This window comes from Coregonus lavaretus, assembly GCF_964263955.1.
Source record: "Coregonus lavaretus genome assembly, contig: HAP1_SCAFFOLD_611, whole genome shotgun sequence".
In the NCBI taxonomy this organism is placed as follows: Eukaryota; Metazoa; Chordata; class Actinopteri; order Salmoniformes; family Salmonidae; genus Coregonus; species Coregonus lavaretus.
Window position 1 is genome coordinate 135908 of NW_028162780.1, and position 132500 is coordinate 268407.

The 132500-nt window shown below is 44.1% G+C and overlaps 3 protein-coding genes across 3 annotated transcripts in view; all 3 read right to left on the reverse strand.

Moving 5' to 3' along the window:
• Positions 1–11044: 11044 nt before the first annotated feature.
• Positions 11045–73275, reverse strand: LOC311118857 (rho GTPase-activating protein 29-like). The gene is made up of 25 exons (XM_084193623.1): positions 73168–73275; positions 71965–72383; positions 52356–52613; positions 46449–46545; positions 45978–46050; positions 45739–45799; positions 42346–42495; positions 42139–42203; positions 41872–41982; positions 41576–41656; positions 40056–40211; positions 37566–37703; positions 37293–37465; positions 33443–33603; positions 28084–28215; positions 27023–27121; positions 25914–26077; positions 24493–24681; positions 16048–16185; positions 15565–15911; positions 14433–14565; positions 13231–13461; positions 12784–12984; positions 12456–12608; positions 11045–12284 (listed from the first exon to the last, which is right to left on the reverse strand). Exons 2-25 carry the CDS (start codon positions 72308–72310, stop codon positions 11046–11048), a joined length of 4896 nt encoding a protein of 1631 aa, XP_084049749.1. The 5' UTR covers positions 72311–72383; positions 73168–73275; the 3' UTR covers position 11045.
• A 14987-nt stretch (positions 73276–88262) lies between these two features.
• On the reverse strand, positions 88263–105870 carry LOC311118865 (activin receptor type-2B-like). Its single transcript, XM_084193630.1, has 11 exons — positions 105521–105870; positions 99209–99416; positions 98662–98777; positions 98289–98440; positions 95898–96041; positions 95165–95308; positions 94866–95011; positions 94653–94767; positions 93491–93629; positions 93107–93237; positions 88263–89281 (listed from the first exon to the last, which is right to left on the reverse strand). The coding sequence occupies exons 1-11, from the start codon at positions 105570–105572 to the stop codon at positions 89084–89086; spliced, it is 1545 nt and encodes a 514-aa protein (XP_084049756.1). The 5' UTR covers positions 105573–105870; the 3' UTR covers positions 88263–89083.
• Positions 105871–113298: 7428 nt separating this feature from the next.
• LOC311118860 (E3 ubiquitin-protein ligase TRIM39-like) overlaps positions 113299–132500 on the reverse strand; it is a gene marked incomplete at both ends in the record, with an annotated part of 20742 nt that continues 1540 nt past the window's right edge. Inside the window, 4 exons of the mRNA XM_084193626.1 lie at positions 113299–113825; positions 114124–114242; positions 114328–114350; positions 114450–114680. Of these exons, the coding sequence (XP_084049752.1) occupies positions 113299–113825; positions 114124–114242; positions 114328–114350; positions 114450–114680 (900 nt within the window). The remainder of the gene's footprint in view (positions 113826–114123; positions 114243–114327; positions 114351–114449; positions 114681–132500) is intronic.

Below are 132500 nucleotides of genomic sequence, written 5' to 3' on the forward strand. Positions count from 1 at the left end.
TGTATGTGACAAAATGCTTCCTATGTTCTATAGCAGAGTCGTGGCCATTGGGTTCTGGAAAGGGAATTTAGCTAAGGAGGACTTAAACAAGCTTGACAAAATCATTGAGGCAGCCAGTGCTACAATTGGCTGCAGCCTGGAATCAATGCAGCACATGTTCATAAAAAGAATGCGGGTAAAAATACACATGATCACAATGACACCCACCCACTCCACAGCACTCTGACACCCACCCACTCCACAGCAATCTGACACCCACCCACTCCACAGCAATCTGACACCCACCCACTCCACAGCACTCTGACACCCACCCACTCCACAGCACTCTGACACCCACCCACTCCACAGCACTCTGACACCCGCATTCTGACACCCACCCACTCCACAGCATTCTGACACCCGCCCACTCCACAGCTCTCTGACACCCACCCACTCCACAGCACTCTGACACCCACCCACTCCACAGCGCTCTGACACCCACCCACTCCACAGCACTCTGACACCCACCCACTCCACAGCACTCTGACACCCACCCACTCCACAGCGCTCTGACACCCACCCACTCCACAGCATTCTGACACCCACCCACTCCACAGCATTCTGACACCCGCCCACTCCACAGCATTCTGACACCCGCCCACTCCACAGCACTCTGACACCCGCCCACTCCACAGCACAATGACACCCACCCACTCCACAGCATTCTGACACCCACCCACTCCACAGCATTCTGACACCCACCCACTCCACAGCACTCTGACACCCGCCCACTCCACAGCACTCTGACACCCGCCCACTCCACAGCATTCTGACACCCGCCCACTCCACAGCATTCTGACACCCGCCCACTCCACAGCACTCTGACACCCACCCACTCCACAGCACAATGACACCCGCCCACTCCACAGCATTCTGACACCCGCCCACTCCACAGCACTCTGACACCCACCCACTCCACAGCACAATGACACCCGCCCACTCCACAGCACTCTGACACCCGCCCACTCCACAGCATTCTGACACCCGCCCACTCCACAGCACTCTGACACCCACCCACTCCACAGCACAATGACACCCGCCCACTCCACAGCACTCTGACACCCGCCCACTCCACAGGGCTCCAATGTAACACAGGAGCATCTTTAGTAGCAGGTTCATCCTGCCCAGATGTTCCACAGTGAGATTTAGACTGTCATGTTTACCCACAGACATGAGGCTTTTTAACGAGTGTAATTGAGTAACTGTTTTATGAGGTCTTCCTATTGGAAAATGTTGTTGCCTGTTTTCCCCCAGAGAAGGAGAGAAAAACAGCAGTTGAATCAGACTATTCTTTTAGGGACACTAAGGTGCAGGTGCCTTTATGTGTCTTCATATGTTTTGTTAGTTATCATGTGTTGGTAATTGTTGCGTGTCATGTCATTGCAAGTCATTGATTAGTGTTGTGATGCAGAAATTCTAGCAAAGTGCACAGCGCAATAGAATTAAAAAGGTATTGTCGGATATTATTCATCCTAATCAGACAGGTTTTTTACATGGACGATACATTGGGATAATATAAGACAAGTACTGGAAACAAAAGAACACTATGAAAAATCTGGGAAACGAGGCCTGCTATTCATAGCTGACTTTGAAAAGGTTTTTGATAAAGTATTTATATATAAATGCCTGGAATATTTCAATTTTGGAGAATCTCTTTTACAATGGGTTAAAGTTATGTATAATAACCCTAGGTGTAAAATAGTAAATAATGTATACTTCTCAGAAAGTATTAAACTGTCAAGAAGAGTAAAACAAGGTTGTCCACTATCGGCATATCTATTTATTATGGCCAACGAAATGTTAGCTATTAAAATCAGATCCAACAATAATATCAGGGGCCTAGAAATCCAGGGCTTAAAAACAAAGGTGTCATTGTACGCTGATGATCCATGTTTTCTTTTAAATCCACAATTTGAATCCCTCCACAGCCTCATAGAGGATCTAGATGATGTTTCTAACCTCTCTGGATCACAACCAAATTATGATAAGTGTACTATATTACTTATTGGATCACAAAAAAATATAACTTTTACATAACCGTGTAGTTTACCAATAAAATGGTCAGACGGTGAAGTGGACATACTCAGTATTCATATCCCGAACGGAAGAAATGATCTCACTACAATACATTTTAATAGAAAGTTTGCAAAAATACATAAGATCTTGCTACTGTGGAAGGGAAAATACCTGTCTATTTGTGGAAAAATCATCCTGATTAACTCTTTAGCCCCATTTACCTATTTGCTTATGGCCTTGCCTAAACCTAGTGAAGGTTAATTGTTTTTTAAATTATATGAGAAAAAAAGATTCCATTTTATTTGGAACGGCAAGACAGACAAAATTAAACGGGCCTCTTTATATAATTAATATGGATTCGGAGGGCAGAAATTATTAAATATTAAAGCATTGGACCTCTCACTAAAGGCTTCAGTCATACAAAAGTTATACTTAAATCCAAACTGGTTCTCTAGCAGATTAGTTAGAATGTCTCACCCCATGTTCAAGAATGGCCTTTTTCCCTTTATTCAGTTAACAACCTCTCACTTTCGGTTATTTGAAAATTAAATAATCTCCAAAATATCGCTATTTAAAAAAAAAAGCCATAGAAAGTTGGTTGCAATTTCAGTATAATCCACCAGAAAAGACAGAAACAAATATTATAATTTGTAATAAATATACTAATTGATAAAAATACAATATTATTGGATAAAAAAAAGGTATAATCTTTGTAAATGAATCATAAATAGGACTGGTGGAGTTATGTCACACATGCAGCTAACAAAAATATCTGCTCTACTCAAAATTACAACCAACTAATTGCAGCATTACCGCAAAACTGGAAGAGGCAAGTGGAAGGGGGAGAAAGTAAGGAACTTGTCTGTCGACCCTGCATTAAATACCAAAATTGGCTAAGGAAAATTGTGATGAATAAAAAACTACACCACATTAATTTAAGGTCCAAAAAATTGACAGCTGTGCCACATAGATTGCAAAATAGTTGAGAAGACATTTTCGATGTACTGATTCCATGGCTCATGGTTTATGAATTGATACACAAAACAATGCTGGATTCAATTATTATACAAAATATATATATATATATATATATACAACCATCCCAGATTTTGCTGCGAAGAGACAGAATAATTAGATCATTTGTTTTGGTACTGTCCATATGTAGCTTGTTTTTGGTCATAGGTCCAGGAATTGTTAAATTTTAGTCATTTAGCAGACACTCTTATCCAGAGCAACTTACAGTAAGTGAATGCATACACCTTTTTTTTCATTTTTTTTTTTTCACACTGGCCCCCATTGGGAAACGAACCCACATCCCTGCCGGCTAAACCCTCCCCTACCTACGACGACGCTGGACCAATTGTGCGCAGCCCATGGGTGTCCCGGTCGCAGCCGGCTGCGACAGAGACTGGACTCGAACCAGGATCTCTAGTGGCACAGCTAGCACTGCGATGCAGTGCCTTAGACCACTGCACCACTCGGGAGTCTGGAATGACTGAAGAACTGCAACATTTACCTGGAGCCAACTCTGCAAATAGCACTGCTGGGTGATTTAAAAAGTCATAGTCAATCGATCAATAATATAATAATACTCTTAGCAAAAACGTTTATCTTTAATTTACAAATCAGTAGAATCTATGAGAATAGAAATGTGCAGAACTTTTGTGAAACATCACAGTTAAAAAAGATATGGCAAATAGTCATTGATTATGCATGCTGTGATAAAACAGTGTCCCAAGTTTACATTTACATTTTAGTCATTTAGCAGATGCTCTTATCCAGAGCGACTTACAGTTAGTGAGTGCACACATTTATTTATTTATTTTTTTCACTACTGGAATCTGGACCCACAACCCCGGCGTTGCAAACGCCATGCTCTACCAACTGAGCTACATCCCCTGCCGGCCATTCCCTCCCCTACCCTGGACGACGCTGGGCCAATTGTGCGCCGCCCCATGGGTCTCCCGGGTCGCGGCCAGCTACGACAGAGCCTGGATTCAAACCAGGATCTCTAGTGGCACAGCTAGTGCCTTAGACCACTGCCCCACTCGGGAGTTGGGATTAATAAAGTAATACTCTACTCTCTCCACTCATATAGCTCCCTGAGCTGAACTGAGTGGTTATGTTGAGTCATGTAAGACTTAGGACAGAGCAGGTGACAGGTGACATAAGTAATTCGGCTTTAGTAGGGTAATAAGGGCTTCACAGGTATAATATAATCACCTGTAGGGTGGAATGTGGCAAAGGGAACAATCATATACACTATAGATATATATATATATAGATACATACAGTATACACAATACTATATAAAGTGCCTTGCAAAAGTATTCATCCCCCTTGGCGTTTTTCCTATTTTGTTGCATTACAACCTGTAATTTAAATGGATTTTTATGTGGATTTCATGTAATGGACATACACAAAATAGTCCAAATCGGTGAAGTGAAAAAAATAACTTATTTCAAGAAATTCTGTTTTTTTTTTTTTACGGAAAAGTGGTGCGTGCATATGTCACCCCCTTTGCTATGAAGCCCCTAAATAAGATCTGGTGCAACCAATTACCTTCAGAAGTCACATAATTAGTTAAATAAAGTCCACCTGTGTGCAATCTAAGTGTCACATGATCTGTCACATGATCTCAGTATATATACACCTGTTCTGAAAGGCCCCAGAGTCTGCAACACCACTAAGCAAGGGGCACCACTAAGCAAGCAGCACCATGAAGACCAAGGAGCTCTCCAAACAGATCAGGGACAAAGTTGTAGAGAAGTACAGATCAGGGTTGGGTTATAAAAAAATATCAGAAACTTTGAACATCCCACGGAGCACCATTAAATCCGTTATTAAAAAATGGAAAGAATATGGCACCACAACAAACCTGCCAAGAGAGGGCCGCCCACCAAAACCCACAGACCAGTCAAGGAGGGCATTAATCATTAATCAGAGAGGCAACAAAGAGACCAAAGATAACCCTGAAGGAGCTGCAAAGCTCCACAGCGGAGATTGGAGTATCGGTCCATAGGACCACTTTAAGCCGTACAGTCCACAAAGCTGGGCTTTATGGAAGAGTGGCCAGAAAAAAAGCCATTGCTTAAAGAAAAAAATAAGCAAACACGTTTGGTGTTCGCCAAAAGGCATGTGGGAGACTCCCCAAACATATGGAAGAAGGTACTCTGGTCAGATGAGACTAAAATTGAGCTTTTTGGCCATCAAGGAGAACGATATGTCTGGCGCAAACCCAACACCTCTCATCACCCCGAGAACACAATTTTTCATCGATGCTGGGATACCCATCCATTACCCATTTCCAATGCCCTGGCTGAGGGAAGGAGGTTCTCACCCAAGATTTGACGGTCCATCGTCCCTTTGATGCGGTGAAGTTGTCCGGTCCCCTTCGCAGAAAAACACCCCCAAAGCATAATGTTTCCACCTCCATGTTTGATGGTGGGGATGGTGTTCTTGGGGTCATAGGCAGCATTCCTCCTCCTCCAAACACGGCGAGTTGAGTTGATGCCAAAGAGCTCCATTTTGGTCTCATCTGACCACAACACTTTCACCCAGTTCTCCTCTGAATCATTCAGATGTTCATTGGCAAACTTCAGACGGGCATGTATATGTGCTTTCTTGAGCAGGGGGACCTTGCGGGCGCTGCAGGATTTCAGTCCTTCACGGCGTAGTGTGTTACCAATTGTTTTCTTGGTGACTATGGTCCCAGCTGCCTTGAGATCATTGACAAGATCCTCCCGTGTAGTTCTGGGCTGATATTCACTGCTCTCATGACCTTTGCAACTCCATGAGGGGAGATCTTGCATGGAGCCCCAGGCCGAGGGAGATTGACAGTTATTTTGTGTTTCTTCCATTTGCGAATAATCGCACCAACTGTTGTCACCTTCTCACCAAGATGCTTGCTGATGGTCTTGTAGCCCATTCCAGCCTTGTGTAGGTCTACAATCTTGTCCCTGACATCCTTGGAGAGCTCTTTGGTCTTGGCCATGGTAGAGAGTTTGGAATCTGATTGATTGATTGCTTCTGTGGACAGGTGTCTTTTATACAGGTAACAAGCTGAGATTAGGAGCACTCCCTTTAAGAGTGTGCTCCTAATCTCAGCTCGTTACCTGTATAAAAGACACCTGGGAGCCAGAAATCTTTCTGATTGAGAGGGGGTCAAATACTTATTTCCCTCATTAAAATGCAAATCAATTTATAACATTTTTGACATGCGTTTTTCTGGATTTGTTGTTGTTGTTATTCTGTCTCTCACTATTCAAATAAACCTACCATTAAAATGATATACTGATCATTTCTTTGTAAGTGGGCAAACGGACAAAATCAGCAGGGGATCAAATACTTTTTTCCCTCACTGTATGTGGGAACTCCCTCAAGACTGTTGGAAAAGCATTCCAGGTGAAGCTGGTTGAGAGAATGCCAAGAGTGTGCAAAGCTGTCATCAAGGCAAAGGGTGGCTATTTGAAGAATCTCAAATATAAAATATATTTTGAATGGTTACTACACAATTCCATATGTGATATTTCATAGTTTTGATGTCTTCACTATTATTCTACAATGTAGAAAATAGTAAAAATAAAGAAAAACCCTTGAACAAATAGCTGTGTCCAAACTTTTGACTGGTACTGTGTGTATATATATATATATATATATATATATATATATATATATATATATATATATATACACAGTTGAAGTCAGAAGTTTACATACACTTAGGTTGGAGTCATTAAAACTTGTTTTTCATCCACTCCACAAATGTCTTGTTAACAAACTATAGTTTTGGTAAGTCTTTTAGGACAGTAATTTTTCCAACAATTGTTTACAGACTGATTATTTCACTTATAATTCACTGTATCACAATTCCAGTGGGTCAGAAGTTTACATACACTAAGTTGACTGTGCCTTTAAACAGCTTGGAAATTTTCAGAAAATTATGTCATGGCTTTAGAAGCTTCTGATAAGCTAATTTGCATAATTTGAGTCAATTGGAGGTGTACCTGTGGATGTATTTCAAGGCCTACCTTCAAACTCAGTGCCTCTTTGCTTGACATCATGGGAAAATCAAAAGAAATCAGCCAATTGTAGACCTCCACAAGTCTGGTTCATCCTTGGGAGCAATTTCCAAACGCCTGAAGGTACCACGTTCATCTGTACAAACAATAGTATGCAAGTATAAACACCATGGGACCACGCAGCCATCATACCGCTCAGGAAGGAGACGCGTTCTGTCTCCTAGAGATTAACGTACTTTAGTGCGAAAAGTGCAAATCAATCCCAGAACAACAGCAAAGGACCTTGTGAAGATGCTGGAGGAAACAGGTAAAAAAGGATCTATATCCACAGTAAAATGAGTCCTATATCGACATAACCTGAAAGGCCGCTCAGCAAGGAAGAAGCCACTGCTCCAAAACCGCCATAAAAAAGCCAGACTATGGTTTGCAAATGCACATGGGGACAAAGATCATACTTTTTGGAGAAATGTCCTCTGGTCTGATGAAACATAAATAGAACTGTTTGGCCATAATGACCATTGTTATGTTTGGAAGAAAAAGTGGGTGACTTGCAAGCCGAAGAACACCGTCCCAACCGTGAAGCACGGAGGTGGCAGCATCATGCTGTGGGGGTGCTTTGCTGCAGGAGGGACTGGTGCACTTCACAAAATAGATGGCATCATGAGGAAGGAAAATTATGTGGATATATTGAAACAACATCTCAAGACATCAGTCAGGAAGTTACAGCTTGGTTGCAAATGGGTCTTCCAAATGGACAATGACCCCAAGCATACTTCCAAAGTTGTGGCAAAATGGCTTAAGGACAACAAAGTCAAGGTATTGGAGTAGCCATCACAAAGCCCTGACCTCAATCCTATAGAAAATGTGTGGGCAGAACTGAAAAAGTGTGTGCAAGCAAGGAGGCCTACAAACCTGACTCAGTTACACCAGCTCTGTCAGGAGGAATGGGCCAAAATTCACAAAATGCACTTATTGTGGGAAGCTTGTGGAAGGCTACCCAAACCGTTTGACCCAAGTTAAACAATTTAAAGGAAATTCTACCAAATACTAATTGAGTGTATGTAAACTTCTGACCCACTGGGAATGTGATGAAAGAAATAAAAAGCTTAAATAAATCATTCTCTCTACTATTATTTACATTTCAAGTTCTTAAAATAAAGTGGTGATCCTAACTGACCTAAGACAGGGAATTTTTACTAGGATTAAATGTCAGGAATTGTGAAAAACTGAGTTTAAATGTATTTGGCTAAGGTGTATGTAAACTTCCGACTTCAACTGTGTGTGTATATATATATATATACACAGTGGGGGGAAAAAGTATTTAGTCAGCCACCAATTGTGCAAGTTCTCCCACTTAAAAAGATGAGAGAGGCCTGTAATTTTCACCATAGGTAGACGTCAACTATGACAGACAAATTGAGAAGAAAAAAATCCAGACACTCAAACTTTCAACTATACTTTAATTTGATGCAAGACATTTCTGCATTTTCTATTTTTTGTAGTTACAAACAATTCACTGCAACAAAACTTGCAGTTTCAAAGTAACATATACAAAACGGAAACAGATACGTACATACGATTTACATTAATGATAATCTGAATAGGATAATGGGTAAAACAAAATTAAATAAATGTTGAAACTTTTTTTTCTCACTTTATAAAATGCTTCCATCTATTCTCTGTGGAATGTATTGCGATGACATAAAAAAAAAATACATTTTGAAAACATATAAAAACATTGAACCTGAATTGAGTAAGCGCTTCATGTGGAATCAAATCACATTACATACAATACAGGAACAAATTGGAACATTTCATGCACTGTATAACCATACAAGTAAAAACTGAAATATAATACATTTCTTTAATTTCCAACAGAACAAATGAAATGATTCTCTCTGTAACATAACGACAAGGACTGATGATATGATTGGTCTCATGAAGAGTAACGTCGTTCCAGTTCCATTTTGGAACTCCCCAAAATATTCCAGTTTGTGATGAGATAGCAGTAATGGCAGGTATAATCTATTGATGAAGATGGCAGTAATGGCAGGTATAATCTATTGATGAAGATGGCAGTAATGGCAGGTATAATCTATTGATGAGATGGCAGTAATGGCAGGTATAATCTATTGATGAGATAGCAGTAATGGCAGGTATAATCTATTGATGAGATAGCAGTAATGGCAGGTATAATCTATTGATGAGATAGCAGTAATGGCAGGTATAATCTATTGATGAGATAGCAGTAATGGCAGGTATAATCTATTGATGAGATAGCAGTAATGGCAGGTATAATCTATTGATGAAGATGGCAGTAATGGCAGGTATAATCTATTGATGAGATAGCAGTAATGGCAGGTATAATCTATTGATTAGATAGCAGTAATGGCAGGTATAATCTATTGATGAGATGGCAGTAATGGCAGGTATAATCTATTGATGAGATAGCAGTAATGGCAGGTATAATCTATTGATGAGATAGCAGTAATGGCAGGTATAATCTATTGATGAGATGGCAGTAATGGCAGGTATAATCTATTGATGAGATGGCAGTAATGGCAGGTATAATCTATTGATGAGATGGCAGTAATGGCAGGTATAATCTATTGATGAGATGGCAGTAATGGCAGGTATAATCTATTGATGAGATGGCAGTAATGGCAGGTATAATCTATTGATGAGATAGCAGTAATGGCAGGTATAATCTATTGATGAGATGGCAGTAATGGCAGGTATAATCTATTGATGAGATGGCAGTAATGGCAGGTAGAATCTATTGATGAGATAGCAGTAATGGCAGGTAGAATCTATTGATGAGATGGCAGTAATGGCAGGTATAATCTATTGTTGAGATGGCAGTAATGGCAGGTAGAATCTATTGATGAGATGGCAGTAATGGCAGGTAGAATCTATTGATGAGATGGCAGTAATGGCATGTGTAATCTATTGATGAGATGGCAGTAATGGCAGGTATAATCTATTGATGAGATGGCAGTAATGGCAGGTATAATCTATTGATGAGATGGCAGTAATGGCAGGTATAATCTATTGATGAGATGGCAGTAATGGCAGGTATAATCTATTGATGAGATGGCAGTAATGGCAGGTATAATCTATTGATGAGATGGCAGTAATGGCAGGTAGAATCTATTGTTGAGATGGCAGTAATGGCAGGTAGAATCTATTGATGAGATGGCAGTAATGGCAGGTATAATCTATTGTTGAGATGGCAGTAATGGCAGGTAGAATCTATTGATGAGATGGCAGTAATGGCAGGTAGAATCTATTTGTAACTAAAACAAATGTGTAACAGGCAGTGTTAACCAGGACATCACACATTCAAACTGACACAGGACTCAATTAATTGCAGATAGTGGGTTTCTGGATAGCTGTTTGAGAAGTGCATTTGATATAGAAATTGACACTTACACATGAAAATTAACCTTTGATATAAAAGTTGACCATTTTGCCCATTGCTATCTGGAAATCCTATATAAGCAATAGATTGAATACAGAGCCTAAATGCATGTTCCAAATGTCTAGGGAGCGACCGTTCACAGATCATGCTTCTGTTTGTTAGGACTTCAACATGTAACATAGAATATATATATTAAACACGTGTACGTAACACTTTCATTGTGCTCCTTTCACACATCTTGTCTTGACGTCAAGATAATAGTACTTTTTCCAATATACAATATGGCACAGAGATACACCGTAGAACGTATTTACTGACACACACACATATATATAAAAATATTTCTGGCTTTAAAAAGGTAGACTCAATATGACATCATCATACACAGTGGGGGGACAACTTCCTGCTTACAGACGTCAACAGCAACATTCTCCCCCAAAATCTCCCAATCCTTCCACTATTGGTTCCTCCCTATGCGTACAGACATACCGGTAGTCTTGGCCAATGTTGTTGTTCTCTGTAAGCAGGAAGTGACATCACACTACCGTTCAGACGAAGTGGGCCTCCCTGTGTTCTAGCTCCTGCAGGTGCGAGCTGGGTCTGGCCCGGGGTCTCAGTCTCTGTTGCAGCGGTATGACCTCGGTCGGGCTGGGCTCTTCCGGGCCGCTGGGGGGAGGGGACTGGCAGGGGGAAAGGTCAGCGGAGGTCGTGACCTCAGGGTCAACACTAACGGAGCTGTCCACGGAGTCCTGCGGGGTGTGTGTGGGGTGGTTTGAGGATTGATGGGATGGGGTGGTGGTGGTGGTGGTGGTGGGGGTGGTGGTGGGGGTGGTGGTGGTGGTGGTGGTATCCACAGGAGAAGAGGAGAAAGTAATGCTGGAGGAATGGGAGGAAGAGAGGAGGAGAGGAGCAGTAACCGTAGGAGAAGTTGGGGAGGTTTTAACAGTAGGAGAAGTTGGGGAGGTTTTAACAGTAGGAGAAGTTGGGGAGGTTTTAACAGTAGGAGAAGTTGGGGAGGTTTTAACAGTAGGAGAAGTTGGGGAGGTTTTAACAGTAGAAGAAGTTGGGGAGGTTTTAACAGTAGGAGAAGTTGGGGAGGTTTTAACAGTAGGAGAAGTTGGGGAGGTTTTAACAGTAGGAGAAGTTGGGGAGGTATTGGTGGGGCTAGTGGTCCCAGAGGTACTTGATGACAGCCAGCCTCTGGCGCATGAAGAACCAGGAGGCTTGTAGAAGGTTCCGGGTGGAGGCTGCAGAGTCCGTGGTTGTCTGAACGTTATGGAAGAGTTGGTAGAGGTTCTAGTCTCCCCCCGACCACCTCCAGCAGCAGAGTTAGACCTACCCATAGTCTCCTCTCTGTCTCCTCTGGACGTCTGGCCAGCCTTCGCCGACACGGTGGAAGGGCTGTTGGGGAATATGGTGCTGACACTACTACTGGATGGGAGAGCAGAGCTGGTCGGCCCAGATACGGACAGTTGTGTCGGCATCTTCAGCTGCTTCCCCGGTTGTGTCCCGGGGCCCGTACCGGCCGGCGGTAAATTAGCCACGATCTTGGCGGTGCGCGGCGTGACGTCATAGTGTTTGTACTTCCTGTCCCAGGTCTTCCGCTGCATGGCCTGCTGGGTGTCGATGAAGGGTGTGATGTAATAGGTACTGACCCTTGACCCCCCACCAATCCGAGGCTTCTCAGCCTCCTTCTGCTTCTCTGGCTCGGCTGACTCCATGATGGTGTCAGCGGTGAGATCCAACGTGATGGCAGCGTTGGTGTTACGGCTGTTTCTGTCGACGACCTGAGAGACGAGATGAGATTGTACTTTATTAATCCCCATTAAAGGAAATAGGTTCATCATACTTACAGCCATAGTTTAAAAAAAACAATACAACACAACATTAAAAACAATCACAAGACAATTACAATATGTACAACGAATGCAACAGCAGTTAAAGTGATGGGTGTTGACCTGTGAGGGGGTGGGGAGGGGCAAACGCTCCAGGGGCATGCTGATTGGTCGAGACACCATTCTAGTGCGCTGGGGGCGGAGCTGGACCCTCGGGGCCGTAGAGGAAGAGGAGTTGAGGCTGGGACGGCCAAACACCAGGGTAGATCTCTGGACCTACGGGACAGAATGGACAAACATGTGTTTCGTTGCTGACTCCTGACTCCTGACTCCTGACTCTTAAGCATTGATGTTGAACCTGAAAAGTTCATTTATGTGCGTTGTCCCTGTCAAATACATTTCATAACTAACTAACTGAATCACTCTCTCGCTCAGAAACAAACCAACCAACCGAGGCGGCACCAGCAGCAGAGGAGGAGGAGCCGACACCATTGAGTCTCTCCATGGCTGTTAACTCTGTCCTGTCTGGTCCTGTCCTGTCTGGTCCCGTCCTGTCTGGTCCCGTCCTGTCTGTCTTCCCCTCTCTCACCTCATCCAGGGTATGAGAGGGCTGGATGACCGACGAGTGCCTCTTGTAGACTTTGGCGCTCTGCTTGGAGACGGTTCGGGAAACATCAAATAACGACAACAAAGCAAAACAGTCAATTGATTCTTACCAAGGTGGTCAATCTTTACATTCAATCTTATACACTCCATTCAATTGCCACCTATGCTTTGATTGGTATAATAAATAGCTCTGGACCTAATTAACCCTTATCCCCCCCCTCCCTCCTCCCCTGCAATGGATATGACTTTGCATAAATGGTTGAATCATTAAAAGACACTTGGACCTCCTCACCTCCTTGATGTCGAGCAGGGAGGTGGAGTGGCGGCTGAGTCTCTGCTCCTTCTCCTGAGAGGTGAGTCGGGGGGAGGCCCGGCCCACCGTGGAGGTGGTGGTGGGGGGGTGGGAGGAGGAGGAGGAGGAGGCCCGGCCCACCGTGGAGGTGGTGGTGGAGGAGGAGGAGGAGGGGCTGGACAAGTCAAAGATCATGTGGAAGTGGCGTACCAGCAACTCCACCATCAGTGCCTGGGAGGAGAGGATCAAAGTGATGTCAATAAAGGACTAAACCAACTGCAGTAAAATGATCATTTAGATTTTGTCAAGTTCTTTCACAGGCAACACTGTTATGAAAATACAGGGGTATTCTACAGGTAAATACCTGGTAGGGTTAAGGGGTATTCGACAGGGACATACCTGGTAGGGTTAAGGGGTATTCGACAGGGACATACCTGGTAGGGTTAAGGGGTATTCTACAGGGACATACCTGGTAGGGTTAGGGGGTATTCGACAGGGACATACCTGGTAGGGTTAAGGGGTATTCTACAGGGACATACCTGGTAGGGTTAGGGGTATTCTACAGGTACATACCTGGTAGGGTTAAGGGGTATTCTACAGGGACATACCTGGTAGGGTTAGGGGTATTCTACAGGTACATACCTGGTAGGGTTAAGGGGTATTCTACAGGGACATACCTGGTAGGGTTAAGGGGTATTCTACAGGTAAATACCTGGTAGGGTTAGGGGTATTCTACAGGGACATACCTGGTAGGGTTAGGGGTATTCGACAGGTACATACCTGGTAGGGTTAGGGGGTATTCTACAGGGACATACCTGGTAGGGTTAGGGGTATTCTACAGGGACATACCTGGTAGGGTTAAGGGGTATTCTACAGGTAAATACCTGGTAGGGTTAAGGGGTATTCTACAGGGACATACAGTGAGGGGGAAAAGTATTTGATCCCCTGCTGATTTTGTACGTTTGCCCACTGACAAAGACATGATCAGTCTATAATTTTAATGGTAGGTTTATTTGAACAGTGAAAGACAGAATAACAACAACAAAATCCAGAAAAATGCATGTAAAAAATGTTATAAATTTATTTGCATTTTAATGAGGGAAATAAGTATTTGACCTCTCAATCAGAAAGATTTCTGGCTCTGGTTAGGGGTATTCTACAGGTATATATACCTGGTAGGATTAGGGTTAACAGGAACTCACCTGGTAGGGGTAGTCAACCAGAGAAGACAGGGAGACCTCTGCGTCAGTATGTCGTGGTTTGACCAGCGTAGGGCCGAAGATAATGCCCAGATTACTGGCTGTCATCTTGTTTTCCTCCGCCTGCTCTGTCACCCTACATAAACAACATATATAAATAATATACAGATGAAGTATAATATTACACTTGATAAAGATGAGCAAGAAAGACAAAATAAATCATACAAATACTGAGTTATATTGTATGATTGTATTGGAGGGGGTGGGGTGGGGTGGGAGGAGGGGGGTGGTGTGGGAGGAGGGGGTGGGGTGTGAGGAGGGGGTGGGATGGGATGTGAGGAGGGGGTGGGGTAGGGTGTGAGGAGGGGGTGGGGTAGGGTGTGAGGAGGGGGTGGGGTGTGTGGAGGGGGTGGGATGGGATGTGAGGAGGGGGTGGGGTGTGAGGAGGGGGTGGGATGGGATGTGAGGAGGGGGTGGGGTGTGTGGAGGGGGTGGGATGTGAGGAGGGGGTGGGATGTGAGGAGGGGGTGGGATGTGAGGAGGGGGTGGGGTGTGAGGAGGGGGTGGGGTGTGAGGAGGGGGTGGGGTGTGAGGAGGGGGTGGGGTGTGAGGAGGGGGTGGGGTGTGAGGAGGGGGTGGGGTGTGAGGAGGGGGTGGGGTGTGAGGAGGGGGTGGGGTGGGGTGTGAGGAGGGGGTGGGGTAGGGTGTGAGGAGGGGGTGGGGTGGGATGTGAGGAGGGGGTGGGGTGGGAGGAGGGGTGGGGTGTGAGGAGGGGGTGGGGTGTGTGGAGGGGGTGGGGTGTGTGGAGGGGGTGGGGTGGGTGTGAGGAGGGGGTGGGGTGTGTGGAGGGGGTGGGGTGTGAGGAGGGGGTGGGGTGTGTGGAGGGGGTGGGGTGTGAGGAGGGGGTGGGATGTGAGGAGGGGGTGGGGTGGGAGGAGGGGGTGGGGTGTGAGGAGGGGGTGGGGTGTGTGGAGGGGGTGGGGTGTGTGGAGGGGGTGGGGTGGGTGTGAGGAGGGGGTGGGGTGTGTGGAGGGGGTGGGGTGTGAGGAGGGGGTGGGGTGTGTGGAGGGGGTGGGGTGTGAGGAGGGGGTGGGGTGTGAGTGCGTGCGTGCATGTGTTTGCACCCATCTCTTACCTGTGTAGGTGTGCTGTGAGGAAGCGTAGGGCCCTGTACTGTGCAGGAGGCAGCTGTCGTAACAGGTCTCTAATCTTAAACAGGACTCTGTTGAGTTTGATACTGGGCTGGTTGGACAGCTCTCCTCCAGGCTGGCTGGTTCTCAGGGGAGGCTGCTCTCCCTCTACCGCAGGCTGAGTGCCTCCTGGTCGGGGTTGTTCTCCCCCTGGCTGCCCCTGGCTCTGGGTCTGGGTCTGGGTCTGGAGGGCCCTGGCTGCAGCCTTCTCCTCTATGATCACCGCCTGGCTCTCCTTGGCCAGCCCGATGAAATCATTATAGTAACGGTACAGGATCAGTGGCTCTGGTAACTACAGAAGATAGAAATCAAGAAATGAATAAATCAATATCTTTGGGAAATGTGTTGTACAATATTACATGAGAATGATCTAGCGGTGTAAAACAAGGATGCTTTTTTTTTATCACCATTCAATTACACTGTCTCACCTGTCTCAGGTAGAGTTTGAGCACGTTGCCGATGTCGTGGGGTGAGAGGTCAGAGAGCTCAACCAGGTCTTTGCCGTTCTCAAACGCCTGGCACAGCTTCTCCACGCGAGACTTGGCCCCGTTCACGCGGTAGATTCCCTGAACAAGAACACACAATACACCAGATCACCAACATCCAACATCACAGCCCCGACATATACCCTGGACAAACACAGCCCATTAGTTCCAGTTAGAGACTATGAGAACGTCAAATCATTTAAATGGGAGTGTATCTGAACAAGTTACATCTCTCTTGACATATACAGTGGGATCCAAAATTATTGGATCTTTTGGTAAAGATGAGCAAAAAATACTATAAAAATGGCTTGTGGATGCTGATTGGTTGATTGCAGGAAGTTATAGCACCTATATTATATTATATATTATATATTATATATTATATTATAGTTATAGCGGTCTAAGGCACTGCATCTCAGTGCTTGAGGCGTCACTACAGACCCCCTGGTTCGATTCCAGGCTGTATCACAACCTGCCGTGATTGGGAGTCCCATAGGGCGGCGCACAATTGGCCCAGCGTCGTCCGGGTTTGGCCGGTGTAGGCCGTCATAATAAAAATAAAAATAAAATTCTTAACTGACTTGCCTAGTTAAATAAAGGTAAAATAAAAAAATAAAAATAAACAATCCCCACATTCCACGGGTAATGCCTGTTAGCAGTTCCATTTGAATCAACTGTCCCACAGCCCAGCCAGTCAGTTTATTAACATAGAATGAACGACTGGGTCAAAACATCCCAAAATAATCATCGACCTGGCCAAGGCTTTCGACTCTGTCAACCACCGCATTCTTATTGGCAGACTAAATAGCCTTGGTTTCTCAAATGACTGCCTCGCTAGGTTCACCAACTACTTCTCAGATAGAGTTCAATGTGTCAAATCGGAGGGCCTGTTGTCTGGACCTCTGGCAGTCTCTATGGGGGTGCCACAGGGTTCAATTCTCGGGCCGACACTTTTCTCCGTGTATATCAATGATGTCGCTCTTGCTGCTGGTGACTCTCAGATCCACCTCTACGCAGACGACACCATTTTGTATACATCTGGCCCTTCATTGGACACTGTGTTAACAAACCTCCAAACGAGCTTCAATGCCATACAACACTCCTTCAGTAGCCTCCAACTGCTCTTAAACACTAGTAAAACTAAATGCATGCTCTTCAACCGAACGCTGCTTGCACCCGCCCACCTGAATATAGAATCAATACTCTCGGCGGGTCTGACCTAGAGTATGTGGACAACTACAAATACCTAGGTGTCTGGTTAGACTGTAAACTCTCCTTCCAGACTCACATTAAGCATCTCCAATCAAAAGTTAGATCTAGAATCGGCTTCCTATTTCGCAACAAAGCCTCCTTCACTCATGCTGCCAAACATGCCCTCGTAAAACGGACTATCCTACCGATCCTTGACTTCGGCTATGTCATTTACAAAATAGCCTCCAACACTCTACTCAGCAAATTGGATGTAGTCTATCACAGTGCCATCTGTTTTGTCTCCAAAGCCCCATACACTACCCACCATTATGACCTGTACGCTCTTGTTGGCTGGCCCTCACTACATATTCGTCGCCAAACCTACTGGCTCCAGGTCATCTATAAATCACTGCTAGGCAAATCCCCGTCTTATCTTAGCTCACTGGTCACCATAGCAACACCCACCCGTAGTCTGCGCTCCAGCAAGTATATCTCACTGGTCATCCCCAAAGCCAACACCTCCTTTGGCCGCCATTCCTTCCAGTTCTCTGCTGCCAATGACTGGAACGAACTGCAAAAATCTCTGAAGCTGGAGACACTTATCTCCCTCATTAACTTTAAGCATCAGTTGTCAGAGCAGCTTACCGATCACTGCACCTGTACACAGCCCATCTGTAATTAGCCCATCCAACTACCTCATCCCCATATTGTTATTTATTTTGCTCTTTTGCACCCAAGTATCTCTATTTGCACATCATCTTTTGCACATCTATCATTCCAGTGTTAATACGAAATTGTAACTATTTTGCACTATAGCCTATTTATTGCCTTACCATAACTTGCTACATTTGCACACACTGTATATATATTTTCTGTTGTATTTTTGACTTTATGTTTTGTTTACCCCATATGTAACTCTGTGTTGTTGTTTTTAATCGCACTGCTTTGCTTTATCTTGGCCAGGTCGCAGTTGTAAATGAGAACTTGTTCTCAACTGGCTTACCTGGTTAAATAAAGGTGGGAGAAAAAAAAAATCAGCATGAACTTTACCCAGTACCAGGACATTTTAGCCCAAAACCTGTTTGCCTCCGCCAGGAGGCTGAAACTTGGCTGCAAGTGGATCTTCCAGCAAGACAATAACCCCAAGCACACATCAACATCCACAAAGAAATGGTCCACAAGATCAACATTTTGCAATGGCCATCTCAGTCTCCGGAATTGAACCCCATTGAAAACCTGTGGTTTGATTTGACGAGGGAAGTCCATAAGCGCAGAGGAAGGATATCAAGGTTCTGGAAAGATTCTGAATGGAGGAATGGTCTAAGATTCCTCCAAATGTGTTCTCCAACAACATTTTAGAAAAAGGCTCAGTGTCATTATCCTACCAAGGGGAGGGTCCTGGAGTATTGAAAACAGGGGATACAATCATTTTGACCCCTATCTTTTTGAGTTTTTTATTTATTTACTAAACAAAATCTCTTTCTCTGAGCAATTGTATTAGTATATAATAATAATGTTTAAATGTTTTTTGAGCATACAATATACAGTCAGGTCCATAAGCATTTGGACAGTGACACAATTTGCATCATTTTGGCTCTGTATGCCACCACAATGGATTTGAAAGGAAACAATCAAAATGTGCTTTAAGTGTAGACTTTCATCTTTAATTTAAGGGTATTGTAAAAATGATTGTATGAAGCGTGTTGGAATTACAACCATTTTTATAAATAGCCACCCAATTTTAGGGGCTCAAAAGTAATTGGACAAACTAACATAATCATAAATTGAATTGTGAGTTTTAATACTTGGTTGCAAATCCTTTGCAGTCAATGACTGCCTGAAGTCTGGAACCCATAGACATCACCTGATGCTGGGTTTCTTCCCTGGTGATGCTCTGCCAGGCCTTTCCTGCAGCTGTCTTCAGTTCCTGCTTGCCTTCAGTTTTGCCTTCAGCAAGTGAAATGCATGTTCAATTGGATTCAGGTCAAGTGATTGACTTGGCCATTGCAGAACATTCCACTTCTTTGCCTTTAAAAAGGGTATTGGGTTGCTTTCGCAGTATGCTTCGGTCCAATGAGTTTTGAAGCATTTGGCTGAATCTGAGCAGGTAATATAGCCCCTAAACACTTCAGAATTCATCCTGCTGCTTTTGTCAGAAGTCACATCATCAATAAATACAAGGGAACCAGTTCCATTGGCAGCCATACATGCCCACGCCATAACACTTCCTCCACCATGCTTCACAGATGAGGTGGTATGCTTCGGATCATGAGCAGTTCCTTCCCTTCTCCATACTCTTCTCTTCCCATCATTCTGGTACAAGTTGATCTTTGTCTCTGTCACGCCCTGGCTCTGGGGACAATGTTATGTTGAGCCAGGGTGTGTATTCTATGTTTGATTTTCTATGTTGGGCTGAGTGACTCCCAATCAGAGGCAACGAGTGACAGCTGGTTGTCTCTGATTGGGAGCCATATTTAACTATCGGTCTTTTCACTTTGTGTTGTGGTTTCTTGTTCCGTGTTGGTTTGTTTTTGTAACCAAGGACGTCACGTTTCGTTGTTTTGATCGTGTGATCTTGATAAAATAAATATGTTTGCTTTCAACGCTGCGCCTTGGTCCTCTCCCTCCTTAGACGATCGTGACAGAAGAAACCACCATAACAGGACCAAGCAGCATGAAGAAGAGAGAGGATGGACTTGGGAGCAGTTGAGTAGGAGTCTCGACTGGGCCAAGCCAAGAGAAGAGGAGAGAGGTTGGACTTTGGAGCAGTGGGGTGAGAGTCTGGCGAGAACGATGGAGGCCTGGCCCACGGGGAGGAGAGACCCCCAGAAAATTTTTAGGGGGGGGCTCACGACGTCGGACCAGCAGGAGGCCGCGATAGAGCGGCCCAGCGGGTTGCCAGAGGAGGCCGCCAGGTTACGGGGGCCACTGGTCGAAGAGGGGATGGAGGATGTAGAGGCACGGCGAGAGGTACTGGGGTGTGTTACCAGTCCGGTCCGGCCCGTTCCAGATCCCGAGGTAGAGCCAGTGGTGTGTGTCCCCAGTACGGTCCGGCCTGTTCCAGCCCCTCGCACCAAGTGTACGGTGCGCGTCGCCAGCCCAGCCCGGCCTGTCCCTGCTCCACGCACCAAGCCTACGGGGTGCGTCGCCAGCCCTGTCCGGCCCATCCAAGCTCCCCGCACCAAGCCAGTGGTGTGCGTCATCAGTCCGGCACGGCCCGTGCCTGCTCTCCACACCAAGTCTGTGGTGCGTTTCGTCAGCCCTGTCCGGCCCGTTCCTGCTCTCCGCACCAAGCCTACGGTGTGCGTCGCCAGCCCAGCCCGGCCAGTCCCTGCTCCACGCACCAAGCCTACGGGGTGCGTCGCCAGCCCAGTCCGGCCCATCCAAGCTCCCCGCACCAAGCCAGTGGTGTGCGTCAGCAGTCCGGCACGGCCCGTGCCTGCTCTCCGCACCAAGTCTGTGGTGCGTTTCGTCAGCCCTGTCCGGCCCGTTCCTGCTCTCCGCACCAAGTCTGTGGTGCACGTCGCCAGCCCAGTCCGGTCCATTCCTGCTCCACGCACCAAGCCAGGGGTGCGTATCGTCAGTCCGGCTCCGGCCAGCGGGGCCAGACCGGACCAGGGGTACTTTGGGGGGTTGGAGAGGGAGTGGGGATCAGGCCCGGAGCCGGATCCGCCGCCAAGGCGGAGTGCCCACCCGGTCCCTCCCCTGTGGGATTTAGTTGGCGCGGTCGGAGTCCGCGCCTTTAGGGGGGGGTACTGTCACGCCCTGGCTCTGGGGACAATGTTATGTTGAGCCAGGGTGTGTATTCTATGTTTGATTTTCTATGTTGGGCTGAGTGACTCCCAATCAGAGGCAACGAGTGACAGCTGGTTGTCTCTGATTGGGAGCCATATTTAACTATCGGTCTTTTCACTTTGTGTTGTGGTTTCTTGTTCCGTGTTGGTTTGTTTTTGTAACCAAGGACGTCACGTTTCGTTGTTTTGATCGTGTGATCTTGATAAAATAAATATGTTTGCTTTCAACGCTGCGCCTTGGTCCTCTCCCTCCTTAGACGATCGTGACAGTCTCATCTGTCCATAGGATGTTGTTCCAGAACTGTACAGGTCTTCCTGTTTTTGAGGCTTACCAATGGTTTACATCTTGTGGTAAACCCTCTGTATTTACTCTGGTGAAGTCTTCTCTTGATGGTTGACTTTGACACAGGTACACCTACAGTTGAAGTCGGAAGTTTACATACACCTTAGCCAAATACATTTAAACTCAGTTTTTCACAATTCCTGACATTTAATCCTAGTAAAAATTCCCTGTCTTAGGTCAGTTAGCATCACCACTTTATTTTATGAATGTGAAATGTCAGAATAATAGTAGAGAGAATGATTTATTTCAGCTTTTATTTCTTTCATCACATTCCCAGTGGGTCAGAAGTTCACATACACTCAATTCGTATTTGGTAGCGTTGCCTTTAAATTGTTTAACTTGGGTCAAACGTTTCAGGAAGCCTTCCACAAGCTTCCCACAATAAGTTGGGTGAATTTTGGCCCATTCCTCCTGACAGAGCTGGTGTAACTGAGTCAGGTTTGTAGGCCTCCTTGCTCACACACGCTTTTTCAGTTCTGCCCACACATTTTCTATAGGATTGAGGTCAGGGCTTTGTGATGGCCACTCCAATACCTTGACTTTGTTGTCCTTAAGCCATTTTGCCACAACTTTGGAAGTATGCTTGGGGTCATTGTCCATTTGGAAGACCCATTTGCAACCAAGCTGTAACTTCCTGACTGATGTCTTGAGATGTTGTTTCAATATATCCACATATTTTCCTTCCTCATGATGCCATCTATTTTGTGAAGTGCACCAGTCCCTCCTGCAGCAAAGCACCCCCACAGCATGATGCTGCCACCCCCGTGCTTCACAGTTGGGATGGTGTTCTTCGGCTTGCAAGCCACCCCGATTTCCTCCAAACATAACAATGGTCATTATGGCCAAACAGTTCTATTTTTGTTTCATCAGACCAGAGGACATTTCTCCAAAAAGTAAGATCTTTGTCCCCATGTGCAGTTGCAAACCGTAGTCTGGCTTTTTTATGGCGGTTTTGGAGCAGTGGCTTCTTCCTTGCTGAGCGGCCTTTCAGGTTATGTCAATATAGGACTCGTTTTTACTGTGGATATAGATAATTTTGTACCTGTTTCCTCCAGCATCTTCACAAGGTCCTTTGCTGTTGTTCTGGGATTGATTTGCACTTTTCGCACCAATCTCTAGGAGACAGAACGCGTCTCCTTCCTGAGCGGTATGACGGCTGCGTGGTCCCATGGTGTTTATACTTGCGTACTATTGTTTGTACAGATGAACGTGCTACATGTTCCTGAGCTCACCAGAGCGTTCTTTCTTTTTAAGAATGTACCAAATAGTTGATTTGGCCGCACCTACTGTTTTTGCTTTCTCTCTGATGGGTTTCATTTGATTTTTCAGCCTAATGATGGTTTGCTTCACTGGCAGTGACAGCTCTTTGGACTTCATATTGAGGGTTAACAGCAACAGATTCCAAATGCAAATGCCACACTTGTAATCAACTCTAGACCTTTTATCTGCTTCCTTGTAAATTAACTGATGAGGGAATAACACACACCTGGTCATGGAACAGCTGAGCAGCCAAACACACACCTGGTCATGGAACAGCTGAGCAGCCAAACACACACCTGGTCATGGAACAGCTGAGCAGCCAAACACACACCTGGTCATGGAACAGCTGAGCAGCCAAACACACACCTGGTTGTGGAACAGCTGAGCAGCCAAACACACACCTGGCCATGGAACAGCTGAGCAGCCAAACACACACCTGGTCATGGAACAGCTGAGCAGCCAAACACACACCTGGTCATGGAACAGCTGAGCAGCCAAACACACACCTGGTTGTAGAACAGCTGAGCAGCCAAACACACACCTGGCCATGGAACAGCTGAGCAGCCAAACACACACCTGGTCATGGAACAGCTGAGCAGCCAAACACACACCTGGTCATGGAACAGCTGAGCAGCCAAAACACACACCTGGCCATGGAACAGTTGAGCAGCCAAACACACACCTGGCCATGGAACAGCTGAGCAGCCAAACACACACCTGGTCATGGAACAGCTGAGCAGCCAAACACACACCTGGTCATGGAACAGCTGAGCAGCCAAACACACACCTGGCCATGGAACAGCTGAGCAGCCAAACACACACCTGGTCATGGAACACAACACACACCTGGTCATGGAACAGCTGAGCAGCCAAACACACACCTGGTCATGGAACAGCTGAGCAGCCAAACACACACCTGGTCATGGAACAGCTGAGCAGCCAAACACACACCTGGTCATGGAACAGCTGAGCAGCCAAACACACACCTGGCCATGGAACAGCTGAGCAGCCAAACACACACCTGGCCATGGAACAGTTGAGCAGCCAAACACACACCTGGCCATGGAACAGCTGAGCAGCCAAACACACACCTGGTCATGGAACAGCTGAGCAGCCAAACACACACCTGGTCATGGAACAGCTGAGCAGCCAAACACACACCTGGCCATGGAACAGCTGAGCAGCCAAACACACACCTGGTCATGGAACACAACACACACCTGGTCATGGAACAGCTGAGCAGCCAAACACACACCTGGTCATGGAACAGCTGAGCAGCCAAACACACACCTGGTCATGGAACAGCTGAGCAGCCAAACACACACCTGGTCATGGAACAGCTGAGCAGCCAAACACACACCTGGTCATGGAACAGCTGAGCAGCCAAACACACACCTGGTCATGGAACAGCTGAGCAGCCAAACACACACCTGGTCATGGAACAGCTGAGCAGCCAATTGTCCAATTGCTTTTGGTCCCTTAAAAAGGGGGGGACCATATATAAAAAGTGCTGTAATTCTAACACCGTTCACCCCATTTGGATGTAAATACCCTCAAATTAAAGCTGAAATTCTGCACTCTCAGCTCATATTCATTATTTAATTTCAACTACAATATGCTGTGGTGGACAGCTATAATAATAATAATATTATTTATGGACCTGACTGGAGCTCAGTATTTGTATTATTGATTTTATACAGTCTATTTTGCTCATCTTTATCAAGGGTGCCAATAATTATGGTGCTGACTTTATATAAACTTGTTGTGGTTATGCGTTGGCTAATAACAGTATTGTTTTACCTTGAGGTTGAGGGCGCGGCTCTCTATCTCGGAGGTACACTTCCTGATGATGAAGGGGATCCCGTCTGAGCTGTTCTTAGCTGCCTGGGAAAAGTCTATCCCAAACAGATGTAGTCTTCCCTGCAGTTTCTTATGACCACACTGGATAGCCAGAGTCTCCAGACACTTCTTATGACACGCCAGGGAGCACTGAGACAGGAGACAGAGAGAGAGAGAAAGGAAATGTGACATCTGGTCAGAAACACACTTAGATCGGAGGATAGATCTTAGATTGGAGGTACGTGTGTCTGAAGTTAGATGTTGTTCTGACAGACCGACCAACCTGCACATGTCCTCTATATTGTTATTGTTTAATGGTTATTTTGACCCTTGGTTATTGTTGTTTACTGTTGCCCGGGGTACAATATTGATTATTATTATTTTAATTATTTTAATAGTGTAAATATCCAAAGTAAGCTTTGGCAATATGTACATTGTTACGTGATGCCAATAAAGCAAATTGAATTGAAATAGACAGACAGACAGACAGAGAGACAGACAGAGAGAGAGAGAGAGAGAGAGAGTGAGAGAGCGAGTGAGAGAGTGAGAGAGAGAGAGATGTGGCCCTAAACAGAGAGTACACAGTGGCAGAATACCTGACCACTGTGACTGACCCAAAATTAAGGAAATCTTTGACTAGGTACAGACTCAGTGAGCATAGCCTTGCTATTGAGAAAGGCCGCCGTAGGCAGACCTGGCTCTCAAGAGAAGACAGGCTATGTGCTTGTGTGTATGTGTGTTTGAGCTTGTGTGTGTGTGTGTGTGTGTGTTTGAGCTTGTGTGTGTGTGTTTGAGCTTGGGTGTGTGTGTGTGTGAGCTTGTGTGTGTGTGTGTGTGTGTGTGTGTGTGTGTGTGTGTGTGTGTGTTTGAGCTTGGGTGTGTGTGTGTGTTTGAGCTTGGGTGTGTGTGTTTGAGCTTGTGTGTGTGTGTGTGTGTGTGTGTTTGATCTTGTGTGTGTGTGTGTTTGAGCTTGGGTGTGTGTGTGTGTGTGTGTGTGTGTGTTTGAGCTTGTGTGTGTGTGTGTGTGTGTGTGTGTGTGAGCTTGTGTGTGTGTGTGTGTGTGTGTGTGTGTGTGTGTGTGTGTGTGTGTGTGTGTGTGTGTGTGTGTGTGTGTGTGTGTGAGCTTGTATGTGTTTGTGTAAACTTGTGTGTGTTTGAGCTTGTGTGTGTGTGTGTGTGTGTGTGTGTGTGTGTGTGTGTGTGTGTGTGTGTGTGTGTGTGTGTGTGTGTGTGTGTGTGTGTGTGTGTGTGTGTGTGTGTGTGTGTGTGTGTGTGTGTGTGTGTGTGTGTGTGTGTGTGTGTGTGTGTGTGTGTGTGTGTGTGTGTGTGTGTGTGTGTGTGTGTGTGTGTGTGTGTGTGTGTGTGTGTGTGTGTGTTTCTACCTCTTGACATTCTGCTCCGTGGAACACCACCAGACTGTCACACTCCCTGCACTTAGACGGAGCTCGGAGTTTCCTCAGCTTGTGTGTCTGAGACGCCTTGGACATCTGGGCGTTACGAAACGGACCTGGGGAACTGGCTGTCTCTGTCACCATCTCACCCAGACCTGGGAGGGGAGGGGAGGGGGAGGAGGGAGGGAGAGGCAGGGGGAAGGAGAGCGAGGAGAGAGAGAGAGAGTGAGGGGGAGGAGTGGGAGGGAGAGCGGGAGGGAGACAGAGCGAGAGTGTAATGTTTACTGTTAATATTTATTGTTTATTTCACTTTTGTTTACTATCTACTTCACTTGCTTTGGCAATGTTAACATACGTTTCTCATGCCAATAAAGCCCTTAAATTGGAATTGAATTGAGAGAGAGAGAGAGAGAGAGAGAGAGAGAGAGAGAGAGAGAGAGAGAGAGAGAGAGAGAGAGAGAGAGAGACTCCACATTACTTTCCCTAATCTTCACCAAACATGACTGAATGCTCCTTGAAGTTATAGCAAAGTACTGGAACAGCCTTATTGGACTTTAACTGAATAATCAAACACTTAATAATAATACTTCATTCTTGTGTCATAAACAATTCATTTATGACTGGGATACACATTCAGAATAACTGGTTGCATGCGTTACAGGAGTATTACAACAACCTCTATTGGTCTAATCATATTCATTCATTATCTTTATCGTTTAATAGCCACATTAATAATAAACCACAGAGGATTAGTGGTATTGAGTTGGTTTTAACAGCGCAGAGCCCTTGATGCCTCTAACAACAAAGAGTTGATCAAAATAACACATTCTCCTGCAGGGTGAGTTCAGGCTAAAAGACAGGAACTAGTTAGTTTGGCCGCAAGCCAAAACCAAACACACCCCATCCCTACAGCTGTGCACAGAGTAAAAAAACATTTGGTGTGAGGGTTGAAGCTCACCGGCCCTCACACACACACCAGAAAAGACCCGAACAACTTCAGACCTTGGCTGCATTAACGACAGCTCTTTAGACAGACAGACAGCTCTTTAGGCAGGCAAGCAGGCAGGCAGGCAGGCAGGCAGGCAGACTCTCTCTCTTACCGTTGTCTGAGGGTGAAGGTGGCTGTCTCTCGTCCAGGTCGTCTGCTGAGGACATAGTGCCAGTGGAGGGGGTTCTGGGTAGTCTGCGTTTAAAGTCACCTGAAAACAGGAAGTAAAACTCTTCCTCAAAATATCACATGTGGAACTCTATAGTGCAAACCACTCATTAACAGACCACTGAAAACAGTGATATTCATATACAGTACCAGTCAAACGTCGTTTGGACACACCTACTCATTCCAAGGTTTTTCTTTATTTTTACTATTTTCTACATTGTAGAATAATAGTGAAGACATCAAAACTATGAAATAACACATAGTTTTGATGTCTTCACTATTATTCTACAATGTAGAAAATAGTAAAAATAAAGAAAAACCCTTGAATGAGTAGGTGTGTCCAAACTTTTGACTGGTACTGTATTACTGTATTTTGGTACCGGAACTCAGCCCTACCTATAACTAGGGCCTGGAGTTTTTCCTAGTGAGGTCACATGGCCATTAGAAACTCTTGGGCACTACTGATAAGGCCAGTGCTGGGCGGTGTCATGTTGTGTTGGTTCATGTTCCCTTACCTGGTGTTGTGTTGTGTTGTGTTGGGTCATGTTCCCTTACCTGGTGTTGTGTTGTGTTGTGTTGGTTCATGTTCCCTTACCTGGTGTTGTGTTGTGTTGTGTTGGTTCATGTTCCCTTACCTGGTGTTGTGTTGTGTTGTGTTGGTTCATGTTCCCTTACCTGGTGTTGTGTTGTGTTGTGTTGGTTCATGTTCCCTTACCTACAGTTGTGTTGTGTTGTGTTGGTTCATGTTCCCTTACCTGGTGTTGTGTTGTGTTGGTTCATGTTCCCTTACCTGGTGTTGTGTTGTGTTGGTTCATGTTCCCTTACCTGGTGTTGTGTTGTGTTGGTTCATGTTCCCTTACCTGGTGTTGTGTTGTGTTGTGTTGGTTCATGTTCCCTTACCTGGTGTTGTGTTGTGTTGGGTCATGTTCCCTTACCTGGTGTTGTGTTGTGTTGGTTCATGTTCCCTTACCTACAGTTGTGTTGTGTTGGGTCATGTTCCCTTACCTGGGCTGGCTGTTGGGGAGTCCATGGATTGGGACTCACTGCTGCCTCCAGCACTCTCTGAGTCACTACACATCCCTCTGTCCTGACTACATGATGCCCAGGCTCTCAACGGGCCCTGGCCCCCTCTCAGACCTGGAGGAGAGAGAACAGAGAGGAGAGGGGAGAGAAGAGAGAAGAGAGAGGAGAGACGAGAGGAGAGGGAGGAGAGACGAGAGGAGAGGGAGAGAAGAGAGAGGACAGGGAGAGAAGAGAGAGGACAGGGAGAGAAGAGAGAGGACGGGGAGAGAAGAGAGAGGAGAGGGAGAGAAGAGAGAGGAGAGGGAGAGAAGAGAGAGGAGAGGGAGAGAAGAGAGAGGAGAGAGGAGAGAAGAGAGGGGAGGAAAGAGAGAAGAGAGAGGAGAGGGGAGGAAAGAGAGGACAGGGAGAGAAGAGAGAGGAGAGGGAGAGAAGAGAGAGGAGAGGGGAGGAAAGAGAGGACAGGGAGAGAAGAGAGAGAACAGTGACGAGAGAGGAGAGGGGAGGAAATAGAGAAGAGAGAGGAGAGGGGAGGAAAGAGAGAAGAGAGAGGAGAGGGAGAGAAGAGAGAGGAGAGGGGAGGAAAGAGAGAAGAGAGGAGAGGGGAGGAAAGAGAGAAGAGAGAGGAGAGGGGAGGAAAGAGAGAAGAGAGAGGAGAGGGGAGGAAAGAGAGAAGAGAGAGGAGAGGGAGGGAAAGAGAGAGATAGGTATTAGCAATATGGTAATAGGCTAACAGATACTCTAAGATAAAAATATCTTGTGTCAGGGTTCTCCCCAAAGAATGTAAGAGAGGCGCTGCGCCACTTAAAAAACAACTTTATTTGTTATCATATAAGGAAATGTTTGTCACATGGTTGGTAAACAACAGGTGTAGACTAACAGTAAAATGCTTCCTAAAATCGACTTGATCTGGGCCAACTGGCTGGCTACAGTATACCAACTGGCTGACTACAGTATACCAACTGGCTGACTACAGTATACCAACTGGCTGGCTACAGTATACCAACTGGCTGGCTACAGTACACCAACTGGCTGACTACAGTATACCAACTGGCTGGCTACAGTATACCAACTGGCTGGCTACAGTATACCAACTGGCTGGCTACAGTACACCAACTGGCTGGCTACAGTATACCAACTGGCTGGCTACAGTATACCAACTGGCTGGCTACAGTATACCAACTGGCTGGCTACAGTATACCAACTGGCTGGCTACAGTACACCAACTGGCTGGCTACAGTATACCAACTGGCTGGCTACAGTACACCAACTGGCTGGCTACAGTACACCAACTGGCTGGCTACAGTATACCAACTGGCTGGCTACAGTATACCAACTGGCTGGCTACAGTATACCAACTGGCTGGCTACAGTATACCAACTGGCTGGCTACAGTATACCAACTGGCTGACTACAGTATACCAACTGGCTGGCTACAGTATACCAACTGGCTGGCTACAGTATACCAACTGGCTGGCTACAGTATACCAACTGGCTGGCTACAGTATACCAAACCAACTGGCTGGCTACAGTATACCAACTGGCTGGCTACAGTATACCAAACCAACTGGCTGGCTACAGTATACCAACTGGCTGGCTACAGTATACCAACTGGCTGACTACAGTATACCACCTGGCTGGCTACAGTATACCAACTGGCTGGCTACAGTACACCAACTGGCTGACTACAGTATACCAACTGGCTGACTACAGTATACCACCTGGCTGGCTACAGTATACCAACTGGCTGGCTACAGTACACCAACTGGCTGGCTACAGTATACCAAACCAACTGGCTGGCTACAGTATACCAACTGGCTGGCTACAGTATACCAACTGGCTGACTACAGTATACCACCTGGCTGGCTACAGTATACCAACTGGCTGGCTACAGTACACCAACTGGCTGGCTACAGTATACCAAACCAACTGGCTGGCTACAGTATACCAACTGGCTGGCTACAGTATACCAACTGGCTGACTACAGTATACCACCTGGCTGGCTACAGTATACCAACTGGCTGGCTACAGTATACCAACTGGCTGACTACAGTATACCAACTGGCTGGCTACAGTATACCAACTGGCTGGCTACAGTATACCAACTGGCTGGCTACAGTATACCAACTGGCTGGCTACAGTATACCAAACCAACTGGCTGGCTACAGTATACCAACTGGCTGGCTACAGTATACCAAACCAACTGGCTGGCTACAGTATACCAACTGGCTGGCTACAGTATACCAACTGGCTGGCTACAGTATACCAACTGGCTGGCTACAGTATACCAACTGGCTGGCTACAGTACACCAACTGGCTGGCTACAGTATACCAACTGGCTGACTACAGTATACCAACTGGCTGGCTACAGTATACCAACTGGCTGGCTACAGTATACCAACTGGCTGGCTACAGTATACCAACTGGCTGACTACAGTATACCAACTGGCTGGCTACAGTATACCAACTGGCTGACTACAGTTTACCAACTGGCTGGCTACAGTATACCAACTGGCTGGCTACAGTATACCAACTGGCTGGCTACAGTATACCAACTGGCTGGCTACAGTATACCAACTGGCTGACTACAGTATACCAACTGGCTGGCTACAGTATACCAACTGGCTGGCTACAGTATACCAACTGGCTGGCTACAGTATACCAACTGGCTGGCTACAGTATACCAACTGGCTGGCTACAGTATACCAACTGGCTGGCTACAGTATACCAACTGGCTGGCTACAGTATACCAACTGGCTGGCTACAGTATACCAACTGGCTGACTACAGTATACCAACTGGCTGGCTACAGTATACCAACTGGCTGGCTACAGTATACCAACTGGCTGGCTACAGTATACCAACTGGCTGGCTACAGTATACCAACTGGCTGACTACAGTTTACCAACTGGCTGGCTACAGTATACCAACTGGCTGGCTACAGTATACCAACTGGCTGGCTACAGTACACCAACTGGCTGGCTACAGTATACCAACTGGCTGGCTACATTATACCAACTGGCTGGCTACAGTATACCACCTGGCTGACTACAGTATACTAACTGGCTGGCTACAGTACACCAACTGGCTGACTACAGTATACCAACTGGCTGGCTACAGTATACCAACTGGCTGACTACAGTATACCAACTGGCTGGCTACAGTATACCACCTGGCTGACTACAGTACACCAACTGGCTGGCTACAGTATACCAACTGGCTGGCTACATTATACCAACTGGCTGGCTACAGTACACCAACTGGCTGGCTACAGTATACCAACTGGCTGGCTACAGTATACCAACTGGCTGGCTACAGTATACCAACTGGCTGGCTACAGTATACCAACTGGCTGGCTACAGTATACCAACTGGCTGGCTACAGTATACCAACTGGCTGGCTACAGTATACCAACTGGCTGGCTACAGTATACCAACTGGCTGACTACAGTATACCAACTGGCTGACTACAGTATACCAACTGGCTGACTACAGTATACCAACTGGCTGGCTACAGTACACCAACTGGCAGTATACCAACTGGCTGGCTACAGTATACCAACTGGCTGACTACAGTACACCAACTGGCTGACTACAGTATACCAACTGGCTGGCTACAGTATACCAACTGGCTGACTACAGTATACCAACTGGCTGGCTACAGTACACCAACTGGCTGGCTACAGTATACCAACTGGCTGGCTACAGTATACCAACTGGCTGGCTACAGTATACCAACTGGCTGGCTACAGTATACCAACTGGCTGACTACAGTATACCAACTGGCTGACTACCATAAAAAGCCTTTATTGGGACAAACTGGTGTTGGTAAACATGATTAAAGTAGCCTTGCTCCTCCAGATCTTTAGCACCAGATCCGTTCAGTCAACTTCATGCCATCCCATGTTTGGATCCTCTATAGACAATATGGACGTTATCTGACCCTGCTGGTCATCTATGAATGATGGAACATCTTTACAAATGATCTGGTCTTAAAGCCCAGATGTACTTTTAAATCTCCCCCCGGTAGGGGACTGGCCAGCCCTCGGAGCCTAGTTCCTCTCTAGGTTTCTTCCCAGGTTCCTGCCTTCTAGGGAGTTTTTCCTAGCCACTGTGATTCTGCCTCTGCATTGCTGGCTCTTTGGGGTTTTAGGCTGGGTAACTGTAAAGCAGTTCTGAAAACTGCTGATGTAAAAAGGGCTTTATAAAATGTATTAGCATGCTAATACACACAGAGAGGTTAGCTAAGTCCAGACCTGTGTCAAAGTACTTTTTGTTTTCATTGAATTGAATACAGTATTCCACACAATATTAAACCAAAATAGCTATTGCATGAAGATTGGTTTATCTCTTTCCAAGGGTGCAGTTATTTTACATGTGTTGGGTAGCAGTATTGTACCTTGTATGGTGTTGGGTAGCAGTACTGTACCTTGTATGGTGTTGGGTAGCAGTACTGTACCTTGTATGGTGTTGGGTAGCAGTACTGTACCTTGTATGGTGTTGGGTAGCAGTACTGTACCTTGTATGGTGTTGGGTAGCAGTACTGTACCTTGTATGGTGTTGGGTAGCAGTACTGTACCTTGTATGGTGTTGGGTAGCAGTATTGTACCTTCTATGGTGTTGGGTAGAAGTATTGTACCTTGTATGGTGTTGGGTAGCAGTACTGTACCTTGTATGGTGTTGGGTAGCAGTACTGTACCTTGTATGGTGTTGGGTAGCAGTACTGTACCTTGTATGGTGTTGGGTAGCAGTACTGTACCTTGTATGGTGTTGGGTAGAAGTATTGTACCTTGTATGGTGTTGGGTAGCAGTACTGTACCTTGTATGGTGTTGGGTAGCAGTATTGTACCTTGTATGGTGTTGGGTAGAAGTATTGTACCTTGTATGGTGTTGGGTAGCAGTACTGTACCTTGTATGGTGTTGGGTAGTAGTACTGTACCTTGTATGGTGTTGGGTAGCAGTATTGTACCTTGTATGGTGTTGGGTAGCAGTATTGTACCTTGTATGGTGTTGGGTAGCAGTACTGTACCTTGTATGGTGTTGGGTAGCAGTATTGTACCTTATATGGTGTTGGGTAGCAGTACTGTACCTTGTATGGTGTTGGGTAGCAGTATTGTACCTTATATGGTGTTGGGTAGCAGTATTGTACCTTATATGGTGTTGGGTAGCAGTACTGTACCTTGTATGGTGTTGGGTAGCAGTACTGTACCTTATATGGTGTTGGGTAGCAGTACTGTACCTTGTATGGTGTTGGGTAGCAGTATTGTACCTTGTATGGTGTTGGGTAGCAGTACTGTTTGCTACTACTGTATGACTGGACCTTTTATGTCTGACTGTGTCTCTGTACCTTGTATGTCTGTGGCACTGTTGGACCTCTTCCCAGGTCGTGACCCCAGAGGACTATCCACCTCGTCCCCACTCAGGACGTCACCGGAGATGAGGGACACCTGGGACAGGTTACTATGGGAACTGGTGCTGCCCATTGAAAGCTTGTTGAACACAGGAAACCTGGGATGGGAAGACAGACAGACTCAGTCAATATAGTTGAATATTAACTCGAGGGGCAAGTTTAACCCCCTAAGGTCGATGTCCGCGCCCCCACAAAAATTGAATTAGCATAATAAAACAATCCCCATAAACATGAGTCAGTTTAAGCTAAAGATATCCGTTTTTTTGCATTGGATGCGTCTCAATCCACCACATCCGCCAACGTCTCACTCCGCATCTGGGGTGAAAGGTGACAGAGCCAGAGCGGTGTTTGTCAGACCATGAGACATCCCGAAAATCTGTCTTCTCAAAGAAAACTCTCTGTCGCGTCCAAACGGTTTGGCCTACAAAAGGATGAGACTCTCACGAACACGATGGTGTTCTCCGTTTTGCTCCACGACCCCTTGGGACTCTGAAGTCGGTGGTACAGCCGATCTGCCTACTTCTGTCTGTAGCGTCCAAACAGTTTGACCCCTCGGTGGAAAGGTGAGACTCTTTTTGCCCTAGGACGCCCACAGGCCTCACAGCAGCAACGACAAGAGGATGAAGACTTCCCTGGCTTTTATACAGCGCACTCGTAAAGTATTCAGACCGCATGACTTTTTCCACATTTTGTTACGTTACAGCCTTAGTCTAAAATTGATGAAAATAAAATTTTCCCCTCATCAATACCCCATAATGACAGCGAAAACAGGTTTTTAGACATTTTTTTGCAAATATATTAAAAATACATTCAGACTGTAAATTACACGCGCATTCAGTCTTTATATTACTGTAGCATAGGCTATGCTGCAGCAAATGTAGGCCTACCTGTCACAAGAAGAAAGTTACCATGATCATTTGATACATGCATTATGAACAGCGCTCCATACTGAGATCCCCATCCTGAGTGTTGAGAAGACAGATTTAGACAGAGCATATCATTTAACAGCTCCATTTCACATCATGCAGTTCATAGAAATCATTTAATCGGTTTCTCGCAGTTGCTTATCCCGGGAAAAGGGAGTGGGTGTGGGCGGGAAATCTCGGTAACCCGGTTCCCCCTTTTCAACCCTAATTCCCTGGTGTATATGTTGGCAGCAAGAACAAGATGAGGACCTCCCTGGTGTATATGTTGGCAGCCACAACAAGATGAGGACTTCCCTGGTGTATATGTTGGCAGCAACAACAAGATGAGGACTTCCCTGGTGTATATGTTGGCAGCAGCAACAAGATGAGGACCTCCCTGGTGTATATGTTGGCAGCAACAACAAGATGAGGACCTCCCTGGTGTATATGTTGGCAGCAACAACAAGATGAGGACCTCCCTGGTGTATATGTTGGCAGCAACAACAACAAGATGAGGACCTCCCTGGTGTATATGTTGGCAGCAACAACAAGATGAGGACCTCCCTGGTGTATATGTTGGCAGCAACAACAAGATGAGGACCTCCCTGGTGTATATGTTGGCAACAACAACAAGATGAGGACCTCCCTGGTGTATATGTTGGCAGCAACAACAAGATGAGGACCTCCCTGGTGTATATGTTGGCAGCAACAACAACAAGATGAGGACCTCCCTGGTGTATATGTTGGCAGCAACAACAAGATGAGGACTTCCCTGGTGTATATGTTGGCAGCAACAACAAGATGAGGACCTCCCTGGTGTATATGTTGGCAACAACAACAAGATGAGGACTTCCTTGGCGTATATGTTGGCAACAACAACAAGATGAGGACTTCCCTGGTGTATATGTTGGCAGCAGCAACAAGATGAGGACTTCCCTGGTGTATATGTTGGCAACAACAACAAGATGAGGACCTCCCTGGTGTATATGTTGGCAACAACAACAAGATGAGGACCTCCCTGGTGTATATGTTGGCAACAACAACAACAAGATGAGGACCTCCCTGGTGTATATGTTGGCAGCAACAACAAGATGAGGACTTCCCTGGTGTATATGTTGGCAGCAACAACAAGATGAGGACCTCCCTGGTGTATATGTTGGCAGCAACAACAAGATGAGGACCTCCCTGGTGTATATGTTGGCAGCAACAACAAGATGAGGACCTCCCTGGTGTATATGTTGGCAGCAACAACAAGATGAGGACCTCCCTGGTGTATATGTTGGCAGCAACAACAACAAGATGAGGACTTCCCTGGTGTATATGTTGGCAGCAACAACAAGATGAGGACCTCCCTGGTGTATATGTTGGCAGCAACAACAAGATGAGGACCTCCCTGGTGTATATGTTGGCAGCAGCAACAAGATGAGGACTTCCCTGGTGTATATGTTGGCAGCAACAACAAGATGAGGACTTCCCTGGTGTATATGTTGGCAACAACAACAAGATGAGGACCTCCCTGGTGTATATGTTGGCAGCAACAACAACAAGATGAGGACCTCCCTGGTGTATATGTTGGCAACAACAACAAGATGAGGACCTCCCTGGTGTATATGTTGGCAGCAGCAACAAGATGAGGACTTCCCTGGTGTATATGTTGGCAGCAACAACAAGATGAGGACCTCCCTGGTGTATATGTTGGCAGCAACAACAAGATGAGGACTTCCTTGGCGTATATGTTGGCAGCAGCAGCAACAATATGAGGACCTCCCTGGTGTATATGTTGGCAGCAACAACAAGATGAGGACTTCCCTGGTATATATGTTGGCAGCAACAACAAGATGAGGACTTCCCTGGTGTATATGTTGGCAGCAGCAACAAGATGAGGACCTCCCTGGTGTATATGTTGGCAGCAACAACAAGATGAGGACTTCCCTGGTGTATATGTTGGCAGCAGCAACAAGATGAGGACCTCCCTGGTGTATATGTTGGCAGCAGCAACAAGATGAGGACTTCCCTGGTGTATATGTTGGCAGCAACAAGATGAGGACCTCCCTGGTGTATATGTTGGCAGCAACAACAAGATGAGGACCTCCCTGGTGTATATGTTGGCAGCAACAACAAGATGAGGACTTCCTTGGCGTATACTCGCTCTCTCTCTCGCTACTCTCTCTCTCCCTTACTCTCTCTATCTCTCTGCCTCCCCCCTCACTCTCCCCCTTTCTCTCTCTACTCACTCTCTCTCTATCTCTCCCCCTTCCTCTCTCTACTCTCTCTCCACCTTACTTCCCTACTCTCTCCCTCCCATTCTCTCCCTCTCTCCCTTACTCCCTCTCTCTTGCTCTCTCTCTCTCCCCCTTTCTCTCTCTCTCTCTCTACTCTTTCTCTCCCTCTCCCTTTCTCTCTACTATCTCTCCCTCTCTCTCTTGCTCTCATATTGTTACTCTCTGTGAGAAGTCAGTCCTACTGTACACTGACAGTTACAGAACATGGAAGTCATTGGAGTTTATAAGGGAAAGCCCCAGTCCACTGTCAAACTGAAACCGTGTTCATTTCTCTCTGATTCTGTTTCTGTCTCTAGCAAAAAACAAAAGTGAAACTATAATGAAACACCCGTATAAACATCAGGACTTGATGAAAACAAAACAATGACTGAAAACTCAGCGTAGACCTTTGGCTGTTGTTCTAAAATGGTTGCCAAATTACCCTTGTATTATTCACTGTCGGTGGATTGCCACCTTGCCGTAGAGGAGCCTAATGTCCCAAATGACACCCTATTCTCTATTTAGTGCACTGCTTTTGACCAAAGCTCTATGGGCTCTTTCGGGACTATAGGGACATTTGAGACGCAGCCTAAGTACGTAAGTGAGTACAAATTGACTGACCGTTCATCGGTGGAGAAGGACTCCGTGCGTATCCGATCTTTGGGCAGGTTACGGACGAACTCAGCGTATCTCTGTCCTGGCTCGTACATCTTAGCGCTCTCACACAGGGCCTGGTAGTGGACGGGGAGAGAAACGGTCTGGGCCTGCTGCAGCTGGAACCAGTTCACTGTCACCTGGAGAAAGAAAGAAAGAAAGACCACATTCAGTCACATACACTCTGGAGCTATGCTCATGTCATGCCTGCTTCCTGATACTCTGTGGACTAGAACTTACAGCTTTGAGTGTGAGGTCACACTGAGCCACCAGTTCTCTGATCTGAGTGAGGATGTCTGTCTTGGTGTTGGCCAGCTCTGTCCTCCTGGCTCCTGCATCAGCTACACACGCTCTGTACTGGTCCTGCGCTTCCTCAGCCTGAGATAGAGAGAGAGAGAGAGGAGGAGAGGGAGAGAGGGGGAGAGGGAGGAGAGGAGGAGAGGAGGAGAGGGGGAGAGGGGAGGAGTAGGATAGGGAGAGGAGGAGAGGAGGAGAAGAGGACAGGGGGAGAGGAGGACAGGGGGAGAGGAGGAGAGGGGGAGAGGAGGATAGGGAGAGAGGAGGAGAGGAGGAGAGGAGGAGAGGAGGAGAGGGAGAGAGGGAGAGAGGAGGAGAGGGGGAGAGGAGGAGAGGGGGAGAGGAGGAGAGGAGGAGAGGAGGAGAGGGAGAGGAGGACAGGAGAGGAGGAGAGGAGGAGAGGAACAACATGCTCTGTACGGGTCTGAGTTTGGACCCATCACACCTTTTTTGCTCATCTGAATTTACAGGTTTTACGCACCAACCACACTACTGGGAGAGCGCAATGGTCCCCTTTTGATTAGCTACATCCGAGGGCAGAAATACATTAGCTACCTGTAGATCTGACAGATTTGGATTGGTGTGAGCAATACGTCTGAAATTCCACCTAGCCTATCAAAGAGCATGGTGGAGTTACTACCATGTTGCTTCTACCTATTAAATTATTTCACAACTACACAAGAACCTTGGGGGCCTTCTAGCAGCTGGGCGGCAGGTAGCTTAGTGGTTAAGAGCGTTGTGCCATTAACCGGAAGGTCGCTGGTTCTAATCCCCGAGCCAGCGACCAGGTGAAAAATCTGTCGAAGTGCCCTTGAGCAAGGCACTTAACCCTAATTGCTCCTGTAAGTCGCGCTGGATAAGAGCGTCTGCTAAATGACAAAAATGTAAGCTAGTTATACATCAGCGGTAGAGAGTTCTGTAACACATCAGCATGAACCTAGGTCAGAGGCCCTAAGACCCTTCTAATCATTCTACCTTGAGCAAAAATTTTAAACGCAACTATTTGAAAGCTTTTACAGTTCATATAAGGAAATCAGTCAATTGAAATAAATTCATTAGGCCCTAAACTATGGATTTCACATGACTGGGAATACAGATCTGCATCTGTTGGTCACAGATACCTTAAAAAAAAAAAGAAGGTAGGGGAGTGGATCAGAAACCCAGTCAGTATCTGGTGTGGCCACCATTTGCCTCATGCAGAGTGACACATCTCCTTCGCATTGAGTTGATCAGGCTGTTGATTGTGGCCCTGTGGAATGTTGTCCCACTCCTCTTCAATGGCTGTGTGAAGTTGCTGGATATTGGCGGGAACTGGAACACGCTGTCGTACACGTCAATCCAGAGCATCCCAAACATGCTCAATTGGTGACACGTCTGGTGAGTGTGCAGGCCATGGAAAAACTGGGACATTTCAGCTTCCAGGAATTGTGTACAGATCCTTCCGACATGGGGCCGTGCATTATCATGCTGAAACATGAGGTGATGGCAGCGGATGAATGGTACAACAATGGGCCTCAGGATCTCATCACTGTATCTCTGTGCATTCCAATTGCCATTGATAAAATGCAATTGTGTTCGTTGTCCGTAGCTTATACCTGCCCATACCATAACCCCACCGCCACCATGGGGCACTCTGTTCACAACGTTGACATCAGCAAACCGCTCGCCCACACGACGCCATACACTCTGTCTGCCACCTGCCTGGTACAGGTGAAACCGGGATTCATCCGTAAAGAGCACACTTCTCCAGCCTGCCAGTTGCTATTGAAGGTGAGCATTTGAAGTCGGTTACGACGCGGAAGTGCAGTCAGGTCATGACCCTGGTGAGGACAAGGAGCACGCAGATGAGCTTCCCTGAGACGGTTTCTGACAGTTAGTGCAGAAATACTTCGGTTGTGCAAACCCACAGATCCACCAGCTGTCCGGGTGGATCGTCTCAGACAATCCCGCAGGTGAAGAAGCCGGATGTGGAGGTCCTGAGCTAATGTGATTATACGTGGTCTGCGGTTGTGAGGCCAGTTGGACGCACTGCCAAATTCTCTAAAATGACGTTGGAGGTGGCTTATGGTAGAGAAATTAACATCAAATTCTCTGGCAACAGCGCTGGTGGACATTCCTGCAGTCAGCATGCCAATTGCACGCTCCCTCAAAACTTGAGACATCTGTGGCATTGGGCTGTGTTACAAAACTGCAGATTTTAGAGTGGCCTTTTATTGTCCCCAGCACAAGGTGCACCTGTGTAATGATCATGCTGTTTAATCAGCTTCTTGATATGCCACATCTGTCAGGTGGATGGATTATCTTGACAAAGGACAAATGCTCACTAACAAGGGATGTAAACAAATGTATGCGCAAAATTTGAGAGAAATTTTTCTGGGATCTTTTATTTAATCTCATGAAACATCAGTATATTTGTATGATCACGCCTCATACCTTCTGTAGAGCCTCCTCCTCCAGTTTCCGCTTCTTGTCCAGCTGTTTGGACTGTTCCTCCTGGGAGCGGCTGGCCGAGGAGTGGGCCTTCTGGTACTCGTCTCTCCTCTGCTCCTGGGTCCACCGGGCCTTACGCAGCGCCACCTCAGACTCTTGCTAAGGAGGAGAAGGGAGGAGGCAGTCAGGTGAGAGTACCACACACTCTGTGTTATAGGAAGGAGACAGTCAGGTGAGAGTATCACACACTCTGTGTTATAGAGAGGAGACAGTCAGGTGAGAGTATCACACACTCTGTGTTATAGAGAGGAGACAGTCAGGTGAGAGTTTCACACACTCTGTGTTATAGAGAGGAGACAGTCAGGTGAGAGTATCACACACTCTGTGTTATAGAGAGGAGACAGTCAGGTGAGAGTATCACACACTCTGTGTTATAGAGAGGAGACAGTCAGGTGAGAGTATCACACACTCTGTGTTATAGAGAGGAGACAGTCAGGTGAGAGTATCACACACTCTGTGTTATAGGAAGGAGACAGTCAGGTGAGAGTATCACACACTCTGTGTTATAGAGAGGAGACAGTCAGGTGAGAGTATCACACACTCTGTGTTATAGAGAGGAGACAGTCAGGTGAGAGTATCACACTCTGTGTTATAGAGAGGAGACAGTCAGGTGAGAGTATCACACACTCTGTGTTATAGAGAGGAGACAGTCAGGTGAGAGTATCACACACTCTGTGTTATAGAGAGGAGACAGTCAGGTGAGAGTATCACACACTCTGTGTTATAGAGAGGAGACAGTCAGGTGAGAGTATCACACTCTGTGTTATAGGAAGGAGACAGTCAGGTGAGAGTATCACACACTCTGTGTTATAGGAAGGAGACAGTCAGGTGAGAGTATCACACACTCTGTGTTATAGAGAGGAGACAGTCAGGTGAGAGTATCACACACTCTGTGTTATAGAGAGGAGACAGTCAGGTGAGAGTATCACACACTCTGTGTTATAGGAAGGAGACAGTCAGGTGAGAGTATCACACTCTGTGTTATAGGAAGGAGACAGTCAGGTGAGAGTATCACACTCTGTGTTATAGAGAGGAGACAGTCAGGTGAGAGTATCACACACTCTGTGTTATAGAGAGGAGACAGTCAGGTGAGAGTATCACACTCTGTGTTATAGAGAGGAGACAGTCAGGTGAGAGTATCACACACTCTGTGTTATAGGAAGGAGACAGTCAGGTGAGAGTATCACACACTCTGTGTTATAGAGAGGAGACAGTCAGGTGAGAGTATCACACTCTGTGTTATAGAGAGGAGACAGTCAGGTGAGAGTATCACACTCTGTGTTATAGAGAGGAGACAGTCAGGTGAGAGTATCACACTCTGTGTTATAGAGAGGAGACAGTCAGGTGAGAGTATCACACACTCTGTGTTATAGAGAGGAGACAGTCAGGTGAGAGTTTCACACTCTGTGTTATAGAGAGGAGACAGGTTCACACACAGAGAATGGAACAGAAGGCTCACACACCATTTTCTTCTGCCCTCTCTGCCACTGCTCCTTGATGTCTTTCCTCAGTTTGTCCAGCTCAGTCTTTCTGGCCAACAACGGCTACAGGACGCAGAAAGAGACACCAGCCATAGTATATAGTGTACGTTCCATTACCCCACATCCAATTTCCCACAAATTACTTTGAACCCAAATGATATAAATTGTTGCCTTGTCAGAGATAAGATCATTCGCTACATTATTGTGAGTCTTGATGTTTTTTTGCTGGAGTAAAAAGTTGCTCTGACACCTATAAAAGAGAACACTGTCATTCCTACCTGTATGAATTTGTTGGTCTGCAGGGCGGTGGCAGTCTGCAGTAGGAGTTGGCTGTACTCGATGTCATTCTTAAACGTCGAAATATAGATATCTCTGAACGGCATGTAGTCCTGTGAGCCAGACGGAACATACACGTGGAAACATATCATCAGTCCCGTTCTCTTTTGATATGTGCACCTTGTAAGGTTTTAATCTGTGTTCAGTTTTAAAGCAGGACATGGGGTGTGTGATCGTGTGACTATTCTTAGTCAGTCAAAACATATTACCTGTTGACTCGCGAGCGTCTTTGCAGATTCTGCCATTTTGGCATAACTTTTGGCACATTCAATGTCTGGGGGAAGACATAGCAGATGAGTCAGTGTGAATGCGTCTGCTAAATGATGTAAATGTAAATGAATGTGTGATTTGATTGTTGGTTGTGGGGATATGTCTGTCTGTCTCTGTCTGCTTGCGTTTGTGCGCGTCTAACTAACCCAGTCCCAGGCGTTTGTCGACCCAGGCCAGCAGATCCTTGGTGTACTTGGACCACGCCTTGGCATAGAGCAGAACTGACTCCACCCCACTGTCGTTCTTCTGCAGCATCACGTCAACCTCCTCCTCTTTAGACAGCGCCACCTCTGGGCCTGGAGAGGTAGTACAGGAGGAAGCTCATAGGATCAGGGTAGGACAGAGAAGGTGTAGGGTGATGTTTCCCCTAGATGCTGATGTTGGGTCAGTTTTTGCATTTTTCCACACTAATGGTCAAGGTTAGGATTGGGGGGAGGGGAAGCTGATCCTAGACCTGTGCCTAGGGGATAGGTCACACTGGAGCTATAGCCTACTATAGTTATTACGCATGACTGTTTTCCCCAGGGGATGTTTTCCTAACCACATGACCCCAACCAAGAAACTCCTGAGTGGCGCAGTGGTCTAAGGCACTGTATCGCAGTGCTAGCTGTGCCACTAGAGATCCTGGTTCGAATCCAGGCTCTGTCGTAGCCGGCCGCGACCGGGAGACGCATGGTGGCGGCGCACAATTGGCCCAGGGTAGGGGAGGGAATGGCCGGCAGGGATGTAGCTCAGTTGGTAGAGCATGGCGTTTGCAACGCCAAGGTGGTGGGTTCGATTCCCACGGGGGGCCAGTATGGAAAAAAAATAAATATATAATAATAATAATAATAATGTATGCACTCACTAACTGTAAGTCGCTCTGGATAAGAGCGTCTGCTAAATTACTAAAAATGTCAATGTAAACTCTGGACCCATGTAAGGAGTCAGGAAAGGCACCACACATTGTCAGAATAATTCTTCACAGGGTTCTACTTCTCTGTTTCAGCCCCAGAGGCTACATGTCCAGAATAACTAATAAAGTGAACTTCAAGATTAATTAGTTTAATTAGTATGTACGGGATACACATGGTATACACCGTCCAACTAAATGCTGACTGCAGGTTCCTCCTCGACAATGGCAACAACAATAAGAAATAATAAAAGATACGAATAAAGTAAATATGCTCAGTAGAACAGAATAGACATTTTAGTATCAGTATAAATATTTGTCGGTTATAGGATATTTACCCTACTAGTTTGTGTATATTACTGTCTGCAAACAGCTAGTTTGATTTAGCAAGAAAACACTTATGCTAGTTAGCTGGCTAGCTAGTTAATAAATGTACTGAGTCAGAGCAAACGTAGCTATCTAATACAGCCTGATACCAGCGCTGGTGTAGGCCTAGATCAGCATGTTGTTTGTGCAACGGTAGTGATGGGACGATTGATACCGGAGCTCTGACGCACTTTTCAAAGCACTACTGATTCGACACAACGTAGCAACGCTTGCATCAAAGTAACAATACCGCCTGATCATGACGTTTCGAAGCTTCCGACGTCTCACTATGATCTAAACAGGCGTCGGAATTCAGAACTGAGAGCGCCGACCTCAGTTCCCGAAATGTAATTCAAACCCAAAGCAAAGTTGAGAAGCAGCTAGCTACCACATGATAAATGACGTACAAAGCTTTGTTTGATTCCTCAGTCAGTGGATCCCGCTCTGGCTTCCAAAACATCAACCTCTACTGGACACAGGCTTAGTCTAGTCTTCTCCATTTCTCACTTGCAGGTGGCCAGCCTGTGGAGCAGCGGCGAGTGAGTCTCTCGTCTTGTGAAGGCACAGGATCGAATCCTGTTTTTGCTTTGTTTACGTTTTCTTTGAAACACTGGCTACATTGTATTTCTAACCTTAAATAATGAGTTTCGATAAGCATAGGCTGTTATGGTTTTATGTTTAACATTGTAAATCGTGGAGCTACGGTCTTATTTTATGTCTTAACACCCGCCCGCTTAAACCGGAAGCAAATGTGTCGGAGGAAACACTGTTCACCTGGCGACTGAAATCAGCCTGCAGGCGCCCGGCCCGCCACAAGGAGTCACTAGAGCGGGATGAGCCAAGTAAAGTACTTTCTCACTAATTTATGATAAATAATGCAAGCAACTTCAATGGTAAATTTCTCTGAACAGGGGACAAAACATCACCAGATTCACAGGGAATACATATTATGAAGAAGCAATACTAAAGCCACAGCTTCATACTGCTTGTCAGGCATATAGAACTGATACTGTATACTGGTTGTTGGGGTGGGATTGGCATGGGGTGTGGGGGGACCATAGGTGGCTTTTGACCATTTTATTGGATTTCTCATGTCTTACTCAATGACAGGAAGAAGTTTAGTTCAAATCGGATGTTGGATACTATATTTATTTAATATTATGTGAGTCCTAAAAATTAAAAGGGCCAATTTGGATGCAATCAATTAGTTTCATTTCTCAGAGATCAAATAAAATGTCAACCAAATAATGTTGCAGGAATAATAATCGTATGTTTCTAACTACAGAAACAATCTCATAACAATCTGAGACGGTGGGTGTCATGGCTTGCTGAAATGACATGGAATTACTAATTGAGTGACTGTCAGTGACTGACATAATTGCTTAAGTACAAGCAAATTTCAGAATTGCACTTTGTGTATTCTACTATTCTAACTCTCAACAGTAAGTTGAGACCAGGACGGATGTTGGGCAACCGGGGGCGCCATCCCTGGTGCAGATGAAAGACAAAAAGAAGAAGAAGAAGAAGAGAAAGAAAGAAGAGAGAAACAGAGTGTAAAATAAGAGAGAAACAGAGAGAGTGTAAAATAAGAGAGAAACAGAGTGTAAAATAAGAGAGAAACAGAGAGTGTAAAATAAGAGAAACAGAGAGAGTGTAAAATAAGAGAGAAACAGAGAGAGTGTAAAATGAGAGAGAAACAGAGAGAGTGTAAAATAAGAGAGAAACAGAGAGTGTAAAATAAGAGAAACAGAGAGAGTGTAAAATAAGAGAGAAACAGAGAGTGTAAAATAAGAGAGAAACAGAGTGTAAAAGAAGAGAGAAACAGAGAGAGTGTAAAATAAGAGAGAAACAGAGAGAGTGTAAAATAAGAGAGAAACAGAGAGAGTGTAAAATAAGAGAGAAACAGAGAGAGTGTAAAATAAGAGAGAAACAGAGAGAGTGTAAAAGAACAGAAAAACAGAGAGTGTAAAATAAGAGAGAAACATAGTGTAAAATAAGAGAGAAACAGAGTGTAAAATAAGAGAGAAACAGAGAGTGTAAAATAAGAGAGAAACAGAGAGAGTGTAAAATAAGAGAGAAACAGAGAGAGTGTAAAATAAGAGAGAAACAGAGAGAGTAAAATAAGAGAGAAACAGAGAGAGTGTAAAATAAGAGAGAAACAGAGAGAGTAAAATAAGAGAGAAACAGAGAGAGTAAAATAAGAGAGAAACGGAGAGGGAGTGGAAAAGAAGAGAAACAATAAAAGAAAGAGAAAGAGGAAAGAGCAAAAGAAGACACTTACCCACAAGGCCTTTCTTCTCTGGAACATACCCCCCAGAATACGCAGAGAGGTTCTCAAAAGACTAGAAATTAAAACACGAGACACACATTTTATACTCCACCAAAATATTGCACTTGCTATTTTATATACTTTACTGATACGGTTCAGTAAACTAAACATTCACTTCAATTCAACACTGTTTAACCTACATTTCAAGCATTCTGAATGCGCCCTTGATGTGTGAGTTCTGATTGGCTTACCCTGCTTCTCCTGGTCTGGGGGATCCCCAACCCTGATTGGCTGTCCACATCTCCCATAAGGAAGTCAGACACTCTGAGGAGGAAGAGGACGAGTCAGCATAAATAAGTGAGGAAGACTATCAAAACGAAGTATTCGAGACTAGAGATTATAACATATCTATGCCATTAAATAACAAAATGTCAAGTGTCCAAGACTACAGGGTAAAGACAAGTGTCAAATACTAAAACGTATTACATATATATCTACACCATCAACTAACAATGCTCAGTTTGGATGAAGTGAAACGTTAATGTGGTGACATAGTAAACGTTAGCCTTTTCATTGTTTGGACTGTTACAAGAAAAGTAATGCTCTTTTGACTGTTGGTAGGCAGAAACCTTTTAACACAATCCCTGTCAAATCCCCTGGCGCTCTGACAAAGAGGCACTAAAACCCAACAGCGTTGAAAGGTAAACAAATATCGTACTCACACATTTCCAAATGTGAATGCCAAAGTGTCAATGGACGCATATATGTCGCCAAATATAGCGTTTTTGTTTTCTTGGTTCACTTCCTTGAAGTTAACGCCTGTTGGAAAGTGATAAAACCACATGAGAAACTGATCAACCAGAGTGAAATCTCATTCGTCGACAGCCAGCAAACAGTCAACAAAAGCAGTCGACAGCCAGCAAACAGTCAACAAAAGCAGTCATGGAGTCTGGTCATAAAGCTAAAAGAATGGAGCTGTATGTGGTCAACATGCCAACACACACACGACACAGACATAAAAAAAAAGGTAGCATGGTTGTCATATTAGATCAACGCACTATTATGACTTCATTCATTGGGCTGATTGAATTAAATTAACAGTCATTCATGACAATAACAACAGTAAAGTGGGCAGAACTGTCCCTTAAACATACAAATATAGACATACTGTGGATAGAGACTAACAGGAACACAGGCAGGGTTGTCCATTTCTGTGTGGCCCCAAAAAAAAAGGACTTGGAAATCTTCTAGAAGATTAGAAGAGAATGGTTCAAAACATCCAATCTATTATCCTGTGGTAATATTAGGTTTCCAATTCGTATGTACAATCAATCCTCTTCCGCACAGGTCACATACTCACTGGGCCTGTCAACATTACAGCCGTATTTCCGTTCCTGTTAGCATTCCCAAAAATACGTCAAGTTTCGACGAATCTTCGAGAAGACGTTCGACGCACATCTTAGCTTTTTCAGACAGGAAACAGTTCAGTTCAGTAAGCGAGAGGACAGGCAGAGGAAGGCAGAGGAAGGCAGCCCAAGAAAAAGTTAGAGAGAGAAGACAGAAGAGAAATCCAACTTCAACTTCCTGTCTCCCCAACCACAGGAAACGACTCAGGCAGCTTGAACTCTTCGACAACACTGAGAAAACCTTCAGACGACCACCGTAAAACTTACCTCCTGGCTCTACCGTGGCTCCTCAGCCATTTAGTCAGAACCAAGTGTTGCTGACTTAGTTTCCTCGCCCGTCCCAGTACAGCAGAGCACTTTCTTAACACTTCCACTGTTTCCTGATGCTGCAGGAGGGCTGACTACCCGACCAACCAACACAAAACTAAAACTAAAAGTCAAGTCAATCTCTGTTGATCTTTTGTCGTTGATGTTCAGTCCCTCTACAAATCCATTCTTGGCTACTGGTACCTTTTGGAAGAGGGTTTGAGAGGAAGGGGGCAACCCACAGCCCAGGTTAGCCCACGTACCAGGCCAGGGCTGCACCTCAGGAGGCCAATGGGGTGGAAGAGAAGTAAATAGAGGTACCTCCCTGCCGTGCACCTCTTTACCCCCTGAATGCTAGAGAGCTGCTGTGCTGTAGAGGCCCCTGTAGAGGCAGGAGAGCTGAGCGTCTTCCTCAGGACATCCTGCAGTCCTACAACAATGATCCCGCCGCTGGCTGCTACCAATCACAACCCGCCAAATATGGGAACTGCATCATTCAAGCCCGGGCCAGGAGGTATTGTTACATTCCTTTCCTTCACTGCATGAGAACACTCACTGACCACAACGAGCCGGTGCAGTGTGTTTCTCTTAGTGAGGGAAAGTGCAGTGTGTTTCTTAGTGAGGGAAAGTGTTGACTTGTCATTCTGTCTTTGGTAGGTACCACTTGTTTTTATTGTCAGAGGTGCACTATCGACCATTTCTGGGCTCATTTGCATATGATAACTGGGGATCCAATAATGGCAAAATAGTGTTTTTCTTAGTCTATTGAGTGAAGAAAGATGGGCAGAATAAGCTCAGGAAAGAGAGGAGAGAGAAGGGTAGAGTAGAGTATAGTATAGTAGAGTAGAGTAGAGTAGAGTATAGTAGGGTAGAGTAGAGTAGAGTAGAGTAGAGTAGAGTAGAGTAGAGTAGAGTAGAGTAGAGTAGAGTAGAGTAGTGTAGAGTAGGGTAGAGTAGGGTAGGGTATAGTAGAGTAGGGTATAGTAGAGTAGAGTAGAGTAGAGTAGAGTAGAGTAGTGTAGAGTAGGGTAGGGTATAGTAGAGTAGGGTATAGTATAGTAGGGTATAGTATAGTATAGTATAGTAGAGTAGGGTAGGGTAGGGTAGGGTATAGTATAGTATAGTAGGGTATAGTATAGTAGGGTATAGTATAGTATAGTATAGTATAGTATAGTATAGTATAGTATAGTAGGGTATGGTATAGTATAGTATAGTAGGGTATAGTATAGTAGGGTATAGTATAGTATAGTATAGTATAGTATAGTAGAGTAGAGTAGGGTAGGGTATAGTATAGTAGAGTAGGGTAGAGTAGAGCAGGGTAGAGTAGGGTATGGTATAGTATAGTAGAGTATAGTAGAGTATAGTAGGGTATAGTATAGTAGGGTATAGTAGGGTATAGTAGAGTAGAGTAGAGTAGGGTATAGTAGGGTATAGTAGAGTAGAGTAGAGTAGGGTATAGTAGGGTATAGTAGAGTAGAGTAGAGTAGGGTAGAGTATAGTTGAGTAGGTCGCCCGGCCAAACTGAGCAATCGGGGGAGAAGGGCCTTGGTCAGGTAGGTGACCAAGAACCCGATGGTCACTCTGACAGAGCTCCAGACTTCCTCTGTGGAGGTGGGAGAACCTTCCAGAAGGACAACCATCTCTGCAGCACTCCACCAATCAGGCCTTTATGGTAGAGTGGCCAGACGGATGCCACTCCTCAGTAAAAGGCACATGACAACCCGCTTGGAGTTTGCCAAAAGGCACCTAAAGGACTCTCAGACCATGAGAAACAAGATGCTCTGGTCTTATGAAACCAAGATTGAACTCTTTGGCCTGAATGCCAACCGTCACGTCTGGAGGAAACCAGGCACCATCCCTACGGTGAAGTATGGTGGTGGCAGCATCATGCTGTGGAGATGTTTTTCAGCGGCAGGGACTGGTAGACTAGTCAGGATCGAGGGAAAGATGAACGGAGCAAAGTACAGAGAGATCCTCGTATTCAGTACTGTGTGTACTAGCGCTGAGCTGATAAACCATCACTAATCGCAGGCGTTTTGCTGATATCGTTCATTACGATAAGTAGCCTATATTAGAGAAATGTGAAGTTTTAAATGAAATAAGTTTGCTAATATGGGTGATCGTTAATGGGACAATTGATGGCTACAACCATTGAACTAGTACTAGTAATTTAAAGGATAATTTTAAAAACTGTGGTGCAGATTGATATAAACGTATTGTTCTATTTATCGTTTTCGCATCAATTCAGGCAATTTATCTCGATGTGGGTTTTTGTCCATCAATGGGTGCAGCTTTGTATTGAATCTATGTCATAAGTAACATCTCAGTATGGCTGAACGTTCAGCTCTGGATCTGTTGGTTGGAATGAAAGGTTTGGTAGAGAAGATCTGAACAGGTTGGTCATGTGTTCCTTTGGACATTTATATTTCTTCCTGTAAATTCTGGCAACCATCCAAAGACCCCAAGTGTCACAACACACACACGTACGCATGCACACACACACACACACACACACACACACACACACACACACACACACACACACACACACACACACACACACACACACACACACACACACACACACACACACACACACACACACACACACACACACACACACACACACACACACACCTTCAAAGGCTGTGTGGTGAACAGGAGACACGGTCTGAACACACAAAGTTGCCCCAGGCCCTGTCAACAACCCTTTGACTGTTCATGCCCTCTTTCATTCTGTCATGTCACCCAGGGGACAGAGGTGGTGTCCAAACAGAACCAAACAGAACTCACCTACTAGTGGCCAGGACTAAGAACTGTTTGTCACTGTTTGTAATTGAAGGCTGATTTAAAGGTGATGGAACAATAAAGTTAGTTGTCAAATACAACTCTTGCTATCCTTGATATTTCCACTATAGCAGTGGTATTCAAACTTTTTCAGCGTGGAACCATTTTTTTCTGTGAGAATGTCTGGGGACCCCATTTTTCTCCCAATAATTTCTCGTGACCCCACACCAAATCTAAATGACACAACCTTTAAAAAAAAATCGGTACATTTCGATTTTTACATCAACAAATAATCTTAAATTCATTGCACTTTCATCTTTTATCAAAATGAAAGAAACCAATAAATAAATGTACTCAATAAAATTCTATTTTTCAATTTACCTTTCTCCAAAACGTTATATTGTCCCATACAATAATCTGTACTCTCATTCTTTTGTTCCAATTTATTTTATATTTGTATCTTTTTTGGGGCGAACCCACTGCAATTCCCGGGTCACGACCCCAACTTTGAATACCAGTGCACTAGAGTGACATTCACCACTTGAGGGTCTAGTGAATGAACTGAAGAACTAAAAGGAAACCACCTGACAGGATGCATTGTTACCATGGTGATGACGATTCCTCCTTCTTTGGTTTCCAGTCTGCATTCTAAGCATATTTGAAAAGAACATCTCAGTGTCAACACGAGGGAGATGCATTCTGGGTCAGAATGCTGCTCAGATCAGATCAAAAGATTGACAGACAAGACACCTGCCAAACAGTGAGTCAATACTCCGTGTGTATGTGTGCGTGTGCATGCGTCACACACAAAAAGGAACTAAGAATGGAGCTGCACGGGGACACGTTTGGCCGTCGAACACATTGCTAAAAGGCCACGCCAACCGCCGCATAAAGCTGGAATGCAAATTGCAATCCGTGTAGTCTAGCTAATCCTAGGATGGCTAGAACAGGATTCAAATGGGACCCTATACCATTCATAGTGCACTACTTTTGACCAGGGCCCATGGGGTTATATAAGGAAGAGGGTGCCATTTGGGAACCAGCTCTACAATGTTCTGGAACATTCTTGTGCTGAAGCCAAATGAAGAATCTCCCCCTCAGAGGAAGGATCACATTTCTGGCAGATAAAAACAGCAGAGTTGAGATTCCTCTGGTTTGTAGCTACTCATTTAGGAAACTGAAGAAGAAGAAAAAGACTTTATTGTCCATTGTCTTGGAGTGTACAGAAATTCTCTGCTTTCAGGACAAGAGACTAGAAAGTAGGAAGTAGAAACTGTGGGTTCCTTTGTCAGCGTGGCACCGTGCAGACAATGATGAAGGATTCCTTTGTCAGCGTGGCACCGTGCAGACAATGATGAAGGATTCCTTTGTCAGCGTGGCACCGTGCAGACAATGATGAAGGATTCCTTTGTCAGCGTGGCACCGTGCAGACAATGATGAAGGATTCCTTTGTCAGCGTGGCACCGTGCAGACAATGATGAAGGATTCCTTTGTCAGCGTGGCACCGTGCAGACAATGATGAAGGATTCATTTGTCAGCGTGGCACCGTGCAGACAACGATGAAGGATTCCTTTGTCAGCGTGGCACCGTGCAGACAATGATGAAGGATTCCTTTGTCAGCGTGGCACCGTGCAGACAACGATGAAGGATTCCTTTGTCAGCGTGGCACCGTGCAGATAATGATCAGTTCTTGTCACATCATGCACTTTCAGAAGTAACATTGAGTGCTAACTCTAACAGACGTGTCCCAACGCAGTCAAAAGGACAACTTCCTTGATCAATCTTTTCCCAATGAACAGTTGAAGGAAACTCAGATGTGTGAATGAAACTGTAGTAAAAAAAAAAAAGTCAAGTCCACTGATTGCTTGCTGAGCATGCATGATATGTAGTCTTAAATATCTTGAACAATCAAAAGTGCAGTTGGAGAAAAGAAAACCAAGTCATATCTCAGAAGAGCCAATCAGTGGGCTGTATGAACAGCCTAGGCTACCGGAGTCAGCATTGGTTAGAATCTGAACAACTTCTCTTCTGACTCTCAAACTCTCCTACCTTTCCTATCTCAATAAAAATCTATAAAAACCCTACAAGTACATATTTAAAGAAAATATGTGGGGATGAGAGGATACTAACCTTTGACCTTAGCGATGACGGTGCCGGCAGCCCTGAGGATGTCTACAGAGTTGAGGGTCTGGTGTTTGCCGATGACGGACTTGAGAACACGCAGCAGCTCCCTCAACCGTTCCTGTACCCGCTGAGGGAGACCATCATGGCTTTCTGGAAGAGAGGAGACCAACCGCTCCTGTACCCGCTGAGGAAGACCATCATGGCTTTCTGGAAGAGAGGAGACCAACCGCTCCTGTACTCGCTGAGGGGGACCATCATGGCTTTCTGGAAGAGAGGAGAAGGACAGAAACAGATCTGTCAAGTAACATTTTTATTAAAAACAGATTATAATACCAATTTACATAGTCGTCATAGCCATCCTGGCTTTCGGGAGAAGATGAGAAAGAATAACAGATCTGCCAAGTAAGTATATTAACATAGGAAAGAGATCTGAAACAATAATGATCCCACCAAGTGCAAACTCCCAAATATGTCCAAAAGGCCATTGTTCCCCACTGAGAAGCCTAAAGGACAGGTGATCAGTGTTTTGTAGTGAATTATAGTGAGACTTTTTGACAAGACTAGAAAAATATGTTAGTTTGGAATTTTGGGAATTTTAACAACAATTGATTCTAGGCTACATACAGTGCCTTGCAAAAGTATTCATCCCCCTTGGCGTTTTTCCTATTTTGTTGCATTACAACCTGTCATTTAAATTGATTTTTATTTGGATTTCATGTAATGGGCATACACAAAATAGTCCAAATTGGTGAAGTGAAATGAAAAAAATAACTTGTTTCAAAAAATTCTAAAAAATAAATAACGGAAAAGTGGTGCGTGCATATGTATTCACCCCCTTTGCTATGAAGCCCCTAAATAAGATCTGGTGCAACCAATTACCTCCAGAAGTCACATAATTAGTTAAATAAAGTCCACCTGTGTGCAATCTAAGTGTCACATGATCTGTCACATGATCTCAGTATATATACACCTGTTCTGAAAGGCCCCAGAGTCTGCAACACCACTAAGCAAGGGGCACCACCAAGCAAGCAGCACCATGAAGACCAGGGAGCTCTCCAAACAGGTCAGGGACAAAGTTGTGGAGAAGTACAGATCAGGGATGGGTTATAAAACAATATCCGAAACTTTGAACATCCCACGGAGCACCATTAAATCCATTATTAAAAAATTGAAAGAATATGGCACCACAACAAACCTGCCAAGAGAGGGCCACTCACCAAAACTCACGGACCAGGCAAGGAGGGCATTAATCAGAGAGGCAAAAAAAGATACCAAAGATAACCCTGAAGGAGCTGCAAAGCTCCACAGTGGAAATTGGAGTATCTGTCCATAGGACCACTTTAAGCCGTACACTCCACAGAGCTGGGCTTTACGGAAGAGTGGCCAGAAAAAAGCCATTGCATAAAGAAAAAAATAAGCAAACACGTTTGGTGTTCGCCAAAAGCCATGTGGGAGACTCCCCAAACATATGGAAGAAGGTACTCTGGTCTGATGAGACTAAAATTGAGCTTTTTGGCCATCAAGGAAAACACTATGTCTGGCGCAAACCCAACACCTCTCATCACCCCGAGAACACCATCCCCACAGTGAAGCATGGTGGTGGCAGCATCATGCTGTGGGGATGTTTTTCATTGGCAGGGACTGAGAAACTGGTCAGAATTTAAGGAATGAAGGATGGCGCTAAATACAGGGAAATTCTTGAGGGAAACCTGTTTCCGTCTTCCAGAGATTTAAGACTGGGACGGAGGTTCACCTTCCAGCAGGACAATGATCCTAAGCATACTGTTAAAGCAACACTCGAGTGGTTTAAGGGGAAACATTTAAATGTCTTGGAATAGCCTAGTCAAAGCCCAGACCTCAATCCAATTGAGAATCTGTGGTATGACTTAAAGATTGCTGTACACCAGCGGAACCCATCCAACTTGAAGGAGCTGGAGCAGTTTTGCCTTGAAGAATGGGCATAGATCCCAGTGGCTAGATGTGCCAAGCTTATAGAGACATACCCCAAGAGACTTGCAGCTGTAATTGCTGCAAAAGGTGGCTCTACAAAGTATTGACTTTGGGGGGGGGGGGGGGGGTGAATAGTTATGCAGGCTCAAGTTTTCAGTTTTTTTGTCTTATTTCTTATTTGTTTCACAAGAAAAAATATTTTGCATCTTCAAAGTGGTAGGCATGTTGTGTAAATCAAATGATACAAACCCCCCAAAAAAATCCATTTTAATTCCAGGTTGTAAGGCAACAAAATAGGAAAAATGGGGGGGGTGAACACTTTCGCAAGCCACTTTATCAGCCAAATCTGTGAGGAATCAGAACTATGACCTGTTACATTGTGACCCTTAGGTCACCCATTGCAGAGAGAATGCAATGCATGGCATTCTTTTAGTGTTTACTTTACCAACACCCACATTAGGTACAGCAATAATGGAGTGTGTATATGTCATTAGATGGAGGCATCCGTCTCTCTGTCTCTGGAGTGGGATTGCGTAAGACTGGAAACTAAAGTAATTGTGGTTGAGAGAAGCTGTTTGTGATGCAACTGCCCTGTTCCACTTTAGCCGACAAGTAAAAAATGGCCCTTGTTTTGTTTTAAATTAAAGAAACGTAAAACAAATATCTCACTGTACAGAGCAACAAGTGACGATTAGGTTAAGTAATGATTGGCCTCAACTAACCAATCAGGTGATAGGCTAGTACTTATACAGACAGAGTAGGCTAGTCTATCTCTTTACTATGAACAGTATGACAGATCTCCCCTGAATTATCTCTTTCCTATGAACAGTATGACAGATCTCCCCTGAATTATCTCTTTCCTATGAACAGTATGACAGATCTCCCCTGAATTATCTCTTTACTATGAACAGCATGACAGATCTCCCCTGAATTATCTCTTTACTATGAACAGTATGACAGATCTCCCCTGAATTATCTCTTTACTATGAACAGTATGACAGATCTCCCCTGAATTATCTCTTTACTATGAACAGCATGACAGATCTCCCCTGAATTATCTCTTTACTATGAACAGTATGACAGATCTCCCCTGAATTATCTCTTTACTATGAACAGTATGACAGATCTCCCCTGAATTATCTCTTTACTATGAACAGTATGACAGATCTCCCCTGAATTATCTCTTTACTATGAACAGTATGACAGATCTCCCCTGAATTATATCTTTCCTATGAACAGTATGACACTGAATTCTAAAAGGGTTGTTGACACCTACACAGCCGAAAGGGGAGGGGATGTTTTCTTGTCTCTGTGTGGAGTAATCAGTAGTGGGTCTGGGTCTGTGTCCCAAATGGCCCATAGTGCACTACTTTGGCCTATAGTGCACTACTTTTGACCAGACCCCATTGGGCTCTGGTTAAAAGTAGTGCACTATGTAGGGAATAGGGTGCCATTTGAGACACAGACCCTATTGCTTGGCAAGTGGACCAATCAGTAGTAGTTCTATAGTAATCTGTTGTGGGTCTAGGGTTTGGGCTTGGCGCCAGACAGTAGTGCGAGTTCATGTCTGAGTCTCACCCACTGTTTAGGACTGACGGACGACATGCCCTCATACCCAGCCCTCTGCAGACACACTCCACTGGGAGGATGAGTGAAGAGGAGGAATGTATTGGGTAGGAAAGGGAATTACAGGGGGAGTGAAAACTGGGAGAGCCGGAGTGGGGGGGGGGTTGGGGGGGGGGGGGGGTTGGGGGTGCTAGTGTGTTCCATTCCGGCTAGATCCAACATGCCACCCCTCCCTCCACTCTCTCTCTCACACACACACACACACACACACACACACACACACACACACACACACGCGGTGTCCACCCATATACACAGGAAACGTTCAGTATTTTCAGAAAATATTTTTTTTATGGGGAGTAAGTGGTTGAGGTGAGCCCCATGAACCTGAATAACAGTTCATTACTGACATCATGACACACCTTTTAGTATTAGTGACGCAGCATGGCAGATATGGGTGGCCTTCTAAACATAGTGTTGCCAGTTTATAGTGAAACTTGCAGCACAGAAGCACAGCCTACACGATGACTCTATACAGGCTAGCACTCAGAGAGGAGTACAGCTGTGAGACTAAGTGAAACAGCCTACGTGATGACTCTATACAGGCTAGCACTCAGAGAGGAGTACAGCTGTGAGACTAAGAGAAACAAGTCTTAGTGAAACACCCTCCAGTCAAACAAAATTAGGCCTAGTCTACCCTCCTCCTCCTCTTCCTCCTCCTCCTCTTCCTCCTCCTCTTCTTCCTCTTCCTCCTTCAGCTCTACTGTTCCCAGATAATTGGCTAGGCTAAACCTTTAAAACATAACAAGCTGGCTGACCCTCCACCCGCTCCACCCGCTCCACCCACAGAGACTAACGAACACTAGGCCTGTGGAGGAGCAGGGGTCTCGCCTGGAGGCTTTCCCCAGGGCAGGAGGCCCCCCTGAACCCTGCCACTCGCACTTTGAAGTCCCCTTTCTTGTAGATTCAGACAATAGGCTTTCATTGAAACACCAACACCCTGCTTTGATCCTTCCTTTTCATAGTGGTCAGTAGGGTAGTTATGGGGTAACCTGCCGTGTGTTGGAAGCTTCTCAGAGGGAAGTTGGTTAAGTAATAGCATCACCACACAGAGACACACACACACACTATTAGCATTACACAGCTAGCTATTAGCCATATTGATGGGCCACATCTGAGGATGTAATGTGGATATGAATGATAGTGGGCTGTGACTGGTAATGACTCTTCTATAACGCGTTATAAATCACAGCTAATCACAGGATCTCCCGTTCGCCTTTTGACCTGAAAGGAATCAGGAAGTGGAATAAGATGTAAAGAAAGGAATAGGAATGTCTAACTTCCCCCTCCATCGCCAATAGGCTAATGGCTGGCAAATCTTCACCAATCACCAACCGTCTTTCCCCATAAATGAGTAGGCCTATATCGCCAGGTGATACTACTCAGTACAGTACAACAATGTCTAGCCAGCATGCAAGGAGAGGAGTAAAATCAGGGCCTGGATCCACAAAGGGCTGACACTCCTACTCGGAGATGCTTTGTGAATATGGGCCCAAGCTCACTGGACATTTGTTCCCGACGCTGAGAGCCAGGGAAGCCACCCAGGGAACTGTTTTCCTGGTCTGTGTCCCAAATGGCCAATAGACCTCTGGTCAAAGCTAGTGCCATTTGTGGCACAGCCTTGGGCTTGGCTGGACTAGTCACTACAACTCCCTGGGCTAGTCACTACAACTCCCTGGACTAGTCACTACAACTCCCTGGGCTAGTCACTACAACTCCCTGGGCTAGTCACTACAACTCCCTAGACTAGTCACTACAACTCCCTGGGCTAGTCACTACAACTCCCTAGACTAGTCACTACAACTCCCTGGACTAGTCACTACAACTCCCTGGACTAGTCACTACAACTCCCTGGGCTAGTCACTACAACTCCCTGGACTAGTCACTACAACTCCCTGGGCTAGTCACTACAACTCCCTGGACTAGTCACTACAACTCCCTGGACTAGTCACTACAACTCCCTGGGCTAGTCACTACAACTCCCTAGACTAGTCACTACAACTCCCTGGACTAGTCACTACAACTCCCTGGACTAGTCACTACAACTCCCTGGGCTAGTCACTACAACTCCCTGGACTAGTCACTACAACTCCCTGGGCTAGTCACTACAACTCCCTGGGCTAGTCACTACAACTCCCTGGGCTAGTCACTACAACTCCCTGGGCTAGTCACTACAACTCCCTGGACTAGTCACTACAACTCCCTGGACTAGTCACTACAACTCCCTGGGCTAGTCACTACAACTCCCTGGGCTAGTCACTACAACTCCCTGGGCTAGTCACTACAACTCCCTGGACTAGTCACTACAACTCCCTGGACTAGTCACTACAACTCCCTGGACTAGTCACTACAACTCCCTGGGCTAGTCACTACAACTCCCTGGACTAGTCACTACAACTCCCTGGGCTAGTCACTACAACTCCCTGGACTAGTCACTACAACTCCCTAGACTAGTCACTACAACTCCCTGGACTAGTCACTACAACTCCCTGGACTAGTCACTACAACTCCCTGGGCTAGTCACTACAACTCCCTGGGCTAGTCACTACAACTCCCTAGACTAGTCACTACAACTCCCTAGACTAGTCACTACAACTCCCTGGACTAGTCACTACAACTCCCTGGACTAGTCACTACAACTCCCTGGGCTTGGCTGGACTAGTCACTACAACTCACTGGACTAGTCACTACAACTCCCTGGGCTAGTCACTACAACTCCCTGGGCTAGTCACTACAACTCCCTGGACTAGTCACTACAACTCCCTGGGCTAGTCACTACAACTCCCTGGACTAGTCACTACAACTCCCTGGGCTAGTCACTACAACTCCCTGGACTAGTCACTACAACTCCCTGGACTAGTCACTACAACTCCCTGGGCTAGTCACTACAACTCCCTGGACTAGTCACTACAACTCCCTCCATATTGTTTAGAGGAAGACCATCTGCTGACTCAACCGAGGGCCCCTTGTCTTTCGGTTCTGTGTGTGTGTGTCCTTTCTGCTGTGGAGTGAGATATCTGACCCTCCCAGCCAGCCATGCTTCCCGCTCAGTCTGTCCCATGTTTGTTTACTCCCAGATCAGGCCCTTGGCGACACCCCCCCCCCCTCACCCCTGCCTGCTAGGCTTAACCCTAACCAGAGTCGAGGTTGATTCCAGTTACATTCCTGTACAATTGGACATGGAATTCCTCCGTCCATAGGAATGCAATTCAATTTTAGATTTTTGGTTTGTTTACCCCCAGATCAGGCCATGCCTCTCAACTTGATCCCCTACTCAACACCCCCCTTCTCCTCCAAGGGAGTAGTCTCGATGTTAACCAGAGTTGAGGTTTGCCTTAATTCCTGCTGAATTGGACAAGTCATTTCTCTACAGGAATGCAATTCAATCCCTGAATTGGCTGGACTATTATTGCTATGCTGACCAAGAGAAAACCTCTTCACTTTCTGAGGAGATGATTTCCTTTGCTATGTCGTAATGAACTCATAACTAGACTATAAATGACCTAGAGTTATGCATTTCAAATGTGTGTCATTTAACATAAAGGGGTGTAAAAGTTACATCTGGCTATTTCCATGTAAAAGGACCCATGACCAACATCATCTGAAGTTCATAGGAGCCCATCCAATTTGGTGTCAAATGAAAGCCTTTTTTATTTATTTTTATTAAGGAATATATACATTTTTCAACCATTTTCCATCCTAAAATTTTAAATAAGCAAAGGCTTGATTTCTGGTCAAACACTATCTACTATTAGTTGACCCTTGTCAACTAATATCAACATTTATATTACATTTTGCTGAAATTATTTTCCTTCTGTAAGTTTAAGAAATATTGCCTTGTGTCTTGTCATTCATTCTGTTAAAAAACACCACATATCTTTAAGATATTTTCTAATTCTGGAGGGAGGGATAATAGTAGACCTAGAATGTAGACAAGATCTCTCTCTCTCTCTCTCTCTCTCTCTCTCTCTCTCTCTCTCTCTCTCTCTCTCTCTCTCTCTCTCTCTCTCTCTCTCTCTCTCTCTCTCTCTCTCTCTCTCTCTCTCTCTCTCTCTCTCTCTCTCTCTCTCTCTCTCTCTCTCTCTCTCTCTCTCTCTCTCTCTCTCTCTCTCTCTCTCTCTCTCTCTCTCTCTCTCTCTCTCTCTCTCTCTCTCTCTCTCTCTCTCTCTCCCCGTCTCTCTCTCTCTCTCCCCGTCTCTCTCTCTCTCTCCCTGTCTCTCTCTCTCTCTCTCTCTCTCTCTCTCTCCCTGTCTCTCTCTCTCTCTCTCTCTCTCTCTCTCTCTCTCTCTCTCTCTGTCTCTCTCTCTCTCTCTCTCTCTCTCATCCCTGTCTCTCTCTCTCTCCTCTCTCTCTCTCTCTCTCTCTCTCTCTCCTGTCTCTCTCTCTCCGTCTCTCCCTGTCTCTTCCCTCTCTCTCCGTCTCTCTCTCTCTCTCTCTCTCTCTCTTCCTGTTTCTCCCTGTCTCTTCCTCTCTCTCTCTCTCTTTCCCTGTCTCCAACTCTCTCTCTTCCCCTCTATCCTGTCTCTCACTCTCCATCTCTCCCTGTCTAACTGTCTCTCTCTCCTTGTCTCTCTCTCCGTCTCTCTCTTGCCCTCTCTCTCCCCGTCTCCCTCTCCGTTTCTCCCTGTCTCTTTCCTCTCTCTCTCTCTCTCTCTCTCTCCCTGTCTCCACTGTCTCTCTCTCTCTCTCTCTCTCTCTCTCCCCCTGTCTCTCTCCGTTTCTCCCTGTCTCCAACTCTCTCTCCCTGTCTCCAACTCTCTCTCTCTCTCGCTCTCTCTCGCGCTCTCTCTCTCTCGCGCTCTCTCCCCATCTCAGTCTCCTGTTTCTCCCCATCTCTTCCTCTCTCTCTCCGTCTCTCTCTCCCCCGTCTCTCTCTCTCTCCCTCTCCCTCCCCGTTCACCAACCGTCTCCTTCTCCCTCTCCCTTCCCGTCTCCAACTGTCTCCTTCTCCCTCTCCAACTGTCCCCTTCTCCCTCTCACTCCCCGTCTCCAACTGTCCCCTTCTCCCTCCTCACTCCCCGTCTCCAACTGTTTCCTTCTCTCTCTCACTCTCTCTCTCTCCAAATTTTTTTTAAAAACGGAAACCTGGAAAAACAAAACAGAGAAAACGGAATTTGAAGAACAAAATTAACAGAATCAGATAGGGCCCTAGTTACCATGGAATTACCCATCTCAGATCCAGCATTAGACAAAACCATACTGTAGTCTAAATCTCCTTCCATATGCCTGTGGAGAGCCAATTGTCTTGTTGAGCCCTTCGTGTGTGTGATAAAGCCTGAGCCAATCTGAAGCCAGTGATACTGCAGCTTGCCAGGGCAGGCCAGGCTGTTTGAGTAGCAGAAGCCTCAGGCTCTTCCCCTTTCTTACAACAACATACCAACAACATATCAACAACTGGCCTGTCTTGACCTGCCGATCCTCACTATTTCATCTCCAGCCTCCAAGCCTGTGTGTCAGCACAGTCAAACCTGGTGAGTGGTGACACACACACACACACCACACACACACACACACACACACACACGAATGCACAGACATATAGGCCTACGTGCGCCCTCACACACACACACACACATTCACACTATATAATAATTTGGCTCAGTGAGTCATTAAGGTGTGTGTGTGTGTGTGTGTGTGTGTGGTGTGTGTGGTGTGTGTGTGTGTGTGTGTGTGTGTGTGTGTGTGTGTGTGTGTGTGTGTGTGTGTGTGTGTGTGTGGTGTGTGTGTGTGTGTGTGGTGTGTGTGTGTGTGTGTTTCAGGGCTTAGTCTAAGGCTAAGGCCAACATCTTGCATCAACTCTCTGGTGTTCGTGGTCTGAAGCCTGTTCGCTCCACACATATCAGGCGTTGTTGAAACTAGAAAACGTTGAGACCATATTGGCTTTTGTGAGCTTTAGCCTACAGCGAGAGTGTGTTGTTGAAGGAAAAATAACATCTTTCAGCGTTGAGGTCAGAACGTGTGTCTCTCTGGCCGTTGGACTTCTGTTCCACTATGACAGAATGGCTTTAGGTTGGCCACAACGCTCCTGCGTGTCAGTGTCCTGCGTGTCTGTGTTTGTGTGTGCATGCGACGACTCTGGCTATTTCTAGTGTGCGTGCGTTTGTGTGTGTGTGCGGTTGTGGGTTTGTGTGTGTGTGTGTGTGTGTGTGCGGTGTGTGCGACTATGCATGCTATGCAGTGTCCCAAGTGACCACTTAGCAACACTTAGCCTAACAAATGGTTTAGAGTATAGACTACCCAGAGAGAAGAGGCCTCTAAGCCTCATCATGGTTTACTGGGCCTGCTGCCTCATCACGGTTTACTGGTCCTGCTGCCTCATCACGGTTTACTGGGCCTGCTGCCTCATCACGGTTTACTGGGCCTGCTGCCTCATCACGGTTTACTGGGCCTGCTGCCTCATCACGGTTTACTGGGCCTGCTGCCTCATCACGGTTTACTGGGCCTGCTGCCTCATCACGGTTTACTGGGCCTGCTGCCTCATCATGGTTTACTGGGCCTGCTGCCTCATCATGGTTTACTGGGCCTGCTGCCTCATCATGGTTTACTGGGTCTGCTGCCTCATCATGGTTTACTGGGCCTGCTGCCTCATCATGGTTTACTGGGTCTGCTGCCTCATCATGGTTTACTGGGTCTGCTGCCTCATCATGGTTTACTGGGCCTGCGACTGTGTTACAGTCTCTCTGTTTACCGTCTGTAATGCTTACCGTCTGTGTTACTGTCTGTATTAGGGTCTTTTTTAAAATAATAGTCTGGACCGTGTGGTGTCTGGAGTCTGGACCGTGTGGTGTCTGGAGTCTGGACCGTGTGATGTCTGGACCGTGTGGTGTCTGGAGTCTGGACCGTGTGGTGTCTGGAGTCTGGACTGTGTGGTGTCTGGAGTCTGGACTATGTGATGTCTGGACCGTGTGGTGTCTGGAGTCTGGACCGTGTGGTGTCTGGAGTCTGGACCGTGTGGTGTCTGGAGTCTGGACCGTGTGGTGTCTGGAGTCTGGACCGTGTGGTGTCTGGAGTCTGGACTGTGTGGTGTCTGGAGTCTGGACCGTGTGGTGTCTGGAGTCTGGACCGTGTGGTGTCTGGAGTCTGGACCGTGTGGTGTCTGGACCGTATGGTGTCTGGAGTCTGGACCGTATGGGGTCTGGAGTCTGGACCGTATGGTGTCTGGAGTCTGGACCGTGTGGTGTCTGGACCGTGTGGTGTCTGGAGTCTGGACCGTGTGGTGTCTGGAGTCTGGACCGTGTGGTGTCTGGAGTCTGGACCGTGTGGTGTCTGGAGTCTGGACCGTGTGGTGTCTGGAGTCTGGACCGTGTGGTGTCTGGTCTAGAGGTGTGTCTCCTCTCTTAACAAGGAAAAAGGAGAGGAAAAGGTGGAGAGGAGGAACAGGACTTTCCCAAATTAGGATGATGAACATGTGTTTTTAAAATCTCCACCTTTGATTTACAACGAAAATGATAAGCACACACAAACACAAACACACAAACTTAGAAATGATTAGAAAGGTTCTATCTCTAGACCTCATTGATCGTCCACAGCAACCTGACCTACAACAACAGAAACAGAAACACGGGGAATTGTTTGGTCAGGATCCCTAACACTTCCTGTCTGTCTGTCTGTCTGTCTGTCTGTCTGTCTGTCTGTCTGTCTGTCTGTCTGTCTGTCTGTCTGTCTGTCTGTCTGTCTGTCTGTCTGTCTGTCTGTCTGTCTGTCTGTCTGTCTGTCTGTCTGTCTGTCTGTCTGTCTGTCTGTCTGTCTGTCTGTCTGTCTGTCTGTCTGTCTGTCTGTCTGTCTGTCTATACCAGGGGTCTCCAACATGTAGATCGTGCCGCCCACCTATGGGTATTTGCTAATCAATTCTGAAAGTACATGCATTTTTTTCAATTTTATTAAATAATGGATTTAATGGTGCTCCGTGGGATGTTCAAAGTTTCTGATATTTTTTTATAACCCAACCCTGATCTGTACTTCTCCACAACTTTGTCCCTGGCCTGTTTGGAGAGCTCCTTGGTCTTCATGGTGCCGCTTGCTTGGTGGTGCCCCTTGCTTAGTGGTGTTGCAGACTCTGGGGCCTTTCAGAACAGGTGTGTGTATATATACTAAGATCATGTGACAGATCATGTGACACTTAGATGGCACACAGGTGGACTTTATTTAACAAATTATGTGACTTCTGAAGGTAATTGGTTGCACCAGATCTTATTTAGGGGATTACATTTGGCAGGAGGATAGGAAGTGCAGCTCAGTTTCCACCTCATTTTGTGGGCAGTGTGCACATAGCTTGTCTTCTCTTGAGAGCCATGTCTGGCTTCGGCAGCCTTTCTCAATAGCTTTTTGAAAAAAAAATACCTGTTCAGGTGGGACAGAGTTTTTGGCCTACAGCATGACATCACAATCTGATTGGATTATTCTGACCAATGTCCAGTCACCTATTATTTGCATATGTATTATCCTACTTTGAAGGGGTAACCGGGGTAGGCTCTAGAGCCTAGACGATCCTATCCGTCAATCAGAGCTGTGTATGTAAATAGCCAACACTACCTGTCAAAAGTTTTAGAACACCTACTCATTCAAGGGTTTTTCTTTATTTGTACTATGTTCTACATTGTAGAATAGTAGTGAAGACATCAAAACTATGAAATAACACATTTGGAATCATGTAGTAACCAAAAAAGTGTTAAACAAATGAAAATATATTTTATATTTGAAATTCTTCGAATAGCCACCCTTTGTCTTGATGACAGCTTTGCACACTCTTGGCATTCTCTCAACCAGCTTCATGAGGTAGTCACCTGGAATGCAGTTCAATTAACAGGTGTGCCTTCTTAAAAGTACATTTGTGGAATTTCTTTCCTTCTTAATGCGTTTGAGCCAATCAGTTGTGTTGTGACAAGGTAGGGGGGGTATACAGAAGATAGCCCTATTTGGTAAAATACCATATTATGGCAAGAACAGCTCAAATAAGCAAAGAGAAATGACTGTCCATCATTACTTTAAGACATGAAGGTCAGTCAATCCGGAAAATGTCAAGAACTTTGAAAGTTTCTTCAAATCAAATCAAATTTTATTGGCCACATGCGCCGAATACAACAGGTGCAGACATTACAGTGAAATGCTTACTTACAGCCCTTAACCAACAGTGCATTTATTTTTAATAAAAAAGTAAAATAAAACAACAACAAACAAGTGTTGAGAATAAAATAAAATAACAGTAGGGAGGCTATATATACAGGGGGGTACCGGTGCAGAGTCAATGTGCGGGGGCACCGGCTAGTTGAGGTAGTTGAAGTAATATGTACATGTGGGTAGAGTTCTTCAAGTGCAGTCGCAAAAACCATCAAGTGCATGGCCAGGCACGACTCCAACACCATCATTAAGTTTGCCGACGACACAACAGTGGTAGGCCTGATCACTGACAACGATGAGACAGCCTATAGGGAGGAGGTCAGAGACCTGGCCGTGTGGTGCCAAGATAACAACCTCTCCCTCAACGTGATCAAGACAAAGGAGATGATTGTGGACTACAGGAAGAAAAAAAAAGAGGACTGAGCACGCCCCCATTTTCATCGACGGGGCTGTAGTGGAACAGGTTGAGAGCTTCAAGTTCCTTGGTGTCCACATCACCAACGAACTATCATGGTCCAAACACACCAAGACAGTCGTGAAGAGGGCACAACAACGTCTATTCCCCCTCAGGAGACTGAAAAGACTTGGCATGGGTCCTCAGATCCTCAAAAAGTTCTACAGCTGCACCATCGAGAGCATCCTGACTGGTTGCATCACTGCCTGGTATGGCAACTGCTCGGCCTCCGACCGCAAGGCACTACAGAGGGTAGTGCGTACGGCTCAGTACATCACTGGGGTCAAGCTTCCTGCCATCCAGGACCTCTATACCAGGCGGTGTCAGAGGAAGGCCCTAAAAATTGTCAATGACTCAAGCCACCCTAGTCATAGACTGTTCTCTCTGCTACCGCACGGCAAGTGGTACCGGAGCGCCAAGTCTAGGTCCAAAAGGCTTCTCAACAGCTTCTACCCCCAAGCCATAAGACTCCTGAACAGCTAATCATGGCTACCCGGACTATTTGCACTTTTACGCTGCTGCAACTCTGTTTACTATTTATGCATAGTCACTTTAACTCTACCCACATGTACATATGACCTCAATTACCTCGACTAGCCGGTGCCCCCGCACATTGACTCTGTACCGGTACCCCCCTGTATATAGCCTCTCTACTGTTATCACACTGACTCTGTACCGGTACCCCCCTGTATATAGCCTCTCTACTGTTATCACACTGACTCTGTACCGGTACCCCCTGTATATAGCCTCCCTACTGTTATTTCCCATTGACTCTGTCCCGGTACCCCCCTGTATATAGCCTCTGTCCCGGTACCCCCCTGTATATAGCCTCCCTACTGCTATTTTATTTTACTGCTGCTCTTTAGCTATTTGCTTTTATTTTTTATTTTTTCTTAATTAACACTTTTTTATTTTACATTTTTCTTTAAAAAACGGCATTGTTGGTTAAGGGCTTGTAAGTAAGCATTTCACTGTACTGTCTACACCTGTTGTATTCGGCGCATGTGGCAAATACAATTTGATTTGATTTGACATTTCACATATAGTGGTGATCCTAACTGACATGAGACAGGGAACTTTTACTAGGATTAAATGTCAGGAATTGTGAAAAACTGAGTTTAAATGTATTTGGCTAAGGTGTATGTAAACATCCGACTACAACTGTATATTTGAGATTCTTCAAATAGCCACCCTTTGCCTTAATGACAGCTTTGCACACTCTTGGCATTCTCTCAACTCGCTTCATGAGGTTAACAGGTGTACCTTCTTAAAGGTGAATTTGTGGAAATTCTTTCCTTCTTAATGCGTTTGAGCCAATCAGTTGTGTTGTGACAAGGTAGGGGTGGTATACAGAAGATAGCCCTATTTGGTAAAAGACCAAGTCCATATTATGGCAAGAACAGCTCAAATAAGCAAAGAGAAACAACAGTCCATCATTACTTTAAGACATGAATGTCAGTCAATACGGAAAAAGTGCAGTCGCAAAAACCATCAAGCACTATGATGAAACTGGCTCTCATGAGGACCGCCACAGGAATGGAAGACCCAGAGTTACCTCTGCTGCAGAGGATAACTTCATTAGAGTTACCAGCCTCAGAAATTGCAGCTCAAATAAATGCTTCACAGAGTTCAAGTAACAGACACATCTCAACATCAACTGTTCAGAGGAGACTGTGTGAATCAGGCCTTCATGGTCGAATTGCTGCAAAGAAACCACTACTAAAGGACACCAATAGGAAGAAGAGACTTGCTTGGGCCAAGAAACACGAGCAATGGACATTAGACCGGTGGAAATTTGTCCTTCGGTCTGGAGTCCAAATTGGAGATTTTTGGTTCCTTCCGCTGTGTCTTTGTGAGACGCAGTGTGGGTGAACGGAAGATCTCTGCATGTGTATTTCCCCACCGTAAAGCATGGAGGAGGATGTGTTATGGTGTGGGGGTGCTTTGCTGGTGACACTGTCTGTGATTTATTTAGAATTCAAGGTTCATACTTAACCAGCATGGCTACTACAGCATTCTGCTGGGATTCATCCGTGAAGAGCACACTTCTCCATTTTGCCAGTGGCCATCGAAGGTGAGCATTTGCCCACTGAAGTCAACGCCGAATTGCAGTCAGGTCAAGCTTTTTGAAAAAAAATACCTGTTCAGGTGGGACAGAGTTTTTGGCCTACAGCATGACATCACAATCTGATTGGATTATTCTGACCAATTATTTGCATATGTATTCTCCTACTTTGAAGGGGTAAGAATGTGTATTTCCCACCGTAAAGCATGGAGGAGGAGGTGTTATCGTGTGGGGGTGCTTTGCTGGTGACACTGTCTGTGATTTATTAAGAATTCAAGGCACACTTAACCAGCATGGCTACCACAGCATTCTGCAGCAATACACCATCACATCTGGTTTGGGCTTAGTGGGACTATCATTTGTTTTTCAACAGGACAATAACCCAACACACCTCCAGGCTGTGTAAGGGCTATTTTACCAAGAAGAAGAGTGATGGAGTGCTGCATCAGATGACCTGGCCTCCACAATCCCCCGACCTCAACCAAAATGAGATAGTTTGGGAATAAGCGGACGGCAGAGTGAAGGAAAAGCAGCCAACAAGTGCTCAGCCTATGTGGGAACTCCTTCAAGACTGTTGGAAAAGCATTCCAGATGAAGCTGGTTGAGAGAATGACAAGAGTGTGCAAAGCTGTCATCAAGGCAAAGGGTGGCTATTTGAAGAATCTCAAATATAAAATATATTTTGATTTGTTTAACACTTTTCTGGTTACTACATGATTCCATATGTGTTATTTCATCGTTTTGATGTCTTCACTATTATTCTACAATGTAGAAAATATTAAAAAATTAAGAAAAACCCTTGAATGAGTAGGTGTTCTAAAACTTTTGACCGGTAGTGTATATTTAAATTTGTATCAACACACCCACACTATCAGACTGAGCATTTCAATGGCAAAAGGAGGCGCAGGGAAATAAATGATAAAAAAGTATATTTGGCGCCATTTTCATGAAATAAACACAATGATTTATTGGACATCCAGTGATGATTTAAAAATACAATTAAAGAGACGTTAAAAGGTCCAATGCAGCCGTTTTTATCTCAAAATCAAATCATTTCTGGTTAATAATTAAGTACCTTACGGTGATTGTTTTCAATTAAAATTGTCAAAATAGAAACAAAAATAGCTTCTTAGCAAAGAGCAATTTCTGAAGCAAGAATTTTTGCTAGGACTGTCTGGGAGTGGTCTGAGTGGGGAGAGGAAAACTGAAAACTAGCTGTTATTGGCAGAGAGGTTTGGAACTCTCTTTCTTACAGCGGCGCTCCTAGTGGCCGGGGACTTTAATGCATGCAAACTTAAATCAGTTTTACCTAATTTATACATGTGCAACCAGAGGGAAAAAAACTCTAGACCACCTTTACTCCACACACAGAGACGCATACAAAGCTCTTCCTCGTTCTCCATTTGGCAAATCTGACCATAATTCTATCCTCCTGATTCCATCATGACTATCATGGTCCAAACACACCAAGACAGTCATGAAGAGGGCACGACAAAGCCTATTCCCCCTCAGGAGACTGAAAAGATTTGGCATGGGTCCTCAGATCCTCAAAAAGTTATACAGCTGTACCATCGAGAGCATCCTGACTGGTTGCATCACTGCCTGGTATGGCAACTGCTCGGCCTCCGACCGCAAGGCGCTACAGAGGGTAGTGCGTACGGCCCAGTACATCACTGGGGCCAAGCTTCCTGCCATCCAGGACCTCTATACCAGGCGGTGTCAGAGGAAAGTCCCAAAAAATGGTCAAAGACTCCAGTCACCCAAGTCATAGACTGTTCTCTCTGCTACCACATGGCAAGCGGTACCCCTACACCCGTTGTATTCGGCGCCATGTGACAAATACAATTTGATTTGATTTATTGGTCTATTAACTAGCCTAATTTACCGTTTGGTGATGTCACCAGGCAGGCCAAAACTCTATCCCACCAAAACAGCTGCACTGGGCCTTTAAGAATTTCCACTGGAAATTGTAGAAAAACACATTAAGTTGAAGAACAGTGCAGATTCAACGTTTGGAAAGAGAATGACGGTTTGTGTTGTTTGTGGAGGTTACACTCCTCCAGAGAGAGAGAGCGAGAGAGCGAGAGAGCGAGAGAGCGAGAGAGAGAGAGAGAGAGAGAGAGAGAGAGAGAGAGAGAGAGAGAGAGAGAGAGAGAGAGAGAGAGAGAGAGAGAGAGAGAGAGGATAAGGACCTACAACCCACTCCCATTCAAAGAGTCCTGTTCAGTAGCCATATAAAATTTTAACTCAACACTTTCTGCTCCCGGATATGGAAATTAACCTTCCTGTTGGACAAGCTCAGGTAGTAGGCCTACTTCCTGAGTTTCAAATTTAAACGTTTTCCCACATTTCATGTCAACTGAACATGACCCCTGAACCGACATGGCAACAACCTAGTCCTCTACATACCTGGGTCATGTTCAGTCTGGAGGAAAACACCACACTTTTTAGTTCTGGAGTTTCTCCTGTTTAGTACCTACTGAACACAACCCTGAATGGGCGTAACAGTAACCCAGACCTGGACCTGTAGCTGTGGAGTCATTGACCTAGTGGACAGGACAGGGAGAGCAGAGCGGAACGCTAAGCTAACGCTGTGGAGTCACTGACCTAGTGGACCGGACAGGGAGAGCAGAGTGGAGCGCTAAGCTAACGCTGTGTAGCTGTGGAGTCATTGACCTAGTGGACCGGACAGGGAGAGCAGAGCGGAATGCTAAGCTAACGCTGTGGAGTCACTGACCTAGTGGACAGGACATGGAGAGCAGAGCGGAGCGCTAAGCTAACGCTGTGGAGTCACTGACCTAGTGGACAGGACAGGGAGAGCAGAGTGGAACGCTAAACTAACGCTGTGTAGCTGTGGAATCACCGACCTAGTGGACCAGACAGGGAGAGCAGAGCGGAACGCTAAGCTAACGCTGTGGAGTCACTGACCTAGTGGACAGGACAGGGAGAGCAGAGCGGAACGCTAAGCTAACGCTGTGGAGTCACTGACCTAGTGGACAGGACAGGGAGAGCAGAGCGGAGCGCTAAGCTAACGCTGTGGAGTCATTGACCTAGTGGACCGGACAGGGAGAGCAGAGCGGAGCGCTAAGCTAACGCTGTGGAGTCACTGACCTAGTGGACAGGACAGGGAGAGCAGAGCGGAGCGCTAAGCTAACGCTGTGGAGTCACTGACCTAGTGGACAGGACAGGGAGAGAAGAGCGGAACGCTAAGCTAACGCTGTGGAGTCACTGACCTAGTGGACAGGACAGGGAGAGCAGAGCGGAGCGCTAAGCTAACGCTGTGGAGTCACTGACCTAGTGGACAGGACAGGGAGAGAAGAGCGGAACGCTAAGCTAACGCTGTGGAGTCACTGACCTAGTGGACCGGACAGGGAGAGCAGAGCGGAGCGCTAAGCTAACGCTGTGTAGCTGTGGAGTCACTAACCTAGTGGACAGGACAGGGAGAGCAGAGCGGAACGCTAAGCTAACGCTGTGGAGTCACTGACCTAGTGGACAGGACAGGGAGAGCAGAGCGGAACGCTAAGCTAACGCTGTGGAGTCACTGACCTAGTGGACCGGACAGGGAGAGCAGAGCGGAACGCTAAGCTAACGCTGTGGAGTCACCAACCTAGTGGACAGGACAGGGAGAGCAGAGCGGAACGCTAAGCTAACGCTGTGGAGTCACTGACCTAGTGGACCGGACAGGGAGAGCAGAGCGGAGCGCTAAGCTAACGCTGTGTAGCTGTGGAGTCACTGACCTAGTGGACCGGACAGGGAGAGCAGAGCGGAACGCTAAGCTAACGCTGTGGAGTCACTGACCTAGTGGACAGGACAGGGAGAGCAGAGCGGAACGCTAAGCTAACGCTGTGGAGTCACTGACCTAGTGGACCGGACAGGGAGAGCAGAGCGGAGCGCTAAGCTAACGCTGTGGAGTCACTGACCTAGTGGACCGGACAGGGAGAGCAGAGCGGAGCGCTAAACTAACGCTGTGTAGCTGTGGAGTCACTGACCTAGTGGACAGGACAGGAAGAGCAGAGCGGAGCGCTAAGCTAACGCTGTGTCAGCACCATGGTTGCCAGCCCTCTCTAGGAGCTGACACTTTACATGGCTGGCTCTGACCTGCACTAGCCTTTGTTATATTGCTTTAACAAGACAGTGTGTACACACGTACACACACACACACACACACACAGACAAAAAGCGAGATACAGACACACACAGCACACATGCTACTTCTGAGAAACCTTAGCATAATGTAGCCTACTGTACCTAGCCTAAAAGGTATTCACAACCAACCAAGCACCCTGCAACACACTATGTACTAGTACAGTAACCACTAGGCCTTCCTGGTCTCACCCTATGATCTCTGGTCAAAGGTAATGCACTTAAATAGGCTACCATTTGGTACGCGGCCCCAGACTCACCTTTAGAATGGAATGCTTCTTTAAGGCTGAGCAGCACATCTGCGAACCTCCGTACGTCATTCACCAGCTGCATCACATAGTCCGGATCCACCCCAGACGCTCCTACCACGGTGGACCCAAGCCCCATACTCCCCAGAGGGTTGGTGGTCCTGGAGCTTCGGCCCATGTCCCAGGTCTTAGTTGACCCAGCAGAGAGTGACCCTGTGTCGGGGTTGGAGAGGCGAGACGGGCCCTGGGTGGTGAAGCTGGAGCGATGCTGTTTGTTCTGTTGGTGTTCAGTATTATCCCCTCTTCCTCCTCCTCCTCCTCCTCCTCCACCAGTACCACTGCTGCTCTTCCGTAACATCCCAGAGGGTCACTGCCTCCCAGTTCTTGCCTTGCTAGCCCGTTGTCACCGGTGACACTCTACCTACAGTATGCTACAGGTCAATAGGCTGTGTTAGCCCCCATGTGGGTGGTCCACACCGGTCCTAAGTCCCAGGTTGGCCCTAAAACACTAGATTCTTGTGTCGTTCGTTTGTTTGTTTGACTAGCTTATTTTCTGGCCATGTTATTTAACTTTCTTTTATTTTCTGTCATATCTCATGTTTGTTATGTGTGTAAATAAATGAAGCGATATTGAAGAGAATTTAGCAAGTATTAGTAACATGAAGTTAAATAGCTAGCTAGCTAGTTACAGTGTAGTTGGTCAACATGTGTTACAATGTTCTTCCAACTGTTAGCTACACCTGTAACATGTCCTGTTATTGATTTTATGTTAGCTACACCTGTAAAATGTCCTGTTATTGATTTTATGTTAGCTACACCTGTAAAATGTCCTGTTATTGATTGTAGGCCACCTCACCTACTGTAGAATCGACGGGGACCCGCTCTACTTCTAGCACTAACGTTACACCCGAAAAATAGCTGCCTACCTTTTAATAATGCAACAGCTGTAACGTTATTTATTTAACAATGTAGATAATAAATGTGCAATCAAAAGTCAATGATAAAACTAGCTGAAGGATGTTATCTAAAATAGCAATTCATAATTGTAGCTTGCTAGCTTGAGTTTAGAAGAAGAAAAATAACCTTGTGTAGGCTATCTAGCTAACCCATAAAGCAGGGAGTCTTCTCTGTGCTCTGCCGTGATGGCATCCCGGATAGCTCGGGTCGACCGCTAGCCAGAAGCATTTCTTCTCGCTACCAGAAACATAAACTCACCTGACTTGTACTTCAGTGGCATTCTCAAGAAAAGTTATTTATACAATCCAAAACGAATGGAGAAAAAAAAATCACATCTTTCAACTAGCTTTGGTCGGGTGTATTTTGAGTCGTTTAGCTACGCTTGCGTTCACAACTTTACTAGTGTAGCCTCCAGTCACGTGACGCTGAAAACCAGCCTACTTTTTACTGGCTGCCCTCACAGCTTCTACAATCTGTCATCTATGCGCCCTCACAGCTTCTACAATCTGTCATCTATGCTCCATGCCTCTACTGTCTACTCTGGCTGCCCTCACAGCTTCTACAATCTGTCATCTATGCTCCATGCCTCTACTGTCTACTCTGGCTTCCCTCACAGCTTCTACAATCTGTCATCTATGCTCCATGCCTCTACTGTCTACTCTGGCTACCCTCACAGCTTCTACAATCTGTCATCTATGCTCCATGCCTCTACTGTCTACTCTGGCTGCCCTCACAGCTTCTACAATCTGTCATCTATGCTCCATTCCTCTACTGTCTACTCTGGCTGCCCTCACAGCTTCTACAATCTGTCATCTATGCTCCATGCCTCTACTATCTACTCTGGCTGCCCTCACAGCTTCTACAATCTGTCATCTATGCTCCATGCCTCTACTGTCTACTCTGGCTGCCCTCACAGCTTCTACAATCTGTCATCTATGCTCCATGCCTCTACTGTCTAGTCTGGCTGCCCTCACAGCTTCTACAATCTGTCATCTATGCTCCATGCCTCTACTGTCTACAATTACGTTTTTATTTTACACCGTGTCCGTGAACCACGACACGTTCACGTGTTGCGATAAATGCATTTGTAGATAAAGTTTGATGTAGAATGCAGTAATGTAAGTCGCCCAATTTGTAAGTCGCTCTGGATGAGAGCGTCTGCTAAATGATATAAATGTAAATGTAAATGTAGGATAATGATGGTTTAGTAAGTTTTAACATAAGTGTGTTTAGTAACACTGTAATAACGCATTCACACTGAACAAAAATATAAACACAACATGCAACAATTTCAAAGATTGTACTGAGTTACAGTTCATATAAGAAAATCAGTCAATTTAAATACATTCATTAGGCCCTAATCTATGGATTTCACATGACTGGGAATACAGATATGCATCTGTTGGTCACAGATACCTTTAAAAAAAAGGTAGGAGCGTGGATCAGAAAACCGGCCCTTATTGGGCTGAATAAAGCATATTCCTTCTTCACACTCCTGCGCCTGACTCCATCCATCCCATCATCACAATGCTGGCCATGGAAGAATCAAATCAAATGCCGAATAAGACAGGTGTAGACCTTACAGTGAAATACTTACAAGCCCTTAACCAACAATGCAGTTTTAAGAAAAATAAGTGTTAAGTAAAAAATTGATAAGTAAAAAATAAAAAAATAATTAAAGAGCAGCAGTAAAATACCAGTAGCGAAGCAATACAAGGGGTACCGGTACAGAGTCAATGTGCAGGGGGCACAGGTTAGTCAAGGTAATATGTACATGTAGGTAGAGTTAAAGTGACTATGCATAGATAATAAACAGATGGTAGCAGCAGCGTAAAAGAGGAGGTGGGGGGGGTGGGGGGGGGGAACAATGCAAATTATCTGGGTAGCCATTTGATTAACTGTTCAACAGTCTTATGGCATTGGGGATATAAGCTGTTAAGGAGCCTTTTGGACCTAGACTTGGCGCTCCGGTACCGCTTGCCGTGCGATAGCAGAGAGAACAGTCTATGACTAGGGTGGCTGGAGTCTTTGGCAATTTCTTGGGCCTTCCTCTGACACCACCTGGTATAGAGGTCCTGGATGGCAGGAAGCTTGGCCCCAGTGATGTACTGGGCCGTACGCACTACCCTCTGTAGTGCCTTGCGGTCGGAGGCCGAGCAGTTGCCATACCAGGCGGTGATGCAACCAGTCAGGATGCTCTCGATGGTACAGCTGTATAACTTTTTGAGGACCTGAGGACCCATGCCAAATCTTTTCAGTCTCCTGAGGGGGAATAGGCTTTGTCGTGCCCTCTTCACGACTGTCTTGTTGTGTTTGGACCATGATAGTTTGTTGGTGATGTGGACACCAAGGAACTTGAAACTCTCAACCTGTTCCACTACAGCCCCGTCGATGGGACATTTTCAGCTTCCAGGAATTGTGTACAGATCCTTGTGCCATGCAGCCGTGCATTATCATGCTGAAACATGAGGTGATGGCGGCGGATGAATGGCATGACAATGGGCCTCAGGATCTCGTCACGGTATCTTTGTTCATTTTAAATTGCCATCGATAAAATGCAATTGTGTTCGTTGTCCGTAGCTTATGCCTACCCATACCATAACCCCACCGCCACCATGGGGCACTCTGTTCACAATGTTGACATCAGCAAACCGCTCGCCCACACGACGCCATACACGCTGTCTGCCACCTGCCCGGTACAGTTGAAACCGGGATTAATCCATGAAGAGCACACTTCTCCAGCCTGCCAGTTGCCATCGAAGGTGAGCATTTGCCCATTTAAGTCGTTTACGACGCAGAACTGCAGTCAGGTCAAGACTCTGGTGAGGACGACGAACACGCATATGAGCTTCCCTGAAATGGTTTGTGCAGAAATTCTTTGGTTGTGCAAACCCACAGTTTTGTCAGCTGTTCGAGTGGCTGGTCTCAGACGATACTGCGGGTGAAGAAGCCGGATGTGGAGGTCCTGGGCTGGCGTGGTTACACGTGGTCTGCGGTTGTGAGGCCGGTTGGACGTACTGCCAAATTCTCTAAAACGATGTTGGCCTCCATTCAATTATCTGGCAACAGCTCTGGTGGACATTCCTGCAGTCAGCATGCCAATTACACTCTCCCTCAAAACTTGAGACATCTGTGGCATTGTGTTGTGTGGCAAAACTGCACATTTTAGAGTGGCCTTTATTGTCCCCAGCACAAGGTGCACCTGTGTAAAGATCATGCTGTTTAATCAGCTTCTTGATATGCCACACCTGTCAGGTGGATGGATTATCTTCGCAAAGGAGAAATGCTCACTAACAGGGATGTAAACAAATTTGTGCACAACATTTGAGAGAAATAAGCTTTTTGTACATATGGACAATTTGTGGCATATTTTATTTACATGTTGCGTTTGTATTTTTGTTCGGTGTTTTAGTAGAGCACGGCGCTTGTAACGCCAGGGTAGTAGGTTCGATCCCCGGGACCACCCATACACAAAAATGTATGCACGCATGACTGTAAGTCGCTTTGGATAAAAGCGTCTGCTAAATGGCATATTATTACTATTATATTATAGTGACCCACACAAATAGTATAGCCTGTTACATGACTGTTAATTAATGTGCCATTCTTTGTCAAAAACGCTATTATGTTCAAACTAAGTGTGTATAGCCTAAACGTGTTAACAGTAACTACACAGCCAACGCTACACTTCATAAAACTGGTCAGTCATTTTGTCTCAATCCTGCCATCTAGTGTCAGAGATGAGCATGCGTTCAAGCGGCCGCAACACGTGACAGATTATTAGAGGCGTTCTCTATGGAAGTGCACGCACACACACTGTGACGAAGTTGGCCGTTACCTCGTGCACATAAAAAGGTGTCTTGAAGTCAGAAACAGTTTTAGTCCAAAAACAGAATTGATTGTCAATAAATAGATAAATACAACGCCAGGTTAAAATCAGACAACTCCTCATGTCCACCAGATGCATCAAAGACGATGTCTACTTCCTTCAGAGGCTGTTGGAGAGAAGTGACAGTGATTTAAATTACAAAATGGCTTCTGTTTGGTCTTTTCCAAGAGGAGGATCTCTACTGTTCTGTGTGCCATGACATTTTCAAGGATCCCGTACTCATGTCGAGTGGCCACAGCTTCTGTGAAGTATGTCTAGACCTAGGCTGGGAACAACAGGTCATCTCAGAAATGTTCAGTGTGCAGAAGAAAATGGTCAAAATATTGGTTTCCACAGTGACAAACTCAAGCTCTTCTGATAAACGTCTGTCTGTTTCGTGCTTCTACATCTGCATTGCTTTCTGTTTGGGGGTTTTAGGCCGGGTTTCTGTATAGCACTTTGTGACCTTTGCTAATGTAAAAAGGGCTTTATAAATCAATTTGATTGATTGATTGATTGTCAGGATTCAAGACAACACATGCGTACCAACAGGATTTTATAAGGAAGAAATATGTTTTTATTTTATTTTCAGATCCATGGGTCCTGGGCTCTGAGGGTTTAACTCGGGGACAGACAGCGGGGACGTTGAGGTTGGCGACAGTACAGTCTGGTTCATGGGTGTCATCATACCAGGCTGGTCAGAGGACGGGAAACATGAAGCCTGAAAGGTGGATTGTGTATTATAGTGGAGGTCAATACGGAGCAAGCCCCCCATCAGGGCCAGGTATTCCCATCACAGTGAGACCGAAACCCCAGAGGATCAGGGTGCAGCTGGACTGGGACAGAGGACAGCTGTCATTCTCTGACCCTGATAATAACACACATCTGCAGGCATTCACACACACCTTTACTGAGAGAGTCTTTCCAGCCATAGGTCATGTCTCGAAAGTTCACCACCTGAAGATCTCTGTAAAGATGGAGTAGACTCCGCCCCCTACTGGGCATCATCAGTAACACACACACCTGTTAGGATGAGAGAGAGAGAGAGAGAGAGAGAGACAGAGAGTATTCCAGTCTATGGGGTAGGCACTCTACAGTTGACGTCTTACAACTTAGTCTACGGTACATTCTATTGTAAGATATATTGATAATTTGTTCCACATAATTATTTTTTCCTATGCATTGCAATTATCTTATTTTCCTTGTTTATTTGAAGAGTGTAATCAATATTAGCATTTTCTGTTGATTTCAGTCTGGTTTGTCTTTTTAATGGGGGCCAGGTATTCAATCCAATCCCACATTCACTGTGAACACTGCATATCAGATATTATGTTTTTAGTCATTTAGCAGACGCTCTTATCCGAAGTCAGCTTGCAGGCACCCGGCCCACCACAAGGAGTCGCTAGAGCGCGATGGGACATGGAAATCCTGGCCGGCCAAACCCTCCCCTAGCCGGGCCAATTGTGCGCCACCTCATGAGTCTCCCGGTCGGCTGCGACACAGCCGGGGATCGAACCCGGGTCTGTAGTGACGATTCTAGCACTGAACTGCAGTGCCTTAGACCGCTGTGCCACTCGGCAGGACCTACACATCAAATCAAATCAAATCAAATTTTATTGGTCACATGCGCCGAATACAACAGGTGCAGACATTACAGTGAAATGCATACTTACAGCCCTTAACCAACAGTGCATTTATTTTAAACAAAAAAGTAAGAATAAAACAACAACAAAAAAGTGTTGAGAAAAAAAAGAGCAGAAGTAAAAAGTAAAAAATAAAGTGACAGTAGGGAGGCTATATATTTTTGCGCATGCGTGCACACACACAAACTTCTGAGAATAAACACACAAACAGTTAATAGTCAGTATTTCTTTTTATTTAAAATATACAAAAAGATGGATGTATTCTTATCTATTTATTTCTAAATGTTCTGGCTCACTGTAGTCAACATGGCGTTCATCCTTTTTTTCCTGGAGCCGAGAGACAAGACAAGACAAGACAAGACAAGACAAGACAAGACAAGACAAGACAAGACAAGACAAGACAAGACAAGACAAGACATGCGCACCACAGACGCGCAGAGCTCATGGGGGCTGTTCCAGAAAGCTAGGATCAATGAGTTAGCCAGCTAACTGTCCTAAATATTCTTCCTATTTTCCAGAAATATACACTTGAAATGAATCAAATCAAATTTTATTTGCCACATGCGCCGAATACATCAGGTGTAGACATTACCGTGAAATGCTTACTTACAGCCCTTAACCAACAATGCATTTATTTTTCAATAAAAAAGTAAAATAAAACAACAAAAAAATGTTGAGAAAAAAAGAGCAGAAGTAAAATAAAATAACAGTACGGAGGCTGTGACTATGCATAAATAATTAACAGAGTAGCAGCAGCGTAAAAGGATGGGGTGGGGGGGCAGTGCAAATAGTCCGGGTAGCCATGATTAGCTGTTCAGGAGTCTTATGGCTTGGGGGTAGAAGCTGTTGAGAAGCCTTTTGGACCTAGACTTGGCACTCCGGTGCGGTAGCAGAGAGAACAGTCTATGACTAGGGTGGCTGGAGTCTTTGACAATTTTGAGGGCCTTCCTCTGACACCGCCTGGTATAGAGGTCCTGGATGGCAGGAAGCTTGGCCCCAGTGATGTACTGGGCCGTATGCACTACCCTCTGTAGTGCCTTGCGGTCGGAGGCCGAGCAGTTGCCATACCAGACGGTGATGCAACCAGTCAGGATGCTCTCGATGGTGCAGCTGTTGAACTTTTTGAGGATCTGAGGACCCATGCCAAATTTTTTCAGTCTCCTGAGGGGGAATAGGCTTTGTCTTTCCCTCTTCACGACTGTCTTGGTGTGTTTGGACCATGATAGTTTGTTGGTGATGTGGATACCAAGGAACTTGAAGCTCTCAACCTGTTCCACTACAGCACTGTCGATGAGAATGGGGACGTGCTCAGTCCTCTTTTTTTTCCTGTAGTCCACCATCATCTCCTTTGTCTTGGTCACATTGAGGGAGAGGTTGTTATCCTGGCACTCTGACCTCCTCCCTATAGGCTGTCTCATCGTTGTCGGTGATCAGGCCTACCACTGTTGTGTCGTCTGCAAACTTAATGATGGTGTTGGAGTCGTGCCTGGCCATGAAGTCATGGGTGAACAGGGAGTACAGGAGGGGACTGAGCACGCACCATTGAGGGGCCCCCGTGTTGAGGATCAGCGTGGCAGATGTGTTGTTACCTACCCTTACCACCTGGGGGCGGCCCGTCAGGAAGTCCAGGATCCAGTTGCAGAGGGAGGTGTTCAGTCCCAGGGTCCTTAGCTTAGTGATGAGCTTTGAGGGCACTATGGTGTTGAACGCTGTGCTGCAGTCAATGAATAGCATTCTCATGTAGGTGTTCCTCTTGTTCAGGTGGGAAAGGGCAGTGTGGATTGCAATAGAGATTGCATAATCTGTGGATCTGTTGGGGCGGTATGCAAATTGGAGTGGGTCTAGGGTTTCTGGGATAATGGTGTTGATATGAGCCATGACCAGCCTTTCAAAGCACTTCATGGCTACAGACGTCAGTGCTACGGGTCGGTAGTCATTTAGGCAGGTTATCTTCGTGTCCTTGGGCACGGGGACTATGGTGGTCTGCTTGAAACATGTTGGTATTACAGACTCAGTCAGGGGACATGTTGAAAATGTCAGTGAAGACACTTGCCAGTTGGTCAGCACATGCTCGGAGTACACGTCCTGGTAATCCGTCTGGCCCTGCGGCCTTGTGAATGTTGACCTGCTTAAAAAAGTCTTAGCATTGGATAATTGACTCAAAACAACCAATATTCAAGTTTATGTTTCTAAATAAACCAGAGAAATCAAGAGATATGTGACTGTTTATCAGAGTTAGCTTGGCTAACTTAATGATCCAGCTAACTTAATGATCCAGCTAACTTAATGATCCAGCTAACTTAATGATCCCAGCTAACTTAATGATCCCAGCTAACTTAATGATCCAGCTCTCTGGAACATCCCAATGACCTGTTGCTCCAATCCACACCACCATAGAAAATAACAATCAAAGTCTGAATTAAAAATGGGAGATTTATTTTTCACAGCATTCAAAATATGAAAAGGAAGAAACCTTTACAAGTAAATAATACATACATGGTACTTTTTCCAAGTATGATATTTCAAGTATGATATGTGTGATATTCAGTGTTGTAGTATTTATATGGGAACTGCATAATGAGGTACTTGGTTTCTATTCAGAAAAGCAGGATGTACTGTAAGGCGGTAGATCCCCGTAATATCGCGTTTTACATTTAAAAGGTTTATCGTGAATGCGGCCCCCACGAACATTACCTTTAAAAAGGTGCATAGCCGACAAAGCGCGATTGGACTAAATCCCAGCCTAAGACTGCATCCACAATGGCTGTATTTACACAGGCAGCCTAATTCTGATCTTTTGCCAATAATTGGTCTTTTGACCAATCAGATCAGATCTTTTGCCAATAATTGGTCTTTTGACCAATCAGATCAGATATTTTGCCAATAGTTGGGCAACAGATCAGAATTGGGCTTCCTGTGTAAACACAGCCTACACAGGCTACAGACGTGAGTGCTACGGGTCGGTAGTCATTTAGGCAGGTTCTCTTAGTGTCCTTGGGCACGGGGACTATGGTGGTCTGCTTGAAACATGTTGGTATTACAGACTCAGTCAGGGGACATGTTGAAAATGTCAGTGAAGACACTTGCCAGTTGGTCAGCACATGCTCGGAGTACACGTCCTGGTAATCCGTCTGGCCCTGCAGCCTTGTGAATGTTGACCTGCTTAAAAAAGTCTTAGCATTGGATAATTGACTCAAAACAACCAATATTCAAGTTTATGTTTCTAAATAAACCAGAGAAATCAAGAGATATGTGACTGTTTATCAGAGTTAGCTTGGCTAACTTAATGATCCAGCTAACTTAATGATCCAGCTAACTTAATGATCCAGCTAACTTAATGATCCCAGCTAACTTAATGATCCCAGCTAACTTAATGATCCAGCTCTCTGGAACATCCCAATGACCTGTTGCTCCAATCCACACCACCATAGAAAATAACAATCAAAGTCTGAATTAAAAATGGGAGATTTATTTTTCACAGCATTCAAAATATGAAAAGGAAGAAACCTTTACAAGTAAATAATACATACATGGTACTTTTTCCAAGTATGATATTTCAAGTATGATATGTGTGATATTCAGTGTTGTAGTATTTATATGGGAACTGCATAATGAGGTACTTGGTTTCTATTCAGAAAAGCAGGATGTACTGTAAGGCGGTAGATCCCCGTAATATCGCGTTTTACATTTAAAAGGTTTATCGTGAATGCGGCCCCCACGAACATTACCTTTAAAAAGGTGCATAGCCGACAAAGCGCGATTGGACTAAATCCCAGCCTAAGACTGCATCCACAATGGCTGTATTTACACAGGCAGCCTAATTCTGATCTTTTGCCAATAATTGGTCTTTTGACCAATCAGATCAGATCTTTTGCCAATAATTGGTCTTTTGACCAATCAGATCAGATATTTTGCCAATAGTTGGGCAACAGATCAGAATTGGGCTTCCTGTGTAAACACAGCCTACACAGGCTACAGACGTGAGTGCTACGGGTCGGTAGTCATTTAGGCAGGTTCTCTTAGTGTCCTTGGGCACGGGGACTATGGTGGTCTGCTTGAAACATGTTGGTATTACAGACTCAGTCAGGGGACATGTTGAAAATGTCAGTGAAGACACTTGCCAGTTGGTCAGCACATGCTCGGAGTACACGTCCTGGTAATCCGTCTGGCCCTGCAGCCTTGTGAATGTTGACCTGCTTAAAAAAGTCTTAGCATTGGATAATTGACTCAAAACAACCAATTTTCAAGTTTATGTTTCTAAATAAACCAGAGAAATCAAGAGATATGTGACTGTTTATCAGAGTTAGCTTGGCTAACTTAATGATCCAGCTAACTTAATGATCCAGCTAACTTAATGATCCCAGCTAACTTAATGATCCAGCTAACTTAATGATCCCAGCTAACTTAATGATCCCAGCTAACTTAATGATCCAGCTCTCTGGAACATCCCAATGACCTGTTGCTCCAATCCACACCACCATAGAAAATAACAATCAAAGTCTGAATTAAAAATGGGAGATTTATTTTTCACAGCATTCAAAATATGAAAAGGAAGAAACCTTTACAATTAAATAATACATACATGGTACTTTTTCCAAGTATGATATTTCAAGTATGATATGTGTGATATTCAGTGTTGTAGTATTTATATGGGAACTGCATAATGAGGTACTTGGTTTCTATTCAGAAAAGCAGGATGTACTGTAAGGCGGTAGATCCCCGTAATATCGCGTTTTACATTTAAAAGGTTTATCGTGAATGCGGCCCCCACGAACATTACCTTTAAAAAGGTGCATAGCCGACAAAGCGCGATTGGACTAAATCCCAGCCTAAGACTGCATCCACAATGGCTGTATTTACACAGGCAGCCTAATTCTGATCTTTTGCCAATAATTGGTCTTTTGACCAATCAGATCAGATATTTTGCCAATAGTTGGGCAACAGATCAGAATTGGGCTTCCTGTGTAAACACAGCCTTAGACAATGGATCATAGACTGTATATATTTAGCTGTAAATACATGGTCATCGTCAGACTTTAGTTATTTTTTCACAGATGATCATGAACGAAACCATGAAAGTAGACTATTGCTGCATACTGAATATATTGCTTGACCCCTTGGTTACTTACATTTCTCCATACATAGACAGAGACCAAGGTACGCTATGACAAGTCAAAAATCCATAGCTCTCCATATGAGGAAAACAAAATGTTAAGACAAAAACCTGAAGCTGTATGTGAGAACATTTAATTCACTGGTGTTTTATCCAGGGGTGTATTCATGTGGCAAAAGGTTTTGCAGAGGAAAATGATTTGCAAAGAAAATGAGTGTTTCTTATTGGACAAGTTCAGGTTAGTCCCTCCCCCATTTCATCCTGTTTGGTTCCGAGTGAATAACCCTGAGGTATCCTAGAGCACTGTTCCTTCAGGACCCTGGGATAGATAGTTGTATTACCGGTCTATTCTCAGGTGTTAGTGTAGTGGAGGTTTGTGATGAAGTAGCACTGCCTGAGACTTGAAATATATCATTCTCACCCTTCGCGGAATTTCCTCTTGGTCTAATGGTTAACATGTTGGTTTCCTGAGCAGGAGACCAGGGTTCAGATTGCACCCGTAACAGTTTTAACGTTCCTCCAAGAAGGAAGAACCCATAGCTTGCTATTCGCTGGTATAGAAGTTAGAAAAACACTACATATGCAGTGTCGTCTGTTACCATGGTAAAGACATTACACTAGGAAGGAAGCTGCTAGAGAATAGAACATTGTTGTTATGTTTAATGACTTGGGGAGATAAAACAAATAAAACACAGAAAGATGAAGATCTGCATCCTCAAACCTGAGCCATAACTACCACTACAGTCTACCCTGGCTGAGCCATAACTACCACTACAGTCTACCCTGGCTGAGAGCCATAACTACCACTACAGTCTGCCCTGGCTGAGCCATAACTACCACTACAGTCTACCCTGGCTGAGAGCCATAACTACCACTACAGTCTGCCCTGGCTGAGAGCCATAACTACCACTACAGTCTACCCTGGCTGAGAGCCATAACTACCACTACAGTCTACCCTGGCTGAGCCATAACTACCACTACAGTCTACCCTGGCTGAGCCATAACTACCACTACAGTCTACCCTGGCTGAGCCATAACTACCACTACAGTCTACCCTGGCTGAGAGCCATAACTACCACTACAGTCTGCCCTGGCTGAGCCATAACTACCACTACAGTCTACCCTGGCTGAGCCATAACTACCACTACAGTCTACCCTGGCTGAGCCATAACTACCACTACAGTCTACCCTGGCTGAGCCATAACTACCACTACAGTCAAACCTGGCTGAGCCATAACTACCACTACAGTCTACCCTGGCTGAGCCATAACTACCACTACAGTCAAACCTGGCTGAGCCATAACTACCACTACTGGGATTGAAACATTACTAGAGCAAGATAATGTTGATACTGGCAGGTAGAAATATCGGGTGTGATCACCGGTGACATCACAAAACAATCGAGCCCTGCCCAGAAACCACCCTAGGCCTACTCAAGTCTATACCCTTAAATCTGAGAGGGTTGGATAGGTATAAGGAATAGGGTGAAGTGTTCACCTGGCCTGTCTGAGGGCAAATATGACTAGTGGTAGATATCGCGCAGCCAGGTTTGACTGTAGTGGTAGATATCGCGCAGCCAGGTTTGACTGTAGTGGTAGATATCGCGCAGCCAGGTTTGACTAGTGGTAGATATCGCGCAGCCAGGTTTGACTGTAGTGGTAGATATCGCACAGCCAGGTTTGACTGTAGTGGTAGATATCGCGCAGCCAGGTTTGACTGTAGTGGTAGATATCGCGCAGCCAGGTTTGACTGTAGTGGTAGATATCGCGCAGCCAGGTTTGACTGTAGTGGTAGATATCGCGCAGCCAGGTTTGACTGTAGTGGTAGATATCGCGCAGCCAGGTTTGACTGTAGTGGTAGATATCGCGCAGCCAGGTTTGACTGTAGTGGTAGATATCGCACAGCCAGGTTTGACTGTAGTGGTAGATATCGCGCAGCCAGGTTTGACTGTAGTGGTAGATATCGCGCAGCCAGGTTTGACTGTAGTGGTAGATATCGCGCAGCCAGGTTTGACTGTAGTGGTAGATATCGCGCAGCCAGGTTTGACTGTAGTGGTAGATATCGCGCAGCCAGGTTTGACTGTAGTGGTAGATATCGCGCAGCCAGGTTTGACTGTACGGTGTACAAATATTACCATATTTTTCTATACCCATCCAATTCTTCAAGATCCACACAAGGGTCTAGACTCAAGAGAAAGGGTCTCTTCTAGATGGGGCCCATTGCATTTTTTTGCTGAAAGACAATCTAGCAACACATTTCCTTACAGAGAGAAAAATGTAAGCACTAGCTACATAGCTTTTGACCCCGAGCCACTCATACCAATAGAATATATTATAAAAATCAATAACACAAAACCATATTTTCAGGGTTCTCCCCAGGATTTTGGACTCAGAGATTGTTGCATGTTTTAACACCTGTAAATGCAATTTCCTGCAATCTAGAGCAAAACATTGCCTTAAAATTATAAAATAAAGTTGCAATATATATATTTTAAAAAATATATATATAGTGGCACAGTGCCCCGCTTACATTCTTTGGGGAGAACCATGATATTTAGAAAATTAAAAACAGAAAACACATTATTATTATTATTATGTAAAATGAAAAACAATAATGCCCCAATCAGATACGGTGTAAAATCAGTGTTCTGCAACTGTGTACATTACAACAACAGGTATTTACATACAAGATCCAGACTCTTATTTGGGTTGAACAACATCAACACCTCCTCCACCTCCTCCACACCTCCTCAACACCTCCTCCACCTCCTCCACACCTCCTCCACACCTCCTCCACACCTCCTCCATGCAACTAGTCAGAGTCTGATAGAATTTGAAATCTCCATAAACAAAAAAAAGGTAAAACTCTCAGTAAAATATATCAACTACTAAAACACGATAAGTAACATGATAAAAACAGAGATATTAATGAATCTATATAAAAGCCTGAGGTATATGTGATGTCAGAAAGTTTCTGTGTAGTAAACAGTTGAGAACTAACATATAAAAAGTCATCTTACAGTACATTCACAGAGAGTCGTCAGTTAAAAAGCACAAAAACAGAGAATACATGAACATTATCTATCGTTGATGATCCTTGAGTAGTGAGCAGGGTTAGGGTCAATTCCATTTCAGGAAGTACACTGAAATTCCATTTCTCTTCAATGCTTTTCAATTAGGAAAAAAATGTGGAATTTGGAAATTCCAATCTGAACTGATTGGAATTTAAATGGACTTCATCCCAACATGGGCGGACTGGGACCAGAAATCAGCCCTGGCATTTCAAACACTGGTCCATTTTATTCCTTGAGGCCCCCACAAAGGCAAAACATTTTCTTGAAGGCCCAAAAATCTGACAATTTTTTCCCTCAAGGTAAAGGGCTGAACCCAACTGCAGCATGAAAAATGCAGACCGTGCCACAATGATCTCTGTCGGGACCCACAGGTCCCGGGGGATGCTTCTAAATCGTTGCTCGAGAGAAAGTCTCTCCAACACTGCTCTCTTCAAACTATGTCTAGCCTATTGGCTGATATATCCCAGTAATATCAATAGTCTAATATGAAAAATGGGCCACGTGAGAATCTGTTTCTTCGGTTATTTTTACGCATTTTGCTATTGCCTACAGGGCGAACGTGGCTGGCAAGTGAGCTGCTTCATCAGATACGCCTAAAGTGACATTGCTGGACTGCGGTTGGGTTCGGGACCAGGTCTTGTGGTAGCGGGTGGGAGTCGGACAGAAAGCCAGCAGGTATGGGCGGAATTAATAAAATCAGTCCTGCGCAGACTTCTACTTCAAGGCCCCCCCACACCAGCCCATCTCTTTCCTTTAGGCCCCCCATTATTAGCCAGATAATGATCATTTTGCGCAATACAACAAGTTAGACAGGCCATACCGGGCTAAAAATGGACCAGCCCATATGGAATTTGCCCGAAATGCCAGTCCGCCCCTGGATCCCAACCCTGGCAGTGACTGTATCAGCAGCATTGTGTGGACATTCACTGGTATGTTATGGTCTGGTCATATTAGCCTGGTTCCAGGTGTGTTTGTGATGTTTTGACCATAAGAGTTGGCAAGGCAGCGCAAACAGTTCTGGAACCAGGCTAGTCTTGTATGCAGTTGAAACCAAGGCAGCCACTGAGTTTAGTTTTTCCTTGCATGACATACAGGTTGCCGAGGCAACTGAAACTTAGTCTCACAAGTCAGACAATTGTTTCCAAAATGAAAGACTGGAAATCATAGATTTGTGAAACTGGTGTGAGACGGAGTCTACTGAGCAGACAGAGATATTAACTCAAGCATGGCCCTTGTGACTGAGAATCAATAACAAATACTTATTCACAGCTTCAAAAAAAAAAAAAAATCCTCTCATTCTATTCCACAAGCACACAAAAAAAAAATCACATCCAGAACGTGTAACATAACATTTCAGTTTCAGATTGCATTTAGTAATGCCGGGTATTGGCGAAGGTGTTTCAAATAAAAACCCAGCTATATCGTCCAACACAGATAGCTTGGCTTCTCTACGTGTATAAAATGTTCTAATAGGCTGGAATCCTGAGAGGTAGTATTTTGTCCAGATCCTTTCCAAGTCCGTTCATCCAATGTTATTACTCCGGGGCGTCCGGGCCGTCTTGCCCCCCTAGCTAACTGTAAATGCTGTGCTCCTCTGTAGCTCAGCTGGTAGAGCACGGCGCTTGTAACGCCAGGGTAGTGGGTTCGATCCCCGGGACCACCCATACGTAAAAATTGATGCGCACATGACTGTAAGTCGCTTTGGATAAAAGCGTCTGCTAAACGGCATATTATTATTATTATTACTACTCTACTGTTAGGCCTGGTTCAGGCTGTCGGTGTCGTTATTTCAAGGTGTTCGTAGCCAAACAAAGATGGACAACATAAGGCTGAGTAAAGAGCGACGTTTCATCCCGAGGAAGATAAATATGTTGAACAGTCTCGTGGTTCCTCTGACATGAGTCGTGTGTATCTACAGTGTGTAGGCTATCGTTCCAGGCTGAGTGTGTGTGTGTTTATCTAGTGTGTGTGTGTATCGTTCCAGGCTGTGTGTGTGTGTGTGTGTGTGTGTCTACACTGTGTATCGTCCAGACTGTGTGGTGTGTAATGTATCGTCAGAGGTTTGGAATACGGTTAGCTTTCTTTGGCTGGCCGCCATCTTGCCCAGACGACAGAGTGAGGTAATAATAGAACCCACTAAACACAACATGAGGTATTGACCGAATAGAAGATTTGACAAGTTAATGTCTTAGAGATGTCTTGTCCACCATATAGCTTATTTCTGTCATAGTTGTTTCTCAGAGAAAACTACAGAAGACTGATGGAAGAGAAGAATCGACTTGATCCAGAATAAAAAAAACTAAACAAAACATAAAACCCTTAAAAACAACACCACCAATACGAAGATGATAAAAATAGCAGCTGTATTCAAGTTGTTTAAAAACCATTTTTTAGGCTGGAAAAGTCAGGAGCATCAACTGTCGCTTGTTCCACTTCCGTGATGATGTCACTGCTGTGATGTCATAATAACACAGAACTCAGGCGCTGGATTCTTTGGGAGGTAGGTCGTCGTCGTCGGTTACTGACGTTACTATGGAGACTGGGCAGTCTGAGGTAGTGCTGACGGTTGTCCTGGTGATCTGGGAGATGCGTTCCTCGACACAGCCGGCGGAGAGACGAGCCTCGGCGTCATGGTCCCAACACTCCTCTATGGTCTCACACAGCTGAGATAGACCCTGTAGCACCGACACACACGCAGGAGGTTACAGGAAATACAGCACAAAGGATAAAACGATTTTTTGAAGTCCCCAAAGAGTTGAATATAAAAAACACCTGATTCAACTGGTCAACTAAACATGAGTTGAATCAGGTGAGTTTATGGAGGGACTACAACTAAAATGAGTGCTGGTGGGGGGGGGGGGGGGTACTGGAGGACCAGGGTGGTGGGGGGGGGGGGTACTGGAGGACCAGGGTGGTGGTGGGGGGGGGTACTGGAGGACCAAGGTGGTGGGGGGTACTGGAGGACCAGGGTGTTGGGGGGGGGGGGGGGGGGGTACTGGAGGACCAGGGTGTTGGGGGGGGGGGGGTACTGGAGGACCAGGGTGGTGGTGGGGGGGGTACTGGAGGACCAAGGTGGTGGGGGGTACTGGAGGACCAGGGTGTTGGGGGGGGGGGGGGGGGGGGGGGGGGTACTGGAGGACCAGGGTGGTGGGTACTGGAGGACCAGGGTGTTGGGGGGGGGGGGGGTACTGGAGGACCAGGGTGGTGGGGGGTACTGGAGGACCAGGGTGGTGGGGGGTACTGGAGGAACAGGGTGTTGGGGGGGTACTGGAGGACCAGGGTGGTGGGGGGGTACTGGAGGACCAGGGTGTTGGGGGGGGGGGGGGGTACTGGAGGACCAGGGTGTTGGGGGGGGGGGTACTGGAGGACCAGGGTGTTGGTGGGGGGGTACTGGAGGACCAGGGTGGTGGGGGGGTACTGGAGGACCAGGGTGGTGGGGGGGTACTGGAGGACCAGGGTGGTGGGGGGTACTGGAGGACCAGGGTGTTGGGGGGGTACTGGAGGACCAGGGTGTTGGGGGGGTACTGGAGGACCAGGGTGTTGGGGGGGTACTGGAGGACCAGGGTGGTGGGGGGGGGGGGGGTACTGGAGGACCAGGGTGGTGGGGGGTACTGGAGGACCAGGGTGTTGGGGGGGTACTGGAGGACCAGGGTGGTGGGGGGTACTGGAGGACCAGGGTGGTGGGGGGGGGGGGGTACTGGAGGACCAGGGTGTTGGGGGGGGGGGGTACTGGAGGACCAGGGTGGTGGTGGGGGGGGGTACTGGAGGACCAAGGTGGTGGGGGGTACTGGAGGACCAGGGTGTTGGGGGGGGGGTACTGGAGGACCAGGGTGGTGGGGGGGGGGGGGGGTACTGGAGGACCAGGGTGTTGGGGGGGGGGGGGGGGTACTGGAGGACCAGGGTGTTGGGGGGGTACTGGAGGACCAGGGTGGTGGGGGGGGGTACTGGAGGACCAGGGTGGTGGGGGGGGGGGGGGGGGTACTGGAGGACCAGGGTGTTGGGGGGGGGGGGGGGGGTACTGGAGGACCAGGGTGTTGGGGGGGGGGGGGGGGGTACTGGAGGACCAGGGTGCTGGGGGGGTACTGGAGGACCAGGGTGGTGGGGGGGTACTGGAGGACCAGGGTGGTGGGGGGTACCAGGGTGTTGGGGGGGTACTGGAGGACCAGGGTGTTGGGGGGGTACTGGAGGACCAGGGTGGTGGGGGGGGGGGGGGGGTACTGGAGGACCAGGGTGGTGGGGGGTACTGGAGGACCAGGGTGTTGGGGGGGGGGGGGGGGGGTACTGGAGGACCAGGGTGTTGGGGGGGGGGGGGGGGGTACTGGAGGACCAGGGTGGTGGTGGGGGGGGTACTGGAGGACCAAGGTGGTGGGGGGTACTGGAGGACCAGGGTGTTGGGGGGGTACTGGAGGACCAGGGTGGTGGGGGGGGGGGGTACTGGAGGACCAGGGTGGTGGGGGGTACTGGAGGACCAGGGTGTTGGGGGGGTACTGGAGGACCAGGGTGGTGGGGGGTACTGGAGGACCAGGATGGTGGGGGGGTACTGGAGGACCAGGGTGGTGGGGGGGTACTGGAGGACCAGGGTGTTGGGGGGTACTGGAGGACCAGGGTGTTGGGGGGGGGGGTACTGGAGGACCAGGGTGGTGGGGGGTACTGGAGGACCAGGGTGTTGGGGGGGGGGGGGTACTGGAGGACCAGGGTGGTGGGGGGTACTGGAGGACCAGGGTGGTGGGGGGTACTGGAGGACCAGGGTGGTGGGGGGGTACTGGAGGACCAGGGTGTTGGGGGGGGGGGGTACTGGAGGACCAGGGTGGGGGGGTACTGGAGGACCAGGGTGGGGGGGGGGTACTGGAGGACCAGGGTGGTGGGGGGGGGGGTACTGGAGGACCAAGGTGGTGGGGGGGGGGGGGGGGGTACTGGAGGACCAGGGTGTTGGGGGGGGGGGGGTACTGGAGGACCAGGGTGTTGGGGGGGGGGGGGGGGGGGGGGTACTGGAGGACCAGGGTGTTGGGGGGGTACTGGAGGACCAGGGTGGTGGGGGGTACTGGAGGACCAGGGTGGTGGGGGGTACTGGAGGACCAGGGTGTTGGGGGGGTACTGGAGGACCAGGGTGTTGGGGGGGTACTGGAGGACCAGGGTGTTGGGGGGGGTACTGGAGGACCAGGGTGGTGGGGGGGGGGGGGGTACTGGAGGACCAGGGTGTTGGGGGGGGGGGGGGGGTACTGGAGGACCAGGGTGTTGGGGGGGGGGGGGGGTACTGGAGGACCAGGGTGGTGGTGGGGGGGGTACTGGAGGACCAAGGTGGTGGGGGGTACTGGAGGACCAGGGTGTTGGGGGGGGGGGTACTGGAGGACCAGGGTGGTGGGGGGTACTGGAGGACCAGGGTGGTGGGGGGTACTGGAGGACCAGGGTGTTGGGGGGGTACTGGAGGACCAGGGTGGTGGGGGGTGGGGGGGGGTACTGGAGGACCAGGGTGTTGGGGGGGGGGGGGGGGGGGTACTGGAGGACCAGGGTGTTGGGGGGGGGGGGGGTACTGGAGGACCAGGGTGTTGGGGGGGGGTACTGGAGGACCAGGGTGTTGGGGGGGTACTGGAGGACCAGGGTGGTGGGGGGTACTGGAGGACCAGGGTGGTGGGGGGGTACTGGAGGACCAGGGTGGTGGGGGGGGGGGGGGGGTACTGGAGGACCAGGGTGGTGGGGGGTACTGGAGGACCAGGGTGTTGGGGGGGTACTGGAGGACCAGGGTGGTGGGGGGTACTGGAGGACCAGGGTGGTGGGGGGGTACTGGAGGACCAGGGTGTTGGGGGGGTACTGGAGGACCAGGGTGTTGGGGGGTACTGGAGGACCAGGGTGTTGGGGGGGGGGGGTACTGGAGGACCAGGGTGGTGGGGGGTACTGGAGGACCAGGGTGTTGGGGGGGGGGGGGGTACTGGAGGACCAGGGTGGTGGGGGGTACTGGAGGACCAGGGTGGTGGGGGGTACTGGAGGACCAGGGTGGTGGGGGGGTACTGGAGGACCAGGGTGTTGGGGGGGGGGGGGTACTGGAGGACCAGGGTGGAGGGGTACTGGAGGACCAGGGTGGGGGGGGGTACTGGAGGACCAGGGTGGTGGGGGGTACTGGAGGACCAGGGTGGTGGGGGGTACTGGAGGACCAGGGTGGTGGGGGGGTACTGGAGGACCAGGGTGGTGGGGGGTACTGGAGGACCAGGGTGTTGGGGGGTACTGGAGGACCAGGGTGTTGGGGTACTGGAGGACCAGGGTGGGGGGGTACTGGAGGACCAGGGTGGGGGGGTACTGGAGGACCAGGGTGGTGTACCACCCTAGTGTACTATCACAGTATTTTACCCCAGTGTACTAACCCAGTATTTTATCCCAGTGTACTATCCCAGTATTTTATCCCAGTGTACTATCCCAGTATTTTATCCCAGTGTACTACCCTAGTATTTTATCCCAGTGTACTATCCCAGTGTACTACCCCAGTATTTTATCCCAGTGTTACTGACAGGGTGTTTGAGCCAGGTGTCCTTGAAGACCGGTCTCATCTTCTTGTGAACCACCACATCCTGAAGGTCCCCTAGAGACGTGTGCTGGCCAATCTCCTCCTCAAACGGAAGCATGTACTCCCCTACGGCACCTGAGAGAGACAGGAAAACGTTATATTAAGGCTTTACAACTTATTGATAGGCTGTTTATTATTAGTAAAATACACTGTTTATACAGAAACTAAAACAAGGTAGACATATGGCACATATGAAAATATATATTAGATATCAAACAGAGACGGAGGGGGTGTGGTCTAGCACTTGACAAAGAGCTATAGAAACGTGTTTGTAACAGGGGGATCCTGAGCATCCTACCCGTCACACACACACAGCAGTGATTCTCACCGTCTGTGGCGATGCATCGTGACACCAGTTCCCAAAGCACCAGCCCCATAGCGTACATATCTATCCTCAGGAAGGAGTCTCTCTGGAAGTTTATAGCCCCCTCTAGAACCTCAGGGGCCATGTATCGCCACGTACCCACCTGGAGGAGGGAGAGAGAGAGCGAGAGAGAGGGAGAGAGAGAGAGACAGAGAGAGAGAGACAGAGGGAGAGCGAGAGAGAGGAAGAGAGAGAGAGACAGAGGGAGAGCGATACAGAGGGAGAGAGAGAGAGACAGAGGGAGAGCGAGAGACAGAGGGAGAGCGAGAGAGAGAGAGAGAGAGGGAGAGCGAGAGAGAGAGGGAGAGAGAGAGAGAGAGACAGAGGGAGGGAGAGAGAGGGAGAGAGGGAGAGAGAGACAGAGGGAGAGCGAGAGAGAGACAGAGGGAGAGAGAGACAGAGGGAGAGCGAGAGAGAGACAGAGGGAGAGACAGAGGGAGAGCGAGAGAGAGACAGAGAGAGAGACAGAGGGAGAGCGAGAGAGAGAGACAGAGGGAGAGCGAGAGAGAGAGACAGAGGGAGAGCGAGAGAGAGAGAGAGAGAGGGAGAGCGAGAGAGAGAGGGAGAGAGAGAGAGAGAGACAGAGGGAGGGAGAGAGAGGGAGAGAGGGAGAGAGAGACAGAGGGAGAGCGAGAGAGAGACAGAGGGAGAGAGAGACAGAGGGAGAGCGAGAGAGAGACAGAGGGAGAGACAGAGGGAGAGCGAGAGAGAGACAGAGAGAGAGACAGAGGGAGAGCGAGAGAGAGAGACAGAGGGAGAGCGAGAGAGAGAGACAGAGGGAGAGCGAGAGAGAGGGAGAGAGCGATACAGAGGGAGAGCGAGAGAGAGAGAGCGAGAGAGAGACAGAGGGAGAGCGAGAGACAGAGGGAGAGCGAGAGAGAGACAGAGAGAGCGAGAGAGAGACAGAGAGAGAGCGAGAGAGACAGAGGGAGAGCGAGAGAGCGACAGAGGGAGAGCGAGAGAGCGAGCGAGAGAGAGACAGAGGGAGAGACAGAGCGAGAGACAGAGGGAGAGCGAGAGACAGAGGGAGAGCGAGAGACAGAGACAGAGCGAGAGACAGAGGGAGAGCGAGAGGGCTAGTAAGTAAGCGTAAGACCTGTGTGTGTGTGTGTGTGTGTTAAACTACCTGTCCGTGGGTGTCTCCTGGAGGTTTCCCCGGCTCAAACCGGACCGCCAGACCAAAGTCACCGATGATGGCTGTCAGATCATCTCTCAACATCACGTTCTTACTCTTGAAGTCCCTGGGAAACACAGTTTATATATAACCTGTAGGCTTTATAGATTACCATGTTTATCTAAAATCAGGTAAGTTATTGACTTTGAGAACACCTGATGTTACCTGTGTGCGATGGTGGGTTTGGAACCTTCTGCCTTGATGGGTGTGTCTTCATGGAGGTAAGCCAGACCACGGGACATGGTCTCAGCAATATGACACATTTCAGACCAGGTCACCGTACTGCCCTTCAGATGGTCAGTCAACGAACCCTGGACACACACGGACGCACACAGACTTGGATAAAGGGGGTTTTGACTATGGCTTACATGACAAACTGGAAGAGACCAAAATATGAACACAACATGCCCTTCTATAAACAAATAGATTAATTGGATTATTAATTGATCGGATGTATTTCTCACCCGTTCGTGGAACTCCACGATGAGCCAGAGCTCAGTCTCCATGTTGCTGCCATGTTTCTCTGCAGCGATGTAACGAAGCAGGTTCTCGTGTCTCATACCAGGAGTCAGGAAGATATCCCTCTCATTCTGCCATGACTGCTTGTCCTGCACACCCATACAACCGTGCGTTATAATAGAAATATACAGCAACACACCCATATTTATTTTAATCAAATCACAATATATTTATGAAGCTCTATTTACACCAGTAGTGTCCGGTAACCCGGCCTAGAGCCACAAAACGGAAGCGGTAGCACGGTGGAAAAGGAAAACTCCCATGAAGGAAGAAACCTCAAGAGAGAACCGGGTTCAGCGGGGAATCATTTTCTGCCATCACCTGTATTCACCCAGGGCTGAATGTTAATATCCCATAGACCAGGGGTGTCAGACATACGGCCCGCGGGTGGTTTGAGTAAAGAACATGTTCAGCCCTCTAGAATCGATGTCCACTCCCCACAGAAATCAGTTTTACCAAATGGAAAACTGTGTAGAAATGACAATGGACCTACAATAGACTCACACAGTTTGACTGTCCGGCTCTCTAATAACCACTAGACAGTCATAGAAGATTTACCGAGGAAATATAACACATTTTCAGTGCGGCCCTCTGGACGTCGTTGAAGACCGAATGCGGCCCATGGGGCCAAAATGAGTTTGACGCTACTGCCATAGACTTAAGCCCTGCATGTCTTACCTGAACAGGGAAGACCTTTACAGCCACATATTCGCTCATCAGCTGAGCCTTCCACACACAGCCGAAGCGCCCCCTAGCTTTCACCTCCAGTAACTGCAGAGGCTTCAGCCCCACCATGGGAGAGGGAGGGGTTTGCCGAGGGTCCTGACACACAGACAGAGGAAAGGGGAGAAAGCGCTACAACCTCATGAACAATTCCATATCACATTCCATCAATTCCATATCACATTCCATCAATTCCATATCACATTCCATATCACATTCCATATCACATTCCATCAATTCCATATCACGTTCCATCAATTCCATATCACATTCCATCAATTCCATATCACATTCCATCAATTCCATATCACATTCCATCAATTCCATATCACATTCCATCAATTCCATCAATTCCATATCACATTCCATCAATTCCATATCACATTCCATATCACATTCCATATCACATTCCATATCACATTCCATCAATTCCATATCACGTTCCATCAATTCCATATCACATTCCATCAATTCCATATCACATTCCATCAATTCCATCAATTCCATATCACATGCCATCAATTCCATATCACATTCCATCAATTCCATATCACATTCCATCAATTCCATATCACATTCCATATCACATTCCATCAATTCCATATCACGTTCCATCAATTCCATATCACATTCCATCAATTCCATATCACATTCCATATCACATTCCATCAATTCCATATCACATTCCATATCACATTCCATCAATTCCATATCACATTCCATCAATTCCATATCACATTCCATCAATTCCATATCACATTCCATCAATTCCATATCACATTCCATATCACATTCCATCAATTCCATATCACGTTCCATCAATTCCATATCACATTCCATCAATTCCATATCACATTCCATCAATTCCATATCACATTCCATATCACATTCCATCAATTCCATATCACATTCCATCAATTCCATATCACATTCCATATCACATTCCATCAATTCCATATCACATTCCATATCACATTCCATATCATATTCCATCAATTCCATATCACGTTCCATCAATTCCATATCACATTCCATCAATTCCATATCACATTCCATCAATTCCATATCACATTCCATATCACATTCCATCAATTCTCTGATACTTTCCTTGATCTTCTTTATGTGTGGGTGTTTGTTTACACAGGCAGCCCAATTCTGATATTTTGCCAATCATTTGTCTTTTGACCAATCAGATCAGATCTTTTGCCAATAATTAGGCAAAAGATCAGAATTGGGCTTCCTGTGTAAACACAGCCTTTGTTTCTTCAAACAGTCTTGTTTGATCTGATATAGGATCATAATGAATAAGGAATTTGCCTTTCAGATCATGATGAATAACATTATATGGTCACATGGGGGACCTGATCCTAGATCAGATGATATGGTCACATGGGGGGACCTGATCCTAGATCAGATGATATGGTCACATGGGGGACCTGATCCTAGATCAGATGATATGGTCACATGGGGGGACCTGATCCTAGATCAGATGATATGGTCACATGGGGGGACCTGATCCTAGATCAGATGATATGGTCACATGGGGGACCTGATCCTAGATCAGATGATATGGTCACATGGGGGGACCTGATCCTAGATCAGATGATATGGTCACATGGGGGGACCTGATCCTAGATCAGATGATATGGTCACATGGGGGGACCTGATCCTAGATCAGATGATATGGTCACATGGGGGGACCTGATCCTAGATCAGATGATATGGTCACATGGGGGACCTGATCCTAGATCAGATGATATGGTCACATGGGGGACCTGATCCTAGATCAGATGATATGGTCACATGGGGGGACCTGGTCCTAGATCAGATGATATGGTCACATGGGGGGACCTGGTCCTAGATCAGATGATATGGTCACATGGGGGACCTGATCCTAGATCAGATGATATGGTCACATGGGGGACCTGATCCTAGATCAGATGATATGGTCACATGGGGGGACCTGATCCTAGATCAGATGATATGGTCACATGGGGGGACCTGATCCTAGATCAGATGATATGGTCACATGGGGGGACCTGATCCTAGATCAGATGATATGGTCACATGGGGGGACCTGATCCTAGATCAGATGATATGGTCACATGGGGGGACCTGATCCTAGATCAGATGATATGGTCACATGGGGGGACCTGATCCTAGATCAGATGATATGGTCACATGGGGGGACCTGATCCTAGATCAGATGATATGGTCACATGGGGGGACCTGATCCTAGATCAGATGATATGGTCACATGGGGGGACCTGATCCTAGATCAGATGATATGGTCACATGGGGGGACCTGGTCCTAGATCAGCACTAGTTGAAGTGGTGTGGTCTCACCTCATGGAGGTCAACATCTCCGTAGGATGGTTTCCGCTGTCGGTACATCCACAGAGCCAGTAGCAGGGTCAGCGACAGAACACACAGAGCTAGCAGACTGTACACCAGGATATTCAACAGAGACGGCACTCTGGGAGGGGGACGGATTTTCACTGGTGAGGAGAAAAGATCACAGAAGGTCAAAATCAAATCAGTCAGATGTTCACTGTGGAAGGGAACACAATCAACATCAATATCTTTATTGATATTTAAATGTTTTCCTTTTGGTATATTGTGATGCCTGATATCCAGTCTGTATGATTTGTGTTCTGATTCTAAAAAATAAAATAAAACGATGTTTTAAGAATGGGGTTCAAAGGTCATGTCCACTCACCTCTGTTGCCGGCGGCGATGAGGTCAGGTAGGTGTGTGAACCCCTCGTTGCAGTAGTTCCCCTCACAGCAGCAGAAGAACACCTGGGGATTCACTTCGCTGGACACACACTCCTGCCTGACGAGAGACACATTCTATTACTTCAATGTTACTCTCATACGTCTGCAGTACTGCTAGATTGATTTGAGTAAGGCCATTGTAACATCATGATGTTACATAGTTGATTTGTATTGCCATAGTATTGGCGCATAGCATTTTTTGTTATTACACAAAGTGGAATAAGGACCAGTGCTTCCTATCCCGTGAGTCTTTTCAAAACACACAAGGAAAAGGTACTAAGTGTCTGGGACCTGGCATAGCAGTTGGTAAGTAGTGTCTAGTACCTGTCATAGCAGTTGGTAAGTAGTGTCTTGTACCTGGCATAGCAGTTGGTAAGTAGTGTCTTGTACCTGTCATAGCAGTTGGTAAGTAGTGTCTTGTACCTGTCATAGCAGTTGGTAAGTAGTGTCTTGTACCTGTCATAGCAGTTGGTAAGTAGTGTCTAGTACCTGTCATAGCAGTTGAAGTCATCCAGCCAGCAGCCTTTCTTCACCAGTTTGATGGTTCCTGAGATGTTGAGCCAGGAGGAGTAGCAGTGTAGTCTCTTTTCCTTCTCCCCCTCACACCTCTCCACACCACTCTGGTTGGTACGCTCTGTACGCCAGTTATCATTGTAGTACACACACTCTCTGGTCTCCACATCGCCATGGCCCCAGCCTAGTGGAGAGACAGGAGACAAGAGAGAGGAGAGAGAGGAGAGAGAGGAGAGACAGGAGACGAGAGACAGGAGAGACAGGAGATAAGAGAGAGGAGAGACAGGAGACAAGAGAGAGGAGAGAGAGGAGAGACAGGAGACGAGAGAGAGGAGAGACAGGAGACAGGAGAGACAGGAGACAAGAGAGAGGAGAGAGAGGAGAGACAGGAGAGACGAGAGAGAGGAGAGAGCAGCATTAATGAAATGAAATAAACCTCTAAATGTTACCTGTAATGCTCATCTCCTTACTTTCATACAACCAGAAATCGCTCTGACATTCCTGGTTGATAAAATTCTAATAGGTTTGCCTAATTTCAGTTTGTTTCAAAACAAGCAGTCATTGTGTAAAAATCATTGTACCCTCTAAACCACTGTGAAGTATATTTTCAATAACCAAACATTTTGTAATTTCAGCTGGTGTACAAAAACAAAAAACTTAAGAATGGGTAGCATAGAAATAGTGCACATAGGACAGATCTACCGCTTCTTAAGAAATGCTTTCAAATGAGAATGTCAGATCTATAATGCACATTTCTATGTGAATTTGGTCGGGTCTCCCAAAAAGTTACATATTGCAGCTTTAAAAGGCATGTACAAAATCTGGTATATGGTTTGCCTCATTACATAGTCTACTGACATCATTTTAAATGGAGAACATATAGCTCAACATGTAAACAATGTATGAGTGTATCTATTCTCTGCTTCAGTTGACAGATGCATGGTGTTTGGGGGTGGCATACGCTAGCTAGCACGCAAGCTAGCTACAACAACTCCATCAACAGAACACTGCACATTTTTGTAGAAATGAATGGTCCAAATACCAAATCGAATTAATGTCATTGTTTATTTCAAGGTCTTTTAAATTATGCTGATCTGCCTGATCTTCATTGGCCAATATAACTCGCAGGATATCAAGGCAGCCAATGGGTTGTGTTAGCCATTATACCTGGATTTACCGCTGCTAGCTAGTTAGCATGTGGCTACCTATAGCTTAGATTGACATTCAATGTCTACTATGAAGGTAAATGTGTATCTTGATTTTGTGTAACAGTACAAGAAATGCTGATGTGCTGTGTTTCAAGGTTGCTAGTGGTTAGCTAGTAGGGGTAGCATGTAGCCTCCTGTAGCTCAGTTGGTAGAGCATGGCGCTTGCAACGCCAGGGTTGTGGGTTCGTTTCCCACACGGGGGGGGGGGGGGGGGGGGGGGCGAGCGTCTGCTAAATGATAAAAATGAAAAATAAATAAATTAAATGTAATTAAATGTAAATGTAAGCCAGCAGGGGTGGAAAAGGGGCTATGCTAAAATCCTGCGCGCTACATAAGTGATACAGAATCAATGATGATAAGGACATGGTCCAATAGGAGGACTCGCTATGATGTGGGTCTTTAGCGTCTTATGTGGACAGTGGCTTCACTCCCTGCTGAGTGTTCCCTTGTGTGTTCTACTCTTATATGTCGTATTGGAACTTTTAGTTGGAAGGATGAAAAAAAAAAATCAGAATGTTTAACAGCAACCTAATTCTGCGAATCTTCCCTTTAAATGGACTCAGGAACCACACCTGTGTGGAAGCACCTGCTTTCAATATACTTTGTATCCCTCATTTACTCAAGAGTTTCCATTATTTTGGCAGTTACCTGTATAATATTTAATATTTTAATATTTAATTTTAATATGCCATTTAGCAAACGCTTTTATCCAAAGCGACTTACAGTCATGCGTGCATACATTTTGTGTATGGGTGGTCCCGGGGATCGAACCCACTACCTTGGCGTTACAAGCGCCGTGCTCTACCAGCTGAGCTACAGAGGACCACATACTATACAGTAGCTCTATGCTGCTCTCACCAAAACAGCTCACACCTAGCTGGTAACGCCATGAACTGAGAACCCATTAAAAAAAACAAAATGAGCATGTCCTATTGGACAAGTAGCCTAGAGATAGTTACTCAGTTATCTTCTGTTTGATGCCTTCTGAACACGACCCCGATAAACATCTTCAATGACGTCATTATACCACCTTGATATATGGCGGGTGAAGACACCACAACCATGATAATGACTGTGTGCGTTCCAAATGGCACCCTAATCCCTATGGGCCCCTGGTCAAAAGCAGTACACTATATAGGGAATATGGTGCTATTTGGAACACACAATGTAACCTGTCTGCGTGAGGTAGCTACTTCTATAGAGTTTTTTGCTTTAAAAAATAAAAGGGGGGGGCAATTTGCAGTTCAAACAACAAAGAGGACACCCCACCACTATTTTGGAGAACAATCGCAGATTGCCCCTTTAACTAGATGACTAGAGCACATCTGGGAAGGAAGATAAGGAGTTTCTCTGAGCAGAGTAATCATCTTTGAGTTCTAACCCCAAACAGCCCCCATTGAGAGCAGTGGTGTCAGTGGTAGAATAGGCTACTGGGGCAGGAAAAGTTGTCATGTTGACTAGGACTTCTTCACCACAACGGAGGAGAACACTAGCGTTTAGTCCTGTAGGCAATTATTTTCAAATACATTACATTTTAACCGTTTTTAAATGTCAGTTGAGGTTTAGGCCTTTTTCATTCTCGTGGGTTTATTCACTTATTGAATAAAACTGAACTCATTGTGAAGAAAAAAATAAATATCAACAAAACTGTCAATGTTTTTGTGTGGATAGGAAAATATCAGAAGTGATGTCATCATAATATGGTTTGGACGTAGCATGTAGATGTTTCTGATCTTTGTTCTCTGGAAAAAATAAATAAAGCCTGTCTCTTTAAATCCCTGTCTATAGGAGCCCGGCCGCCCAACCGCCTACGGTGGTATTCCTTTTACCCGAGATGAAGAGGCAAAGTGAGAGGTTTCAAAATCTGTCCAAAATAAGCCCAATGTGTTTCTATGGGCTTATTTCGGACCTAAACGTGTCGCCTGCCTTCCCGCCGTTGGGGCAGAGACATGAGCATCTCGTCATTAGGCCTAATCTACCCACTAGGACCACACACACACACCAAGCACTCTCACACACACACGGATGAAAACATTATCAAAATAAAACGGCACTGTAAATGCTTATATCAACAGAATAGGCTACATGTCTCTTAGCCTACAGGAACAAGGGCTGCAACCATTGCAACATGCCTTTATAGTGGCCCTGTAATATCAAGTCAGTAAAAACAGAGAGCTAAAACAGAAAGCTAAACTAGCCTACTATACGGAGCTAAAACAGAAAGCTAAACTAGCCTACTATACAGAGCTAAAACAGAAAGCTAAACTAGCCTACTATACGGAGCTAAAACAGAAAGCTAAGCTAGCCTACAACCAGTGTACTAAATACAAAATACTAGAGCTAAAATAGCCTACTACCAGGCTACTACACAGAGCTAAGCTAGCCAACTACACAGAGCTAAAACAGAGCGCTAAGCTAGCCAACTATACAGAGGTAAAACAGAGCGCTAAACTAGCCAACTACACAGAGGTAAAACAGAGCGCTAAGCTAGCCTACTATACGGAGCTAAAACAGAGCGCTAAGCTAGCCTACTATACGGAGCTAAAACAGAGCGCTAAGCTAGCCTACTATACGGAGCTAAAACAGAAAGCTAAGCTAGCCTACAACGAGTGTACTAAATAAATAAAAATACTACAGAGCTAAAACAGAGAGCTAAACTATCCTACTACACAGAGCTAAAATATAGAGCTAAGCTAGCCTACAACCAGCGTACTACACAGAACTAAAACAGAGAGCTAAGCTAGTCAACTACACAGAACTAAAACAGAGAGCTAAACTAGTCAACCACACAGAGCTAAAACAGAGAGCTAAGCTAGTCAACGACCAGGCTACTAAAATACTACACCGAGATACTGTACTACACATGGACTCATTCTCCAGTGATCCCTGATGCTACTGCTGATAAGTGGTCCTATGACCAGAGGACTTTAACTACCAGAATACAGAATAATCCCCCAACCTCTCTCGCTCTCTCTTTCTCCCTCGAGTCACTACAGAAGCCTGCCCTTTACTATAACATCTAATCACATTTTATTTGCCACATGCGCCACACAACCTTACAGTGAAATGCTTCCTTAAAAGCCTTTAACCACTCTGGAGAAAGTGCTTACTATGATTTACTATGCCTAGTCATAATCTGTCTTAGTCTATAGACCATTTATTACACATGTATAACATCAATGGTATACAACATCATAATTGACTGTTTAGAAGAACCTTAGCCCCCCTACTGTGTGGTCATAATCTGTTTTCCACTTCTATAGACCAGTTATTAAACACATTATGTACATTAATGGGAATATATTTTACATAAAGACAGTGCTTGAGGGGTAACCGTGTAGCTCAGTTGGTAGAGCATGGCGTTTGCAACGCCAGGGTTGTGGGTTCGATTCCCACGTGGGGCCACTATGAAAATGTATGCACTCACTAACTGTAAGTCGCTCTGGATAAGAGTGTCTGCTAAATGACTAAAATGTAAATGTAGCCAGCCTGATAAATGGTGTACCGATGAAAACAAACTACATTGAACAAAAAGTAACAACTGGTCGTCAAACATCTCATTCCAAAATCATTGGCATTAATATGGAGTTGGTCCCCCCTTTGTTGCTATAACAGCCTCCTCTCTTCTGGGAAGGCTTTCCACTAGATGTTGGAACATTGCCGCGGGGACTTGATTCCATTCAGCCACAAGAGCATTATTGAGGTCGGGCACTGATGTTGGGCGATTAGGCCTGGCTCGCAGTCGGCGTTCCAATTCATCCCAAAGGTGTTCAATGGGCTCTGTGCAGGCCAGTCAAGTTCTTCCACACCGATATCAATAAACCATTTCTGTATGGACCTCGCTTTGTGCACGGGAGTATTGTCATGCTGAAACAGGAAAGGGCCTTCCCCAAACTGTTGCCACAAAATTGGAAGCACAGAATCGTCTAGAATGTCATTGTATGCTGTAGCGTTAAGATTTCCCTTCACTGGAACTAAGGGACCTTGCCCGAACCAGAGTCCAATGGCGGCAAGCTTTACACCACTCCAGCCGACGCTTGGCATTTTGTTCCTGACAGTTTGTGCAGAAATTCTTCAGTTGTGCAAACCCACAGTTTAATCACCTGTCCGGGTGGCTGGTCTCAGACGATCCCGCAGGTGAAGAAGCCGGATGTGGAGGTCCTGGGCTGGCGTTGTTACACGTGGTGTGTGATTGTGAGGCCGGTTGGACGTACTGCCAAATTCTCTAAAACGACATTGGAGGTGGCTTACGGTAGATAAATGAATATAAAATTATCTTGCAACAGCTCTGGTGGACATTCCTGCAGTCAGCATGCCAATTGCACGCTCCCTCAAAACTTGAGACATCTGTGGCATTGTGCTGTGTTACAAAACTGCACATTTCAGAGTGGCCTTTTATTGTCGCCAGCACAAGGTGCACCTGTGTAATGATCATGCTGTTTAATCAGCTTCTTGATATGCCACACCTGTCAGGTGGATGGATTATATTGGCAAAGAAGAAATGCTCACTAACAGGGATGTAAACAAATTTGTGCACAACATTTGAAAGAAATTAGCTTTTTGTTTGTATGGATAATTTCTGGGATATTTTATTTAAGCTCATGAAACCTGGGACCAACACTTTACATGTTGCGTTTATATGTTCGTTCAGTGTAGATGATCCATCCATTGTTTTATAGTTGTGAATCTGCACAGGTCACCATGGGGAACAAAACACAACGAAACAATTCTCTGAATGATCCCGTTTCGACACAAACACACACCTAGGCCTACACACACAGCAACAGCTTTCCGTCAGAGTAGGCTATAGCCGAAATAAAAAAATGAATCGTCAATCTATGGAAAGCAGGATATTGGAAGACCACATCCAATGACAGCAATCGATTGAATCATTTCACTGCAAATGAAAATAGCAAGAAACATATCCATGTGAAGAGAAATACAACTTGAAAACACGTGCCTCGACAACAACTAAATAAAGGGGGAAACTAGGCTACCAGTTATGCCAAAAGATGTTTGTTGAATACGTTGCAAATGTTGCGGTTTCATCAATGGGTACAATGGACGCGGCGTTTCTTACCTGCACACAAAGTTCCCAGGAGAAGTGAACAACTCAGCCAGGAAAAAGCCATTATGTTCCCGTATTAATAGATGACAGGGAAGACTTTCTCCTTTTCCCGTCGCGAACATTTAAACCGGAGATCGTCCCGACATCAGTCCAACATCACAATACTCAATAACCACGGGCTTCTCCGATCCCATGCAGCCACAGCGTGTCGGTCGGTAGCCTCGGTGCTGCAGTGGCGGCACAACACCGTAGCAGGACCGTTAGAGACAAACAATACTTTTTAGCAACCGGTGTGCACTAGTAAATTCAACATTTGCGGAGTTGGGTCCCGATTCCGTTTCACACGTACTCTAGCTACTAGATAATCATAGCCTAGGCTCGGAGTGTACAAGCATGTTAGAGATCTGTGTACAAAATGGCTCCTGATTGGAGAATGGGGGGTCGTCACTAGTTACCACAGCCACAACGTCATAAATATGGTTAAACCCCGCCCATTTCCACAATTTATCTTCTTAAAATTTGTTTTTAAACCTAACCTTAACCCTAACCTTAACCACACGACTAACCTTATGCCTAACCCAACCTTAAATTAAGACCAAAAAGCACATTTATGTTTTCATTCATTTTTGTGATATAGCCTTTTTGACTTTGTGGCTGTGGTAACTGGTGACAAGCGGGAACGTGTTGCTATCTGGGAAACCCGGATGTGTAAACACAAAGAGGGGGGGGGGTTCAGCTCGAGGAGCGGGATGGATCATCATGACAAATATAAAATAATATCACAACAACCGCTAACAGGCATCCATGTGATTTTGACCTTATTTTTAATATTTTTTTATATCCTGAATTCATTTACATTTAAGTCATTTTAGCAGACGCTTTTATCCAGAGCGACTTACAGTTAGTGAGTGCATACATATTTTTTTTCATACTGGTCCCCCGTGGAAAACGAACCCACAACCCTGGCGTTGCAAACGCCAGGCTCTACCAACTGAGCTACATGGGACTACATTTGAAATATTCAGTGATTTGTTTTCTCTCACGAACATTAGAAAGAAATAGAATATACTTATATCCATTTTTAGGGGTATTGCTTTGCAACAAAGGAAAGTGTACATGGCGAACCCTGAATATTTTTTGTATTGTTACTCCCATTTTCTCCCCAATTTTCATGATATCCAATTATAATCTTGTCTCATCGCTGCGACTCCCCAACAGGCTTGGGAGAGGCGAAGGTCGAGTCATGCGTCCTCCGAAACATGACCTGCCTAATCGCGCTTCTTAACACCCGCCCACTTAACCCGGAAGCCAGCCACACCAATGTGTCAGAGGAAACACTGTTCAACTGACGACCGAAGTCAGCCTGCAGGCACCCGGCCCGCCACAAGGAGTCGCTAGAGCGCAATGAGCCAAGTTAAGCCCCCCTGGCTAAATCCTCCCCTAACCCGGACGAGGCTGGGCCAATTGTACACCACCCAATGGGACTCCCGGTCACGACACAGCCTGGGATCAAACCCGGGTCTGTAGTGACGCCTCAAGCACTGCGATGCAGTGCCTTAGACCGCTGTGCCACTTGGGAGGCCCATCCCTGAATATTTCTATTAAATTGTTATTGCCATTGACATAGATTATTAGGCTACATCACTATTACTCTGAATCAACTGCAGCTCAGCTGGGCTGTTGGGTCCTTCAAAACGAGCAACACATGCCCCCTCAATTTCATCAATCTGAAGAATAAAACATATTTTTCCTTTAGAAACAAAAAATAACAAAATGTAGTTGTTTCTTGATTTTCTTTTACACAGAGTTAAATCACAGATATTGACTTTGGCCCTCGGTGGCGCCTCAACATGATTAGCTCCATGATGCCTCTAGTTAAAGGTAGTAATGACATGTAGGCCTCAGTCTGAAACCAGGCGTCATACTGGCTTCTTCTAAACCAATAGACGAGTGTAACCTGAGACAAAGCATTTCCTCATTACTCTATGTTGACCCTGTTTTTCACACACACACACACACACACACACACACACACACACACACACACACACACACACACACACACACACACACACACACACACACACACACACACACACACACCCACACACACACACACACACACACCGTATTGACCCTGGCGTGTAACTCAATATAACTCAGTCAGTGAAACTGTGTTAAAGACAGACGTGCTCTCATATATCGTCATGGCCACGTCTTCCCCCACCACCCATAAAAAAAATAAAAAAAATTAAGTGGTTGTCCCACTGGCTATCATAAGTTGAATGCACCAATTTGTAAGTCGCTCTGGATAAGAGCGTCTGCTAAATGATATAAATGTAAATGTAAGAGAAAGTATGCAAGCTGTCTGGTAGAGCTGATATGCAAGCTGTCTGGTACACAAAAAAATTAGGGGTTCAATAATGGTTCTTCTATGATCCTCAAAGTTATTTGAAGAATCTTAGGGTTCTTGGCACTGAAAATGGCTCCCAAAAGGTCCTTCCAAGAACCCCATAGGAGGTGGGTTCATCGAGGAACCTCCTTAGTTGGTGGGAGTTCTTGCAGGAACCTAACTGCCCAACTGAAACGTTTGGATTTGAATTTCAAAGGACAGCAGTTGCAGGCACTTAACTGAAAAATGTAAAGATCTCCTCAATTTAAGGTAAGGTTTGTCCCTTGTATGATCTAAATTGATATAGTTTTTTGATGATACCATCTATCTTTACATATTTGTGCAAATCTTTCTTAAACAGAAAATGGACACAATTCAATGGATATCAATAAACAAAGAGGTAAGAATATGTACTGTAGGCTATAAGAATATGTTGAAGGATAGCTGTATAGGGTGCAGATGACTGAACTGATCACTTTTGTGTCTGTGTCTGCAAATATACAGACGGGGAGGCATACAAAGGTATGTCAATTGGTATTGGTATGTTATGCAGATCACATTTACCATCCTCCCTTACCTCTTCAATGAATATCCCATAGGCCTCTACATTATGGACAAGGTATGTGAATGAAAACCATTATCAAAACAGTTTTTTTCCATTCACCACTAAAACCAAGGTATGAATTCTGTCGTGTGCATGTTTTTTAAATCATCTGTATAATTACTATTTTTTGGATTCACAGACGTCACCCTCCCTACACCTCTGATGGATATAACAGGAAACCTGTTCGATCACCATGCGCTGCAAAATCATTCTGGCTATGGATACGGAGAACATTAACACATTAACATCAACACGCCAGAGGATATAGCCATTGGACTTGGGGCTCTGCTGGGAGTTTACCTCATATTTAGATGTTTTAATTCTGCTTTGCCACTAAAATCATAATAAACACTGAGAACTAAAATATTGTGTTATTGTTGTTATTGTTGTTATTGTTATGCATATTATTATTAATAATAATACTAATGGGGGGGGGGGGGGGGGGGGGTAGTTCAGAAATGTAACCCAAAAGGTTCTTCAAAAGGTTCTTAAGAGGATCCATTAAAAGGGGTTATTTGAAGAACCCCTTTTAAAGGGTTCCACAAATAACTTATAGGGGTTCCCCACAGTTTCAATTTGAAGAACCCCTAAAGGATACTCTGGGAACCTTTTCTTTTTTAAATGTAGAGCTGGGTCAAAGGTTGGGACAAATAGAATCCCAACAGACAAGACAATACCTTTTTCATAACAAGAGGTAAGAGAGTGAGGAGAGACCACAACAAACATGGCTAGAGATGTTGAGAAGATCAAAGTATATAGACCAATCAGAACTGCTTAAAAAAAACAAAAAAAAACAAGCCTGAGCTATTGCCCCACATGATGCCGTTAGAAAGCTTTACGCTTGATCACATATCGGAAAATATTCTTTATTTTAGCTGTGCAGTTGTTTGCGTGTGTGTGTGTGTGTGTGTGTGTGTGTGTGTGCGTGCGTGTGTGTGTTTATTTTGTCTCTCGGCTCCAGGAAACAAAGTGTGAATGTTATGTTGACTACAGTGAGCCTGGACATTTCAGAATAACTAGATAAGACATTAAAATAAAATGATGATGAAACACTGATTATTTCTGTTTTCACCCTGTCCATAAAGTCTCATAGGATGAGTGGAACTTCAACAGCTGCATTGTCAAAATGCTGAACAAAGCACATTTTGTGTTTGGTGGAATATAAAACCTTGACACGCAAATGGAATGTATTACTGTTTATTACCATAAGAAGTAAACTAGTACATGAAAAGGCTTCCTTGATAATATTCACAGTAAATATGGGCCATGTATTGGTTCAATCCAAGTGAATAGGTTTAACACTTTATTTGGATAGTCCCATCTGTAGATGCTCTATAGCAGGGTTCTTTAATTCCGGTCCTGGAGGGCCGAAACACTTCTGTTTTTTATTTCTACCTGGTAGTTAATTGCACTCACCTGGTGTCCCAGGTCTGAATTAGCCCCTGATTAGAAGGAGAGGATGGAAAAACAGAGGTGTTTCGGCCCTCCAGGACCGGAATTGAAGAACCCTGCTCTACAGACTATATACAGACGATCAGTAACATTTCAACTAACTATCAACTAACCCCAACACTAGCTCTAACCTTAAGCCTTATGTAGGGTTAAGGTGGGGGGGGGAAACGTATTTAAACCCCTTATTTTTGGCACTAAACTGTCTCCATATATACTTCCATTCATTTTTTAAAACTGGTACAGGGGGGACCTTCAGATGGGTCTCGTGAGGCCTGTGGAAAACAACCGACATGTACGTGTTCGTGAGAGTCTCTTCGTTCCATAGAGGGGTCATAATATAGTAGGCCAAATAATACAAATAATATTGTAGGCCAAACCGTTGGAAAACGCTACAGACGATTTTATGAGAAGACCGATTTTCGGGATGTCTCATGGGCTGACAATGACCGCTCTAGCTCTGCCACCTTTCACCGCAGATGCGGAAGTGCGACATTGGCGGATGCAAAAAAAACGATATCTCTAGCTTAAATGGACAGATTTTTATGGCGATTTGTTTATTATGCTAATTAGATTTCCGCGGAGGAGCGGACATCAAGTCTTGGGGGCTGTAACCTTAGCAAGCAGTTGCTTATCAACATTCTGAAATTGCATTTTTCTCCCCCCCCCCAGTTTTATCATTGTAATGTGATACAAAACAAGGCAACGGTGTGCTTCAGGACCATGCGAACGCCTCTGAGCGGTTGGGTAGGCTGTTTGGAGTGTTTACCGGACTGGATTTAGGACCATGAGGACAACACAGAGCGGGCTGACAGGCTGTGTGAAGGCAAAGGTTCAGTTTTAATTTACAATATGTAGAATCTATGAGAATAGAAAGGTTCAGAACTTTTGTGATACATCACAGCACAGTTGAAAAATATATGGCAAATAGAAATCAAAATTGGATGGTGTTCAGAGATCGATGGGAGGGGTTGAGTGGAGCAGAAGGATGGGACTAAAAACAAACAAAAGATAACTATTGTAAAATATACTTTGTCCGTAAAATGTATATAGTATGTATATGCTGGAAGTAGAAGCCTAAGTGTTGCTGTTCATTAGTTTACTCAAATTAGGGAAGGGATGGTAGGGTTAGGGGAAAACAATAAAGACAAATATATAAAAAGAGAGAAAGCCATATCTCTGCCCATCTTAATCTTTTCTTTTTATTGGCCAGGCAGTCTGAGAAATTGCTTTTTCTTTGCAACTCTGCCTAGAAGGTCAGCATCCTGGAGTCGCCTCTTCACTGTTGACGTTGAGACTGGTGTTTTGCGGGTACTATTTAATGAAGCTGCCAGTTGAGGACCTGTGAGGCATCTGTTTCTCAAACTAGACACTCTAATGTATTTGTCCTCTTGCTCAGTTGTACACAAGGGCCTCCCACTCCTCTTTCTATTCTGGTTAGAGCCAGTTTGCGCTGTTCTGTGAAGGGAGTAGTACACAGCGTTGTACGAGATCTTCAGTTTCTTGGCAATTTCTCGCATGGAATAGCCTTCATTTCTCAGAACAAGAATAGACTGACGAGTTTCAGAAGAAAGTTCTTTGTTTCTGGCCATTTTGAGCCTGTAATCGAACCCACAATTGCTGATGCCCCAGATACTCAACTAGTCTCAAGAAGGCCAGGTTTTATTGCTTCTTTAATCAGCCCAACAGTTTTCAGCTGTGCTAACATAATTGCAACAGGGTTTTCTAATGATCAAAATGATAAACTTGGATTAGCAAACACAACGTGCCATTGGAACACAGGACTGATGGTTGCTGATAATGGGCATAATGGGCGTCATTTACAACATTAACAATGTCTACACTGTATTTCTGATCAATTTGATGTTATTTTAATGGACAAAAAACATTGCTTTTCTTTCGAAAACAAGGCAATTTCTAAGTGACCCCAAAACTTTTGAACAGTAGTGTATATAAAAAGTACCAGTCAAAAGTTTGGACACACCTACTCATTCAAGGGTTTTTCTTAATTTTTTACTATTTTCTACATTGTAGAATAATAGTTAAGACATCAAAACTATGAAATAACACATATGGAATCATGTTGTAACCAAAAAAGTGTTAAACAGTCTTAGAGTCATCAAAGTAGCCACCCTTTGCCTTGAAGACTGTTTAACACTTTTTTGGTTACTACATGATTCCAGATAGTCTCCCGAGTGGCGCAGAGGTCTAAGGCACTGCATCTCAGTGCTTGAGGCGTCACTACAGACCCCCTGGTTCGATTCCAGGCTGTGTCACAACCGGCCGTGATTGGGAGTCCCATAGGGCGGCGCACAATTGGCCCAGCGTCGTCCGGGTTTGGCCGGTGTAGGCCGTCATTGTAAATAAGAATTTGTTCTTAACTGACTTGCCTAGTTAAATAAAAATAAACCAAAATATGATAGCAAAGGAAGACCCAGAGTTACCTCTGCTGTAACTCTGGGTCTTCCTTTCCTGTGGCGGTCCTCATGAGAGCCAGTTTCATCATAGCGCTTGATGGTTTTTGCGACTGCATTTGTAGAAACTTTCAAAGTTCTTGAAATGTTCCGTATTGACTGACCTTCATGTCTTAAAGTAATGATGGACTGTCGTTTCTCTTTGATTATTTGAGCTGTTCTCGCCATAATATGGACATGGTCTTTTACCAAATAGGGCTATCTTTTGTATATCCCCCCTACCTTGTCACAACACAACTGATTGGCTCAAAGGCATTAAGAAGGAAAGAAATTCTACAAATTACAAGGCACACCTGTTAATTGAAATGCATTCCAGGTGACTACCTCGTGAATCTGGTTGAGAGAATGCCAAGAGTGTGCAAAGCTGTCATCAAGGCAAAGGATGGCTGCTTTGAAAAATCTAAAATAGAACATACATTTTGATTTGTTTAACACTTTTTTGGTTACAACATGATTCCATATGTGTTATTTCATAGTTTTGATGTCTTCACTATTATTCTACAATGTAGAAAATAGTAAAAATAAAGAAAAACCCTTGAATGAGCAGGTGTGTCCCAACTTTTGACTGGTACTGTATATATTTTCGAAAATATAAATGGGGGATCGGAAATGATGCAGACAATTACATTGATGGAAGCCACAATCTATCTGCAATATTAAAGCTGAAACAATAAAATAATAATAATAATTTAAAAGAATATTGTGTGTCCCCCCCTTACTTCTAAAACCAAAGTTGCTCCCCTGGTTTGTTGATAGTATGAGCATCTACAGATCCGGACTATCAAAATAAAGTGTGAGCGTTAAAATGTCTCTCTCTCTCAATCCATCTCATGTGTGTGTGTTACTGATGATGCCCAGTAGGGGGCGGAGTCTACTCCATTTTTACAGAGATCTTCCCTGGTGCGATCTTCAGGTGGTGAACTTTCGAGACATGACCTATGGCTGGAAAGACTCTCTCAGTAAAGGTGTGTGTGAATGCCTGCAGATGTGTGTTATTATCAGGGTCAGAGAATGACAGCTGTCCTCTGTCCCAGTCCAGCTGCACTCTGATCCTCTGGGGTTTCGGTCTCACTGTGATGGGAATACCTGGCCCTGATGGGGGGCTTGCTCCGTATTGACCTCCACTATAATGCACAATCCACCTTTCAGGCTTCATGTTTCCCGTCCTCTGGGCGGACTCTTGTACGACACCCACGGACCAGACTGTGCTGTCCCCAACCTCAACGTCCCAGCTGTGTGTCCCTGAGTTAAAGCCCTCAGAGCCCAGGACCCATGCATTGTAATCAAACCTCTCTGGGTTGTCAGGAAGCTGCTGACTCGCACAGAATCTCAGACTGGTCAGATCCTCAGACATGATGAAATGTCGGTAGGCAGTGTTGGGGTCCAGAATCACAGGAGCTGAACAGAGAGAACTAGAGATTAGAACTGGTCATGATATCAGGACTGACACCAGGAGAGAGGGACCTTGTAAGTAGTTGAAATAAACTTGATTGATTTAAAATGTGTTTAATGTTTTTGAACACTATTACATATAGTTAATTTATGGATAAGAACGTTTTTTACCATAACATATTTTTGACAGAATATCATCGGTTTTCCTCCTGTTTGTCTGAATGCATTAGTGTTTTACTGTTTGGGGTAAAAATATCATAAATAAAAGGAAATTGTTCATCATGGTAAGTCAAATGATACTCACTGTATTTCACAATCCCCTGCATCTTCTCCCAGACTCGGAACTGCAGGTTGCCCAGGTGTTTGGCCACGTCTATCAGCGCTCCTGAGACCAGCTGTGGATCCGGCAGTGTGAACTGGGCTCTGGAAGAACATTCAGGAGTCAGTTCACCTGTGGGGTTGGGTTCAGAATCACAGAGAAGAGAGAGACAGGAGGTAGATCACTTACCTTTTCACTGTGGCTTTGTAGTTCTGCAGGGGGGACAAAAATAGGAAATGAATAATGAATAGAAAAACTGAAATCCAAATCAGTCACAATAATGTACTTACTGTTGAGATATTAGTCCTTACCTGCAGGAACGATATGCCCTCCGCTGTCAGCTCCTCCTCAATGGCTCTGATTGTGTCTGAAAGTGATGATATCTGTCTGCTCATCTCTTCAATCTTCTCCTTCATCATCTGACTCTTCTGCTCCTCTTCCTCCCTCAGTGTAGCTATCCTGGCCTCCTCTTCCTCTCGTAGAAACTGGTGAAGCTTCTGAAACTCTTCCTTAATCTGCCTCTCTGTGTGCTGGGTCTGGCTCTGGAGAAAGTGATAGGAATAGATGATGATAGCCTACATCACTGTAGTTTTGCTCTCTCCTTGTATTTTCATAGTTAGCCTGAACTCCTAGAATTTTTTTTGTTTTGTTTCACAAGACAAAACATAGACATACAAACGACAACATACAGAAGCACACAAACATCGACAACATCACCCTGCCCCAGACCCCACCTGCTCACACCCTCCATCTCCAGCGCCCGCATCACTCTCCGCCACGTGGCCTCAAACTGCACCATTTAGTCTCTCTCCGTCGCCCCACGCACTTTAAATATTTACATAATAAAACACTTGAGCTTTCGATTGTGTTAAAAGATGCAGGATTGGTTGAGTTCCAGTTTTTTAAGAATACGCTTTTTCGAAGATGATTGACGAGAGAAGTATCGTCCAACCCATTACGGTATCTTACTGAACCCTCATACGCTAGACGGATTTACACTTTCTAACTCCGCCCACAACTTTTGGACTTTATAGCATTCCCAGAAGGCAATAGGTTATTGAGTCGTTGTTAGTTTTACACTTAAGACATGACTCTGCCATTGTGCTGTAGAACGTGTGAATTTTGTCTGGTGAAATGAATTACTAATACACTAATTTATACTGGATTAAGTTGATATTTTTCTTAACTGTAATTTTGTTAGTTATGTTCGTTCCAACATTCCCTCCATCTTGTGCCAATATCAGTACTTTTTACGTTTTGGTTCCAGTAGTTTATTTAATTTTTTTCTAAGAGATTGTCAGTTGGATAGTCTCTCTGTGTGATGAGGTGGTGTTGAAGGAGTCAGGCGCAGGAGGGTAAATCACAGAATAACAGGCTTTAATCCGCAAAATACAGGTTTACGCAGAAATGCGTCAAACACACTCCAGTGTTCCCTTTGCAAGGAAGCAGAGGGAACACTTATGCCATGACTAATGAGGGAATAAGGACCAGGTGTGTGTGATTGACAAGACAAGACAAATGGAGTGATGATAAATGGATCGGCAGTAGCTAGTTAGCCGGTGACGCCGAACGCCGAAACCTGCCCGAGCAAGGAGGTTCGTGTGTCTTACCTATCATATGAAAACCATTTTCTGACTCATTTAGGATTCCCTCAAGACTGCTCTATGGCCAGAAGATTTCAAATGAGAATTTCTTGATATTAAACTTTTAAGTTGCATGTATTTGAAAATATCTACATGGGTCAGTCCAAAATTGCTTTTTAATTATGTCATGGAAATAAATGTATTTCCTGTTACCAAGTCATTTACAGTTTATATGCATTTAGTTTCCATGGGTACCAATTTTCGGTGAATTCTGAAAAACTATCCAAGGATTGTTCCATAGGGGTTGTGTTTTTAGGAAGTGATATTGATTATTGTCTAAATGTTTCATTGTTATAGTGTTCTTAACTATGAAGTTGTTCATGTTCTTAGCTTTATCCTTTAAAATAGACAAGTGAAAAGATTCTGGGGATGAGCATGTGCATCTTAAGCATTCAGAAAGTATTTAGACCCCTTCACTTTTTCCACATTTTGTCACGTTACAGCCTTATTCTAAAATGGATTAAATAAATAAAAAGTATCATCACTCTACACACAACACCCCATAATGACAAAGCAAAAACAGGTTTTTAGACATTTTGAAAAATTATTACAAACAAAAAACAGAAATACTCAGACCCTTTGCTATGAGACTCGAAATTGAGCTCAAATGCATCCTGTTTCCATTGATCATCCTTTAGATGTTTCTACAGCTTGATTGGAGTCCACCTGTGGTAAATTCAATTGATTGGACATGATTTGGAAAGGCACACACCTGTCTATATAAGGTCCCACAGTTGACAGTGCACGTCAGAGCAAAAACCAAGCCATGAGGTCTAGGAAATTGTCCGTAGAGCTCAGAGACAGGATTGTGTCGAGGCACAGATCAGGGGGAAGGGTACCAAAACATTTCTGCAGCATTGAAGGTCCCTAAGAACACAGTGGACTCCATCATTCTTAAATGGAAGAAGTTTGGAACCACAAACTCTTCCTAGAGCTGGCCACGTGGCCAAACTGAGCAATCGGGGGAGAAGGGGAAGGACTGCCCGTTCCATGATCTCGCCATCACGGTTGACAACTCCGTTGTGTCCTCCTCCCAGAGTGCGAAGAGCCTTGGCGTGACCCTGGACAACACCCTGTCGTTCTCCGCTAACATCAAGGCGGTGACCCGATCCTGTAGGTTCATGCTCTACAACATTCTGAGAGTACGACCCTGCCTTACACGGGAAGCGGCACAGGTCCTAATCCAGGTACTTGTCATCTCCCGTCTGGATTACTGCAACTCGCTGTTGGCTGGGCTCCCTGCCTGTGCCATTAAACCCCTACAACTCATCCAGAATGCCGCAGCCCGTCTGGTGTTCAACCTTCCCAAGTTCTCTCACGTCACCCCGCTCCTCCGCACACTCCACTGGCTTCCAGTTGAAGCTCGCATCTGCTACAAGACCATGGTGCTTGCCTACGGAGCTGTGAGGGGAACGGCACCTCCGTACCTTCAGGCTCTGATCAGTCCCTACACCCAAACGAGGGCATTGCGTTCATCCACCTCTGGCCTGCTGGCCCCCCTACCTCTGCGGAAGCACAGTTCCCGCTCAGCCCAGTCAAAACTGTTCACTGCTCTGGCACCCCAATGGTGGAACAAGCTCCCTCACGACGCCAGGACAGCGGAGTCACTAACCACCTCCCGGAGACACTTGAAACCCCACCTCTTTAAGGAATACCTGGGATAGGATAAAGTAATCATTTTACCCCCCCTTACCCCCCCCCCCCCAAAAAAAAAAATATACACCAAAAATACATATTGTAAAGTGGTTATCCCACTGGCTATAAGGTGAATGCACCAATTTGTAAGTCGCTCTGGATAAGAGCGTCTGCTAAATGAAGTAAATGTAAATGTAAGGGCCTTTGTCGGGGAGGTGACCAAGAACCCAATGGTCACTGACAGAGCTACAGAGTTCCTCTGTGGAGATGGCAGAATCTTCCAGAAGGTCAACGATCTCTGCAGCACTCCACCAATCAGGCATTCATGATAGAGTGGCCAGACAGAAGCCACTCCTCAGTAAAAGGCACATGACAGCCCGCTTGGAGTTTGCCAAAAGGCACCTAAAGACTCTCATACCATGAGAAACAAGATTCTCTGATCTGATGAAACCAAGATTGAACTCTTTGGCCTGAATGCCAATGTCACGTCTGGAGGAAACCTGGCACCATCCCTACAGTGAAGCATGGTGGTGGCAGCATCATGCTGTGGGGATGTTTTTCAGCGGCAGGGACTGGGAGACTAGTCAGGATCGAGGGAAAGATGAACGGAGCAAAGTACAGAGAGATCCTTGATGAAAACCTGCTCCAGAGTGCTCAGGACCTCAGACTGGGGTGAAGGTTCACCTTCCAACAGGACAACGACCCTAAGCACACAGCCAAGACAACGCAGGAGTGGATGTCCTTGAGTGGCCCAGCCAGAGCCCGGACTTGAACCCGATCGAACATCTCTGGAGAGACCTGACAATAGCTGTGCAGCGACGCTCCCCATTCAACCTGACAGAGCTTGAGAGGATCTGCAGAGAAATGGGATAATTCCCCCAAAACAGGTGTGCCAAGCTTGTAGCATCATACCCAAGAAGACTCAAGGCTTTAATTGCTGCCAAAGGTTCTTCAACAAAGTACTGAGTAAAGGGTCTGAATACTTATGTTAATGTTATATATCTGTATTTTAATTTTTATACATTTGCAAGGATTTAACTTTTTTTCAGTATTAAGTTCGGAGTCAATTGTTTCCTGAAGCCATTAGAAGACTGTTGCTGACTGAGAGGAGGTACTGTATAAATCATTTAGCCTATAATACATTATGTATAATAAGTCTGGGTGATTCAATAGCCTAGTTAATCATTACATTACTTTTAACACACTCTCTATGTTTTTGCTCAGTCTGGCAGTAACCCAGAACTATCAGAGGCAGAGGATCTCTCTTTCCGCTGCTGCTGACAACAGCTGCATGTAAATTGTTCTTCTACATCATAATAATGATATGTCTGATAGCATTTTGTCTTCATTTTGGCAGATTAACTCATGTTTATTCCTGCAGATTAACTCATGTTTATTCCTGCAGATTAACTCATGTTTATTCCTGCAGATTAACTCATGTTTATTCCTACAGATTAACTCATGTTTATTCATGCAGATTAACTCATGTTTATTCCTGCAGATTAACTCATGTTTATTCCTGCAGATTAACTCATGTTTATTCCTGCAGATTAACTCATGTTTATTGCTGCAGATTAACTTGTTTCTTCTCCTCTAGAACCATTCAGACAACAACCCAGACTGTCCTGGCAGTACGTAGCCCAGCAGCTAAGGAGTTGGACCTGTAGCCAAAAAGTGTCCGGTTCGAATCCCGGGCCGGGCGCTGGGGAAAAAAATGGGCAGAATTGATTTGACAACTGGAGGGCTGCTGGGTTCACATTCTCAATACATTCCCCTACCGTTGGACACTTGAGCAAGGCCCTTAACCCCACAACATTACCTCCATCCAGGGGCTCTACACTGTGAACCTGTGCCCTTCTCAACAGTATGTGTGAGATCTGCCTGTTTGTGGGGGGGGGGTTTGTGGGGGGGGGGGATTGTGAACGGAGCAGTAGTCACACTTTTGTTGTTCCCTGATGGACAAATTTGTATTGTATTGTATTGTATTGTATTGTAGTGTAGTGTATTGTATTGTAGTGTATTGTGGTGTATTGTGTTGTATTGTATTGTGTTGTATTGTATTGTAGTGTATTGTAGTGTATTGTAGTGTATTGTAGTGTATTGTATTGTAGTGTATTGTAGTGTATTGTATTGTATTGTAGTGTATTGTATTGTATTGTATTGTAGTGTATTGTGTTGTATTGTTGTGTATTGTTGTGTATTGTATTGTATTGTATTGTATTGTATTGTATTGTAGTGTATTGTATTGTATTGTAGTGTATTGTGTTGTATTGTATTGTATTGTAGTGTATTGTGTTGTAGTGTAGTGTATTGTAGTGTATTGTATTGTATTGTATTGTATTGTATTGTATTGTAGTGTATTGTGTTGTATTGTATTGTATTGTATTGTAGTGTATTGTGTTGTAGTGTAGTGTATTGTAGTGTATTGTATTGTATTGTATTGTAGTGTATTGTAGTGTATTGTATTGTATTGTAGTGTATTGTAGTGTATTGTATTGTATTGTATTGTGTTGTATTGTATTGTAGTGTATTGTATTGTATTGTATTGTATTGTAGTGTATTGTGTTGTATTGTAGTGTATTGTAGTGTATTGTATTGTATTGTAGTGTATTGTATTGTATTGTGTTGTATTGTATTGTATTGTAGTGTATTGTGTTGTAGTGTAGTGTATTGTAGTGTATTGTATTGTAGTGTATTGTATTGTAGTGTATTGTATTGTGTTGTATTGTATTGTATTGTATTGTATTGTAGTGTATTGTATTGTATTGTATTGTGTTGTATTGTATTGTAGTGTATTGTAGTGTATTGTAGTGTATTGTAATGTAGTGTATTGTAGTGTATTGTATTGTAGTGTATTGTATTGTATTGTATTGTATTGTGTTGTATTGTAGTGTATTGTAGTGTATTGTATTGTATTGTATTGTATTGTATTGTATTGTATTGTAGTGTATTGTATTGTATTGTAGTGTATTGTGTTGTATTGTATTGTATTGTAGTGTATTGTGTTGTAGTGTAGTGTATTGTAGTGTATTGTATTGTATTGTAGTGTATTGTGTTGTAGTGTGTTGTATTGTATTGTAGTGTATTGTGTTGTATTGTAGTGTATTGTAGTGTATTGTATTGTATTGTAGTGTATTGTATTGTAGTGTATTGTAGTGTATTGTATTGTGTTGTATTGTATTGTAGTGTGTTGTATTGTATTGTATTGTATTGTAGTGTATTGTGTTGTATTGTTGTGTATTGTAGTGTATTGTATTGTATTGTAGTGTATTGTATTGTATTGTATTGTATTGTAGTGTATTGTGTTGTATTGTATTGTATTGTAGTGTATTGTATTGTAGTGTATTGTAGTGTATTGTGTTGTAGTGTGTTGTATTGTAGTGTATTGTGTTGTAGTGTAGTGTATTGTAGTGTATTGTATTGTATTGTAGTGTATTGTGTTGTGTTGTATTGTAGTGTATTGTAGTGTATTGTAGTGTATTGTATTGTATTGTAGTGTATTGTAGTGTATTGTATTGTGTTGTATTGTAGTGTATTGTGTTGTATTGTAGTGTATTGTAGTGTATTGTATTGTATTGTATTGTATTGTATTGTAGTGTAGTGTATTGTAGTGTATTGTATTGTAGTGTGTTGTATTGTATTGTAGTGTATTGTAGTGTATTGTATTGTATTGTAGTGTATTGTGTTGTATTGTAGTGTATTGTATTGTATTGTAGTGTATTGTAGTGTATTGTAGTGTATTGTATTGTATTGTATTGTAGTGTATTGTATTGTATTGTATTGTATTGTATTGTAGTGTATTGTGTTGTATTGTATTGTAGTGTATTGTGTTGTAGTGTAGTGTATTGTAGTGTATTGTATTGTATTGTAGTGTATTGTATTGTATTGTAGTGTATTGTGTTGTAGTGTGTTGTATTGTATTGTATTGTATTGTAGTGTATTGTGTTGTATTGTAGTGTATTGTAGTGTATTGTATTGTATGGTATTGTATTGTATTGTATTGTAGTGTATTGTATTGTATTGTAGTGTATTGTAGTGTATTGTATTGTAGTGTAGTGTATTGTGTTGTAGTGTATTGTATTGTAGTGTATTGTATTGTATTGTAGTGTATTGTGTTGTAGTGTGTTGTATTGTATTGTATTGTATTGTATTGTATTGTAGTGTATTGTGTTGTATTGTAGTGTATTGTAGTGTATTGTATTGTAGTGTATTGTATTGTATTGTAGTGTATTGTAGTGTATTGTATTGTGTTGTATTGTATTGTAGTGTGTTGTATTGTATTGTATTGTATTGTAGTGTATTGTATTGTATTGTAGTGTATTGTGTTGTATTGTATTGTATTGTAGTGTATTGTGTTGTATTGTAGTGTATTGTAGTGTATTGTAGTGTATTGTAGTGTATTGTATTGTAGTGTGTTGTATTGTATTGTAGTGTATTGTAGTGTATTGTATTGTATTGTATTGTATTGTAGTGTATTGTGTTGTATTGTAGTGTATTGTAGTGTATTGTATTGTATTGTATTGTATTGTAGTGTATTGTATTGTAGTGTGTTGTATTGTATTGTATTGTATTGTAGTGTATTGTGTTGTATTGTAGTGTATTGTAGTGTATTGTATTGTGTTGTATTGTATTGTAGTGTGTTGTATTGTATTGTATTGTATTGTAGTGTATTGTGTTGTATTGTAGTGTATTGTAGTGTATTGTATTGTATTGTAGTGTATTGTATTGTATTGTAGTGTATTGTGTTGTATTGTATTGTATTGTAGTGTGTTGTAGTGTAGTGTATTGTAGTGTATTCTATTGTAGTGTATTGTATTGTAGTGTATTGTGTTGTATTGTATTGTATTGTATTGTGTTGTATTGTATTGTAGTGTATTGTAGTGTATTGTAGTGTATTGTATTGTAGTGTATTGTAGTGTATTGTATTGTAGTGTATTGTATTGTATTGTATTGTATTGTAGTGTATTGTGTTGTATTGTAGTGTATTGTAGTGTAGTGTATTGTGTTGTATTGTATTGTATTGTAGTGTATTGTGTTGTAGTGTAGTGTATTGTAGTGTATTGTATTGTATTGTAGTGTATTGTAGTGTATTGTATTGTAGTGTATTGTGTTGTAGTGTGTTGTATTGTATTGTATTGTATTGTATTGTAGTGTATTGTGTTGTGTTGTATTGTAGTGTATTGTAGTGTATTGTATTGTATTGTAGTGTATTGTAGTGTATTGTATTGTATTGTATTGTAGTGTATTGTGTTGTAGTGTAGTGTATTGTAGTGTATTTTATTGTATTGTAGTGTATTGTATTGTATTGTATTGTAGTGTTTTTTTGTTGTAGTGTGTTGTATTGTAGTGTATTGTGTTGTAGTGTAGTGTATTGTAGTGTATTGTATTGTATTGTAGTGTATTGTATTGTATTGTAGTGTATTGTAGTGTATTGTAGTGTATTGTATTGTGTTGTATTGTATTGTATTGTAGTGTATTGTATTGTATTGTATTGTAGTGTAGTGTATTGTGTTGTATTGTAGTGTATTGTAGTGTATTGTATTGTATTGTATTGTATTGTAGTGTATTGTAGTGTATTGTATTGTAGTGTGTTGTATTGTATTGTAGTGTATTGTAGTGTATTGTATTGTATTGTATTGTAGTGTATTGTATTGTATTGTATTGTAGTGTAGTGTATTGTGTTGTATTGTGTTGTATTGTAGTGTATTGTATTGTATTGTATTGTATTGTATTGTAGTGTATTGTATTGTAGTGTATTGTATTGTATTGTAGTGTATTGTATTGTATTGTATTGTATTGTATTGTAGTGTATTGTGTTGTATTGTATTGTATTGTAGTGTATTGTGTTGTAGTGTATTGTGTTGTATTGTAGTGTATTGTATTGTAGTGTATTGTGTTGTAGTGTGTTGTATTGTATTGTATTGTATTGTATTGTATTGTAGTGTATTGTGTTGTATTGTAGTGTATTGTAGTGTATTGTATTGTATTGTAGTGTATTGTATTGTATTGTATTGTAGTGTATTGTAGTGTATTGTATTGTGTTGTATTGTATTGTAGTGTGTTGTATTGTATTGTATTGTATTGTAGTGTATTGTGTTGTATTGTAGTGTATTGTAGTGTATTGTATTGTATTGTAGTGTATTGTATTGTATTGTATTGTAGTGTATTGTGTTGTATTGTATTGTATTGTAGTGTATTGTGTTGTAGTGTAGTGTATTGTAGTGTATTTTATTGTATTGTAGTGTATTGTATTGTATTGTAGTGTATTGTAGTGTATTGTAGTGTATTGTATTGTGTTGTATTGTATTGTATTGTATTGTAGTGTATTGTATTGTATTGTATTGTATTGTAGTGTATTGTATTGTGTTGTATTGTAGTGTATTGTAGTGTATTGTATTGTATTGTATTGTATTGTAGTGTATTGTAGTGTATTGTATTGTAGTGTGTTGTATTGTATTGTAGTGTATTGTAGTGTATTGTATTGTAGTGTAGTGTATTGTATTGTATTGTATTGTATTGTAGTGTATTGTGTTGTATTGTAGTGTATTGTATTGTATTGTATTGTATTGTATTGTATTGTAGTGTATTGTGTTGTATTGTATTGTATTGTATTGTAGTGTATTGTGTTGTAGTGTAGTGTATTGTAGTGTATTGTATTGTATTGTAGTGTATTGTAATGTATTGTATTGTAGTGTATTGTGTTGTAGTGTGTTGTATTGTATTGTAGTGTATTGTATTGTGTTGTATTGTAGTGTATTGTGATTGTAGTGTAGTGTATTGTATTGTATTGTATTGTATTGTATTGTATTGTATTGTAGTGTATTGTGTTGTATTGTGTTGTATTGTATTGTAGTGTATTGTGTGTATTGTATTGGTATTGTAGTGTAGTGTATTGTATTGTATTGTAGTGTATTGTATTGTATTGTATTGTAGTGTATTGTGTATGTAGTGTGTTGTATTGTATTGTAGTGTATTGTATTGTGTTGTATTGTAGTGTATTGTATTGTATTGTATTGTATTGTATTGTATTGTATTGTATTGTATTGTAGTGTATTGTATTGTATTGTATTGTATTGTAGTGTATTGTGTTGTATTGTATTGTAGTGTATTGTGTTGTAGTGTAGTGTATTGTAGTGTATTGTAGTGTATTGTAGTGTTATTGTTTGTGTGTATTGTGTTGTGTGTATTGTATTGTATTGTATTGTATTGTAGTGTATTGTGTTGTATTGTAGTGTATTGTAGTGTATTGGTTGTATTGTATTGTAGTGTATTGTATTGTGTAGTGTATTGTAGTGTAGTGTATTGTAGTTGTATTGTAGTGTATTGTAGTGTATTGTATTGTATTGTATTGTAGTGTATTGTATTGTATTGTATTGTAGTGTTTGTGTTGTAGGTATTGTAGTGGTATTGTAGTGTATTGTAGTGTATTGTATTGTAGTGTAGTGTATTGTATTGTAGTGTATTGTAGTGTATTGTGTTGTAGTGTATTGTATTGTATTGTAGTGTATTGTAGTGTAGGTATTGTGTGTATTGTAGGATTGTAGTGTAATTGTATTGTATTGTAGTGTATTGTATTGTATTGTATTGTAGTGTATTGTGTTGTGGATTGTAGTGTATTGTAGTGTATTGTGTAGGTATTGTATTGTGAGTGTAGTGTATTGGTATTGTAGTGTAGTGTATTGTTTGAGTGTAGTGTATTGTAGTGTATTGTGTTGTAGTGAATTGTATTGTGAGTGTATTGTGTTGTAGTGTGTGATTGTAGTGTATTGTATTAGTATAGTATGTATTGTAGTGTATTGTATTGTAGTGTAATTGTATTGTATTGTATTGTATTGTATTGTAGTGTAGTGTATTGTGTATTGTATTGTAGTTTTGTATTGTATTGTAGTGTATTGTAGTGTGTTGTATTGTATTGTATTGTATTGTATTTAGTGTGTTGTTGTTGTAGTATTGTAATGTATTGTATTGTAGTGTATTGTAGTGTATTGTATTGTATTGTATTGTATTGTAGTGTAGTGTATTGTAGTGGTATTGTGTTGTAGTGTTTGTATTGTATTGTATTGTATTGTATTATTGTAGTGTATTGTTGTGTATTGTAGTGTTGTAGTGTGACTTGTATGTAGTGTATTGTGTTGTATGTGTGTTGTAATTGTTATTGTAGTGTATTGTATTGTGTTGTATGTAGTGTATGAGTGTATATGTATTGTAATTGTATTGGTATGTATTTGTAGTGTATTGTATTGTAGTGTAGTGTGTTTGTAGTGTAGTGTATTGTATGGATGTGGTAGTGTATTGTAGTGTATTGTAGTGTACCTGGTGTTTGAGAGCGGTGTGTATTGTATTGTATTGTATTGTATTGTATTGTATTGTAGTGTATTGTATTGTAGTGTATTGTGTTGTAGTGTAGTGTATTGTAGTGTATTGTATTGTATTGTAGTGTATTGTATTGTATTGTAGTGTATTGTGTTGTAGTGTGTTGTATTGTATTGTATTGTATTGTATTGTAGTGTATTGTGTTGTATTGTAGTGTATTGTAGTGTATTGTATTGTATTGTAGTGTATTGTATTGTATTGTAGTGTATTGTAGTGTATTGTATTGTGTTGTATTGTATTGTAGTGTGTTGTATTGTATTGTATTGTATTGTATTGTAGTGTATTGTGTTGTATTGTAGTGTATTGTAGTGTATTGTATTGTATTGTAGTGTATTGTATTGTATTGTATTGTAGTGTATTGTGTTGTAGTGTATTGTAGTGTATTGTAGTGTATTGTAGTGTATTGTATTGTAGTGTGTTGTATTGTATTGTAGTGTATTGTAGTGTATTGTATTGTATTGTAGTGTATTGTATTGTATTGTATTGTAGTGTATTGTAGTGTATTGTAGTGTATTGTATTGTATTGTATTGTATTGTATTGTAGTGTATTGTATTGTATTGTATTGTAGTGTATTGTGTTGTATTGTATTGTATTGTAGTGTATTGTGTTGTAGTGTAGTGTATTGTAGTGTATTGTATTATTATTATTATTATTATTTTATTTTTTTGTAGTGTATTGTATTGTAGTGTATTGTGTTGTATTGTATTGTATTGTAGTGTATTGTGTTGTAGTGTAGTGTATTGTAGTGTATTGTATTGTATTGTAGTGTATTGTATTGTATTGTAGTGTATTGTGTTGTAGTGTGTTGTATTGTATTGTATTGTATTGTATTTTAGTGTATTGTGTTGTATTGTAGTGTATTGTAGTGTATTTTATTGTAGTGTATTGTAGTGTATTGTATTGTGTTGTATTGTATTGTATTGTATTGTAGTGTATTGTGTTGTAGTGTATTGTATTGTAGTGTATTGTGTTGTAGTGTATTGTGTTGTAGTGTATTGTGTTGTATTGTATTGTATTGTAGTGTATTGTATTGTATTGTAGTGTATTGTATTGTATTGTAGTGTATTGTGTTGTATTGTAGTGTATTGTGTTGTATTGTATTGTGTTGTATTGTATTGTAGTGTGTTGTATTGTATTGTATTGTATTGTATTGTAGTGTATTGTGTTGTATTGTAGTGTATTGTAGTGTATTGTATTGTATTGTAGTGTATTGTATTGTAGTGTATTGTGTTGTATTGTATTGTAGTGTAGTGTATTGTGTTGTAGTGTAGTGTATTGTAGTGTATTGTATTGTATTGTATTGTAGTGTGTTATATTGTATTGTATTGTAGTGTATTGTATTGTATTGTAGTGTATTGTATTGTATTGTATTGTAGTGTATTGTGTTGTATTGTATTGTATTGTATTGTAGTGTATTGTGTTGTAGTGTAGTGTATTGTAGTGTATTGTATTGTATTGTAGTGTATTGTGTTGTAGTGTGTTGTATTGTAGTGTATTGTAGTGTATTGTAGTGTATTGTATTGTAGTGTATTGTAGTGTATTGTATTGTAGTGTATTGTATTGTATTGTATTGTAGTGTATTGTGTTGTATTGTAGTGTATTGTAGTGTATTGTATTGTATTGTATTGTAGTGTATTGTATTGTATTGTAGTGTATTGTGTTGTATTGTATTGTATTTTAGTGTATTGTGTTGTAGTGTAGTGTATTGTAGTGTATTGTATTGTATTGTAGTGTATTGTAGTGTATTGTATTGTAGTGTATTGTGTTGTAGTGTGTTGTATTGTATTGTATTGTATTGTATTGTAGTGTATTGTGTTGTATTGTAGTGTATTGTAGTGTATTGTATTGTATTGTATTGTATTGTAGTGTATTGTAGTGTATTGTATTGTGTTGTATTGTATTGTAGTGTGTTGTATTGTATTGTATTGTATTGTAGTGTATTGTGTTGTATTGTAGTGTATTGTAGTGTATTGTATTGTATTGTAGTGTATTGTATTGTATTGTATTGTAGTGTATTGTGTTGTATTGTATTGTATTGTAGTGTATTGTGTTGTAGTGTAGTGTATTGTAGTGTATTTTATTGTATTGTAGTGTATTGTATTGTATTGTATTGTAGTGTTTTGTGTTGTAGTGTGTTGTATTGTAGTGTATTGTGTTGTAGTGTAGTGTATTGTAGTGTATTGTATTGTATTGTAGTGTATTGTATTGTATTGTAGTGTATTGTAGTGTATTTTAGTGTATTGTATTGTGTTGTATTGTATTGTATTGTAGTGTATTGTATTGTATTGTATTGTAGTGTATTGTGTTGTATTGTAGTGTATTGTATTGTATTGTAGTGTATTGTATTGTATTGTATTGTAGTGTATTGTGTTGTATTGTATTGTATTGTAGTGTATTGTGTTGTAGTGTAGTGTATTGTAGTGTATTTTATTGTATTGTAGTGTATTGTATTGTATTGTAGTGTATTGTAGTGTATTGTAGTGTATTGTATTGTGTTGTATTGTATTGTATTGTATTGTAGTGTATTGTATTGTATTGTATTGTAGTGTATTGTGTTGTATTGTAGTGTATTGTAGTGTATTGTATTGTATTGTAGTGTATTGTATTGTATTGTATTGTAGTGTGTTGTATTGTATTGTAGGGTATTGTATTGTATTGTATTGTATTGTAGTGTATTGTATTGTATTGTATTGTAGTGTATTGTGTTGTATTGTAGTGTATTGTAGTGTATTGTAGTGTATTGTATTGTATTGTATTGTATTGTATTGTATTGTAGTGTATTGTATTGTATTGTATTGTAGTGTATTGTGTTGTATTGTATTGTATTGTATTGTAGTGTATTGTGTTGTAGTGTAGTGTATTGTAGTGTATTGTATTGTATTGTAGTGTATTGTATTGTATTGTGTTGTAGTGTGTTGTATTGTATTGTAGTGTATTGTATTGTGTTGTATTGTAGTGTATTGTAGTGTATTGTATTGTATTGTATTGTATTGTATTGTAGTGTATTGTATTGTATTGTAGTGTATTGTGTTGTATTGTATTGTAGTGTATTGTGTTGTAGTGTAGTGTATTGTAGTGTATTGTATTGTATTGTAGTGTATTGTATTGTGTTGTAGTGTGTTGTATTGTATTGTATTGTATTGTATTGTATTGTATTGTAGTGTATTGTGTTGTATTGTAGTGTATTGTAGTGTATTGTATTGTATTGTAGTGTATTGTATTGTATTGTAGTGTATTGTAGTGTATTGTATTGTGTTGTATTGTATTGTAGTGTGTTGTATTGTATTGTATTGTATTGTATTGTAGTGTATTGTGTTGTATTGTAGTGTATTGTAGTGTATTGTATTGTATTGTAGTGTATTGTATTGTATTGTATTGTAGTGTATTGTGTTGTAGTGTATTGTAGTGTATTGTAGTGTATTGTAGTGTATTGTATTGTAGTGTGTTGTATTGTATTGTAGTGTATTGTAGTGTATTGTATTGTATTGTAGTGTATTGTATTGTATTGTATTGTAGTGTATTGTAGTGTATTGTAGTGTATTGTAGTGTAGTGTATTGTATTGTATTGTATTGTATTGTATTGTAGTGTATTGTATTGTATTGTATTGTAGTGTATTGTGTTGTATTGTATTGTATTGTAGTGTATTGTGTTGTAGTGTAGTGTATTGTAGTGTATTGTAGTGTATTGTATTATTATTATTATTATTATTTTATTTTTTTGTAGTGTATTGTATTGTAGTGTATTGTGTTGTATTGTATTGTATTGTAGTGTATTGTGTTGTAGTGTAGTGTATTGTAGTGTATTGTATTGTATTGTATTGTAGTGTATTGTATTGTATTGTATTGTAGTGTATTGTGTTGTAGTGTGTTGTATTGTATTGTATTGTATTGTATTTTAGTGTATTGTGTTGTATTGTAGTGTATTGTATTGTAGTGTATTGTATTGTATTGTAGTGTATTGTATTGTATTGTATTGTAGTGTATTGTAGTGTATTGTATTGTGTTGTATTGTATTGTATTGTAGTGTATTGTGTTGTAGTGTATTGTATTGTAGTGTATTGTGTTGTAGTGTATTGTGTTGTAGTGTATTGTGTTGTATTGTATTGTATTGTAGTGTATTGTATTGGATTGTAGTGTATTGTAGTGTATTGTAGTGTATTGTGTTGTATTGTAGTGTATTGTGTTGTATTGTATTGTGTTGTATTGTATTGTAGTGTGTTGTATTGTATTGTATTGTATTGTATTGTAGTGTATTGTGTTGTATTGTAGTGTATTGTAGTGTATTGTATTGTATTGTAGTGTATTGTATTGTAGTGTATTGTGTTGTATTGTATTGTAGTGTAGTGTATTGTGTTGTAGTGTAGTGTATTGTAGTGTATTGTATTGTATTGTATTGTAGTGTATTGTATTGTATTGTAGTGTATTGTGTTGTAGTGTTTTGTAGTGTTTTGTATTGTATTGTATTGTATTGTAGTGTATTGTATTGTATTGTAGTGTATTGTAGTGTATTGTATTGTGTTGCATTGTATTGTATTGTAGTGTATTGTGTTGTAGTGTAGTGTATTGTAGTGTATTGTATTGTATTGTAGTGTATTGTATTGTATTGTATTGTATTGTATTGTAGTGTATTGTAGTGTATTGTAGTGTATTGTAGTGTATTGTATTGTGTTGTATTGTATTGTATTGTAGTGTATTGTGTTGTAGTGTATTGTATTGTAGTGTATTGTGTTGTAGTGTATTGTGTTGTAGTGTATTGTGTTGTATTGTATTGTATTGTAGTGTATTGTATTGTAGTGTATTGTATTGTATTGTATTGTAGTGTATTGTGTTGTATTGTATTGTATTGTAGTGTATTGTGTTGTAGTGTAGTGTATTGTAGTGTATTGTATTGTAGTGTATTGTATTGTATTGTATTGTATTGTAGTGTATTGTGTTGTATTGTATTGTATTGTAGTGTATTGTGTTGTAGTGTAGTGTATTGTGTTGTATTGTAGTGTATTGTAGTGTATTGTAGTGTATTGTATTGTATTGTAGTGTATTGTAGTGTATTGTGTTGTATTGTATTGTATTGTATTGTATTGTAGTGTATTGTAGTGTATTGTATTGTAGTGTATTGTGTTGTAGTGTATTGTGTTGTAGTGTATTGTGTTGTATTGTATTGTATTGTATTGTATTGTATTGTAGTGTATTGTGTTGTAGTGTATTGTATTGTATTGTATTGTGTTGTGTTGTATTGTATTGTATTGTATTGTAAAGAAGGCAGCCAGAGTTGATGTGGGTCATCATTCAAACAAAGAGATGCCTCCCTGGCCACCAGTGCATATTTCCAAATTATGTTTGCATATAATGATATGCTGCTATTCTTTTGTCCATTATTTAAATTGTTTATTAAATTATATTCTTAGCTAAAAATATGACTATTTATTAGTAGTAGGCATAATTCATGAATGACACCAAGCAGGGTTATATATGGAACCATTTTGTACCTCTAGGGCCTTCAAATTCAACTCTGGACCTGGAAGCCAGTTCCACTGCATTTTTTTCATTGTTCCCCTCTAGTCAGGGACTGGTTTAGATCTGTGACACCAGGTGTGTGCAATTCATTTTCAGGTAGAACAGAAAACCAGCAGGCTCTGGACCTCATAGAGGTGAGAGTTGAATACCCCTGCTCTAGGGTTCTGATCAAAGAACCCTATAAAAGGGTTCTACAGTTGAAGCCGGAAGTTTACATACACCTTAGCCAAATACATTTAAACTCAGTTTTTCACAATTCCTGATATTTAATCCTAGTAAAAATTCCCTGTCTTAGGTCAGTTAGGATCACCACTTTATTTTAAGAATGTGAAATTTCAGAATAATAGTAGAGAGAATGATTTATTTCAGCTTTTATTTCTTTCATCACATTCCCAGTGGGTCAGAAGTTTACATACACTCAATTAGTATTTGGTAGCATTGCCTTTAAATTGTTTAACTTGGGTCAAACGTTTCGGGTAGCCTTCCACAAGCTTCCCACAATAAATTGGGTGAATTTTGGCCCATTCCTCCTGACAGAGCTGGTGTAACTGAGTCAGGTTTGTAGGCCTCCTTGCTCGCACATGCTTTTTCAGTTCTACCCACACACTTTCTATAGGATTGAGGTCAGGGCTTTGTGATGGCCACTCCAATACCTTGACTTTGTTGTCCTTAAGCCATTTTGCCACAACTTTGGAAGTATGCATTGTCTATTTGGAAGACCTATTTGCGACCAAGCTTTAACTTCCTAACTGATGTCTTGAGATGTTGCTTCAATATATCCACATCATTTTCCTTCCTCATGATGCCATCTATTTTGTGAAGTGCGCCAGTCCCTCCTGCAGCAAAGCACCCCCACAGCATGATGCTGCCACCCCCGTGCTTCACGGTTGGGATGGTGTTCTTCGGCTTGCAAGCTCCCCCTTTTTCCTCCAAACATAACAATGGTCATTATGGCCAAACAGTTCTATTTTTTGTTTCATCAGACCAGAGGACATTTCTCCAAAAAGTACGATCTTTGTCCCCATGTGCAGTTGCAAACCGTAGTCTGGCTTTTTTATGGCGGTTTTGGAGCAGTGGCTTCTTCCTTGCTGAGCGGCCTTTCAGGTTATGTCGATAAAGGACTTGTTTTACTGTGGATATAGATACTTTTGTACCTGTTTCCTCCAGTATCTTCACAAGGTCCTTTGCTGTTGTTC

Coding starts and splice junctions, on each gene's coding strand:
- LOC311118857 (XM_084193623.1), bottom strand. CDS start 72,310: ATGTTACGGAAGAGCAGCAGTGGTACTGGTGGAGGAGGAGGAGGAGGA. Junction 45,800..45,977: donor CCCAGACCAGGAGAAGCAGG/GTAAGCCAATCA, acceptor TTTAATTTCTAG/TCTTTTGAGAACCTCTCTGC. Junction 42,496..45,738: donor AGAGAAGAAAGGCCTTGTGG/GTAAGTGTCTTC, acceptor CTACCTCTCCAG/GCCCAGAGGTGGCGCTGTCT.
- LOC311118865 (XM_084193630.1), bottom strand. CDS start 105,572: ATGGCTTTTTCCTGGCTGAGTTGTTCACTTCTCCTGGGAACTTTGTGT. Junction 95,012..95,164: donor TCGTGGAGTTCCACGAACGG/GTGAGAAATACA, acceptor GTGTGTGTCCAG/GGTTCGTTGACTGACCATCT. Junction 93,238..93,490: donor ACGATGCATCGCCACAGACG/GTGAGAATCACT, acceptor TGTCTCTCTCAG/GTGCCGTAGGGGAGTACATG.